General features: G+C 40.6%; 6 protein-coding genes across 26 annotated transcripts; 3 read left to right on the forward strand and 3 right to left on the reverse strand.

Moving 5' to 3' along the window:
* Nucleotides 1-1,592: 1,592 nt before the first annotated feature.
* On the reverse strand, nt 1,593-13,131 carry mettl25 (methyltransferase like 25). The gene is made up of 12 exons (XM_051391963.1): nt 12,744-13,131; nt 11,865-12,026; nt 11,635-11,741; nt 10,951-11,532; nt 10,464-10,611; nt 8,306-8,400; nt 8,029-8,058; nt 7,440-7,513; nt 5,762-5,855; nt 5,335-5,409; nt 4,750-4,821; nt 1,593-1,950 (listed from the first exon to the last, which is right to left on the reverse strand). Exons 1-12 carry the CDS (start codon nt 13,033-13,035, stop codon nt 1,840-1,842), a joined length of 1,842 nt encoding a protein of 613 aa, XP_051247923.1. The 5' UTR covers nt 13,036-13,131; the 3' UTR covers nt 1,593-1,839.
* Nucleotides 13,132-13,213: 82 nt separating this feature from the next.
* ccdc59 (coiled-coil domain containing 59) lies at nt 13,214-15,479 on the forward strand. The gene is made up of 4 exons (XM_051391998.1): nt 13,214-13,501; nt 13,870-14,239; nt 14,733-14,841; nt 14,993-15,479. Exons 1-4 carry the CDS (start codon nt 13,354-13,356, stop codon nt 15,155-15,157), a joined length of 792 nt encoding a protein of 263 aa, XP_051247958.1. The 5' UTR covers nt 13,214-13,353; the 3' UTR covers nt 15,158-15,479.
* A 235-nt stretch (nt 15,480-15,714) lies between these two features.
* Nucleotides 15,715-27,092, forward strand: cracr2ab (calcium release activated channel regulator 2Ab). 4 transcript variants are annotated; one of them, XM_051391956.1, is made up of 18 exons: nt 15,720-15,968; nt 16,761-17,129; nt 18,252-18,363; nt 18,893-19,076; nt 19,196-19,342; nt 20,328-20,418; nt 20,707-20,802; nt 21,090-21,277; nt 21,478-21,549; nt 21,757-21,805; nt 21,905-21,987; nt 22,241-22,943; nt 23,066-23,201; nt 23,688-23,769; nt 25,301-25,415; nt 25,793-25,894; nt 26,033-26,109; nt 26,289-27,092. In XM_051391956.1, exons 2-18 carry the CDS (start codon nt 16,977-16,979, stop codon nt 26,374-26,376), a joined length of 2,478 nt encoding a protein of 825 aa, XP_051247916.1. In that variant the 5' UTR covers nt 15,720-15,968; nt 16,761-16,976; the 3' UTR covers nt 26,377-27,092. The 4 variants fall into 4 exon arrangements, 3 of the variants coding, with proteins under 3 accessions (XP_051247916.1, XP_051247914.1, XP_051247917.1); XM_051391954.1 differs by having other exon boundaries at nt 15,725-15,968; nt 23,063-23,201; XM_051391957.1 differs by having other exon boundaries at nt 15,728-15,968; nt 22,334-22,943; nt 23,063-23,201.
* Nucleotides 26,901-39,080, reverse strand: LOC127358692 (protein arginine N-methyltransferase 8-B). Its single transcript, XM_051391992.1, has 10 exons — nt 38,187-39,080; nt 37,300-37,524; nt 35,833-35,988; nt 35,151-35,214; nt 34,069-34,211; nt 33,634-33,721; nt 31,732-31,847; nt 30,009-30,159; nt 28,659-28,780; nt 26,901-27,711 (listed from the first exon to the last, which is right to left on the reverse strand). The coding sequence occupies exons 1-10, from the start codon at nt 38,253-38,255 to the stop codon at nt 27,628-27,630; spliced, it is 1,218 nt and encodes a 405-aa protein (XP_051247952.1). The 5' UTR covers nt 38,256-39,080; the 3' UTR covers nt 26,901-27,627.
* A 3,699-nt stretch (nt 39,081-42,779) lies between these two features.
* Nucleotides 42,780-55,081, reverse strand: LOC127358688 (zinc finger protein RFP-like). 17 transcript variants are annotated; one of them, XR_007882498.1, is made up of 4 exons: nt 54,913-55,021; nt 52,838-54,755; nt 48,950-49,040; nt 45,753-45,969 (listed from the first exon to the last, which is right to left on the reverse strand). XR_007882498.1 is itself a non-coding variant. In XM_051391977.1 (3 exons), the coding sequence occupies exons 2-3, from the start codon at nt 47,975-47,977 to the stop codon at nt 43,367-43,369; spliced, it is 1,635 nt and encodes a 544-aa protein (XP_051247937.1). In that variant the 5' UTR covers nt 47,978-47,979; nt 54,913-55,081; the 3' UTR covers nt 42,780-43,366. The 17 variants fall into 17 exon arrangements, 16 of the variants coding, with proteins under 16 accessions (XP_051247937.1, XP_051247947.1, XP_051247936.1 ...); XM_051391977.1 differs by lacking the exons at nt 45,753-45,969; nt 48,950-49,040; nt 52,838-54,755 and adding exons at nt 42,780-43,380; nt 46,357-47,979 and having other exon boundaries at nt 54,913-55,081; XM_051391987.1 differs by lacking the exons at nt 45,753-45,969; nt 48,950-49,040 and adding an exon at nt 42,780-44,184 and having other exon boundaries at nt 53,940-54,755.
* Nucleotides 55,082-59,199: 4,118 nt separating this feature from the next.
* On the forward strand, nt 59,200-72,943 carry tspan11 (tetraspanin 11). Of its 2 annotated transcripts, XM_051392000.1 has the most exons (9): nt 59,200-59,358; nt 62,236-62,343; nt 64,102-64,293; nt 66,351-66,425; nt 67,502-67,606; nt 68,113-68,271; nt 68,936-69,022; nt 70,168-70,288; nt 72,230-72,943. In XM_051392000.1, exons 2-8 carry the CDS (start codon nt 62,257-62,259, stop codon nt 70,240-70,242), a joined length of 780 nt encoding a protein of 259 aa, XP_051247960.1. In that variant the 5' UTR covers nt 59,200-59,358; nt 62,236-62,256; the 3' UTR covers nt 70,243-70,288; nt 72,230-72,943. The 2 variants fall into 2 exon arrangements, with proteins under 2 accessions (XP_051247960.1, XP_051247961.1); XM_051392001.1 differs by lacking the exon at nt 70,168-70,288 and having other exon boundaries at nt 59,201-59,358.
* The last annotated feature ends 63,637 nt before the right edge of the window (nt 72,944-136,580 follow it).

The raw sequence follows: 136,580 nt of genomic DNA on the forward strand, positions 1-136,580 counted from the left end.
TATAATTTTGTAAAATGGATGTTCCTATGGAGATTTAATCAACACTGTTCAAATGCACAGCTGCTATGACTAATACTGACTCAATGGTACTGAGACACACAGGGATATGACTACGAATTGATGTTCAATATGAAGGAAATAACCTAGACCAGTGGTTTCCAACCTTGTTTGTCAAAAGTACTCAAGTAATCTTTCACTGACACCACTCATCTCAATCAAATGTGCTAAATGAATTGATTTAAAACTATTATTAATTATATAAAAGTGGATATTGTTAGAATATTTGTTTTATACATTTGAACTGTTAGTGTTTAGATTTGTCAAGTTTGCATTCCTGCTACTGCTTGGAGTGGCAGATGCAGGATGTTTCAACCATTTAACACTTACTTTAACTAACATTTTCAACTATTTATCCATTACTTTAACTATTTTAACCGTTTATTAATTAATTTAACAAACTGCTTCAACCATTTATCCATTACTTTAACTATTTTAACCATAAAGCCCTTACTACTATTCTATATTAAACATTTATCCATGAGTTTTTGATCAGTAACACATATTAATCATTTATCAATTACTTTTAGCTATTTTAAACATTTATCCTTCATTTGTATTTAAGATATAACAACCTTTTATACTTATTTAATTATCTATTTTAGCTAGGTTATGTATTTCAACTACTGATCCTTCTCTATCTTCTTTGCTCGATTACTGCTTAACATGAACTCTTAATTGCAACATGTGGAGTTCAAGTGTTAAAGCTGACTCTATATATGGATACAATCTCTTAATCAAATCATAATAGCTATTAGTTCATCTTTCTGTATTTTCCCTTAGCCTGGGATGCAGACGAATCTGCTGAGATCATGACAGGCTACATTACCCAGCATACTGCAGAAGAGTTGGGAAGAACTGACCTGTTCGCCATCTACTTGTAGTAGCCAATAAAAGACAGCCAAAGGAAAGTAACTGAGTGAATTTCCAGTCTCAAAATGTTACACACAAAGGTGAACCTAATCTCTATGTCAAAATATCTGTTAAATTAATTCAAGAAATTGTCGCTTTTAGTATTTCAAAAAATATATTGTCATTTGTAAATGAAATAATCCAATGGTAAAATAATTTGATGTTTTTGGTCCCCTAGAGCTCCATATCCCACCTTCCTCTTTGTGTCTACTTTCTATCAGCTTTAGTGTCATTCTCACTACCATAATTCATGTGTACTCAAGACTATAACATTTGTGTTAGAAGAGTGTGATATATTAAATGACCGAGGACAGACCAAAACAGAAGTAAAGATTAAGACGGGGTCAAGGGCGCCTCTTGCCCTGTCTAACTTTTTTCCCTACTTCCTCTGGTTTGGTAGCCTAGAAATGGGGTTTCCAGACCTGTCAACATAGGGGATCCAAGCCCCTCTAAATCCCACAATGCCCCTGGCTCCCTGACCGGTCCTTAAAAACAACAGTTTTTCTCAAGAGCCGCTAAACATAAAGACAAAAGACTGAGAATACAATCCAATCAGACCGTTTTTCCAGGTGTTCTGAACATGTGTTTTCACGAGGAGCACATGGTCAAGGACTAAACGCTAAAAATATTCAAGATTTATTTTTCATTAAAACAGTCAAATATATAAAACAAAAGATGCGTTACGAGATGTTTCTGAAAGTGATACAGACACTGCATTTATAAATTACTACATTTAGATTAAATCATATATATAATTAAAACAAGCAGAAGAGAATAGACACATAATACAATCAATCCAGAAGTATGATTGTTGATATAATCATGCATAATCATGACCAGCATATTATAATCATGTGCATATGTATAATTTCATCGGCTTGAAATTCTGTCTTCATAACTCTTCAGTCCGACCACAGCGTAACATCTTGGTGACAGCAGGGGATCAAAGAGTTGCACCAGTGCAGAGAAGGATAAATCCTCCTGCAGGACACAAAGACACACCCCAAAAACAATAAGACACAATAGAACTGAATAAAAAACACATGGACATAAAAAAAAAAGTTAGATTTTCCTCCCAGTTTGGCTTTGTGAACCCTGGCATCCTCTGCTGTAAGATGTTGTCACTATTAAAGATTTCTCTATTGAATCCCCAGAGAAGAAACATCTGTACAAATATTGTGTCAGGTGGTCTCTTGTTCATGTGTAAAACAAGTTTTTCTTCCTTGATGGCTAGATGTTTAGTCATAGGACATTTTGCGGCTTTGTAAGGCTGTACTTTTACTAGACTCAATGTCTGCAGAATGGGAATAAAGGGAAAGCCTACGGATCAATTGAATCAGTGTTAATATTGATTTTTTTTATTTAGATCTCGCTGCCAATGGTGGAGGCTCTGCAGCCATATTGGCAACAGTTTGTGGACACCTGCGTAGTTCTTTCCACCAAGTAGGAGATATGATTGATGATCATAAATGCATTCAGACTATAAATTGCACGTTTTTTTCTCATAAATACGGTCTGATGGATACGATGTGCTTACATCAGCGTGCTAAAATGCTCACAATGGCAATGCTAACATGACGTTATGTCAGCAGGTATGATGTTCACTATCTGAGTTTAGTGTGTTAGCATTTGTTCACATTTGCTAGTTGGTACAGTACAGCTGAAGTTACTGGGATTGTCATTCGGTTGGCAGGTGTTTGGTCAAAGATCAGACAAACGTTTTTAGATGATGGCGCTATATAGAAAGATAGTTGATCAGCTTTTACGAATCATCCTCTGGGTACGATAAATGTCTGTACAAAATGTCATGACGATCCATCTACTTATTGAGACATTTCACCCAAAACCACGGAGCTAAAACTCACAAAAGTCAGTAGGATACAGACTCTGGGGACCACAAATATCGGTACAAAATTTCATGGCGATCCGTCCAATAGTTTTTGAGTTGAGTCTAATTCATAACAGTGGAACCAACCGACAACACCGACAACACCATCCCTAAAGACAGCATACAAAACACTGATCTCCTTTATTGTTTGAGGAATAAAATCCCTTCAGTTCGTTGCTTAAAAAGTTGATTCCTGCGCACACAATCATCAATGCATATTTTTTTTGCACACGTGTCGGTCCTTTGAGCTTTCAGCAGACATCACGTCCACACAGAGACACTGGAGCAAGAAGCCTGAAGCCTCTGTGGAAACGCACAAATCTACAGTATCTTTCTGGATGATCACAGCCTCTTGCCCAGAACTTAACCTGATATATGTGTGTGTGTGTGTGTGTGTGTGTGTGTGTGTGTGTGTGTGTGTGTGTGTGTGTGTGTGTGTGTGTGTGTGTGTTTCAACCCTTCTTTAAGGCTGAACCTACCACGGCACACTTATCATCATATGGATCATATTCACACACATCCATCACCTCCTCCTTTTTCCTCCACACTCCTCCTCGAGGGAGATCTCTCAAAGCTGACCAGCGCTCTTGACTTTATGTAGTTTGATTACGTGACCCTATTAAGGAAGTCCATCTGACACATGTAATCACAACTACAAAAGGTTTCGGCTTGTACATATCTCATCACGGTGACTCGGGCTAAAGATTAGCATGTTTTGTTTGGCTGCAGGAGCATTAGACGTTTAAATTGCAGGCTGGCTTTAATTTAGCGGACACCAATATTATTGTCAAAAAAAAAAAAGGTTTCCAGATTTCTGCAGAGATTTCTGGATCTCCGCTTTCATCATCTGGGAAGCAAAATTCAATCCCAATCAGCGAGCTGTACGAGTAAATTATAAAGACGAGTCCGGCTGAAAAAGGAGAAGAAGTGAGCCCTGTGTGTCACAGGGGCTGCTGGTTTAAAGCACTGACTGCACCTGTTTCAGTTAGTCCAAATTTGATTGTCCATTCATTTTCAAGCAAAAATGACTAGATTTTTACTGCTTTCAGCTTCTAAAATGTACATGTTTTTTGATTTCTTCCGTCTTCTGGGATCGGAAAGAGAGTATCTTTAGGTTTTGAACTCCTAGATAAGACAAAACCAGCAATCTAAAGCCATCACCATGGGCTCTGGGAGCTATTTTCTGACATTTTACAGATAATTTTTCTATTAATTGAGCAAAGAAAATGCAGATTAATAGACACTAAAAATAATAGTTTCAGCCCTAAATGAGACATTTATGTCTAAACTAGACCCCCCCAATAATAAACAATATATACCACAATCATATTTTTTATTTTATTAAAGTGAACAATGGAATTTTATTCTGATTTGAAATCAGTTTTTGACATATTTGTCATATTTATTTAAGTCAGAATCTTTTTTATACCAAGGCTTGTTTCACACACACACACACACACACACACACACACACACACACACACACACACACACACACACACACACACACACACACACACACACACACACACACACACACCCAGAAACTGTGAAGCCCTGCAGTATTTCATGGATGTTATTTTAAAGTCAAATGTTCCATATGCTCTCTATTAACAACTACAGTATCCATATAAACAGATTAAGTCTGCGCTCTTTATTTTTACATACACCTTTGCTGCTACACCACTTCCTGCTTCCCAGCCGGTTTACTTCCCCAACCTCTTCCTGGCTTTATGTCTATTCAGTGTGACTCTTGGAGTATTCACGGTTCTGCCAAGGGGGGGGTTCAAGTCTAGCTGATATGTTCTGAAGTATCATGAGGGAAGATCCAAACCTCCACAATGAATGCATATTATTTTTGCAATACCTGATCAAGACTTAGATGATTTTACCTGTTCTTTCAGGTAGCAGAGGCGATCGAGGAGAATCAGACCTTCAATACATGGAGCCAGGGCCACCTTCAGCTACACAAAGAAGATGACACGAGAGAAGAAAGATCTGTTTAAGATCACTTTAAATATATATTTGTTTTTGTGAGAGGATCTTCCCATATATCTGGTGAAAAAAATTGCCCTTTTCTTGTAAGTTGTCCCTTTTAGGCTACTCCCAATACTCAAACTACATACTAAAAAACCCACCATGACTAGTGTCTTCCCAGTAGCTGGTGGGCGATCCCCAAAAACCATTTTACTGCTTTATGTCATGAAGGAAAATTGGTATGTTGGTTGACACCACAATTAGTGGCCTCAGCTAAAAACCAGAGGCTGGTTTTCTTCCCGTTCTGTACAGTCATTCCTGTATTACTTCCCCACAGAATACAATGATCTCACTTAATGGCCTGCAATTTATTGCCATTATACAGTACATCTCATTTTACAGGAATGTTTTACGCAGAGTTTAAACAGGTTGTTGTGACTTGAGGTATAGGATGAGGAGTTGAGACGAAGATGCCGTACAGGCTGGGAAGATGGACCTACCATGTTAAAGGCGTGCATCTCGCCCATTCGCGGCCTGTATGCGTCATGGTAATCCTGGATGTCGGCGTCTGAAAGCTGAGGAGGAAAGAGAGTGATGTGGCATGCATGTGAGCGACGTATGAAGGATTTGAATATTAATACAGGGGGGAGGAAAGTGAGTGATGGAAGGAGAATGTGTAGAGGAGAAGCAAATTGGAAAGAGCTCTGTCTTCTGGAGCTGTGAGTGGCAATATCTTAAACCGAGAGAGGAAGCATCTCAAGGACCGAGAAACGAATGGGAATATTTTTTAAATAAACACCAACGAGGAAACACTTTGCCTCAAATGGGGCCAAATGAATGAGTGTTTCTCCTACAGCGCTATTTGCTTTCCACAGTTTGTCTCTGGAAGGTGTGTTTGTACGATCACCGTAATATTCTGGTCCCGACCTTTGATTCATCCAGTTCCAGTCTGCGCAGAGCTCGACGAACGTAGTCCACGAATGATTTAGCCTTAGAGTAGACGTTCCCGACTCGCTTTTCACTGCAGAGCAACCACAAACGCAACACATACATCATTTCTCAGTCCCTGAACATCTCATTCCTGCCCAGTGAAATAAACAACATTCACTCCTTTAGTCTCGTGTTGTGCCCCCTCTTTTTTTTCTTCTTTTTTTTTTATCACGCCCTAGCAACCAGAACCAAACTGTTAAACACTCCTAAAGGACTAAACAGTGATGAATAGGTGCTGCTTGGAGCAAAGTAATGGATATTCGATCCTGATCTGATGTTAGTCATTAAACTGAAGGTCACAGAGCAAGAGAGACAAGGCAAAGATCAGTGTCTTTGATGATGTTTGGTACGGGCTCACTGAAATCTGCAGTATTATATTGTAAAATAATATATATAATTCAGTTTATTTAGGTAGAGGAGAGCAATGGCCATCATTCGCCAGAGATTTGGAAAATTCTCAGTCATAAGGAATGCAACAAAACAACCGCAAATGACCCCCAGAACTTAAAGTTTTATGGGTGTAAACCAGCAGGTTTTGACTTTCAAGGGCCAGCAGTTACTCATGTTTGGAAAGTAAAGCATAACAAACTGAACCAAGGCCAAACTCAAGTTTATTCTGCCTTTTCGTCATGTGCTTCACGGGACTACACGAGCAGAAATGGTTCATTTTTATAAATAAAAAAAAATGTCCATTAAGGGTAATAAGGTATTGTTATATACAATAATTAATACAATAATGTATTGTTTATTTTCTTGTAACTGTTTGGTCTATAAAATATCAGAAATTCACAAAAAACAACAGCCTTAATCTGGAAAAGAATATCCAGTAACCCTACAGCCTAGCATTTCATTTATTTCTGCAAAGAAAGCTAAATGAAATTGTGACCCTTACAGTTTAGATTATTATTCTGTTAAGTACATATAACCGTTAAAAATACATAATGCAGACAGATAATTGTATAAAAAGTTAATATCAGGAAATAATCAGCTCAAAATTCATCCAAATAGAACATTAATCAAACTTTCCAGCAGGTATTGCATTCACTTTTTGGGTTCATTGTACAGTTTTATCAGTTGTTCTGTACTGTTTTTGTAATGCAATGAATGAATATAATATGAAATTTGCAAACATTTTGTCATTTAGTCAGGGGTCGTCAATGATACAAAAGGGGTCCCTCATGGAAAAAGGCTGTGAACCACAGTCATTAAGTAACTGTATTTGTACACATATTTAACATATTCCCTTCTTGACCTTTATACATGCAACAGCTTCTGTCCTTCTCTCATGGTAAAAAAAAATATATCTCACCCCCATCTTAGTCGACCACTATCAGTCTATCATGCAGAACTTGCTCTACTACTGAGTACATGTGACGTTTGTTTGCAGGATTTGGTTCATTTGTAGCCTAAATAAACCAGAAACAAAAACTTTTTCTGGTTCGGAGACAAAAACAACAGCAAGTGAGTTTTTATTCTTTAGACTGCTACTGAAATGCCTGTGAAGCACATGTGTTACTGTATGCGGACGCTGTGAAATAATATATACAATTAGAGAAAATATTGAACCAGTTACACTCGCTGTGATTTCTGCCAGATGTAAACTGCTGTGCGTTACCTTTTAAAGGCGCTGTAGTGATCCCTCAGAATAACGTGAAGGACCGCCCGGTAAAACAGGGACTCCATCTGTATCTACAGAAAAAAAGGTCAAAGATAGCTTGATTCCACGTAATGCAAACTGACTGTACATTTCACATGAAAAGTTTGTTGTTCCTTTGTGACTCAGCCGGCGTGTGTACGACTCGCTGATGAATATTTCTGACACTTTCCAAGCCTGATGCAAGACTAGCGAGCAATCAAGCCGGTTCCAACAAGCAATCAATCTTCCCGTGATTGCATTAATATTTATAAACATTCCATATTAATGGCTGGTGGTATCGTGTATCAGCTTTGGCCGGGAGCCCCCGAGCGCTACGTTTCAAATAAATACACTGTACTCAATCGCCGACTTAGAACAATAGCAGAATTAATGAGCTGATTGTTTGAATGCATGTAGGAGATCTACGCAGAAGATAATACAGGCTTGAGTGATTGCGAACACCCATTTTTGTGGTTTGAAATCATGTGAGAGATTTGTTTTGATGAGTGTGACGTAATGACTATTAGTTTATGGTATTGATTTCAATTGGTGTATATGCCTTACTTACCCCTTGGCCGAGTGAAACTCTCTCGAGTGCCTGTTTTTTTAGTAGAAAAATGGTAAAGCGTTAAGTATTTATTGGAAAAAAACTCCTGACACACTACTTCATCCACATGACCTGCTTATAACCTACAGTAAATAAGAAGACTGTTTACTGCCAATTCATTACAGATGCTTATATTACACACTGAGCCATCCCTGACAATAACCCTTACAGTCTGAAGATGTTTATGCAGGAAAGAGGCTGCTGTGCACATTTTTTCGTGGTGTCGTTCGAAACTCACCAAACACGCAGACATCCTGGCGTTTCTGCCGCAGAACCAGGACCAGTCGCGGAGGTACTGACTCAGAGGGAAACCACACACACCGCACAAACACTCTGCGAGGGAACACACAGAGATAATAGGGGGTAAACTGATTGGGGGGAGTTTTAAACAACCGTAATCAGTGGGTATGAATTTTAAGTATTTGCCAGAGAAACTGGGAAATATTTTCATTTTTCATTTTCAAGTCAGAGAATCCTCTTCTTGTCAGTGTGACTGTCTTAGATAATCTGAACTGGATTTGAATGACTATTTAAATCATTTACTAGCTGTTTGTGTGTCCAATATCAGCTTTTTTGGGGGGGAAAATTTTGATTTATTATTTATTTGAGTTAGAAGAAAAGATCCAGAGTGGGAGTCAATCCTCTCCTCTAACCCGCAGCAAAAAAGTACATAAACGTACTTCTGTATCTTTTCCTTTAAAGGAAGTCTATTAACAAAAGAATTAAATAAATGATGTATTTTGCCTTAAAAAGTCAGAATTGCTGTTGTGAGAGGAGCGATAAGCGCCACACAGAGCTTAGCACGCACACACAAACACACAGATTCCCAGTGGGAGGGTACTGAGTGTGACTGCTTGACAGCCTGCCATCCTTTTCATGTCGTTTCTAAAAGGGTCAGCGACTGAGGCCAAGGCCGCAGTGGATCCAGAGGGATACAGTCAAAAGAAGCAGTAATAACATGTGCAGCTGCGACCGGCCGGGGCTCTCACAAACTGATCCGGACACGCTAACAGGTTAGCAGTCAGGTGAGCATCTGCCCGGCACATGGCTTGTTGACAGAGGCCCTCGGAGTGGACAAGCCGTACACAGAGCTGTTTATAGCAGCCATCCTCCCGCTGGCCACAGAGTTCACATCTGAAGTGGTCACGTACATGTGCTGCCATTTACAAAGACAAATATTTCCGATGTGTGTGATCGCACACTTGAAAATACTTGGTGAGGAGACACGCTGGCTCCAGACCTTAGACGGCTGAATGTACTCATCTTACAGCAGTTGTTGTTGTGAGTAAACAGCATGAGATTGGACTCCAGAGCCCACATACGGTTCCAAACATGGATGGTGCATTTAAGGAATTGCTTCACCCCTAAATAAGCGGATCACATAAATGTACAACTGCCTTTCATAATGAAGCTTTTCAGCTCTTTAGCTCCTTTTTAGGGTGAGGTAGGCCACCACAGGAGCTGGCCCGCATCCCAGACTGCACTGTAAGGCCAACAGGGGAGAGAAAGTGCACGCGTGTGTGCGCGCCTTTGTTCATTTCTTTAAAAGATCCGAGCTGGAGTTTTGAGAAACAAGCATGGAAAGGAGTGTTTTCAATCATCTGTCGTGATATCATTTCCCGCTCTTGGCTGAAGCTTCGATAGCGCCCCCCGATGACGAGAGGGTCGGAGGTCGCTCTGTTAACAAGAGATGACGCGATATTGTGTTGACTGTAGCGAGGGCTCTGTCTTATGGATACGCAGAGGCTACGGTCACAGCATGTGGACACATGTAGACGATTTCATACCTCATAAACTGAGCTGTGAAAGAGCATGAGACGAGGATGATATCAGTCTATTATGCTGCATTTTGGCACCTGAATTAAGCTCCAAGGTGAAACGGTTGTAGAGGATGGCATGCAGTCTCCTCAGGGTGGAAGACCAGGGTAACTAAACAACAGTCCTGCTAAACCAAGATTAAAAATACTACACACTAGTTGCAGAATCAATCTCTTCTTAAATGATTCCCTGCTAAATTAAAAGGTCAAAGAAATCGCATTTTTTAGTGGCCATCCTAAATCCATAAATCCAGTCTAATGGCTCAAACAGAGCTCAACTCAAACTCCAGGAGGGTGACTTGGCTGAGCTCTCCAGACTCTCAGTGGAATATCTGACTTGTTTACTATCAAATATGAATATAAGTGTTTATGAGGCTTTTTTGTGGAGTGGATCAGAGTGAAAAAGTGAACGCTGCAGGTGTCTGAGGTGGGATTATGGGACGTGTGTGAGTGAAAGAGAAGGAGAGAGTCAGAAATAAGAGACATAGACTGTGAGCTCTGTGTACAATGGAAACCACATGTTCCCAAAACTGGGTGGAGTGTGTGTGTGTGTGTGTGTGTGTGTGTGTGTGTGGTTACCCTGTCCGGCAGGGTCAAACTCCTCAGACAGCAGGTGATAGCAGCAGCCCACGCTGCAGACTGCGGCCAGCTCCGCTTTAGCCACAAACATCCTCAGGGTGCTGGGAGCCAAGTCGCCACACGTGTGCAGGCCGACCACGACCGCGTCCTGGAATTCGGAGAAAGCATGCAGAGAAAGGAGAGAAAAGAAGAAGAAGAAGAAGAAAAAGAAGAAGAAGAAGAAGAAGGGGAGGGAGAGGGTTGTAGATCGATGGTAAAATTTATTGATGACGACGGGCTGCAGGTTTGGCACCGTGGTAACACCCCGCACTTCGCTCCAGTAATGCAAACTCCAGCCGCTGTGACAGGCTTGTAATTTCAGGAGCTGCTGTGGGAATCGTGCTTTGCTACTAAACTGTGCGGCTGGCCTCCTTTCCTGCACCACCACGGCTGCCCTAACACGCCATAAATCTATTCTCAACATTTCTGACTTTGGATTTTTGCTCACCTCCAGCTCGTTGATGAGCTCTCGCAGCTCAGTTTCCGCAGTGACGTAAGACGTGAGGGGCGAAAACACGGTGCCGGCGCCGTCGGTTCTGTTCCGAGCTTTCCTCTCCAGGTTCTCCCTCTTCCTCCTCTCTCTCTCCTCGGCACTCAGCTGGTCGGCGGGGACTCTTGGGGATGCAGTCTGTATCTCGTCCACTGATAGGGCATTAAGAAAGAGCTCCTCTGTTTGTGAGTTTGGCTCTGGGTGCCTTTCCACCGCAGGGTTGACATCTGATAAGCTGATTAGCACCTTCTCCTCCTGCGCCACAACTCCTGCCCCATCACTGTATGAAGCAACACTGCCTCCGTTCATTCCAGGCTTTATTTCGACTAACTCTTCCTGAGGTGAATGTGTAGCCTCGCCCTGTGCCCTAGCTGCCTTGCTGTGTTTCTGGTACGCCCTGGAGAATTTTTTCAGCTTCCTGTTCCTCTCCTGAGCTCCGTGGGTGTTGGTGCTGGAGGAGTCGATGCCGTAGACCCGGAGGCCGTACTGCAGAGACAGGAAGGAGCTCAGGTAGCCCTTCCCTGAGCCCACATCTATCACCTGGGTGGGACAAAAAAAAAGATGGAAGGGAAAAATCAAATCCAAAAGCGTGTTACTAAGATAGAACTTGGTGGTTCTATCAAGTCTCTCCTGTGACTCTACCTGTTTGACTCCACAGCGCTGGGCCAGACAGGCCACCACCTCAGACATGCACTGGACCTCATGAGATTTCTTAGAGTTCATAAACTCATCTGGCTCCAGCACAGCACCTAAGTTAGACCAATCCAAAAAAGCCAATAAAAAAAAAAAAAAGCACATCATACGGACAATTCTTGAGAGGTTTCCTACTCTCAGCACGAAACAATGCGTTCAGAACGTCCAGTCTTCCCTACCTGTGTCCTCCCCTTTCTCTCTGAGGGCCTGCAGGAGCTCATCCCTGCTCATACAGACTCCAAGGCCAGGGATAGAGTGGGCCTTGGCCGCCTGCAGCAGTTCATGGGTATCAACCAGCCGGTTTGTGTCATTGCAAAACCCAAATATGGTCCTGGATTCCTCTGTTTAAGGAGACAGACAGAGAAATAATGGTGAAGTTGCACAGTTTTTTTTTGTTTTTATATTTACTTGTGTGTGTGTGTGTTTAATACTACAACTTTGAGTACTCATTCAAATTGAGACGACTTTAGATCTGCAAAGGAAATCACTTAAAGCTTAAAAAGTTTACCCAAAAACCAAAACAAACTATTGTCTTGCGTGGCTCGGATAGTTTTGGTTAAATGCTGCATTCTTTCAGCAATCAAAGTATAAATATAAGAGATGGATGGATAGTTCTGTTTTCTTCAGGTTCTTGAAGAACAGGAGCAGGCGAAATAATCGGGCATACATTAAAAAAAACATGTGCATGGCTAATTTGTGCGATATTTTGCTTTTCTTTTCATAATTCATGTGAGACTCACAAAGTGTATATATTTCTAAGAAATGCCTTACAATATATCTAAGAAAATGAATTACTGTTAGGCTACCAAATTCAAAAACATACCTTTGGCTTGTGTTTATACTTTCCATTTTGGTAGTAATGCAGTAATACATGTTAGTGATTCATTCATAAATTCTTAGTACTATATGGATTTCACAACCTCATACAGAAACCTTTAATAAATCATTTCTCAACCCTTCATAAAGCTGGTCATTACAACTCTTAATGCTTTTACTAGAAAGTGGAACCCCCCCCTAAAAGATATAGCACAACCTTCTCCAACCCTCTATGTATTTACCTTTTGCTTTGGCTTCTGGCGCCCCCTGCTGGTCACTACACGAGCTGACGGCTGTCAGGACCTCTTGAGGTGGCACGGCCATGAACCGGTTCCACACGTCGTGAGTGTAAAACTCCACCGTGTGAGCATTGGCGATGCTCAGGGTGATAGACAGAAAGCGCTTGACTTCATCTATCCGTCGTTGAATTTCTGCGAGGCTGTCCGAGGAGGGTAACATCTTAAAAAAGCTCTCTACAGAGGACCTGAGTGAGGCATGTACGAAGCCGTCCACTGCTGCTGTACGCCCAGGCATTAGCAGTCGAAACCACTGTGATGATTTGGCGATACGCGGCGCTTATTTATTTTTTTTTTAAATAAAACATACGTTACTGTTGAATATAATTGATGTATACACTTGTCCACAGTGGAGTGAATGTACAAATGTCGCGTAGTCAAATGAACCGACTCATAAATTCAAATATATTTTTTCGAGACTGAAAGCTCTGTACTCGATTTTTCACCTCTGCCTTGCGTACGTTATCACCCCGCGTCTGTAAGGAAATGGCATGCTGGCTCAATCCCGCATGAGCGTTGTAAACATTTCACTTTATCCGGTGAATGTTTCGCTCAAATGGCACCGACAGATCAAAAAATGAAGAATAAGACGTTCACGGCAAAAGATGGCAACTGGAAAAAATCAAAACCCAACTTCCAGGGTGTGAAGAAGAAGAGGAAATGGACCCCCGATAACAAAGTATTCGAAGGAAATGTTAAAGAAGGTGAGTTCTTGCTATACACAACTAACAGCTGCCATGTCAACGTAAGTTAGTAAGCAACAGTAGTTAGATAATGAATGGCTAATTTAGCTGTATTTAGAAAGACACACACAAATAGGGCACAGCTTATCTATGTAATTGTAGCTCTAGGTAAACATGACGCCAAACTCCATTAAGAAATCTCTCAATTTAAGCTGGTATTTCTGCTTGACGAACTCTCATCCAGGCTAAAATAGGTTTTAATGTATTTTACAAAATATCTGGGTCTAATAATAAATTCGGCCTGTAGTGGTCCACCAAGCAACCCTCTGTTTAAATATAGTATCAACTTTAATATTTGATTGTATGCCTTCTGTGTCTTCTGTCGTCAGGTCAAGGGTTCGCTTTAAAGAGGAAGCAAAAAGTCCAACATGAGTACAACAAGCTGCTGAGGAAGGAGAAGAAGAACAAGAGGACGACTCCTGAGTCCAAACAGCTGTACAAGGAGGAGTACCCAGAACACCTCAGGCATCTGTACATGGCCGAGGCAGAGAAACTGAAGAACGAGGCCTGGACCCATAGAATGAACAGGAGTATGATGAGAATGAGAGAGCAGGATAAGGGAGAAAAGAGAGATGAAAATGAAGCTCATCCACGCCAGAGCGAAGATGCTGAGCCGGAACCAGAAGTTACTGGTGGATCTGAGCAGACCGATTCTACTGCTGGGAACCCTGAACCAACAGCGGCCCCTGAGAAAGAAAGGTAAGAAAACTTGCAGCTCTGACAGTTTATTCTCACAGCAGGTGAGTGGTTTAGCCTGAATTTGTGTAAGTGACTTTAAGTGGTCTAAAGAAATAGAGAGAATAAATGACTACTTAAAACTCTGATGAGGTGATATAGTTCCTAATACTGTAAATTAAAACATGTGAAGGAATATTGCAAATGGGAGTTCTTCATTAAAGTACAAGTGCAACATGCTTATGTGGGAAAAAAAAGTTGTTTAAAGCCTTGCATGGATCCAGATGAAGCTGTTTTTTTGAGAAACCGCCGCTAAAACTTGATGACAACACATTTTTTATTTATCAGTTTTTAAGGTCTTATGAGAGCACTCTAAATGTCTGCAATCTACAGATAGAAATCTCTCAGTTAAAGCTGAAATACTGTGGTTTGGTATTTGTTTAATTCTTTTACTGTTCATTTTTTAAGCCGATTGGGAAGCACACATTAATAGCGCCTTTATAATATTCTCTTCCAGTCTTCCAATGAGCAACCGCATGAGGAAAAAAATGCTGAAGAAGACATCCTACCAGAAGACAAAAGAGGAATTTGAGTCAACTAGAGAAAAGCAGAGAAATAAGAAAGAGGTGATGTTTTTCTCCTTATTGTTAACCTGAACCCAGGAAACATAAGCTCACAGATTTAGTTTTTTGTGACTTCAAATAATCAAGTTGCAGTCTGACTTTCTGCTGACAGGTTGTCTTGTTCTTTTTCACGTTTGTTTTGGTTCAATCCCAGGAGTACATGAAGAACAAGCAGCAAAGAGAAGAAGCCATTCAGAAGTACAAACAGAAAAAGATGGAGACGTTTCAGATGCTGAGCAAGAAGACCAAGAGAGGACAGCCCAATCTGAACCTCCAAATGGAGTATTTGCTTCAAAAGATCCAAGGAACTGGAAAATGACTCTCAAGTCAGAGTTGATACTGGAGAATTGCGTGGGAAAAAGATTGGACCTTGCCTGTATTTGACACATACTTGCCTGTATGTTTTTTTTTTTCTTATCAACAATTACCTGAGGACAATCAGGATTGTGCTTTCACACAAAAAACACTATTTTCAGTGGTTCTTTGTGGGGTTTCTTTTTTCATTTGGTTCTCCCTGAAAATCTAAAACTGTGGCCCATTTTAATCTCACACCACAAGAGGGCATTGTAAGATATGAAGAGATGGAAAATCTCATGTAAGACAGTTTTTAATCAATAAATGTTGAGTGAGTTTCCTGTAAAGTGTTGTTATTTTCAAATGACCAACAAATCTCAGATATGGCTAATTGCCATCATGTTTAATGATTTAATTAATTAAAATAAATATATATTTTTCTTTTATTAACCCTTCAAAATCATTTAATTAGCTGATTCAACATCAATACAAAGCAGACACTTAAGTTCCTAATAAAACAGTCAATGACACATTAACAAATATACTAGTGGTCTAGGGGCTGCTGTCGCCATGGTGATGTAAATCTTGCATACTATAAGCCCTCACAAAGAGAGTTCACCCTGCAACCCTCCCTCACTCAGAGCGGGGAGCAGCGTCAGGGCGCAGGCTGCAAAGCCTCAGGCCGCTTCCTCATGACATCACATGGTTGCAGAATGACTTCTCTAACATTCATCTGTGAGGCAAGACTTCCTAAACACAGCGCGCGGTCACCCCTCTGTTGATACTTGGAGCGGAAAAAAAGGGCTTCACTCTCCTGTGCGTATCATTTGTGGAAGGTAAGAGCTTTCCTCCTGTTTCTGGTTTATTTAAAGAAGGGAGTTGTAGTTCACTACCAAGAAGGAGAGAATGGAGGGGTTTGGATTTGTTGTAAAGAAAGACCCAAAGCTTTTCTTACCCTACATAATATTTAGAGTAAAAGTTTTTGACAGGTTGATGTTATACTGCAGAGGGGAACATAATTGAGGCCTGTAGATAAAGGGGATTCCTTTGTGTTCAATTTAATAATCTGATGATACTGAAATATATCTAATGTCCAACTTTCAGCTTTTAAACATTTAGTTTTGTCTTAGCTGAAACCCAGTGACGAATAAACCAAACCTTTCCGTATCATGAGGTTAGTTGACACATCTTGACTTTAAAGTCATCTATCTGCCGCTCATATTTCACTTTCTGCTCTCTGGCTTCATTCCAGCTCTTAACAGTGCAAACAAGACAGTAATTCAGAACCATGTCCAAGTTATGAAGTCTTGCTGAAAGCGAGAAACAGCTGTGAAAAAGTGCAGAGGGGGATACATTACGGTCGCTTGCAGTCTCATAGGCATTATGCTGTCATGTGTTCTGTACGGCGGGGTATTAAGATAATCCTTCACACTGTGTTTACATACCTTTGTGAGTTGCTTGTTCCTGGCTTATTTGAAAGGGGAAGTACTGTATAGTTGTAACAAGTGTGGTACTGTTGCATTAATGTTCTGATGGCTTGTGTAACGACATTTTCCCACTCGTTTTCTCAAAAATGTCACCTTTCCCAATGTTTTAATAAGACTGTATTTGTATTATTTCTTTCACAGGACCAGTTTTGAGTGTATGCATGTTATCAGCGATCTCATCATCTGACGCTACTTCCTGTCTTTGTCGTCATGGTGACTGTAAGAGCCCCAGAGCTCTTGGCTACAGGGCCAGCGAGGAGGACTGATGTCTGATCTCCACTCCTGACTGCTGCTGAAATATATGCTACTTCACACACCACGCTGCACGAGTGTCCCTTTTAGACAAGAGTCCCAGACATGGAGGAGGAAGGCAGGGTGAACGGCTTTGGACTGAGCCCAGGGAGGAGGGGCTCAGACTGGGGTCGAATCGCCCTGCTGGAAAAGACCAAGGAGTTCTTCCGCACCTGCGATGTGGAGGGCAAAGGCTTCATTACCCGCACAGATATGAGGGTGTGTGATGTTAAAATGTTAGGCGCAAGTGGGATGGAGGGACTACTGTTGTATTGGTAAAGTCTGCAGCCAATTGCATATCAGGGGAGATATTGATGACATCATTTTAGAGCTACAACTCAAGATTATTTTCTTATTCTTATTTATTGATTAATCAGTGTGAGAAACCTGTTGGAAAAACCTGCTTTTATTGTCTGAACACAGTTCTAAACCCAAAGATATTCAATTACCTATGATATAATAACACAAAATGTGGACATTTCTTGCATTTTAGAGGCTAGAAAAAACAAAATTTCTGGCATTTCTGTTAAAATTCCTAATTAATGAATACATTTTCATTCTTTTGTTTTTCCTACACACTCATCTCATATTCTTCTAACATGCACGGATGCTCTGCGAATGCATTAAGCCTCCATTAAGAAGAACAATAGTTGAAGAGGACAGGCTTTTACCTGTGGCATCATTTAGCGTCCTGTGGCGCTGTAATGACAGCAGGAAACACTTGCTTCTGAGATTTTTTTTTTTTTTTTTTTTTTCATGTTATATCACCATTAATAAAGAAGCCCTCCACCCACACAACACACTCGAACAGCCGGTGAAGTGGCAGAGTAGCACCATTGATGGAAATGTTTACAAGTATAGGTTCAGCACACACACACACACACACACACACACACACACACACACACACACACACACACACACGCATCATTTCACTGGCTGAAATGAAGAACACAGGCAAGAATAACTCACACAAGCCTCCTCCTGCTCACAATGTCCGAGCTGTGTTGTCAGTTCATTAGGACAGGGCCCTTGTGAGCATCATGCCGTTTGTTGCTCGTTTGTGTTGAGGGTTTCCAAGAAAGGCTCTGTACAGTGACACATAAAACAGCCACTTTGTGCCAGTGTTTATTCTGTGCTTGAGAACAATACAAGCCAGATAGGGCAGATTTAAAGCTCCACATTTATTGACTCAGATATTAATAATACCGTTGTTAAATGGAATCTACCTCCCAGCCACATCAATAGTCAACTTTGTATTGTGTTTCGTGTTGCTCATAATTCTTGTGTTAGTACAGCATTTAAATGTCTTGTGTCTGTGTGTTTATGTTTTCCTGGCAGAGGCTCCACAGAGAGCTGCCTCTGTCTGCGGAGGAGCTGGAGGATGTGTTTGACTCTCTGGATACAGACCACACTGGTTACCTCACACTGGAGGCATTCTCCTCTGGATTCAGTAGGTGTCTGCTGTCAAAAGCCTTTAGCTTGGTTCATATAGCTTACTATGATCTCAAGCTTAAACAGAGTCTAACCTGGAGCAAATGACATCGAGTAGAACCTTTGGACTCTTGAAAGACGCTTTCACAGAAAATAATGCCTGTTGTGCTATCAGATTTGTGTTTGAGGCTTTAAAATGCTTAAAGCCACTTTGGCTACGAGTGAAAATCACAAGATGATAAGTCAGAGAATACTGAATCAAACAAATATGTATTTTATTACAGATTTATTCACCTTTTCACTCAGTGAGTCTAAAGAAGAATGTGTTATTTCCAAAGTTGCAAAGTCTTAGTATATATTTCTCGAGGTCCAGTTTTATCTTTAGAGTGCATATCACTCTCCTGATTTATTTAGTATCAATTGCAAGAGCCTCTGTACAAGTGCACGAGAAAAAAATGTGGGATATGTTTTAAAGCTAATGTTTGGATGCTACTGAGATGTTGATCTAAAAAAAAATGCCACTGCCGCCCTGCATGGGTGTATCTCAGGTCAGTTCCTGCACGGCCGGAGGATCTCTGTGGCTGAAAATCAGGTCCCCAGCCCCGTCTTTAGGGCCAAGGAAGCCCTTTATCAGAGCCAATGGGAGGCCAAGCTGTCAGCAGTGGAAGACGAAGAAGAGGGGCACTTCTGTATGCTGCTGGAAAGCCTGGGGGCCAGTAATGTGTTTGAGGAGTGAGTGTAATCACTGTGAACCCTTTTATGTGTTTGTTTTTAGGTGTAGTCCACAGTTGACATGTTGTTTAATTTGACTAATCTTCCTTTTTGTGTCTTCTCCTTTTCCCTCTCTCCAGTCCAGGCGAGGTGCGCAGTCTTTGGGCCCAACTCAGGCGAGACGAGCCTCACCTCCTGTCCAATTTTGAGGAGTTCCTGGCCAGGGTCACCCACCAGATCAAAGAGGCCCACCAGGACAAGAAAGAGATGGAGAGTGCCCTCCAGAGGTATTCGGACAGGACACACATACACTCATGGGCGAAAAATTGCCTCATACTGTTACTGTTTAAGTGTGAAAGATGGGATTTGAAAGGTAAAAAAAGCAAGATGAAGGAAGGGAATGTATAGGCAAGGGAAACAACATATGAGGTGAAGGAAGGAGACTCAAAGTGGAAACGTAGGTATTAAAGATATGTGTTTTTTTTCTTTACTGCTGCGACAGTGAGTGTGGAACCTGGGTCAAAAAGGCTGCATTTCTTAATTGGTTCCCACACTTAAAGTACTGCACTTAATGTTCCATGTTAAACTAATGGTCTTCTCTCTGATTAGCTACCTAAAGAATCAGTGACATAACAGTGGGTTTGTGTGTGTGTGTGTGTGTGTGTGTGTGTTTATATTACTGCCCCATGCCTGGCCTGCAGCCTGAGAGTGTTTGCATGGATTTACCTGTAATTCTCTATAGAACAACCTCTTTTATCCGTGTCAAATGACCACTAATCTGGAGGCACGCTCTGAAGTCTGTCCACCCTCTGCTGGTGTTTAAATCCATTGATATTATACCTGATGGGGGACATGAAAAGCACTAAGAGGTATATAGTAGTATATGGTAAATATATTTTGATTTACTCCCATAAAATGCAGAGCAACAAGCAAAATTCCAGCTTAAATCCGTGTGGTTTAGTGCATATGGTTGCTTTCCCATGGCACTGCATGGTACTTGTTATTTCTCTAGACTTAACTAATTGGCTGTTTGGGTCTTAGCAATTGTCAGAGGGAATGTAAATACCACTCAGTATTCTTTTGAAAAACGAAGCTCAGCTGCTGTGTATTATTAAATGTAATTACAGGTACAGAGGGAATAATGCAACCTTAAGCTCAATCTAGACAACAAAGCTGTCCTGTTTCCTAGATATTATATCATGTCACACTGCACGTCTTTCATCGATTCATCATTAACCTCAGCGATTGTGATCTCTCCGTCCGTCTTTGCAGGAAAGCTGCGACGCACGACAGTGAGATCCGTCATTTGTATGAAGAGATGGAGGCGCAGATCAAAAACGAGAAAGACAGATTGCTACTGAAGGTACGGAAGCTTGAAAGAAAGGAAATCGACAAAAGCAGAACCCCTTTTTAACAACAAAATAACAGCTGTCAGACAAATAATTGTCCGTTCTTTACAGCATGCTGACATTGTTTTCTCCCCTTCCACTCCAAAATACGAGCTTCATTACCCAAACTTTTTGTGGAAATACCATTTTAAACTATTTAAAGCAGTTTTTTTTTTCTTAAAAGATGTCTGGAGGGGATCTTTAACCTCAAATCCTGTGCCTAACTCTTGACCTTTTAACCTCTTCTTCCTCTGGCTATGCAGGACTCTGAGCGCCTTCAGTTGCGCAGCCATGACCTCGAGCACCAACTGTATTCAAAGGAGAAAGAGCTGGACCTTCTCTTCCAGAAGCAGAAAAGGGTGAGTGCGTATGAACAAAGCGTCTCATAGCTCGAGTTATATCACAAACACATTTAGATGTTAAATAACTTGATTATATATTTAAATTTAAAAAATAGCTTGGTGCAGATGGATAATATTACTGAATGTGTGTGGCTATGGTAAAGTGTGTAGACTATATTAATCCTTGTAGGGAGGGGTTTAAACAGCAGCCATACAGATCACTTTCCACTGTAGATATACTGTAAGTACATGCACTCAGTATTAGTGCATTTTACATTCCTGTGAATATTTCCCTCTCCCTCCAGTTAGAGAACCAGTGCCACGAGCTGAGCAGCGAGAAGCAGGAGAGCCACGTGGAGAACGTCAAGCTGAAGATGACCAACGACGAGCTGTCCCGAGCGCTGGAGAACACCAGCCAGGAGCTGGCACTGGCCCAGGAACAGCTGGGCATGCTGCAGGAGCAGGCTGCCCGGCTCCACCAGGAGAAAGAGATGTGGGTAGCTGCACCTATTGTGCATATTTAAGGGTGATTTGTATTAACATTCAGTCATTTACGAGCGTTTCCTTACTACAGTTCATTCCCAAGATATGCCATAACCCTTACATAGTCTAACCTTAACTAAGCTTTATCTTGAAAATAAACCCTTAAAGAAGTGAGGGGTGTTGAGAGTGTGTCACTCTGTCATCTTTCAGGGAAATGTACAGAGTAACTGAGGGACTGCAGAGAGAGAAGCAAAGTCTCATGAAGCAGCTCGACCTCCTCAGGTACGATCAGAACATTCCTTGAGAACATATCGAACCTTGGTGAGGGTTTTGGTTTTAATCCTTTTGGCTTCTGGTTCAGTCCTAATTGGCAAACCTCACAGATCTGGCTGCAAAGCAAGACTCTCTCACTTTTTATGCTTCAGTGCCTTCTTTTCCACAGCAGATTTCATCTTTCTCATTAATTTCTCTTTTCTGTTTCTTTCCCAGGGAGATGAACAAACACTTAAAAGACGAGCGAGACATATGCTGCGGCGTAGTGAGTATACTTTGATCTAAGGTAGCACCTGTCATGGCATTTCCAGATTGATAAACTACTTCTGTAACGCAAACATACATCCCCTTTTGTTTAAATAAGCCTCGAACTTCACTCAGAAAGAAGCAGAAGCAGAGAGCGGGCCTCGCCAACATATTCGATGACACCAGCCAACCGGCGAAAAGGTGATTCATTTATCTTCCAAATGCTCTTTAACACAAATCATCTCGGTCAGAGTGTTTCCTGTGTGACAAAGAAGAATTTCAGCCTCAGTGTGATGTGAAAATCATGTGTCAGAGGAGGAAAAACAGAGGATATCTGATTCTATACACTTAGAATCAACTAAATTAACATTTTGAGTGCGTTGCCCTCCAGATTTTCATCCCAGTCAAGTGAATTGATCCAGTATATCCTCTGTTTCTCCTCTGTTTTTTAAAGAGCCCCACTGTTGGTGGACGGGTCCTACCAGTCTCTGGAGGCCTTGCCGATAGAGCACCTTCAAATCGTGTTTGTTGCTTCCTCCTCCTGCAGTGAGGATGACACCCCCACCACCAGCACCACCACCACCACCACCAACAACAACCCCTCCTCCACCACCTACTTCAGTGCCCCCGCATGTCAACAACGCCCTGCAGCCAAGAAAAACTACGGATTAGCCAATGGTTACGCCAACCCTGCTCCGCCCAAAGCGCACGATGTCAAGGCAAAGACCAAAAAATCACCCGGCAAGATGGCCACCGCTAAGAGGATGACGGGGAAAGACAGAGTGAGAGCGAGGAAAGCGGAAATTGAGCAGCAGGCCGGGGTAGAAGAGGAGGGCTTGGACGCCCCTCCGGACGGGTGGCCCCTCCGTCGAGTCATCTCCATCGAGGAGGACCACCTGGCCCACCTGCTCCATGGAGGGCCTCAACCTTTGCTGCACCAGCTCAGTGAGGAGGAGGACGAAGTGGACGATGAGGAGGAAGAGGAAGCTCAGAGTGAAGTTGAAACCAGTGTTGTCATGGCTGCCACCCCACCCTTTAGTCACCCTCTAGTCCCTGTGGCGGGAGAAGCTCCTCCGGCAAGGAAATCCCGCTTTACCCGTGCGAAAAAGACGCCTTTGTCTCCAAGAGGACAGCCTGTCGGGAAGGAGACCCAGCAAGTATGTCCAGGGCTTTGGAGCCTGAAATATGTTTTGATCTGAGCAAAAACAAGTTAGAACTTGCCGAGAACTTTTCTGTCTGTGTCTCTCTGCCATTGCCTGTGTTTTATCTTCTTCAGCAGGCAAAAGAAGGAGCACTGTTTGTCCCAGACCGCCTGTTTAAAGTTGTGCTGATTGGCAACTCGAGTGTAGGCAAGACATCCCTGCTCCGCTCCTTCTGTGAGGGCCGTTTCCACCCTTCCACAACTGCTACTGTGGGTGAGAAGAGAGACACTGTAATAACATGTCATCCTATGTATGTACAAAAGGCTGAATTCGAACGGCACGTGCATATATGTGTGTTTTTTTGTGGATGCTTACACAGAAAGATCGGAGGGCGACTTAGCATCACATGAAAAGGCTTGTGAAGTCACACTGCCTGTCTGAGAGCCCTGGCACACATTGTACTGCAGATTATGTCACTTCTGATGAATTTTTCTCCTGGCTTTCATCTTTCCCGACCCTCGCTCGAGCCTTGTTATCTCCACTTTGTTCCCCCCACTTCTCCTCTGAAATGAGGCACAGTCAGTATTAAGCCTCGCTAGACCCCCTAGTGGCCACTGTTTTGTCTTCATTGCTCTGTAAAAAAAACCAATGAATGTTGTCAAATTGAAGTTAGTTGAAACTAAATAAAAGAACCCTCTATTAAGGAATTATTAATTTATCCTTGGTATATTATGTTGATGTTTGTTGTTTCTTGATCAGGTATTGACTACAGTGTGAAGACACTAACCCTGGACAATATGCAGGTAGCCATGCAGCTTTGGGACACAGCAGGTCAAGAGAGGTGAGTTTCTATTTATTTGATATTATAACCTAAAACACAACTAGGATTTGCAAGTTCAACATGTAATAATAGATAATATTACATTCTTATTTGTTATTGTCAACCAATTGCTACATAGTATGAATAAAAAAAATCCTGACAGTTGGACAAAGTTTTGTAGTATTATAACAGCACCCCAAAGTCAAGTTATCTAAGTATACTGTGATAAACTTAAAGTATACTTAAGTAAAGTAAGTATACTTAGATATCAGTAAGTACATTTGAAGCACATCATTATTTTTAGTGTTTAATTGCTAGAAAAATACAAGTGTGTTTCAGAGTACTACTTTAAAGGCTAGTATTCTTCTAATACTTCAGCATACTTACTGCAAAATAAACAGCAGTGGAAGAAGTATCCAAATCCTTTACTTAAGTATCAATACATCACTGTGAAAATACTCCACTACAAGAAAAAAGTTTGTTAGTACCAGCAAAATGTACTTAAAGCAGCAACAAGGAACTTTCATATTTGTGGATTCCGGCAGCCCCTGTGGACAAACGCGGTAGTGTTTTCACTGCCTTGTGTCACTGATTTCAAGCAGAATCGGACCCAGTGGCAGACATGAAGAATAACTATGTCGAAAAAGGCACTGATGGTCTGGTGTGCTTATATAGGTCATCCAGAGGCATCAGTATTAAATTGAGACTCATAACTAGTTAAAAACTCTTTGTAGTAGGTTTAAAATATCAAAAGTAAAAGTACCCTTTGTGTAGTAAAATGGTCCCTTGTCTGTGTTTTACTCTTATATATGATGTTTGTATGGATTAATATTACTGCTGCATTAATATGTTGCATTTTACTGTTTTACTGCTAATTCTATTTCATTATTCCATAAGATCATCATGTTTGTGGCGTGGCTGTCCTCTGAGAACTCTATATCTCTATAAAGGCTTATCCTGAGCTTGGAAAAACAACTCTGTTTACAACTTTGTGACAATGCATTTTTTCAGCTAATCCAAGAGGTTTTAAGTAGTTCATTTAGCTTAAGGAGAAGGATCATTTTCTCAACACGTAAGGAACACTTAATCCTTCAGTATCAGAAAAATTCTGTCACCAAATTTAGAAATACATGTTTTCACTGGACAGGAAAGCTATGCAAAATAGTAATCTGAAAAATAACTAGTAACTAAAGTTGGCAGACAAATGTAGTGGATTAAAAGGTTTAAAATGTAAAAAATGTTACATATATAGTTCCTTGAGTAAAAATACATTCCACCATTGAAAATAAGTAAGTGCACTACATAGCAACACACAACAGCGTACAATTAGTATTTAAAAGTATGATTTGATTAGTTGAAATATAATAGCAAGTGTATTTTCATGTACTATTATGTAGTAGTATGCCAAAAGTCAAAATATCTTTTGAATACAATATTACAATGGTAGCATTTAGGTGTACTTTCATCATATTTAATTATTTATACACTTAAATTCGTAACTAGTAGTTGTGTACAGCAGGTCAATGTGGTGACAGTCAGACTCTTGTCACAGGTACCGCAGCATAACCAAGCAGTTCTTTCGCAAGGCGGACGGTGTGGTGGTGATGTACGACGTCACGGTGGAGGAGAGCTTCAAGGCCGTGCAACCCTGGCTCACCAATGTCCAGGTCTGAACGTTGACCTAAGGAAGTCCTCTTCAACTCTTCATGTGTACAGATTATGAGATTACAGGCATTTATCAAACACTGGGAGCCCATGTCGGGTTTGAAGTCTTCTTAAAATACTGCACTATTACTTTAAGTCTTAGAGGTTTTTCTTGTATTATCACTTGCAGAAGCTGAACATTTTTAGTTAAGTTCAGTACATCTTTTCAAAGATAGTAGGGAAAGAACAGCTGTTACTGATATCATTAACAATGACCCTGCTCTATTCAAGCGCCCCAGCGAGCCCTGACATTGTTAATTTTATGATTCCTACTGTTACACGTCAAAATGTCTTCCGTGAAAAATGACCTGTACTAAATCACCGGGCTCCTCTTTTTCAGGAAGCAGCGGGAGAAGGGATCCCCATCCTCCTTTTGGGCAACAAAATGGACATGGATGGAGACAGGGAGGTGTCATTCAAAGAAGCTGAGCAACTGGCCCATGTGAGTTTAATTAAAAGCTCTGAAATCCTTTTGATGTGAAATGAGGCCATGCTAGTAAAAACACAAAGATGCCAACAGTTCTGATCGCAGCCACCCAGTGTGATTCATTTCTTGACTTTCTGTGTGTATCCTGCGCAGGAAAACAAAGTGATGTTCTTTGAGGTCAGCGCCTACACTGCCAAGAATGTGACGGAGTCCCTGACACACCTGGCCAGGTAAGATCAAGGCAGTGATTCAAACAGAAACAGCTGTCAAGGGAAACGCGCAGAGACACTGTACACCTGCCATCAGATGCATGATAAAAATTGCAGATGGCCTTCTGTTCTTATTAGCTCTCTTCAGGAAATTGATCTGATTTGCTCATGCAGTGTTATCTCTCTCTGTCTTTACTCAGAGTGTTAATGGATCAGGAGGACAAGGTGAGAGACACAACAGTCATCCTCAGCGCTCAGCCGGTAAAGAAGAAAGCGTGCTGCAAGTGAAGTTTATACTCAATTTACTGAGTTCTTTTTGGACATTGGATTTGCAGTGTTTGAAGGCAACAATGAAATCATTCTCGGACCTTATCACAGAATGAAATTGTATGACTTCATTTTGTCCCCCCAAAATGTACAACATGTTCAAGTCGACAGGAAGGAGCGTGAGCATATAACCTACTGTCTTAATGAACTTAATTGATGAGGTTCAGAGGAAGAGATTGTCTAAAGGCAAAAAATAAAATGCTGCGTCGTTTTCTGTAAATGTTGCCAAATCACAGTAGTTCTCTCTATAAGATTTAAAATTTGGACATATTCTGTATTATAATGACTTTCAAGAGACAAATCATAAATATACTGTAGCTTTTTTCATAACTTAATGCTTTCCAGTTTTAATTTCTCTGTAGTTGTCTGGGCTAGTATATGTTAATGTAGTCATATTTAATGTTGAAGCTAAAACTACAACAAAATTATTTGGAATTCCTTAAAATAGCTGTTTAAATAAAATAAATAGTGAGAAAATTCAGACGTAATTCTTTAACATTTTATTCATCATCGTGTTCTTCTTTTTTTCATATTCTTTGTTTGTCTGTTCTCCAAAACAAAGTGTTACATGACATATTGCATCTGTGTTTGTTACTGAGGCATCGTCCTGTTTTATTCTGGCACCAAAGCACTGTTGCTCTGAATAATCCTCAATTAAAGAAATAAATTACATTTCACATCTTTCTGAAATCAATGAAGCAACAAACTTTCACATGCAAATAATAAATAATAAAATAAAACACAATTGATTACTGTACCCTCTATACAATTACACAGTGCGTAATAAATCTTAAATAACTGAAGGAAAAAAAGGATAATGACTGTGCTGTAACCCTCTCAACATCACGCAGATCAATACTTTTCAATTAGCTGCACGGACAATATAAAGACTCATAAATGCTTTTCGTTTTATACTCAAAATAACATTTCCAGAGAGTGAGAGAAAAATAAATCAAGTTCGTTTAGGATGTTACATTCAACGATGTGCCCGAGTCGATCAGGTTGGTACAGGTGATGGCACTATTGCTGATAGATACCTATTCTGATGACATCACTTTGGTGCTGGCATGATGGCATCCAATCAGATGCATCTGGTCGCCCTCGCTGGCCAACTGGAATGCTTGTTGGAGAGCCTGTGCGCCCCTCCCCTGCCCGCCTCATCTCCAAGTGGGTCCCGAAGGGCTGAGGGTAGTTGATTGGTTGTTGGTCCTCCTAACGCATTTTATAGTCGTGGGAAATGGCGGCCTCACAAAGTTGTCCTTTGAAGTCCAGCTCCAGGGTGAACTCCAGGTCACGCTACAAAAAGTAAAACGATTTTTATTAATTAAGAAACTGATTGTAGAAATATCCATTTGGTATTAAAATAGCCAAACAAAACTACTTAAAGGAACAGTGCGACATTTTAGGAAACACGCTTATTTCGCTCTCTGGCATGGAGTTAGATGAGAAGATTGATATTACTCATATGGAGCTACCGCTAGCAGCCAGTTAGCTAAGCTTAGCCTAAAGAATTGAAAAAGAGCATTGAAACTGCTAGCCTTGCTCTGTCTAAAAGGTAACAAAATCGGAACTATTTCTTATGGCGTGTTCACATTACAGCGTACTAAATGGAGTCACCTTAGCTCCAATGCAGTTGCTAGCAGTAGTGGCTTTGTTTCAGAGACTCAGTGTTTCTGTGGCAAACCTGGCAGCTGCATCTGCATGCTGATATTTTTGGCAAACAAATAAGGCTGTATTTTGAGGTCAGTTTGTTATGTACAGTTCTGAACAAATGCAGGAACACGAGCAGGCTGATTAGTTTTCGGCTCACCGCACGCAAAAAGCAGTTTTTCCATGTTAATGTGTATGCACTGTCAGATGGAATTTCTACCGGTTGCCTGGCAACTGGTGCCAGCCGATAAATAGTCAGGCACATAACCCCCCCCGTAAAACAGCAAATGGTTGTTTTTACACTTGGCATTTGTACGGAATAAACAAAGCAGATGCAATGTGTTAATTAATGAGCTTTAGGGGTGTTGGTAGGCAGATTTTTCTACCTTCGTATGGAGTCCGGCTAGCAGTCTTTGTACGAAGCTAAGCTAAGCCACTGCTGGTTGTAGCTTTATATTTATTGGACACGTATGACACTTCTCATTTAACTCTCCGCCTGAAGGTGAATAAGCACTAAAATGTCAAACTTTTCCGCTGTCGAACTGTTTAAATCGTAACTATTGAGTATTTTGCGGCAGTTTGTTGAGTCTTACCACGTTCTTCTCATTGGGACGGACAGCAACACTGCCAAAGATCTCCTCTCCCTTCTTGACTGTTAAGTAGTCCTCTAAGTAAAACACTGTCTGCTTCCAGTGTGTGCTGGCAGCATCTGGAGCTGAGGTAGAGGATAGGAGAAGTGGAGGGGGGTATATATGTGCATGAGCAAGAGGAAAACAGGAAAAGGAATGGGGGAAAAAAACATGATATAAAAAGGCAAGAAGATAAGAAGTTTAAGAAGAAAGGAGTAAAGCAGAGGAAGAAGAGAGGCAAGAGAAGTAAAAGGGAGGGTGAGAAATTCTAAAATTTACAAAATGTACTGGTTTCAATGGGCACTCAGCTCCCTTGGGCATGTTACCATGGAAGAAATGTAACAGCGAAGTGGCTGAAACTCACTCACTCAGTGGGAGAAATACAGAGGCTGATAGGAGAGAAGTCCTTCAGTGACGCTCAGCCTCAGGCCCAACAGACTCAGCCAAACATAGAACCTCCTCTACACATTATGTAAGCACTGGATGCATGACTGTATTACCATAAGCTTACATAACAGCTTAGCTACCCTTTTTATAATAAGCGTCCTCAACACCGCGTTACCAGAAGTGCTTGGTGATTCCGTCGGCTCACGTAACACCAGCAGAGTGTAGCCGAGAGCTAAGATGCTGAGGTGCAGTAGCTTTTTTTTTTTTTAATGGACATTGATTTTACTGCTCAGAGTTTTCAAAAAAGAACTTTGGAATAATTGCTGGATATTTCGCTGTAGGGCAGGCAAGAGTGTGAAAACTTAATCGACTGGTTGCACCCTTGATGTGCTTTTATGTTCCCTTTTTTACATTCTCAAAATTGTAATGATGGACGCCAGAGCTTAAAGGGTTGGTTGACTTAAATAATAAATAAAAATATTTCTCATCTCAGTTTTTGGGATTTCTGCCTCACTGAACCATTTTCCACACTTTCCCAAGTGCCAGTTCTTTCGTAGAAAGTAGTTCCAATAAAAGCTGATCATCATCAACACGTGTGAATTATCAAGAGAAGAACATTTTGCTGTTTTGTCTGCCTCTCACCTTTAATCATTTATATGAATTCACCCATGTCCTTTTGTTATATAATTTACCATTCATGGATACATAAATTATGTAGAGCTGCATAAAACCATTCATATTTGATGATTTTTGTGATACATCGTAGATGTCATAGTGCCTGGCAACACTGTTGTTGTGTTCTTTTGCTGTTACTGTTGTTATTGCTTTGAAATTGATTGACTTACTCTTGGCCCAACCAGAAATATTTTATAAGATCTGGCTACTGTGTGGCTAGTCACCTCTAGAAAGTAAGAAAATCAACCTCACCAGTGGAGAAGCCAGTCTTCTTGTGACACTTGGTGAACTCGATGTTGAAATAGGTGACCAGGGCGTGAACATAATCATTGCGCTGGATCTGCAGACAGAAGGCTGAGGTGAAGGACAGGTCCTCTGGCTTCACAGTGTAAATATCCACCTCCTGTCAAAAAGATTCTTTGTTAGATAATGCTTTCAATAGATATCGGCGCTTTTCAATTCATGAAATGTCATGTGTGACAAGCAGCACAGTGAAACAGCACTTCACATGTACAAGCACAGACACAAGTTGTCACCCCCACTTGCCATCTCTCACACACATGCAGTACATGTATATGTCAGTCCTTCTTGATTATTCACCATGATTATTGTGCATGTGTGAGTGTACGTGTGTGAAAGCCCACAGGTTGAATCACGGCTGGCAAACGAAGCCTGCTCACAGTACACATGCTGTGTGGGTGTCCTCCCTCCAGTCTACAAGGGAGGGAGGCTGTGTGTGTCAGTGTGTGTGTGTGTGTGTGTGTGTGTGTGTGTGTGTGTGTATTTGCTCGTGTCTATAACAAGTACCGCCTTAAGAATATGGCCCAAAATTCAAGTATCACATTTTGTTACCTGGCAGGCATCACTGTGGGTCCAAAATAGGAGTGGAGCAGGTGTGTCTCTGCTTTGCATGTAGATGATGTTGTATTTATGAGGACGTGTGGGGGGATTTTACACTGCAACCTGTTCATCTTGCCCGGGCCTATTGGGCTACGGATTGCTCGGCCATGTGCTGTCAGCATGACAGATTGTGATTTAACACCTCTGTCCTTTCCAATGATACGAGGCCAGTATCATATACACCAAATTGTAGGAGGAGAGAAAAAAAAAGTCCCTGGGAGCGACTTTGTAATTTTAGCGTGTGAGGAATGAGTGGCAGTTTGAATTAAGAGTGGGGAAGGGGTGAATAAGTCCTGAATACATACACGTGAAAGAGATACAGCCAGTGAGAATTAATTTTCAGACCAGCATGTCACTTACTAACTAGTAACCGACCTCCAACGTAACACACAAATCACCTTTTTGAACACAAAAGGATGGGGAACCCAATTCATCCCCACTGGTGACTCAATGCCTACTCTTGTGTGACATTTCATCATCGTCGCACAGAGGGAGAGACGGAGTTAAACCTCCCTATTCACTCAGACTAGTGAGGCCTGACATTGTTTAAATCTGAGAATGTGACAAAAGATGAAGGGTAAGAAGACGTGAGAGGGGTAGAGTAAGAAATGAGAATACAAAATGATATGAGACAAAAAAAAATGAAGAGGAATGAAGATATCAGATACTCAGAATAGAAAAGCAAAGAGAAGGAAGTGGAAAAGCAATGAAAAGAATGGTGGAGATTGAAGGGGACAAAGGAAGAAGCTACTGCAACCCTGAATGCCCTTATCTCCTGTTCATTTGAGAGATGAAAGACAAGCCACTGTTGTATCTTCAAGCATGAAAACAGAGCCGCAGACTATTACAGCTCTCCACAAACCTCTATAATGTACTAGAAAATAGGCTCAGCACACTTGAAATGTTCAGGGACTTTGGGATTGATAACTGTCTCTGACTTATTTTAGGTATTCATGTGATTTGATAGGAGAAGAAAAAAGTTGACAAACAGATTTTTGAAGGTATAAAAGAACATGTCATGAAAGGCTTGAGGTATGGTCACACTCCTTCATCATGCACAAGGACATAGACTAACCTTTAGGAGGCAGGCATTAGTCACCACCTGCTTGGGATCTACCACGTCCACCAGAGGCTCTTTGATGGCCACATTGCGAATGCAGCTCATGTCGAACCCGTACACGTTTTCCCACCCTGTGCGTACACACAACATAAACATCTGAAGTAGAGCACCCATATGAATACACATACATGGTGTACAGTATGTGTTTTTTGGGACTTTAACTTTCTGTACTTTCATACGCTTGCAAAGCTCTGTTCTCTGTTGCTGCCAAGCCCTCCGCATGAAAAAAAGGTAGCAGAGAAAGTAAAAACAAAGCACTTAACCCTGCCAGGAAAAACAGTCCTGTGCTCACGTTGTCTTTCTGTCTATCCAGCTCCGATGTGGAGAAAGACAAGCCCTCCTGAAAATAGACTCCGGCCTCCTCCACCTCCTCCGCCATGTCTGGCAGGCTTTTTTTATTTTTTATTATAATTTGGACTGAAAACACACCAAGCAGGCTTTTCCTCCCCCATTCCCTCTGTCCCTCCACTCCACCTTGCTTTGTCAGGGGGCCAAGCACTAAGTCTGAACGATGAGAAGGTGGAATATGCCACCAACGCAGACAGAAACTAAAAATAAGAGTGTGAGGGTTTGGGTTGACTGAATTCTTTTGGGATTTATGTGAAAGTATGTATGTAATAGAACAGAGAGGGCCACCTGTGCAGTAAAAGGAAACTCAGTAGGAGTTATTAACCCAGATTTGGTGTCTAAGTCCAAATGTGAATGGCACTTTTAATAATACTGCTTTGATCTGGCTCACAATGTTAAGCTCAGCACTCCTGCTGTGATAGCTATAAAGGCACCTCACTGCTTTAAATGCCTTTGGTACTACTTTCTAATAAGGCATAATTTACACAGAGTTTCTATATTCAAATCAATGGCTTTATTCATGGGTTAATACATACTTCTTATGATTTTATATACCAGTAACAAGCCATATGTACATATAATTTGGGTTGCCAGGTTGTAAAAATCCCTTTGGCTGCTGTAAACCCTAGCCTAACTTGCTTGTCTTTTTAGAAACTCTTTATTATTGACTAAAATTAATAACTACGGACCTGATGGCTCATTAAAATGTGACAAACCCATGACCTTTTATTTATGACTTACTCATTTCTCGCAGTAATACATCAGCCAAACAGATTTTTCACAACCTGGCAATTGGGTTGGGTTGGGATTATCAGTAAAGCCTTAAAGCTGCTTTAATTAATATTTTTTATAACAATAGATCAAATGACTGTGTGCAATGTAAAATGGGTCACTCATAGTGATGAACCCACTAGATCCCTAGTGCCCCTCAGTTCTTTGGAACATTTTAGCATCTTCCAACTCATTGTTTTGGTCTTATGGTCCACAACTTTAATGCTTTAAATAAGTCTTACTTCTCTTATCAGACACAGGCACCTGTTTTCAGCTAAAAGCTCCAACAAACACAGTGTATGCTACCAGCTCAGCACCAAACGACAGACAAACAAAGTTAGCAAGTAGCTATTTAGTGGCTAAAGAGCTTATATTTCCCTCAGCAGTTGGTGGAGAGAAAAACAAACCTGAAAGGAGAGTAAACATTGGACTTGATTAGGTGGACAGAGACACAAGTACAAATAAATGCTAATGTGGCCAAAATATTAATTAATGCACGTTAAATAAAATATCTGTTAATGTTGAGAAACCTTTTTGCTACAGCTTTTATAAAGAATTAGAAAAAATGGAACCATACTATTTCAAATGTAACTTGAGTTTGATTTTACTTCATCTGCACAGTGGTCATTAATTATGCACTGCACAGCTGAGAGGGAGACAGAGAGAGACAGAAGAAAGCAATGACTTAGCAAAAAGAGAGTGAGAGAAAAAGCTAACGAATCTGCTATAATTACTCACAATGAATCTTGAAGTCCTTGTACTGCCTGTCTTCAATGGCTACCACGTAGAGAGCTGCTCTGTCAGGGAACATCAGGCCTCCGGGTTTCTGAATACAAGAAAAGTTTCATGAATCATTGCACGCACACAGAAAGGCCATCCATCACCTTTATTGTTCGCACACCTGGCATGTAATATAAGATCACATGTTCTGAGTTTAAAGCCAGCAGGCAGCTACTGAGGTTAGGAGCCATATCATTCACGCATGACCTCAGCATCTGAGCAGCAGACACATGCAGCAAAAGCGTACAGTAAATCCTCTACTTCATCACTGTCTGGTGTGTTTATGTGTCAAAAGCCTTATTTGTCCGGCAGCCAGCTACACACACACACACACACACACACACACACACTAAAACCCCAGCCCTCCCCAAGCCTCCAGCAGCACCATCATACCAGCCACTTGTCCCTGGCGAAGATGACGGTGTTGAGCATGGACTCATAGAAGAGGCAATAGCCCATCCACTCTGAGATGATAATGTCCACCTTCTCCACAGGCAGCTCCACCTCCTCCACCTTGCCCTTGAAGATGGTAATGACTGCGGAGTGGAGAGCCACAAAACAGCAGGCAACAAATTACTACATGACATCTTCATCACATTAATGCAAATCGAACAATGACTCTATTCTCAGATGACACTGTTTTTATGCTTTGGGATTGCTGTAAATTAGTGCGGCATAATTACTGCGCTCCTCACATTCCCCCCCCCCGTTTTATGCATCACTTTGGTTTGTCTTGTTTTCCATTCTGGCCTCTTTGACCTACGATATGGAGATACTAAGTAGAAAACACGTCAAAGTAAAATAGATGGAAAACAGTAGGGAGTTTAGCATCATCTGGTAAAAAAAACTGCGTTTTAATTTGTAATTGTGTAAAATACTGCATGTTTTAATATTTTAAGAAAAGTACTGGAAGCAAATGATAAACTACCCTAAAAATGGAAAATGTGTAAAATGCTTATAGTGTATGTATGTATACTGCAGAATTATTCATATTACTACACAGAGAAAAACTTAATGTGCGAGAAAAATGAATGCATATAATGTGCAGATGCTTTCTTTGTAAACTAGCTTTTTCTCAAACTCAAACACTTTAAAGATGTAGTAAAAGACCATCAGCTTAAAATGCCTGCAATGTAAATATAACAGATGAAACAAAAATCCGCCCTAATATCAAAATGTGCAGGTTATGAAACCCACCATCTGTTGCCAGTCCTCCGTCTGTGAAGTTCAGGGTGGCACTTTACAATGGTAATCATCACCACTGAGGGGATTCTGATTGATGGCAGAGATTATGGTTGTTTGACATCATAGGCGAGCTGCCAGTTAACCATCAGAACTGTGACTAATATTGTCGGGTGTGATGGAAATATGCAGATTTTTCACGCCACTTCTAATCCAGATGTCATCGCACTGTTCTGCACTCAGACAGATGGACATAAGATATATAGTAGTAATGGAAAACCACTTCAACTTACCATTGTGTAGGTGGTTTGACTTGATGATCTTCTCTGAATATTCAGATATACTTGAACATTCAATCTGTGGGCACAAAGACAAAACCACAGGTCTGATCAAGACCCCGCTGAATGTTTGTTGCAGTATCTATGTTGTTTATAGGTTAGCCTCCCTCCCCATATACAGCAGGTTAACCTTTGGGGTACTATCAGAAGGACAAATTTAATCAAACCCTGCTAATCCATTTTAACAGTAATGTCCCTTATCGCTCACCTCAGACCCTGTGCAGCATGAAAACTAATACATCATTTTGCTCATCCAAAAGTGTAATCCAGTATATGGATTATACATAACTGTGGGAGACACTGCCATAATGTATAACCTGCTCTAAAGGGAGCCAGATGTCTCTTATTGCCTCTGTGTGTAAGATTACCCATTTCTGGACTGAAGACAAGATGCTAGGAATTTTAAAAAGGCAAGGTACGTGTGCACATGATTTGGGGGGAAGGAAAGGCCACGGATGAGAGATAATGTGACGGTGGAGCCAGATATGATATTAATTTGGACGCCGACAGGGTGTGCAGCTTTTCTCTCTCACAAAGGTTTAAACAAAAGCAGGGGCTGCTAGATCATTATAATGAAGAATTTAAACTGTGGAGTGTTTGTTTGTTTGTGGTCAAAGGGCGTATCTATCTGTCTCACCCCATACACGTGTTTGGCGCCGGCATTGGCAGCAAACATAGAGAGGATCCCTGTGCCACTACCAACATCCAGGACGATTTTATCCTTGAACACATGCTTGTTGTGGTACATGGCGTTTCGGTAGGTCAGCGTCCGCACCTCGTCCTTCAGCATCTCCTGTTTAAATTAAAGACAAAACTATAAGTGCACAGCTGTGACACATAATGATTGTTCTTGAATAACATGCACACCACTATAGTTTCTATACTGAACTGGTATAGACTACCTGATAGAAATCCTCAAAGGAATACATAATACACATAATGTTACATAAGGAAAATACAAATATGTGTACATCAGGCTAAAAGCTGGCAGCTGCATATTTTCTTCAGCATGTGAATAAATATTTTTTTAATGTATAATGAGGTAGATAAGGCCGTATTTAGGCCAAAAGCCTATGTGACAGTGGCAGTGCTTCTTGAAATAGACAGGAGTACAACACAAAGCCTTTGGGGACCACCTGATATCCATCTCCCTGAACCCATTCTCACATCCCACTTTCCGTCTTTCTTGCTTTGCACTCCTCTAATCAGGACACTCTCTTTGTCTGCAAGCGGACAAAAACCTGACCCACATGCTAAATATAAACATTTAAAAAGGTCTATATGTCCCCAAACTTTTCCACCACCGCCTCTCCTTCGCAGATCAAGGTCATTAGTTAGGGTATAGCTCTGCAATCTTATTTAGCAGTTCACTGTAGATGACTGTAAAAGACAGACACAGATTGTGTTCATTTATGGAGCGCTGCACATGGACTATTACCATGCATCTGGTGTCTTTAGTGCCAGTTGGTAATGGAAAAGCCTCCCCATTTGTCAGCCAAGAGACACTCACCACTAATGTAGAGAATTCAGCAACTCTCTGTTTCCCTGCAAAATATCATTCTTAAAATGTTTGTTGTTTGTAAAGGGACAGATGCTTTTGAGGATTATTTTTGGGGTTATTATTACTTATTTATTATTACTTTCCGGAAATAATTAGGTTAAATTTTGGCATTTTCTGTTCGTGTTACCATGTTTTTGATGCCATTTGGATACTTTGTTGGTTAAAACCTGTCTTTAAAAGCACAGGAAGACTGAGGTCTCATAGCTTGTATTGACTTCTGGTTCTTTGTTTTGTTGTTTTTAGCAGTTGTTTTTGGCTTTGACTTCTCTTTTCTACTGCTACTTTATTTGGAATCAATTGTCTGTATGAAATAGTTTCTTAGTTATGGATAAAATATCATCTATGCCAGAAACAAGATTTGGATCACTACCAAAATCAAAGCCTATCTGTCCATGGAAGTCTGTTGGTGTTAAATCAGCCACAGTTTTTGACACATCCTGCTGAGACTAACAGGGTTGAAACTCCTTGGCAAGTAAAACAGCATCAGGTTAGACAGAGCTGGTGTCAATACTGAGCTACCATTTGTCAGCCTGGCCCGCCTACCTCATGGATGCCAAAGTGGGCATACGAGTCGAAGTAGTAGTCCCTTGATGTCATTTCCTCGGGGCTGATGAACTTGGCAATCTTGCCTCGACCCGGACAGGTGGCCAGGGCCGCTACATGAGGCGTATGGGGGATGCAGGGCACATGGTGGGTAGTAGGCACTGGTTTAGGCAGTGGGGAGGGCTGGGCTGACTGAGAGAGGGGGGACGTGACAGGCTGTTGCCGCTGGTGAGGAGGGATAAGAAAGAGAAGTGGGAGAGCTGTATCAGGATTTATAGATTAAAGACAAGAATAAGTCAAAAAGCAGAGGGTTTGAAGATTTCAAGGGAAGGAAATGACAGAACTGCAAGTAGAATTTCAAGGACCTGCATATATTTTAATAAAGGGTTAATAGAGACAGATTGAGTCTGCTTGAATGAACTGCAAGCCGAAAGGGAATCATTCAAAAAGCATTCAAATGTTCATAAAAGCATATAATCTTTGCCGTTACACAGACAGCAGACTCAGAGAAGAGCCGGCAGAAGATGCAGGTTACGTTTCAGCACCAAGGACAGCGGGCACAGCCACGTCCAATACGTCCATACATCCAAAAGCTGATCATTTAACCTGAGTGCAAACCATCTGCATGCATTATCACTAGCATTGCAATTACAGCGGTCGACTTAAGATCACCCGTAACATCTGCAGCACACCGGGACATGCACTTATCCTTTGCTTGCACGCCATCACAGTGCAACATGCATTCTAAATGTGGCTGCGATGGCGATAAGAAACAGATATTTAAACATAATATTCGAGTCAAATGTTTTGTCAGCGTAAAAATAACCACATTTAGAGTGTCCCGCTCCCGCTATATAACAGGCTGCAGGACATCACAAGGTCCCTACCTCCGAGCTGTCCGCCTCCGCCATCTTCCGCCGTAGCAGCAAACAACGCGACGAATGCCTCAGTCCCATGAGAGCCGGCGAGATTTAGGCTACAACTCTTTTTAAGTGTACGAAGGTATCTGAAATCTTAACAGAAACGAGTCAAAAAATAACACTAAACCAACGAATATGTGGCGGTAAGGCGTGTAAAGATGAAAGTCATAAAAAGCGACGTGCGGGTATTACAGTTTCAACCAAATTAAATCCATTCCCCGGGAAAAGTTGTAAAATGGATTTGCAGGAGGTGAAACGTACAGTAATCCATACTGTAGATGTGATACAGGTTGTTGTAGTTGGAGGACTCGGGGTGGTAGAGCCGTCTATTGGCTGGAGGGGACTGGGCTCCGACTAAAAAAGGTTGCAGGTTTGATCCCAGCAGGAGTCAATGAGTCCATCAGCACGCGGGCGACCCGTTTAGGTGTCCTCGCGCAAGACACTGAAGCCCTACCTGCTCGCTCATGTTTGAAATCTCTGAGTAAGAGTATCCGAGAAAATGTAAAGTGTCACCCACGACCCCCCCCAAAAAAAAGGCACCCCGTTGCGCACTATAAACAAAACCCCACACCAGGAGGGGAAAATAAAGCTTCCTTTCTTCTACTTCTCTTGGAAACTGCAGACTGGAAGTCGTACAGTCCTTGGCTTCGCGTGCGCCCCTGGAAAGTCCTCTGCGTGGTCCCGAGGGGTTTCCCGGAGAGAAAGTTAAAGGGGGTTCAAACTGGGAACGTGCTCCGCCGTTACGCACGAGCCCATCGGGTGACAGGACGCGATCAAAACGTTTAAAAAAATATGGCAGTAACAGTCACAAAACAGGAACAAATCTCTGCTTCATAAAGGCAGATGCCTCCTCACACCAGACTTTACCACAGACACTGAAACACAGCTCTACGGCGACCAATGAGCTCCTCAGCCGCTCGCTTATATAACATAGGTGTTTTATACTCCACGGTATTATCATCTATCTGGTAGGCTTGAATATTCCTTGAAAGTATTACTTTATTAAAGTAACAGTTAGAGGTTATGACAATTACATATTGAAGTAGCCAATTACTGAGCATTTCCGGTGACACATTAAGATTTAAATTGAATGTAACGCAGTCACAGGTGAGCGGCTTCAACATAGGCAAACGTTAGCGGCGTAGAATTCAACAGCCAATCACAACTGAGGACTGGTGTTCTAGAATGATCCTGGACCATATAAAGAACCAATGAGCTTCTAAGACGCATTTTTTAATTCATGCCGTAGTGACATTGTTAGTTGAAGATGGAAGTTTGTCTTTCAAAGCCCTGTTATTACAGAAAACAACGTGTGGAAGGCTGCAGCAACTTGAAGAGCAAATTATTGACAATATGCAATAATATCAGTACAATTAAACAAATTACAAAGCAACACCTCCACAGAATAAGGATAAGAAAAACAAAATAATATACAATTACGTAATTATAATTAGGTTATTATATAACTTACAATTCCACAGACAAAGCAATTATATAGGTACTGTAGTTAAGCACAGGTTTGAAGTACATGCAGCCCACTTTGAGTATTTCCATTTTAGGCTACTTTATTCTACTAAAATATACCTCTTACTCCACTATTCATGTATCAGGTATAAATTGTCTGCATTGTTATAGATTACCCAGCAGTGTGATAAGTGCAACATTAAAGTACCACTTATATATATTAATACAACAATAATAATGATCCAATTCTATAATAATATTACACTGGCAAGAGGCCATTCTGCATAATGAGTACTTTTCCTTTTGATGAACAATTAAATGTGCGACTTTTATTTGGGATGCAGTATTTTTATGGTGTGTTATTGCCGCCTGTTTGTTTAAAAAATAGCTTTGGTGTGAGGCAATTTTCACATTAACGACCTTGATGACACTAATAAAAAAAAATAGAATTAATAAAAAGAATCGTACAGTCTTTGTAGAGTACTGAGAACTTGTTGAAACTGTATCATGACCCCCTCTGTGCTCCTCTGTATGAGCTGAAACTTGCAACATCCTCTCTTTCTTCATCCCAATCAGTGAGGTCACAGCAGGTGCTTTTCATTGGCCGCTGAAAGGCAAAACACCTACTGTGCCATCACTGATTGTGGTGTGCAACATGCTCCTTTTTGAATCCATAGAGAGAGCCGTGATTGGCCATCTTAACACGTTTTCCAGGAGTCTTCTTATATCCACTGCCCTCTCCTGGCGTTCTTTCAGGTTTTTCTTTCCATCCCTTCTCTTCCACTGTAAAGCAAATTCACTCATATCTGACAATCAACCTCATATAGGACCGACCTTTAAAATTACTCTATTTCCGTTTTCCGCCTTATTACACAGCTGACCCTCATCTGTCTGGTAATGAGATGTCTTCAGTGTGAGGCATGATGGATGATTTTCTAGGAATTTACTCGTCTAAGTGAGAATACAAAAAGGAAAATACTGCAATTTTAAGTTCACACAATTAAATACATTTATATCCCCACTACATACTGCTTTCCTCTTGGAAATGTCTACTTTAGGAGGTTTGATTTCCACGCCCTACAGTGTACTGTTGATGTCTCCATTGTTCCTCTTTCATTACTGACTTGCTCACTCAATTCATACTGTATCAAAGGATTTAGTAGTATCCGACTTTGAAAAAAATATTGCAAGACATTTGTCACTAAAGAAAAAAAGGCTTGTGTCCCATTAATGAAATCCAAGCACAATGAAACACACCAGGTTCTAGTCACAGTTATGGATGAGCTTCATCAGCGGTGCTTAAGAACATCGGCCCACGCATCACACTCGAAGATAATGTGTGCATCCACTCTATCACACACACACACACACACACACACACACACACACACACACAAACACACACATCGGTGTGGGGGCAGGAGCACATAGGCAGGAGTCAGGAGTGAAAGCAGTGGGCGGACGACTATTGATTGACTTGCAGGCCTCACAAAGCCGGCAACATGACAGAGACATAGCTGAGTGCCATCATACAGCTGGTACAGTGTTTGTGAAAAACACTGAACCAGCTCCTGGCTGCTCTTGTGCTGTCATATCTATAGTGGTGAAATGTGTACAGGCACTATATTGTTCTGTGTGTACATAACAGATGTGTTGCATTCAAGGCGTGTAAATGCCTTGTAAAAAAAATGGGACTGTATTTTTCTACTTTAATATTGTGACTGAGATTAGGTATAAATGACACATCCAGATATTAGTTTATTTAAACCTGCTTGTCAAATGCAAAAAAGCTCTTCATTTCAAGCCACTGTGAATTAAAAGAAAACAGCAGTGCTCATTTGTTCAGTGGTGTTTAAAGAAGAACAAACTCAGTTTGTTTGAGGTAAATACGTTATGATGAGAGGGGCAGTGTTGTCTTGAGGGCAGAAGTATGGATAAAGTTTCTCTGTGAAGTGGAAGCCGGTGAAAGAATACATATGTGATTTAGAATTCACATCATAGAACAAAACCACTCCCTCTTTATAGTCCACAAAGAAAGGGAACAACTGAACTGGCATACATTACCTTTCTTACCTGTAAACTTAAGTTTTTGATACCAAAAACTACACCTGGCGTGTCTCCTCATTGAGTTCCATTTCAGCATGTTGACCATGGTAAGGGCTCTTGCAATGCGGTGTGGTTAAACACCTCCTGGTCAAATTTAAAATATAACTAAATTCTGCGAACTCCTTCCCTTCCAGCAAATGTAAAAGATGCAGCAGAGAGAATGATGTAGGGGGCGGGGCCTTGTGGTTCCAGAGAGTGTGATGGAGGAGGCAACACTAGTCCGAGTGACAGACTGACTGCTGACTTTCAACTTCATTAACCAGAGTATTAGTATTTTAACAGTTAAAGATAGACTCACCAGTTTTATTCTTGCCAAATATCTCCAACAAATGTTAGCTCACAGATAATTTGTACGTGTCCTACAAATTATAGTCTTGATATATCGATTGATCTTGGAAGAGCTGTAAAGATGTAATGTATCCACAGGGAACTATTTTATCTCAATTCTCATCTTATTTTATAAGAAGATGAGAAAGGCTTGTCACAATAAGACTAGAAAGTTATGTTAGCAGCTCTGAGGCTATTTAGGCACAGTAGTTATTGAGGCTAAAAAGCTAAAATCAGATAAGATAAGATCAGATAAGATGTTCCTTTATTGATCCCCAGTGGGAGAAATTTGTTGACCCAACAGCACAGGGGAAATGTAGTGCAAAGAGTGCAGAAGTGTAAAAATACAATAAAGAATAATCAAATAAAAATATTATAAAGATATAATAGAAAATATAAAGGTTATAATGAATATATATACATTATATGCAGTATGCAGTAAGAAATATGGTGTGCATAAATATTCTAAACAGGTAAGAAATATGGTGTGTCAGTATGTTAACATGCTCACAATGGCATGTATTAATTCTTATCATGTTCACCATCTTGGTAACCATATGTTATAATTTTATGAGTTACACCCACTTAAGAGTTGTTCAAATGCTTTACAGCTATGAGTTTAATATTGCAACAGAGCTTCTAGGTAGAAATGACACAAGTAAATCTGTCAAGATTTGTAGTTTATTTAGACACCACTTGTCAAATGCACAGAAGCTCTTCATTCCAAACTATTGTGAATTACAAGAAATCCATCAAATAAAAACTTTATAGACACTGGTCTATTCTTCCCAGTACTGTCCCTTTCTGTAAATCTCCATCTGATAAATCATAGTCAGGGTAGTGGCTGTATGTACAGGCATGTTACACTAATATAACCTATTTGAACAATCAAAGTATGCATGAGAGAGCAACAGATTATCATAATAAAGTAACATTACATTATATCATGATAAATGACACAGAAAACCTCATCCATTGTAATACAACAGCATCTGACAATATTACACTGCAACATTAGTATCATCAGTTTATATTTACACACATATACATATACACTGTAGAGAAAGGCTCAGAAGGCACACTTCTTTTACATGTTCATCCATGGAGAGAAAATATTTTCAATATTAAAGAAGGAAGTTGAATTAACAATGTTACATTTGGAAGATGCTGTTAATGCTTTAAGCAGATTTGCAAAGTATATTAATAGAGACCTATGTTACGTTTTCTGAGACTTTTCAAGAAAAATAAACTCAGTGTGTTTGAGGTACAGGTGTTATGATGAGAGGGGCAGAGTTTTTTCCATTCTCATTGCCTTGAAGACCAAAGTATGGGTAAAGTTTCTCTGTGAAGTGGTAACCAGTGAAAGAAAACATATGTGATTTAGAATTCACATTATAGAAAGAAACCACTCCCCCTTCATAAGCCACAAAGATGCCCACCTTCTGAAGCTTTTTTTTCAGTGTTAATTTAACGCTCTTTGATTCAAATGCACCATATATACCGTCATCAAGCCCAATGACCCAGGCGCCATTTTTAACTGACAGAGGTAGTTTCTCCTTCCTATTAATTGACTCTCTGACCACTCCAACAATCCAGTCAGTCTTTCCTTTCACTTGCACCTCATAGTAAAACTTCCCTGTTGTGAATCCCTCCTTTGCCAAAACCTCTGTACATGTTTCAAATCTCTTTGGATTGTAGGGAACACTCTGTTTTGTGTCTCCACATATCACTTGTTTTCCATCCTCACTTATGACAAGTGAGCAAAATGCTGTGTCAGGGTCAAAAGTCAAGTCCACTGCATGCTCTCTCATTCTTTTCATTTTGATCTCAGGAAGCTCTTCCATTATTTCATTAACTCTCTGTTTCAGCAGAGTCACAGCCCCTCTGACGCCCTCAAAAGACAGATCACTCTGAACACTAATGTTGCTCCAGTCCTTGTCTAAAGGAGAGCACAGGGTTGGGAAGCTCTGGAGAAAATGATGGTGATCCTCAGACTGTGACAGCTGCTCCAGCTGGTTGCTTCTGCTTTCAAGCTCAGCGACCTCCATCTTCAGTTGTGTGAGAAAACCTTCAGCCTTTTGCTTTGTTGCTCTGTACCTCTCCTCAATCACCTCAACAAGCTCGGCCTGGCTTCTCTGAATGGAGCAGATCAAGTCAGTGAAGACCTGCACACTGGCTTCTTTCTCTTTCTCAGCTTCTTTCTGGCTGACGTCAACTGAGTTTTCAATTTCTGCTATCTTCTCAGACCGTGATTGGATCATCTTTTGGATATTTGCTACTGTCTCATCTTTTCTTGCCATCACTGCTTCATATTCTTCCTCGAGCGGGACAACATTGTGACCCTTGTGATCGGTTTTGAAACACATGACACATATACAGGCCTGGTCAGTCCTACAGTAAAGTTCTGTTATCTTGCTGTGTGTCTTGCACATCCTGTCATCAAGATTCTTCACAGGGTCTAATAATGTGTGGCTCTTGAGACCAGCAACTCTCCGATGTGGCTCAAGGTGCACTTCACAGAAAGACGCTAGGCACGTCAGGCAAGATTTGACGGCATTTACCTTTTTCTCAGAGCAGATATCACAAGGAACGTCTGCTGTTTCAGGAAGTTGTGTGCCTGGAGGTGAGGCTTTGGCTTGAACTAATGTTTTATAGTCAGCAGCTAACTCAGACATAACAGTATTAACTAGGAGTTCAGGTCTTGGAGAAAATACCCTTTTGCATAATGGACACTGGCACATGTCACTGCTGTCCCAATACTTATGGATACATGCACTGCAGAAGTTGTGTCCACATGGTGTTGTAACTGGATCAGTGAACACATCCAGACAGACAGAACACAAGAACTTCTCCTCTGACAGCAGACTGCTTGCAGTTGCCATATCTGAAAATTAATGAGTAAAAAAAATTACAATTCATCCATTTCAGTTCAGTGGGCTGAATATGTTAAAACAGTCACTTTTTGCTCTATTGTATGCACTACAGGAAACACATAAAGTAAAAGGAACAATTGAACTATAGTATCTTTCTCAATCTTACCTGTAAAGTAGCAACTTTTACCAACAACTGCGCAAAAAACCTCAAAGCAAAGCACACTTTGGGTGTCTCCTCATTCAGTTTCGTTTCAGCATGTTGAGGCTGATAAAGGCTCCTCCCCTGCTCCGTAGTCACTTCCTGGTCAAATTTAACTCTTTCGACTCCATTAACAAGAGAATAGTCATTTATAAAGTCAAAGATACACACACCAGTTTAGCTTGCCTTACACATGTGTTTTTTATATATCCTACATATATCTTTTTAATATTGATATAATTTTTAAAGTGATGTAAAGACGTAGGCCTAATTTATCCACAACACATCATCTCAACATTTATTTCATGAGAAGGGGATCATTTGTCACAACACTAAAGTAAATGCAAACAGCTACGTATAAGCACAGGGGTGATTTAAACTGAATGCTAACATGCTCACAATGGCATGGATGTTTAACAGGTATTAATGTTTATCATGTTCACCATCTTGGTAACCATATGTTACATTTGTATGAGTTACACCCACTTAAGAGTTGTTGAAATGCTTTACAGCTATGAGTTTAATATTGCAACAGAGCTTCTAGGTAGAAATGACACAAGTAAATCCGTCATGATTTGTAGTTTATTTAGACACCACTTGTCAAATGCACAAAAGCTCTTAATTTCAAGATACTGTGAATTACAAGAAATCAATGAAATAAAACTTTATACACACTGGTCTATTCTTCCCAGTACTGTCCCTTTCTGTAAATCTCCATCTGATAAATCATAGTCAGGGTAGTGGCTGTATGTACAGGCATGTTACACTTTACTAATATAACCTATTTGAACAATCAAAGTATGCATGAGAGAGCAACAGAATATCATAACAAAGTAACATTACATTATATCATGATAAATGACACAGAAAACCTCATCCATTGTAATACAACAGCATCTGACAATATTACACTGCAACATTAGTACCATCAGTTTACATTTACACACATATACATATACACTGTAGAGAAAGGCTCAGAAGGCACACTTCTTTTACATGTTCATGTATGGAGAGAAATATTTTCAATATTAAAGAAGGAAGTTGAATTAACAATATTACATTTGGAAGATGCTGTTAATGCTTTAAGCAGATTTGGAAAGTATATTCATAGAGACCTCTGTTAAGTTTTCTGTGACCTTTCATAAAAAATAAACTCAGTGTGTTTGAGGTACAGGTGTTATGATGAGAGGGGCAGAGTTTTTTCCATTCTCATTGACTTGAAGACAGAAGTATGGGTAAAGTTTCTCTGTGAAGTGGCAGCCGGTGAAAGAATAGATATGTGATTTAGAATTCACATCATAGAAAGAAACCACTCCGTCTTCATAGGCTAGAAAGATTCCCACCTTCTGAAGCTTTTTTTTCAGTGTGATTTCAACTCTCGGTGATGCACATGCATATATATATATACCCTCATTAAGCTCAATGGTCCAGTAACCGTTTTCAACTGCCAGAGGTATGTTCGTCTTTCTATCAATTGACTCTCTGACCACTCCAATAACCCATGCAGTCTTTCCTTTCACTTGCACCTCATAGTAAAACTTCCCTGTTGTGAATCCCTCCTTTGCCAAAACCTCTGGACATGTGTCAAATCTCTTTGGATTGTAGGGAACAGTCTGTTCTGTGTCTCCATCTATCACTTGTTTTCCATCCTCACTTATGACAAGTGAGCAATATGCTGTGTCAGGGTCAAAAGTCAAGTCCACTGCATGCTCTCTCATTCTTTTCATTTTGATCTCAGGAAGCTTTTGCATTATTTCATTAACTCTCTGTTTCAGCAGAGTCACAGCCCCTCTGACGCCCTCAAAAGACAGATCACTCTGAACACTAATGTTGCTCCAGTCCTTGTCTAAAGGAGAGCACAGGGTTGGGAAGCTCTGGAGAAAATGATGGTGATCCTCAGACTGTGACAGCTGCTCCAGCTGGTTGCTTCTGCTTTCAAGCTCAGCGACCTCCATCTTCAATTGTGTGAGAAAACCTTCAGCCTTTTGCTTTGTTGCTCTGTACCTCTCCTCAATCACCTCAACAAGCTCGGCCTGGCTTCTCTGAATGGAGCGGATCAAGTCAGTGAAGACCTGCACACTGGCTTCTTTCTCTTTCTCAGCTTCTTTCTGGCTGACGTCAACTGAGTTTTCAATTTCTGCTATCTTCTCAGACCGTGATTGGATCATCCTTTGGATATTTGCTACTGTCTCATCTTTTCTTGCCATCACTGCTTCATATTCTTCCTCGAGCGGGACAACATTGTGACCCTTGTGATCGGTTTTGATACACATGACACAAATACAGGCCTGGTCAGTCCTACAGTAAAGTTCTGTTATCTTGCTGTGTGTCTTGCACATCCTGTCATCAAGATTCTTCACAGGGTCTAATAATGTGTGGCTCTTGAGACCAGCAACTCTCCGATGTGGCTCAAGGTGAACTTCACAGAAAGACGCTAGGCACATCAGGCAAGATTTAATGGCATTTACCTTTTTCTCAGAGCAGATATCACAAGGAACGTCTGCTGTTTCAGGAAGTTGTGTGCCTGGAGGTGAGGCTTTGGCTTGAACTAATGTCTTATAGTCAGCAGCTAACTCAGATATAAAAGTGTTGACTTGGAGTTCAGGTCTTGAAGAAAATACCCTTTTACATAATGGACACTGGCACATGTCACTGCTGTCCCAATACTTATGGATACATGCACTGCAGAAGTTGTGTCCACATGGTGTTGAGACTGGATCAGTGAACACATCCAGACAGACAGAACACAAGAACTTCTCCTCTGACAGCAGACTGCTTGCAGTTGCCATATCTGAAAATTAATGAGTAAAAAAGAATTACAATTTGTCTAGTTCAACTCAGTGGGCTGAATATGTTAAAACAGTAGCTTTTTGCTCTATTGTATGCACTACAGGAAACACATAAAGTAAAAGGAACAATTGAACTATAGTATCTTTCTCAATCTTACCTGTAAAGTAGCAACTTTTACCAACAACTGCGCAAAAAACCTCAAAGCAAAGCACACTTTGGGTGTCTCCTCATTCAGTTTCGTTTCAGCATGTTGAGGCTGATAAAGGCTCCTCCCCTGCTCCGTAGTCACTTCCTGGTCAAATTTAACTCTTTCGACTCCATTAACAAGAGAATAGTCATTTATAAAGTCAAAGATACACACACCAGTTTAGCTTGCCTTACACATGTGTTTTTTATATATCCTACATATATCCTTTTTAATATTGATATAATTTTTAAAGTGATGTAAAGACGTAGGCCTAATTTATCCACAACACATCATCTCAACATTTATTTCATGAGAAGGGGATCATTTGTCACAACACTAAAGTAAATGCAAACAGCTACGTATAAGCACAGGGGTGATTTAAACTGAATGCTAACATGCTCACAATGGCATGGATGTTTAACAGGTATTAATGTTTATCATGTTCATCATCTTGGTAACCATATGTTACATTTGTATGAGTTACACCCACTTAAGAGTTGTTGAAATGCTTTACAGCTATGAGTTTAATATTGCAACAGAGCTTCTAGGTAGAAATGACACAAGTAAATCTGTCAAGATTTGTAGTTTATTTAGACACCACTTGTCAAATGCACAAAAGCTCTTCATTTCAAGCTACTGTGAATTACAAGAAATCCATCAAATAAAAACTTTATACACACTGGTCTATTCTTCCCAGTACTGTCCCTTTCTGTAAATCTCCATCTGAAATCATAGTCAGGGTAGTGGCTGTATGTACAGGCATGTTACACTTTACTAATATAACCTATTTGAACAATCAAAGTATGCATGAGAGAGCAACAGAATATCATAATAAAGTAACATTACATTATATCATGATAAATGACACAGAAAACCTCATCCATTGTAATACAACAGCATCTGACAATATTACACTGCAACATTAGTACCATCAGTTTACATTTACACATATACATATTGTCAGGGACCGAGCTGGCAGGCATGAGGAGTCAAAGGTAAATTTTCACAAAAAATCCTTTTATTCACAAAAAAAGTGTGAAAATAATCAATTTACAAAATATACAAAATGTTCTGGGCCCATAAAAGAGGTCAACTAAACAGAACTTAACTCAGGCTACATTAACTGAACGAACACACCACACCAACCCAACTAAACTGAGACATTGGGGGAACTTAAATAGTGGCTGATCAGGCCACTCTGACACACAGGGGGAATAGACTAAAACATAACATTTAAACAAACCATAATACCCTCCAATAATATCCAGATAATGCAGCCAATTATTAACTAAGGGAAATACTGAAATACTAAACATCAAAAAGCATAATAATCAGAAATAACTAAACTCAAACAAAGAGAAATCACTTCCTCTCCCCATGATTCCAGCCAACATGGTGTAGCCCAATTATCGGCCCAACCCCTTTTAAGTGTCTCTGAATCTGCCGGCACTTCCTTTGTCAGCCATGCAACATCGTCAGCAGCAGCACCCAGGAACTGGTAACTCAAAGAAAAATGAATTAATGCAATGAAAAATAACCTGAATGAATCTAATACAGAAAATTGACAACAAAAGTTAACTAATTGTGTGCACCCAAAAAGATAACTACTGTCAAAACCGGATAATAAAACTATGTATTATGAATCCAAAATCTGTGTCCAGTTATTTATTGTCAATCGTGTCTAATGTTCTAAGCCTAAATATAATCAAACAAAGAAAGAGTTACCACCATGCGCTTTGTGCCTCAATGTGTGGCTGCTAGGGCGGCCATCACACATATACACTGTAGAGAAAGGCTCAGAAGGCACACTTCTTTTACATGTTCATGCATGGAGAGAAAATATTTTCAATATTAAAGAAGGAAGTTGAATTAACAATGTTACATTTGGAAGATGCTGTTAATGCTTTAAGCAGATTTGCAAAGTATATTAATAGAGACCTATGTTACGTTTTCTGTGACCTTTCAAGAAAAATAAACTCAGTGTGTTTGAGGTACAGGTGTTATGATGAGAGGGGCAGAGTTTTTTCCATTCTCATTGACTTGAAGACAGAAGTATGGGTAAAGTTTCTCTGTGAAGTGGCAGCCAGTGAAAGAATAGATATGTGATTTAGAATTCACATCATAGAAAGAAACCACTCCCCCTTCATAAGCCACAAAGATGCCCACCTTCTGAAGCTTTTTTTTCAGTGTTAATTTAACGCTCTTTGATTCAAATGCACCATATATACCGTCATCAAGCCCAATGACCCAGGCGCCATTTTTAACTGACAGAGGTAGTTTCTCCTTCCTATTAATTGACTCTCTGACCACTCCAACAATCCAGTCAGTCTTTCCTTTCACTTGCACCTCATAGTAAAACTTCCCTGTTGTCAATCCCTCCTTTGCCAAAACCTCTGCATACATTTCAAATCTCTTTGGATTGTAGGGAACACTCTGTTCTGTGTCTCCACATATCACTTGTTTTCCATCCTCACTTATGACAAGAGAGCAATATGCTGTGTCAGGGTCAAAAGTCAAGTCCACTGCATGCTCTCTCATTCTTTTCATTTTGATCTCAGGAAGCTCTTCCATTATTTCATTAACTCTCTGTTTCAGCAGATTCACAGCCGCTCTGACGCCCTCAAAAGACAGATCACTCTGAACACTAATGTTGCTCCAGTCCTTGTCTAAAGGAGAGCACAGGGTTGGGAAGCTCTGGAGAAAATGATGGTGATCCTCAGACTGTGACAGCTGCTCCAGCTGGTTGCTTCTGCTTTCAAGCTCAGCGACCTCCATCTTCAGTTGTGTGAGAAAACCTTCAGCCTTTTGCTTTGTTGCTCTGTACCTCTCCTCAATCACCTCAACAAGCTCGGCCTGGCTTCTCTGAATGGAGCGGATCAAGTCAGTGAAGACCTGCACACTGGCTTCTTTCTCTTTCTCAGCTTCTTTCTGGCTGACGTCAACTGAGTTTTCAATTTCTGCTATCTTCTCAGACCGTGATTGGATCATCTTTTGGATATTTGCTACTGTCTCATCTTTTCTTGCCATCACTGCTTCATATTCTTCCTCGAGCGGGACAACATTGTGACCCTTGTGATCGGTTTTGAAACACATGACACAAATACAGGCCTGGTCAGTCCTACAGTAAAGTTCTGTTATCTTGCTGTGTGTCTTGCACATCCTGTCATCAAGATTCTTCACAGGGTCTAATAATGTGTGGCTCTTGAGACCAGCAACTCTCCGATGTGGCTCAAGGTGCACTTCACAGAAAGACGCTAGGCACGTCAGGCAAGATTTGACGGCATTTACCTTTTTCTCAGAGCAGATATCACAAGGAACGTCTGCTGTTTCAGGAAGTTGTGTGCCTGGAGGTGAGGCTTTGGCTTGAACTAATGTTTTATAGTCAGCAGCTAACTCAGACATAACAGTATTAACTAGGAGTTCAGGTCTTGGAGAAAATACCCTTTTGCATAATGGACACTGGCACATGTCACTGCTGTCCCAATACTTATGGATACATGCACTGCAGAAGTTGTGTCCACATGGTGTTGTAACTGGATCAGTGAACACATCCAGACAGACAGAACACAAGAACTTCTCCTCTGACAGCAGACTGCTTGCAGTTGCCATATCTGAAAATTAATGAGTAAAAAAAATTACAATTCATCCATTTCAGTTCAGTGGGCTGAATATGTTAAAACAGTCACTTTTTGCTCTATTGTATGCACTACAGGAAACACATAAAGTAAAAGGAACAATTGAACTATAGTATCTTTCTCAATCTTACCTGTAAAGTAGCAACTTTTACCAACAACTGCGCAAAAAACCTCAAAGCAAAGCACACTTTGGGTGTCTCCTCATTCAGTTTCGTTTCAGCATGTTGAGGCTGATAAAGGCTCCTCCCCTGCTCCGTAGTCACTTCCTGGTCAAATTTAACTCTTTCGACTCCATTAACAAGAGAATAGTCATTTATAAAGTCAAAGATACACACACCAGTTTAGCTTGCCTTACACATGTGTTTTTTATATATCCTACATATATCTTTTTTAATATTGATATAATTTTTAAAGTGATGTAAAGACGTAGGCCTAATTTATCCACAACACATCATCTCAACATTTATTTCATGAGAAGGGGATCATTTGTCACAACACTAAAGTAAATGCAAACAGCTACGTATAAGCACAGGGGTGATTTAAACTGAATGCTAACATGCTCACAATGGCATGGATGTTTAACAGGTATTAATGTTTATCATGTTCACCATCTTGGTAACCATATGTTACATTTGTATGAGTTACACCCACTTAAGAGTTGTTGAAATGCTTTACAGCTATGAGTTTAATATTGCAACAGAGCTTCTAGGTAGAAATGACACAAGTAAATCCGTCATGATTTGTAGTTTATTTAGACACCACTTGTCAAATGCACAAAAGCTCTTAATTTCAAGATACTGTGAATTACAAGAAATCAATGAAATAAAACTTTATACACACTGGTCTATTCTTCCCAGTACTGTCCCTTTCTGTAAATCTCCATCTGATAAATCATAGTCAGGGTAGTGGCTGTATGTACAGGCATGTTACACTTTACTAATATAACCTATTTGAACAATCAAAGTATGCATGAGAGAGCAACAGAATATCATAACAAAGTAACATTACATTATATCATGATAAATGACACAGAAAACCTCATCCATTGTAATACAACAGCATCTGACAATATTACACTGCAACATTAGTACCATCAGTTTACATTTACACACATATACATATACACTGTAGAGAAAGGCTCAGAAGGCACACTTCTTTTACATGTTCATGTATGGAGAGAAATATTTTCAATATTAAAGAAGGAAGTTGAATTAACAATATTACATTTGGAAGATGCTGTTAATGCTTTAAGCAGATTTGGAAAGTATATTCATAGAGACCTCTGTTAAGTTTTCTGTGACCTTTCATAAAAATAAACTCAGTGTGTTTGAGGTACAGGTGTTATGATGAGAGGGGCAGAGTTTTTTCCATTCTCATTGACTTGAAGACAGAAGTATGGGTAAAGTTTCTCTGTGAAGTGGCAGCCGGTGAAAGAATAGATATGTGATTTAGAATTCACATCATAGAAAGAAACCACTCCGTCTTCATAGGCTAGAAAGATTCCCACCTTCTGAAGCTTTTTTTTCAGTGTGATTTCAACTCTCGGTGATGCACATGCATATATATATATACCCTCATTAAGCTCAATGGTCCAGTAACCGTTTTCAACTGCCAGAGGTATGTTCGTCTTTCTATCAATTGACTCTCTGACCACTCCAATAACCCATGCAGTCTTTCCTTTCACTTGCACCTCATAGTAAAACTTCCCTGTTGTGAATCCCTCCTTTGCCAAAACCTCTGGACATGTGTCAAATCTCTTTGGATTGTAGGGAACACTCTGTTTTGTATCTCCATCTATCACTTGTTTTCCATCCTCACTTATGACAAGTGAGCAATATGCTGTGTCAGGGTCAAGAGTCAAGTCCACTGCATGATCTCTCATTCTTTTCATTTTGATCTCAGGAAGCTTTTGCATTATTTCATTAACTCTCTGTTTCAGCAGAGTCACAGCCCCTCTGACGCCCTCAAAAGACAGATCACTCTGAACACTAATGTTGCTCCAGTCCTTGTCTAAAGGAGAGCACAGGGTTGGGAAGCTCTGGAGAAAATGATGGTGATCCTCAGACTGTGACAGCTGCTCCAGCTGGTTGCTTCTGCTTTCAAGCTCAGCGACCTCCATCTTCAATTGTGTGAGAAAACCTTCAGCCTTTTGCTTTGTTGCTCTGTACCTCTCCTCAATCACCTCAACAAGCTCGGCCTGGCTTCTCTGAATGGAGCGGATCAAGTCAGTGAAGACCTGCACACTGGCTTCTTTCTCTTTCTCAGCTTCTTTCTGGCTGACGTCAACTGAGTTTTCAATTTCTGCTATCTTCTCAGACCGTGATTGGATCATCCTTTGGATATTTGCTACTGTCTCATCTTTTCTTGCCATCACTGCTTCATATTCTTCCTCGAGCGGGACAACATTATGACCCTTGTGATCGGTTTTGATACACATGACACAAATACAGGCCTGGTCAGTCCTACAGTAAAGTTCTGTTATCTTGCTGTGTGTCTTGCACATCCTGTCATCAAGATTCTTCACAGGGTCTAATAATGTGTGGCTCTTGAGACCAGCAACTCTCCGATGTGGCTCAAGGTGAACTTCACAGAAAGACGCTAGGCACATCAGGCAAGATTTAACGGCATTTACCTTTTTCTCAGAGCAGATATCACAAGGAACGTCTGCTGTTTCAGGAAGTTGTGTGCCTGGAGGTGAGGCTTTGGCTTGAACTAATGTCTTATAGTCAGCAGCTAACTCAGATATAAAAGTGTTGACTTGGAGTTCAGGTCTTGAAGAAAATTCCCTTTTGCATAATGGACACTGGCACATGTCACTGCTGTCCCAATACTTATGGATACATGCACTGCAGAAGTTGTGTCCACATGGCGTTGTAACTGGATCAGTGAACACATCCAGACAGACAGAACACAAGAACTTCTCCTCTGACAGCAGACTGCTTGCAGTTGCCATATCTGAAAATTAATGAGTAAAAAAAATATTACAATTTGTCTAGTTCAACTCAGTGGGCTGAATATGTTAAAACAGTAGCTTTTTGCTCTATTGTATGCACTACAGGAAACACATAAAGTAAAAGGAACAATTGAACTATAGTATCTTTCTCAATCTTACCTGTAAAGTAGCAACCTTTACCAACAACTGCGCAAAAAACCTCAAAGCAAAGCACACTTTGGGTGTCTCCTCATTCAGTTTCGTTTCAGCATGTTGAGGCTGATAAAGGCTCCTCCCCTGCTCCGTAGTCACTTCCTGGTCAAATTTAACTCTTTCGACTCCATTAACAAGAGAATAGTCATTTATAAAGTCAAAGATACACACACCAGTTTAGCTTGCCTTACACATGTGTTTTTATATATCCTACATATATCCTTTTTAATATTGATATAATTTTTAAAGTGATGTAAAGACGTAGGCCTAATTTATCCACAACACATCATCTCAACATTTATTTCATGAGAAGGGGATCATTTGTCACAACACTAAAGTAAATGCAAACAGCTACGTATAAGCACAGGGGTGATTTAAACTGAATGCTAACATGCTCACAATGGCATGGATGTTTAACAGGTATTAATGTTTATCATGTTCATCATCTTGGTAACCATATGTTACATTTGTATGAGTTACACCCACTTAAGAGTTGTTGAAATGCTTTACAGCTATGAGTTTAATATTGCAACAGAGCTTCTAGGTAGAAATGACACAAGTAAATCTGTTAAGATTTGTAGTTTATTTAGACACCACTTGTCAAATGCACAAAAGCTCTTCATTTCAAGCTACTGTGAATTACAAGAAATCAATCAAATAAAACTTTATACACACTGGTCTATTCTTCCCAGTACTGTCCCTTTCTGTAAATCTCCATCTGATAAATCATAGTCAGGGTAGTGGCTGTATGTACAGGCATGTTACACTTTACTAATATAACCTATTTGAACAATCAAAGTATGCATGAGAGAGCAACAGAATATCATAATAAAGTAACATTACATTATATCATGATAAATGACACAGAAAACCTCATCCATTGTAATACAACAGCATCTGACAATATTACACTGCAACATTAGTACCATCAGTTTACATTTACACATATACATATACACTGTAGAGAAAGGCTCAGAAGGCACACTTCTTTTACATGTTCATGCATGGAGAGAAAATATTTTCAATATTAAAGAAGGAAGTTGAATTAACAATGTTACATTTGGAAGATGCTGTTAATGCTTTAAGCAGATTTGCTTAATAGTATATTCATAGAGACCTATGTTAAGTTTTCTGAGACTTTTCAAGAAAAATAAACTCAGTGTGTTTGAGGTACAGGTGTTATGATGAGAGGGGCAGAGTTTTTCCGTAGTCACTTACTGGTCAAATGTAACTCTTTCGACCCCATTAACAAGAGAATATAGGCATTTATAAAGTTAAAGACACAACAATGACACAGCTCACGTGTTGATGTTTGACAGGTGTAATGTTCATCATCTTTAGCGGGTTAGCACGCTGACATTTGCTAAGAAGCACTTAATATAAAGGCTAATGGGGATGTCATCTAGTTTTGCAAGTAGGCTATTCAGTCATAAAACATTAATAAAAAGAGGGTTTAACTTCTGGGGAAGATGAATGTCGTCCATTGTTGTTTAGATATTACTGTCTGGGTCCCTGTGTTGACATTGACTCTTTCATTTGAGACTCCCCAGAATTCCCAGGTCACTGCCAAGTGTTTTTGTAGTTCTTTGCATGGTTGTGTTTTGAGATAGGAGGTCCTGCCCTGATCTCCTGCCTGTGGCAATTTCCTGCTTCACCTGTAAAAAGGGCTGTGATTATTCCCACCTCATCCTGGTTTTCTCATAATCCAGCAAACTAAATGCAAAGAGGATGGCCCAGTCTGATAGTGCTTTCTAATGATTTCGATTCTCGTAGTCTGTTGAGATTTTGCATTATCGGACTGAATTGTGCTGTAGATATCACCGCCTTCGTCTCCTCATGTCTAACTAGAACTCTGCTATCTTTTAGGAGGCAAGTCTGTCATGTGGCTTCCAGGTGAGTCTGACCACAAGAGGTCAGACATGACAAGCAGGAGCTGAGTGGCTCAAACTTTGGTCTATTGTACTTTTGGTCTGGGAGTTTAAACCTGTTGATCTATACAAAACCCCTCATTTAACAATAAAACATATAAAATACTTTAAAACCGTATTAAGAAAATCTCAAGCAAGACATTTTTTTGCCATTTTATTTATTTATTTGTATTTCACCATTACTTTCACACATTCTAACCAGTTCTCATTTTCTCTGTGCGCACTTTCATCATGGGACAAACACCCAGCTGTCTACCCAACAAGACAGGCACACATCCAAACAAACAGATGCCAGATCTTGGCAAAAGTAATGTGGAATTTAAATGAATGAATGCACAACACTGCAAGCAAGTGTGAAATTCTTCTTCTTTCTCTAACTTCTATAAAAACGTTCTATACAACACCTCTAGGTCCGGTGTGTCATATTTAGAAGGATCTATTGGATCTAAAGTTTCTTCTACATGCTTGGAAGACTGAGCTATATTCAAATTGTTGCAATCAGCATCTTCACCACTAGATCCCACTAAATTCTACACACTGCTCCTTGTTTGTATTTGACATGCATGCTCAGTGATGCCATGCTCATACTACCCCTACATGGGAGAAGGCATTAGAGAGCTTAGTGGTCTACAAAGAGGCAAACTAACTACAGCAGAATGAGACTGGACACAGAGACACTAGGTAGACATAGAAATGAGCTGGCTTTCGGAGAAACCACATTTTTGTTTGTTTTACCATGTGTCACCTATGCAAATATGAGGAAATGGAAGACAGGCACTCGCCAAATTCCTACCCACGGAACGATTATATCTTGTAGTTTTTTTTTATTTTCTGGTTGGAAGATGTTTATTGGGGAAAACTTGACCTGATGGATGACATCCTCTGCTAAGTAATGTTGTTTTGGTAGACTGATTGTCGCCAGTCCAGGTGACCACTGCAGAGTTCCTCCCCCTGCAGCCATCATCTACTCCTAATAGCTGGCAAGCTTATTGAATTACTGAGGTGGAAAAGGAGGCAAATACATGGTGAAGAGTCTGTTTTGGTCAGAGAGGAAGTCTTGCTGTGATGAAAAATCATGATGATATGGGTCAGGTCAGGGTTGTGAGGCAAAAGGACAGCAACCAGATCTTTCAGTTACTTTATTTGGAATATATCTTTATTTAGAAGATATTATTGGTTTTATGTCATAAAACAGGTTCCAAGTACCACAAGAAAAAGTTATTATTACTTAAGAGTCTTGTATTCCCTTGCCTTTCTTTTTATTTCACAAATCTTTTTCTCATATAAATTAGTCTTAACTTGTGAGTTTTGTGTATAGTTGCATTTCTTGGTGATTAAACGGCTCCTGAAAAAAAAAAGAGAACAAGTCTAGACAATCAAATCAATGTTGATCTGCTCACTGCTTGAATACCAAATTACCATCTCCCCCTTTGGATAACAGAAGTGCTCTGTTCAGTAATTTCATGTCTTCTTTACATAATGAAGAGCGATTTGAGAATGAATCGTTAGTCTTACCAGCCAGACTGGAATTTACAATGAGATGTATCCAAGTCAACAGCAAGGGTTTCTTTTGTTCATGTATAAATAGACATTCATTGTAATACAAACTGGGCTTGCAAAAAAAAAAAAAAAAAAGCCTACACACCAAGTTTGAGTCTATGTTCTCTGTATGTGCTTTTCTCCCTCTTTATCTTTGTTTATTCATCTATACCTCATTGTGAAATTCTTCAGGGGGTGTGTGGTTACACTGTAACTAAGGTTATGCTGTTAATGGCAGGGAGCTATTCAGCCTATCTTGTGGTTAAGGATAGCAGCTCCATTTCCTTCTCTGTCACTCCACATTGTGACCCCTTTCCACAAGTTCGCACTGTGCTGCCTTCATTGACGGTCAGAAATATAATTTTAAATAAAAGTGAATAAATCATTTTAAAAATCATAATTTTACATGGCCGTGTAATATCATATATTCCCCCCTGTATTTAATACATTAATAAGTCATACAATAGTTTATACATTAATATGAAACTAATAAGTTGTCCTATTTGACGTTATATTTTTCTCAGCTTCTATATTTTTGTATTTTGCTTTGTATCTGTTTACATGAAGTAAGTGTGTGTAACTCATTGTACCTTGCAGTTAATATAATTTTTTTTTTGGAATGTGATAGATCTCTGGTCCCTGACCAATACATCTAATAAAAAATGTCACATTAGAAGCAAAAAAATATATCAAAAATGCTGCTCGATTTCTTTGTCTTGGTCCTTCTTGTATTTATTTCTCTGCAGTCCTATAACGCTCATCAACTCCGGAAAAAAACGAGCTGCACCCAAACGCAGCATCCACACAAACCTGCTGTCGGGACAGGACACCCTGAAAGCAACAAGCTTGACTGGACAAAACGCTCACTACTGCAGTGCCGTACACTCTCGTTTGACGGGAATAGCATCGATACGAGGTGTATTTGTCCTCACTAAACGTCGGTCTGGTAAGTATGTCCTCGACTATGCCACGGAAACGTAAGTTTGTCGATGTAAACAGCAAGATAATTCGGTTAAAGTTTGTCCTGCGCATCAACGACGCAGGTGTTTTTTTGGGGGTTTTTTTACCCCAGGATGCTCCCGCGTTACACCCCATCCTGGGAGAAAAAGGGAGGCGAGAAAGTTTGTCTTAAACCGTAAAACGAGGCATATTGTCTTCATTTATGAGCTGCTTGTGACGCTGAGGGACACACATGCGGTGGTCAAAGTCCGATATCCGAGGCAGGGCATATAGTCCCTGTCCCGGACGGGCAACGGTTAGCGTTATTGAAGGAAAGTGGGAAGCCTTGGGAGAGTCAACCGCTGCATGCTGTAAAATCAATAACCACATTGACAGGAGGTGTCTGTTTTAAAACGACTATATTTAAACAGTTCATTTAAAAACAGCATAACATTGCTAGGCCGGAGTGAGAATAATAAAACTTCATGTTTGCTTAAGCAACAGATAAATAACGTTTTTGTGGGGACTTTTGTTTCGCGCATTAATATTTAAAGTATTCGGTTAGGACAATCCGGGAACTGCACTGCAGCTGTCTTAATGTTAATCACTTCAATTATGAGTTACTGTGAAATCCTATATAACATATTTTATTTTATATTTTCTCAGTTCTTTCATAATGTCCACCTCAGTGTTGCTATAAAAGTTTGACTGTTCTGATCTAAGAAGTATATATTTGTTATTATATTAGGTTTAAAGGGCTGGTTTACCCAAATTACAACAAATTACAACAGTTCCTCTCACTTACCTCTATTTCTATGGAGCTTGGTTTTTATGTGCCATGGTCTGGAGATATCCATCTCAGAGGTTTCTGCTTTCACTCCATTACAATAGTAGTGAATGCAGTTTCTTTGGGGTGCTCACCGTATTGAAAAATGACATCCAAAAGTCCTGTGTGTAACATTTAGAAAGGATCTTTTGGTAGAAATGGAATATAATATTCATAGCTATGTTTTCAATCGAGCATGATCACCTCAACATTGGAATCATTATGTTTTCGTTACCTTGGAATGAGCCTTTTGTATCTACACAGACGTTGCAGGTCGCCTTCCATGCAGTCTGCCATGTTGAACCACCATGTTTCTGCAGTAGCCCACAGGGGACAAACCAAACACTGGTTCTAGATATGGGCATCCACTTTTTTCACATGTTTCTCTGTCTCTGTTGCGCTTTGAAGGTGAGAGTGAAGCAAGGGAGTTGCAATCTGCAACTACACCGCTAGATACCCCTAAATCCTGCACTCTGGTCCTGGAAACAGTGCCCCAATACTCTTATGGCACACCCATCAAATATTCAATAAACATAGATGTTTAGTGTGCCATGGCTGTTCTTGTTTGGTCAGATTCAACATGTTCAGTCTGTGTTTGATAAAGTTTGCTCTGTTTGCCATGCTTTCAAAGACTAACACCCACAGTACGCATATAGTTCACATATCCATAGCAACGCAGCTTGCGCATGCCTGGTATTCGTGGTAAATGAGAGATGCAGTGCCTATAATTAGTATTTTATATCTTTTTATATTTATATTTTCCAACAACCTGTAGCCTGCTGCTCTGATCTGACTCATAAGGTTATAAAAACAGATCGGTCTTCATTATCCGGCTCACAACAAAGATGAAACGCTCACTTGTGTTCTCTTCTTAATAACCGCTGCTCTCTCCAGATTTTCTGTGATGTTTGAAGATGTCTTGCCACTTTTAAACACAATAGTAGTAAGTCTAAATTAAAGTAGATATCATCTTCAGGACAATATAATTGACTCATTTTTCTTGAAGTTATCCATGGGTGGGGAAAGCTTTGTGGAAAGACATGACCTAACTGATTGTTTGTGAACGCAACAAATGAAGCTCTAGTCACTTCCATTGTACCTGGGTGAAGGCTGAAACAGTATCTCAAAACTGAAATGTTCTGCGTGGCCAGGTGCCATGTGAGATTTTTCTTTTGTAATTTGGATGAACCAACCCTTTTTTAAACAAAGGCACTCACTTTATGTACCATACTGAGGTTTAGGCCTAGTTAATTATTCGGAGTAATCCAACACTTTTCCTCGCAGACAAATACAATGTGTTTCAGACTGTTTGTTGACCAGGGAGTCGTCATTGTGTACGACTCCCTGGTCAACAAACACAAACCCTGCACTGTTTCCTTTGGTGCTATCCACTGAAGGATAATGTGTAGATCAATTTTATGGGTCTAAGTGCTTTCCACGCGTAGCCTTTTATTTACAGAACTGAAACTGTGCTCAACTCAATTAATGATTCAGAGGTTTATGGTCCGTTCAGTGCTATCAATAATTGTGCTTTGTGAATATAACAGGAGGAGGTGATATTTTGAACTTGGATGCTGCATCACTTAACAACTTGTAAGGTGTGCCCTACTGGAGACCATTGTAACAATTTAAGACAAAACAATTTAAAGCATGCAAACTGTAGATGCTGAAATGGGGAGTGGGTGTAGCTTTTGTTGTGACATTCGATAGGCAGTTCCCTTTGGCAAACATAATCACTGTGATTACTCTCACTTGCTGTGGCGCATATTTTAAGCAAAGCTGTCAAATGACAATAAGCTTAGCCTTGCCATGAGTTTGCCTGACTGATTTGGCACTGCTTCAGTTACCTGTCAGCATTTGTGTGTTAGCTGCTCCTTTTATTCCCTTCCCCTCAGATACAGTGTCACATTTGGTTTGCAGCAGCTGTGATTTTGCTTTATAGTTAAATGCAAGTTTTGTTATTGTTAAAGCCTTTTAAGTGTTGGTCTCAACATTTCTGCTATCAAATTTTATATTTCCCATAATCTTTTTGCATTAAGAACAAATCTGCACTTTCAGAATCTAACGGGAGGAAGGAAGATGTCGGCGGTTTATAAAGATGAACAGGAGGACTGGATGACGGTGTGTCTCAAGTACCTGCTCTTTGTTTTCAACTTTCTCTTCTGGGTAAGTGAGAGCTGTAAATATAGTCCTTTTTATAAGCTACCTACACTCAAAACCTCATTGGAAAAACCCTTGTAGTAGTTACACTTTGTCATTTATTTACTTGCATTTACTTGCAACGTGGTGCGTGAACAGCATTAAACTTTAAATTCAACTTTTTTTTCACAGCAAATGCATTGCAGTAACATTGACAGGTCTCACAGTGACTGTAGGTATCAATAAGTCATGTTTCAAGAAAAGAGTAATTGGAGCCAATTTTCACTAGATATGTTATATGTATATGTAAATGGAGAATCTTTAGGAGGAACGCTTCAGTGTTCCCTTTTAAAACCGCAGGCTGAGAGACTTTAGCTATAGACTCAGCCCAAAGTGAGTCATAGATTATTTAGGGCTTGTCAGTGTATGATGGGGAACAGTATGTCAGACCTGCTCTCTGGCACCACACTCTATGATACAGCAATTTGCTGCTAAAAGTGTACACTCTTACAGCTACTGTGTAGAGTGTCTGGGGTCACTTTGAAACATTTTTTCAAAGTCTGAGGCGAAGAATATTGTGTGTGGGAGAGTTTAAAGAGAGAAAAGCTCAAGCTCTGTCCTCAGGCTTGGGTTAATGCTCTATCACCACCTTAAAACTAATCTCTTAAGGGAAACGTATCGACTCCCTCTCCTCCTTGGACTACAGGCACATTTTTCTTCTTTTTCTGTCCACCACTTCACCATTATAACAGGCTGCAGTCTTGGGGGCAGTACTTCTTTTGCAAGGACATTGCTGGCTTTTCACCGGAAAACATTTAACTGGTAATCTTGCTTAATATCAAATCTATGCGCTTTGATACGGCTGCAGCAGATTTGATAAAATGATATTGAACCCATATATTGTCAGTGATTGAACCCAGAGCCTATCCCAAGCCATGTCAGTTTAAGTAGCTGCCACCCACGGTTGGCACACCAGTTTAAAATATATGCATATAATATATTAAAACATATGTGAATGCATTACAATAAAGTCCTAAATATGCAATAGTTTAGGGAGTGTCATCTTCCTCTGGGATCTGTACTCAAGCGGTGCCTCCCCGGTTCGACGTGTTGTTGTGAGTTTGTGGATCTCGCTTTTGAGGGAAATGGAATGGGAGGATGAAGGGGAGAGGCATTTCCTATCCATGCGCCTTTTGAAACTGATGAGAGGAACAGATCCAGACGCCACCCTGGATCTGTTATCCAGGATTGTTTGTAAGGAAGTGGTCATTATGCCCTGGCTTGACCTCTGAAGTCTCACTGCTCCCGTGGCTGGTACATGTTTACGCCTGGTGTTTCTCTTTCTGTTTCCTCTCTTTTCATTCTGCCCTCTCTTACGTTCCTTTTCACCACCTCCCACTGTCCTCTCACGTTGTTATATTTTTGTGACTAATTTAATAGCATTGAACTCACTTCCTATTTGTCACTTCCTGCCCTGTAAAGTGCTGTTTTTTGTTTTTTGTTTTTTTTAAATCTTTTAGTTGTCTGTGGTCTCTGTAAGATTGAATTGACATGACACACTCAGTGTTTTCAAAATATTTCCTTTCTTTGTTTAAGTAATCTGCAGCTTTCTCAATTCTATGACTCATACATACCATGCTTTTATTGTCTTCACATTTTTTTTTCCTCTGTGAAATTGTTTGCTACACCCATATTAGTTTTATTGCATCTCTTTCTTAACCTTTAACCCTAATATCTTTTTTTTTTTTTTTACCCCACCACCTCGTCTCTCCCCTTCTCTTCCAGGTGGGTGGAGCAGCTGTTTTGGCCGTAGGAGTCTGGACACTGGTGGAGAAGAGTGACTACTTGAGCCTGCTGGCATCCAGCACTTTTGCTGTCTCTGCGTATATCCTCATCCTGGCTGGCAGCCTGGTTGTGGTTACGGGCTTCTTGGGCTGCTGCGCTGTCATCCGGGAGCAGAAAAACTGTCTGTCCATGGTGAGACAGGGGACCCATAGAGGGGATTTCTGCTCAGGCCTCTACCTTTTGTGTTTGTAGTTGATCAGATGTGGAGTAGATAGTATAGTATGCATGTGATGAAGTAAGCCTGTGCTTTACTGGTTTTGTACTAACAAGAAATGATACAAGATGTGTGCCAATGGAGATCGATCAAACTGCTTCGGAGCACCGTAATCTGGAAAAAGATTTTATATTTGTTTTCACCTTTTCCTTCTGTAAACAGCTCCTCCATTTTCCAAATTGGATGGGGGGCATTTATTATGCATCCTGAAAGCTTTTAGTATTCTGAATGTTGTCACACACTGCATACTCAAAATGAATAGATTTTGCATGTGCAGTTGTATCGAACTGGGATACAGGATAATGCAAAACAAACTACCACTCATGGACTGAAGGGGTCTCCAAAGTCGTAGCTTTAAATTCAAGGCAGGCATGGAGTGCAGGACATAGAAAGAAAACATTGTCAAACATTCGGGTGAAGAACGGTTGGGCGATTCCTCCGGTTGCATTTGAAATACTGCACAGTCATACTGTCACGGAAGTTAGGACATTTGAATGACCATGTGGGCGACAGTGCTACTTGTTAGTAGTTGGTCCTAGATTGTTATGTCTGCACTGGGAAGCTACAGTAGATGCTCGCCCACGTGCATGCAAAGATTTGCTTTCTACTACATAACAGCTATGCAACAGTATAACATGGAACTCATCCATTCTCTCCCTGGTCTAAGGTCTGTCACTGGATGCTTACAAATGGCTCTGACAGGACCCTTGCCGTCCTCATTATTTTACAGAGATAGGGCCCAGTGGGAGAGAAGCAGGCGGAAGGTGAACGTTCACTGCTGCAGGACTATTTATAGGTCTATCTATCTACTGTTGATGGATGGAGCAATAAGAAAGAGAAACGGGCTCGCAGGAGTGAAGAGGCAGATGCGTCGTGGATTTGGAGTGCGTGGTGCATTTTGGTTGAATATGAACTGTACTGATGTGCTATTTATAGATTAGTTTTGGGAATGAAATAATGAGTGATGCTTGCAAGTAAGTTTGTGTGTGTGTTTGTGTGTGTGTGTGTGTGTGTGTGTAAAGGAGTGAAGTTAGCATTTTGTGTGGGCAGCAGGCACAGAGACTGGACTGTCTTTTTTTTTTATTCTTTTTTTTTATCCTGTTACCAAGAGATACAGAGCAGGCTGGCATTTCTGCATGACATAATTACTGTGATAACTGCAAAACAGAAGAGAACATTTGCTTAATGTCATATAATAATTCAGAGCGATCGTTGCTCGCCTACAGCTGTTTGTTTGACCAGTAGTTTGCCATCACTTCGTTTCCCGCGTTGCGCAGGATGGGTAGTAGCATCTGTCTCTCCATAATGATCTTGAGCGAAGCAGCGCTGTTGCTGCAGTCAAACTGTCTTGTCCCACTCTGCGACTGGCGGGCCTAATTAGTTGTATTTGTGTGTTGTTTGCACTACATGGCATGGCCCATGTCAGTGTGGGGTATATGAACCATTTAATGAACAGGCTAACGCTCACTACACAGTTTACATAACTAGGCTGGGCATTTCGGTACTAGTAACAGTACTTATCATTAAGGATTGCAATAAGAGATCTGACATTTGTTTAGCTGCTGTGATATTGATTTTCAGTTTAAGTTAATTATACAAATGTCATGTCTGATTCATTATATTCCTCGTTTTCCTACAGTACAAGTGAATGATTTTGCTGCTGTGATGGTCAATGTGTAAATCACCTCAATTTAGTGTTTGCAAGTTACTTATGATACATAATGGAGCTGGTTTCTAGCAGCGTGGAGGGTTCTTTAAAGGATGCCCAAGAGAAATCTGATTCCTGCAGCCTGTCAAATAGATGTTTGGTTGTCCCTCTTTGTGCAGCATTGCCATCTGCGTTAGAAGTGACAGATGCAGCACAATGACAGTTGATGGAAGTTTTTATTGAGCCGTCACGAGTGTGAGCAAATCTCAAACGAGTTGCCTCAGAATACTTCTCTCACTGGCTCTCTTTCTTCTTTCTCATTCACAGTATTTTTTCTGCCTGCTGTTGATCTTCTTGATTGAACTGGTGGCTGGAGTACTGGCTTATGTCTATTACCAGAGGGTAAGTTGAAACTACTGCATCATTATTTTGTTATAGTTTGGAGTAGTGAACAATCATCACTGCATTTAAATGAAGACCTTTTAAGGTTTGCTCACTCACATTTTCTGGTTGACTTACTGCCTGTCAGCCTTCTGGTATGCTCACAGTGCACTGGAGGAAAGTGAGGCTGTTCTGCCAATAGAATGTTGTAATTATTACCTCTGCCAAGGAGGTTATGTTTTCCATGCTGTTTGTTTGTTTGGCGGTAAGCAGGATTACAGAAAAACTACTGGCCTGATCTTCATGAAACTAGCTGGTTAGTTCAAGCTCCTGGAGGGACAAAACAGAATTTATAGTATCTCTATATAATTTACCTGGTGTAAGAAAAACAGAGGTAAAAACAGGGAATTATTGTCAGTTTTGAAGATCTAAGCAATGCCATGTGCCTCCTAATGAATCTATATAGATACCCCCTCTTCATAATTTGTCCCTCCATGAAAAGGTTTTCCATTTGGTCTTTGTTCTGTCTCATAGATCGTGGATGTAGAAACTAAAGTAGACGTTTTAGCTTTGCTTTTTCTTTTGCCGTTCTTCCTTTTTATGTGTATGTGGGTCGTCACCGTTTGCCACCTGCACTGCGCATTATGTTCAGCGTCTGGAGTTTATCTAACACACAGTTCTTAGGATCCTGTTATCTCACAAACATCTGCCTGTCAGTCAGCTAGGACTGCCAAGAGCAGCACGCTATCTGCTGGCAAGCTTAGAGATTTATTATAATGGAAAGGGTTCAGCACAGGATAGAATCACTTTAAAGATAAGGCCTCTCATCTTCTCCCTCTGCTTCACGTCGTCTCTCCTGTGTGTGTTTGCGTGTGTGCACACAAACATATACACATATCAAAAGCTATATTTAAATTATAGAAGCTATATATTTTTTGTATCACTTCACAATTCTCTCTCCATATAGTCTTTTCTCCTGTACATTTTTCTTCTTCCTGTATGTATTTTTGTTCTTTCCCATAAATACCACACTACCTTCTCTGTCTCACATACATTGTTTCTCACTGCTGTCTCTCTCCTTCTGTTTTAACTTCTAGCTGAGTGAGGAGCTGAAACAGCATCTCAACCAGACTATGACGGAGAACTATGCCCAGCCAGGGAAGGAGGCCATCACATTAGCTGTGGACAGACTACAGCAGGATGTATGGACTAGATTTAGAAAAGCCTCTGAGGTTTTGTTTGGCTCATGTAAGATCAGTATGCTGCACTTTTCTTCAGCTAGTCTGGTCAAGTATAGTTGTGCTTGTTATAAGGTCATTTTCCATAACAGAGTCTTCAGCTACTGTGTGTGAAGTAGTTTTCAAATGATGCTGAAATTCAGTAGAAGAAATTGCTCATAGCTGTATGTTATCCATTGGGGTTTGCTTGAAGTATTGTTCCAAAAATGACTGGTGTAATAGCCAGAGCTAAAGTAATTTTGTCCAAGTCCCTGAGAGGAAGGAGATAGACACTCCCTTCAGCTACAAGAACTAGCTGCAAAGTTGCAGCAGAATACTGATTTGAGGAAGTAGTTTGAGCCAATTAAATTAATCTGTGTTAAACTAAACAAAAAAAATGACTTAATTATTCCAAAAAAAAGAGGGATTTGTACTTTTCTAACAGTGCGTGACGTAACGAAACCAAACTCTTCTCTTTTTTCCCCCTCCAGTTCAAGTGCTGTGGCAGCAACAACTCCCATGACTGGATGTTGAGTGTGTACATTTCATCAAAGCCGGCAGAAGGCAGGGTGGTGCCTGACAGCTGCTGTAAAACCATCACTCCTCACTGTGGGATAAGAGATCATCCCTCCAACATTTACAAGGTTGAGGTCGGTGGACTAAACATTTAGAAATAGAAAAGCTAAATGACAAATACCGTGCCCAGTCTAACTCAGATGTCACTTAGCATTTATGGAATTTACCATTGAATGACAAAAATATTCACTTGACATTGCTTGCCTACCATAAGACAATATCACTAGAGTAGTTTTGAGGTTTTCCCATGTCCTGATATTTCCCTTCTAGAGCTAAACTAGTAACAGAAACAGAAAAAACTGTAGTTTGAAACTTTTCTTTGATAAAATTAGCTCTCTGGAAATGAATAAAATATGAGGTTTTGAAATGCTTATCCGTGCTGCTTAGGTGACGTTTTTCAGCCTCCTTGTCAAACCGCTCAGTTTCCCCTCGTATCGCTCACAGTACACTGTCTGCATCATGTGCAAAGGAGGAAACATAAAGATACACCAACAAACACAAACAACAAAAACATAGCAACACCATGTCACATGCCATGGATAATGAATATATCTATTTAGTGTTTGGGATGGAAGGAAGATGTTTTTGACATTATTATTTATCCGTATTATCTACTATATTTATTAAGTGATTTAAGGATGTTTTCTTGTTTTCTGCAGCAATTATATATAAAATCTTTACAATGGTATGCATATTCTTTCATGTCTTTTTTTTAACGTTCAGCCTTTGATTCTGCAGGGTGGTTGCATTACGAAGCTGGAGCAGTTTCTGGCAGACCACCTGTTAGTCATTGGTGCTGTGGGAATAGGAGTGGCTTGTCTGCAGGTAAGTAAAATACGTAGTACAAATAGTTGTTGAAGAAACAGAATGCTATTCTGCTTCGTCTTCATCCTGAGTAAACTACTTCAAATAAGCCCAGTTATTAATTGGTTAAAGTGAGATGAGGCTTTTACCTTTCTGAATTGAATGGTGCTCTTTTGTTAATACAACCTTAGGAAACCCAGACAGATGGGTTTTACTCTTCCCTTTACTGAAAATGTACCATCACATGTAAACAACCTCTAAGTGGACACTTCTTTTCATCTCACTCTAGTCTCTCAGTCATCATTATCTGATTTAGTTATTTTCTGTTATTTGATTTCTCCCAGTCTGAGATGGACTGGAGCTTTTAAGCCTTACAGAGCCCAAGCAGACATACAGGGTTGCCTTTTTACAATTCTGTGCTGGCTGACAGTCCTCTTATAGCTCTGCACCACCTCTTTGTAAATTAACTTGAGGGAAACTTGAGACCAAACAAACCTGCATTGATTCTTCCCAGTGGTATTCGCAAGCCTGATATGTCCTTTAATGCCCAGCAGTATACATGCTGTTCAGGCTCAACAGTTTTCATCAGGCAGGGATCTGAGAATAAGGCCAGACAACCTGCTGCTGCTGACATAAGTTCTTTACTGTAATAATCAAGGCTTGCAACAGCAAAAGATGAGAAACCTCCAGTCTGTGATCTCCTTGATGCCTGAGGCAAGTGACAGGTTTTTTAATCCCCAAATGATCTGAAGGGATTATGCTTAACATATAGATGAGGTGCTGCTGAATATATATATATCTATATATATAGATATATACCTGGAGAAAAGGATTTAAAAACCAATGTGCTACGTGAGCCTGTTTAGCATCATTTAACACATTTAAATCCAAGCATATATTTAATTTCTTTTTTACTCTAGGCTAATTGTATGTCTTGTCTTTGTCAACTGTTCCAGTCTGTCTTAATGTTGCTATATTTTCCTGTCTGTAGTCACTGTCTGACTTACTGAAATCATTAGATTTGTTGAAATGCATTTTAACTCGGACTAGCTCTAGTTTTCAACTTTAATTTATGGCACAAACCACATGTGTCTATTGTACCACACTAACCTGTCTATGGTGAATTGTACTGTGTGTATCAATGTGTGTGTGTGTGTGTGTTGTAGCTGGCCGGGGCAGTCTTGACAGCCTGCTTTATCTATCTGCTCTATAAAGAAGAAGAGGACTTCGGTGCATTGTGATTTAGCTCTAGAGCAGCTTTGTGGTTTAATCAACTGGAGAGACAAGGTTGGAGGGCATTGTGGAAATTTGATATCTGACTGCATGTTTGTCCTTGTGTGACTGTCCGCTCTGTGTTAAATGTGAAATCTGTGGGCTACATGTGTACTAAATGAACATATTTATGTTGTTAAGCATGCAGCTGCCTGGCTTTGGCTGTATATTGCAGATGGCGGCTCTGCTTGTTGTGATAACAGGCTGTTGTGGCTGATATGGATGTGATAAAGGTCAAACACATCATGAGAATGGCTTGATTAATCAAAACTTAACTGCTTCTGCACAATGATGTTGTTAGCAAGAGTAACGCTCTGTAGCTTTGTGTATTAGTGCCTTATTCTATACCTGTGCTGACAAGGAAAAACACCTCCAGTAAAATTTACATTATAGACCAAGGTTTTGCTGTATATCCCTGAGGGCAGTATATTTTAAATTCAAGCCTTATTATCAGGCTTCACTTTATTTTTGGAGTAAGATGGTAACCACTGGGGACAGATTTGGTAAGCATTTTGTAGATAATTCTATTTTATTCAGATATTTACTTTGATGGATTACTGAAATTGGCAAAAGAGGTAATGCACTGTACACTTGTTATCTTTTTCTTTCTTTTTCTTTTTTTTTATTCAGTTTACTCCTAGTACATAATTATTGGGGAGAGCCTTAGTGTTGTTGCTATAGTTACTTGCAATCTAAAACAAACATGATCATAATAATTGAGCTTGTTGAAAAGTGATTCAAGGACTACTGATTGACAGGAACTGCCAACTGGTATTATTATTTTCTTTCTTGATTTTTTACTACACTGTTACATCATTGCTTTTTGGTATCGATACACCCTTCTCAAATTAGGCTTCAAGGAAACAGGAGCGCAGAGTGGCTGTTTTTCTCTCTTTTCCTCTCACACCATTGTTTTTTAACCAGAATGTTACGTATCCATCACTGGTGGTGGTGGAGAAGGGACAAAAAATTGGAAACTTGCCTGAAGAGAGATTGCGATGAGTCAATACGCAATGCTGACTCGCTCGATAAGGCTTTCTCTGAGGGCTTTTAGAGACTCAAAGATTGAATCTGGACCCTTGTCTGTTTATCCATCAAGCCTGGCAGGCCCATTGGCTTAGGTCAATATCTGTTCTTGTGGTTCTCTCTTTATTTTTGGGCCTTTTCTATAGTGCTGTATAGCATAGTGCTTTTGTAAGTCACGTGTTATAGATTCTGCACACGTCTATGAGCTTATCCTGGTGCGAGGTAAGAGGTTGCAGTATCAGATATTGTGGATTTATAAATGTAGAACCCTCCAGATTAATTTTAAACAACATTATCAGTTTAGTGTTATTGGAATACGATTTCGGTGTTGAACCTGATTCTTTAGTTTTTTCCCCTTATAACACAAACACTAGCTGTAGCATTCAGTTGCATGGCGGGAAATGAGTCCAACAGTTCTGGGTTGAAACCATGTTTGTCAGGGACATTGCAAGTGGAGTCTAATTGATGTGGTTTGTATTTGTGAAATTAATAATATACAACACGATAGTCTGATAAGAACTTCTGAACATTAGCATTAAGTCTGAAAAAGCGGAAATTAAGTATAAGACAAATTATTGGATTTCTGATTTCTGATATTCATGTGCACTAGTTATGTTTTGTGTTACCAGGTTATTTGGAGTTAAGTTTATTTTTATTTTGTTTGCTGTGAAGAAAACAGGCTACTTATAAATCCTCTTTTTGACCCCAGTGCTTCATTTTGCATCTGCTTATGCAAGCCTGTGCACACACGTCGCTGCAATAAGGGCCACTTGACCCCTGACATCCCCATAGTAACCAGCTACATACATTAACCCCCTACCCATCACCTTGTAACTCATCTTTGTCCTCAGAGTCAATAGCATTCCGGCTTCCTGCAGTCTTCCATGGTGACTGAGCAGTGCTTTTTGACCTAACACGTCCTGTTTTCAGATCTGCGGGATGGTGTTCACCAGCTGCTTGTACAGAAGGATCAGGATGGAACCTTACTGAGCACGCCCGGTCCCCAACACCCCACCTTCAACAGGCAGATGGAACAGTGACCTTCTGACACCTAAACTTCGACCTCTGAATCTTGAACTTTTACCTTGTGATCTAAGCCAAGACACTTGCAGTCAGAAACAAATTGTGCCATTGACCAACCGGGCTGATTTTTGGTTCCTCTTCTACAGTATTGCATTTACATTACAATATACTTCAATTCAAGCTTTTACATTTCTGATCTTTGACTGTGATCTACTGGAACACAATGCCAGTATGCATTTGTCTGTTTGCCTTGGCTTAGATGCATGCTTTAGTTTGAGCAGGACAAAAGAAAGGGGCATACATACTCAGAATGATCCTGCTCTGTTCAACTAATGATTATCCAAATTGATCTGTCTTGTTCACTGTGCAGAGATTTATATGTTAGTGTTTTTTGGCTATTCCAGTACTTGAATAAGCTGAGCAAGGGCATGGTGTACACATGGTGTTGTCACTGTTAATGAAGAAAGGTAATTTATTGTTGTATCTTTTGTGAACACAATGTGCCTCTTTCACAATTCTGCTGACTAAATGATTTTCAATTATGTGCCTGAAATCTTTAAAAGGGAGCTGACAATGCACTGTGACAAACGGCAGCAAATTAAATCTAGTTTACTATATTTATATTTGTAGTTGTGTCTATATTTCTGTATAGCAGCACTGAATGTTGCACTGTGTGATAGTTATTTAAATGAACTGAACCTCAATGGTAAAACTCAAGTGTATGGCTACAATCTTTAAGATGTTCCTAGACCGTCTAATAAGTAAAGGAAGAAGAGTGATTTTCCGAGGTGGTTGCCAGATCCCTGAATATATGACTCCACCTAGTGGTTGGCAATCGTCACATACGATACTGTGTGTAACTATATGCTGCACTTGATTCTGATACCATAGTATGAAATTCAGAATTTCACAATCCAACAAAATCTGCTGTTTATCTCAATATGTGATGTTAGATTTGTTTTCATACTTTCCTAGACTATGAGGTTTCATTCTCTACAGTGAAGAAGTTGACTCTAAGAGCCAAAGAAATCGAGGACTTTGTTGTTTTCACTGTCTAATCTATCACTTGTCATCCCTTTTCCCATAGCTATTACATATGGAACAATGAGTGGCCTTGTTGCCACTATACTATAGATGTGGTAAGTCTGGCTCGGCTGTTGTTGATTGATATGTAAGAGCAATACATCAACGTCTGGATACAGTTGTTTCTGTTTCTAAGATCAAAAAGGGAAATATCCCTTTGACATTTTTTCATTTAAATCCTTAACCATACACACCATCGCCAAGACTCAGCACTCTGTAAAGGGACCTCCTAGGATATGTGTTTGTTCCCCCCCCCCACCCAACTGACTTAGAAATGAAGGGTGCTAATGTTGTTGATGAGATAATGATATAACATTGGCATGTGCTCTACTACTGACTGTGCTATTCAAAACATTGATATGAAACTCATAAATAAATGTTTAAATGGTGTTGCATTAAGAAAATTGCATTGTGGTAATGAAATACAAATATTTAAGAGTCGTTTTAGACAGGCAGCTATGATGCCATGATTGCTGTTTGGCAGTGCTCTAGTTGAGATTATGATCATGGGGGCGAAGTCAGTTTATTTATCAAGGCCAGAGAACCAGTTTGTGCCAGAGGGCTTTAAAATCTGTGTATAAATGTATCTGACATTTCTATATAAACCCATATATTTGTGGGTTATTTCAGCTGGAGTAGGAAACCACTAGAGGGAGACAAAGGCTTGCCATTTGCAGTGGTACATGGTTGAAATCCAATTAATGGCAAAGTGGCATTCCCTAACATCAGAGGATACCTGATTATCTTGTAGTGTCATGTTTGTAAAGATTACATTTTGGCACATTTAGGCCTCACAGAGACCATGTTTGATATAATCTGTATGAGTCTTCTTGTGTTATGACCTGTGAGAGCCGAACCCACTCTGTTACTTACTGTAGCAGACAAGCTGCAGCAAGGCAGTGCTAAAATGCTAAAAACAATTTACTTGTCTATTTTCCATAAACAGTGCCTTCTGATTACACTCACGTCAAATCCAGTTTGCTCTCCAAAATGATCCTTACTATTCTCAGCCTCTGTTTACAGCCACAATTTCATGTAAATCTTTTTTTTTTTTTTTTTTTTTTTTAAACCTGTCTCTTTGTATTTACTCAATACACAAAAAGCACTGTCAGAGTCCTGCCCGGTAATGTAAGCTGGAGTGAGATCTCAGGTTGAGATTGCTTATCATCATCATGGGGCGAGTGGGGGCTTCAGTAAGAGAACATTGTGAAAGCACTTGTTCACGTGGGGTCTCCCACAATTCCACATGGGAAAGTCTTGTAGGGTTCCCATGTTCGAACCACATTTATTCATGATACAGCGCTAGTGCAGTTTTGTGTGGTTTAAGGGCCTTGTTTAGGCAAATTCTGCATACATCAAATGCTATGCCATGCACATAGACTTTGCATTATTGTTTGTGCTATATTGTTGCCATATGACCTAACTATTTGCCTTTGAAGCTTGACTTTTTCCTTTTTCTTTGTTTCCCCATAGCTCCAGATAACTTAGACACTATGTTGGTTCAGAGCGATCTATCATTGTCACCCATTTAGGAAAAGGGGAACAAAGTTTTAAAAGAGTTTGGATGTTGTCCAACATTTTGGCTTCATCAAGCCTATAGAGTCTGTCAGTCCCTTTGTCTTCATCAGCTATAGGAGGATGGCTCTCATTTCCTGCAGATGTCACACGAAACCACGATGCAGGAAAAAGGACACACTGATACTGACAAGATAGAAACACACACACACACACACACACACACACACACACACACACACACACACACACACACACACACACACACACACCTCAGAGGTTGCACACATTAGCATGCGGTTAACACCATTTGCCAGAAGAAACCCATGAGAGAGAATTAGGAGCAGCTGGAGATTCAGTACTCCCATGTGTCGAGGCCTCTTTGGCACACACACACACACACACACACACACAACCACACAACTTACACCCTCCATCCTTATCACATTGTAGCCGTAGGGGGTGATATTTCAGTGGGACAGCACAAGAAGTTACCAAAGAACACATGTTGCAATGTCATTTATCTGTCAACTGCAAACGTGTGTTCGCATGAGCAGAGATAAGGTATAATACACACGAATACGTGCAGATTTACGCGTAGGATTACACAAAGCATTCTAGGAATGAGCAAAAACAAAATGTACTGAAGCCATCTTTGAATTCTAGATGAATGCGTTTACTTCTGTAATGTTCTGTATATGTCCCCTTGCATGTCAGTGTGCTATCACACACTTGAGTTATGGGTTTTCTGTGTCAATAAGGCATTTGTTGAGCTCTCGTAAAGCAGATTCTGGCATAACACAGGCTATTGTCTCAGTAAGCGCACCTGTGTTTAATATGTGCAGAAACAGTTGGGGTGATCAGTTAGTTTGGCGCCTTTTGCATAATAGATGTGTGGGAAAGGACTTCTGTAACGCATTTTGTTCTGAATGTTCAAGCCTGAAGGTGTACACGTGTGGTTAGGGATTCATTGTGTTAGCATGGTATTTGAAACCGCCTCTGTCTACATGTCTGCATTCAGATCAGGGAGACAATAAGTGTCTTGTCCTGAACTGAAACTAGAATTCCATCAGTATCTCAAGGATTGTGCCTCTGTCTGGGCATTACAGCTGACTAGACCTGCTTGCATGTAAACACTTAGAGGAGATGGACTTTGAAGTTAAGTCTATACAAATTACAAGCACTGCTACAAAGGTGGGTCAAATTAGTTTGAACGTCAGTTGGCATATTAAAGGGGTCTGAAAATGGACTTCAAAGCAACATGACAATGAACCATGGTCTCAAGGAGGCTAAATTTTGTACACAAACTGCAGGTGCGTTTGAAAAAATAATGAAATACTATAACACAGCATACCTGTCTAGTGTTGCCAATGTTTAACCTCTCAACATCTTGTACCTGCAGCATAATAACTACATTTTGTGACTAATTCTCAATTTATAATATGAATTTTAGCAACTCAAGTCCAGGCCCTGGTTCGGTCCAAAACAGGATAAGTTCTTTATTAGAACTGGTTTCTACATCTACGATTACCTTCATACTCCGACTCACCTCTCAACAAGTTTGCATCTGGCCTGCAACACATTATCTCTGGCCATAAATGTGTTTGACAGATTTCTGCAGGGATCAAAGGCGTAGGGAAGGAGATGGCGTGTGTAGATAACCTCAGCACTGGACGTCAAGGCTTAGGAGCCTGAAGACCAGCACGCCAACATAAATCGAAACCTAATATCTGTCCTGATTTAATAAAAAAATGATTGCGGTATTATTTGGCATTTAGAAATGAATGTAGGTACCAACATGGACAAACACTACTTTCAGGCATCAGTTTTACTCCATATTTTATTAATTCTTATCCAGCTCTTTGAATATCCTATATAATATAATGTTATTTATGATATTTTGTAATTCTTTCAGTTGTAAATCCCAGATAAATCTCCCTGAAAATACAAAGTAAACACTGCTTTCTGCAAGAAGTTAGGGTTTCAGTAGTTGATTTCTTCCTATTTGTGTCTTTTTTTCTTGGTTTCAGGAAAACTTTAAATCTTAAAGCAGCGGTTCCCAGCCCTGGGGTGGGGACCTAAGAGATCGCAAGATAAATCTAAGGGGTCATTTCTGCACATTACTCAAAACTTTATTTTTTCTGATCTGCTTTTATATTAATCTGTGAATTGCTGGATAACTTTACATCTTGAGGTCCAGTTAAAACATTTTTAATCTTTGGTTGAAATGGCCACCACGCATACACATAACCAATGTCAGTCTGTTGGTCGGTTGGACGTATCTAAAACTAACTATTGGATGGATTTCCATAAAATTTTGCACAAACATGTATGTTCCCCTCTTGTTGGAGCCTGCTGACTTTGGTTAACATCTAACACCATTATCATGTCAAATGTTTAATTTGTCCTGCCAAATTAATAAGATTCTTGTCAGCCTCAGCTGTATCATGTTTAGTGCTAATTCATTAGTTAGCATGCTAACACTAAACTATGATGGTGAACACAGTATTTTGATAAAACTGAATCTCAAACATGAAGTTGCAATGTTTAAACAGAAGTATAACATGTCACCTAGTGATTTGAAGTGAGGGATATGAGTGCATACCCCACACCCCTAAATGTTTCTCACTCGCTTCCCAGTACCACCACAGTTGAGAAAGCTGTGGTTTCTGAGGTATGCATGTGTGTGTGTTTCACAGTGTGTGTGGGAGGGTCTTTGTCCATGGGAGAATGAGTTTAGATGGAAACAAACTTCAGAAAGTGTTTCAAGACAGTGTTTCAAAAGCCTGCTGTCTGATAATGATGATGAGCGTCATGTTGATGAGGGTGTTGATTGATACCAAACAGATGGTGGGGTGCTCGCAAGGTTACACCAACCACATTATGATGTATTGCACTTCCAGCACAGGTACCATAATGGTACCTGGTGAAACAGTGATAAAGCAGGAATTTGTATAGAAATGGAAAATGTGGGACCAGACCAGTGAGACTGAGTCCAGTGTCCGTGACTGAAACTTCCTGCGAAATATCATAAAATCAAGAGTGATGTCCTATTGTGTACTTGACCAGTATCAACTACTTTGATAAATACTGACAGTTAAATTATCGTGCTTACATAATCTAGGTTTGTGTATCAGTGTGTTTGTGTAAAACCCATTCTTTGTGCTGGATAGATTGTGATTTGTGGTATGTGATCAGATTTGCTTACATTACGGTTGTGCTTGTTTCCCAGCGTGAGTCAAGGAGAAGTGTCTGTCGGGTCAAAAAGAATGTGTTTCAAAGTGATGGATGTGGTGTTGCTTATATGTGGTGAAGTGGGCCAACAAGGCTATGGAGTTTCATGCTTCAAATATGTCAGGAGTGCTGGACTTTAACATGGCTTCGTTGGCATTCACTGATGGTGTCGTTACACTGTAATTTATATGGGCTGACTGAGTGGTGTTTCTGTTTAAGGCGACGGTTGGAGTCTGTAAACTTTTACAAGCTGGCTATAGTCTGTCTCTGCACCCTATGGATTGTTCTGTGAGTTGGTTAGCATGCACAAAGAAAAACTACATACTCAGCTTTGTAGTGGTTTGTGTATAAAACAAAAACCTCTTAAAAAGGAAAAGCTGCAACTAGACAGAGTAAACTGCAACAACTATTTTGTAAAAATAGTTTTATTACCAAAAAAAAACTGTATTTTGTGGTGCATAAGCATACTGTTGTATTTTTTGGGGCTTATTTGTGACGCACACATGTGGTTTTTGTGTCTGCTTGTGAGATTTCTACATGATATCAATAATATCTACCTTTCCGGTCAATGAAAAACATGACATGACATTTTTTTTTTTCGGAAATGAGGAGCCGCTCCATTGGTTTAAACATCAAGCTGTGAACTGGAAAGGATGCGGCTTTTGTATAAAAACAGATTAGTCAGTCAACCTGTGTTTGTTTATGCAGCGAGATGAATAGAAGAGGAAGAAGCGGATATGATATTTGGAGGGATAGTGTATTTATCATACACACAAAAATAGGAAAGGGGGGGGGGGGGTCACAGGAAGATGATAGCGTGAGAGGAAGTTTCTCCCTCTGAGATTGATGGCATAGAGGAGAGCATGGGAGCGACCTTGACTTTGTCGTGAGAGTGGCGTGAGCTCGGAGACAGAAACGGAGAGGGAAAGTTTGTAATCAGTAAACAGGCTCTCGAGTGCCCTTTAGGAAGTAAACACTTTAACACGAGGCGCCGTGCCATTACAACGGCCTCGAAGAAACTAAGATAGAGGCAATGCAGACAGATGGTCAATTGGTTGAAAGGGAGGAGAAAGATGTTTGGACTTGGATTATGCACAAAATTCAGAAGAGAGTTTAGACTAAATGAGCACAGGCGTCATACTGTGAGGCACATTCTTTGTTTCAGAAAGCAGACTCATTTGCTGAACGGCGTTTTTGCAGAACTGAAGGCAACTTGTGAAACGATTCTCCAAAGATTCCTGCTCAGTTTATCGATTTCATTGTATAGTATATAGCACTTTAAAACTTTACTTTTTTACTGAGACAGAACTTTTTTTTTGTCTCACATGTCACATCCCAATCTCAGATCACATCACAGTCTTCTACTATTGATGGTAATATAAAGCATGTGGGAGCTAACAATTGACATACATACAGTTGATTGAGATGTCTAAGTCGGGAAATCCCGTCACTTTTAATTTCTGACATATCTTTTTGAGTTTTTGACATGTAAAAGTTTAGCCTATTGTCAGCCCTAATGCAGATGTGCATTACAGCAATGCAAAGTGTTGTAACATCATTCACAACAATTTTCCTTCTTCAGCGTCTACAGCATCTGTCATCGCTCATATCAGTTTTTCCTGCCTGAATTATCGTGTATTCGTTTGCTTAAAATACCACAGATGCAGTCAGAAGAATGTAAACTAAGCATATGGATCTCCACATGCCGTGGCTCACCAGGAAATTCTGTGTTTACAAAAACTAATATACTAATTGACAGTTTCACGGCAGCAGTGCACTTGAGGTATTTATCTTTATCTCGGCCTTGATATGAATGTAATTTTAGAAATAAAGCTGCAGTGCAGGTTTGGAAACATAAACAGTGTATGGTATTTCATGGGAGTGTGATACTGTTTAAGCGCCAACCTTAATTCTGTTCTCTGCGAACAGGAAGGTGCGTGTCGGGCCTTAAGGTGTGCAGCTGTGGGAGCTTTACGGTCTTTTTACATCTGGATATCCTTTTCAACACTGGCGAGGATGAATTGTGTCTCACTAAATCAGAATTTATCCAGTGAACATGATTTTGAATGTAGTTGTCGGGCCTTGCGGCTGCTGCATCCCATCTGTGTCGAATAAATAGCAAATAAAATGATTGCAAGCTGATGTCCTTTATAAACAAAGATAGCTTCAGGTACCAGGTTTTTATGTAAAGTAACACTCTCATAGGAAAAAACTCCCCACTATGCCTGTATGAAGAATGTCAGCACTGTATACCTTTGACAAACTACTGGAGAGCAGTCATAAGCCTTGAGTTTACCCACCTGGCAGTTTGGCCAGAAAGAAGCAAGTGGGCTTACCTTCAATTGCATGCACTATTAAATCTTGCAAATGTGAGTGAAATCAGCACTTCCAACACTCTACTAGTGATCCTAAAATAACATTATTTGTCTTGCAAGTGAATTCATTCTGGGATGAAATAAATGGTGGTGGCTTTTTGTTCATAAATTACCCGAGAGCTGGTTTGTTGTTTTAAAAACACATTGGTTTGAAGGATAAAATTCCCATTCCTGACCCACTTTTTGGTATTTAACTTTAAATGTGCATAGGATGAACAAAATGTATTAAATGCAAACAAAACAGAAACCAGAGGCAGAGGAAAAGGCATGTGAACTGTAAAAGGGGGCCTGATAAGTAAAATGTGCTAACTGCAAATAAAAAGCTCTCAGAGGTTTATTGTCACTCCCAGTGACAAGGTCAGAGCCTGTAGGTGCCAAAGTCATCTCTGTACATACTCTATATTTAATTAAACCCAAACACCCATATATCAAAATAGTCTGAGCTTTCATGCCTTAATGCAGCTGATCCTTTAAAAAATGGACATATTTCAAAGCAAATACCTTTTGAAAGTCAACTCTTCCTTTTGGTTTTCCTTCTCAGGTGATTTGAAACCCAAACTACACAGGCGAAAGATTTATTGGTGACAGTTTGAACTTTGTGTGTGGTTTGGTGTTCAGACAGTTCAGCAGACATTGGTAAGCTGTTTCTTCTGTGTGGCAAGGAAAGTTTCACCAATACTGTGACCACAAGAGTGTGTGTGTGTGTGTGTGTGTGTGTGTGTGTGTGTGTGTGTGTGTGTGTGTGAAGGGAAACTCTGGATGACTCTAAACTATCACACAGACACTGTAACACATAGACACGCACTTCTTTTCTTCTGCCAGAATAGGATCCATGCTACACGTAACATAGAGTTAAAGAGACTCCGAGGCATGTCTCTGCCACACATGCCTCGCATTACTCCTGGCGTCTTCCTTGCTTTTCATTGTGAGTTGTATAAGTTTTTTTTTTTGCGTGCGCGTCCAGGCTTATCTATTTACATGCATTTGGATGAGAGATGCACTCCATGAGAATTCGATTTGCTTCAGTAGTACTTACACTAAAGTAATGGCTAGAGTCAAAATTTAACATAAAATAACACAATTAGTGCGTAGGAAAATGACACTGAAGAGTCAAACGTAGCCTATGTGTGATTCTCCTTTTATCCACCAGATGGACTCGGTGCTCTAACTGGCCATTTGGCACTGAGCAGGCAGGACTCCATCCTCGTTTTAGAAGTGTAAACCTTCAACTTGGACTGATGGCTGTGATGATGCTGTGCATCAATGGCGAAAATGTGAATCGTGCCTTCAGCAAACAGCAAACAGGCTTTCACAAAACATTGTGTGCCTCAAAAGAAATTAGGAACCGTTTGTTCCCTGTACTTATTTCCGATTGTTGCATTCTGGTATTTATTGTGCTCATTTATGGCGCTCGGAGAATGCTGTGTAGAAAATGAAAATAGTCATGTGGTTATGAATAAGTAATTGTGTGGTTTTTTTTAACACAAGGAACAAACAAAGAAACAGATGCAGGGGGCAAGTTCACATGGGCACTAAAACAATCACCATGGAGACCAGGATTTAAGTGTGTGTGCGCTTTGTGTTTACCACACAAAGCGCACACACATACACACACACAGGCTCATGTGTGATGTTTCACGAAAGCTGACCCGACGTCTATTACAGAAGTGTCGCCCTGTGTAAGGACGAACATGCCTCCATTTGGCGAGCTAAATCAGCCATGTCCGTCGCTGGCCAACTGGTGTTGTGTGATGATAGAGGAACACTGGTGAGGAAAAAAACAGTAGGTGTTAGTGATCATCACACAAAGCAAAGAGATGGCATCTGAAGGGAAGAATTGTCTTTATGAATAGAAACTGCCTTTTAAAAAATGCTCCCTTGAATGAATTTCGTAATTTTGCTATGCGACCACTTTATAAACGGATTCTACCGGGTGACGATTCAGTAAGGAACACGTCTGAGATCCAATCTGGGAATCCTCTCACAACAAAGATGATTGCCTCTCCCAGACACTTATTGACACGCTTCCATTTTTTATTCAATATAGCCACGGTGTGCCTCTTGAGACAAAGAGTGTCACAGCCTGCTGCAGATTTCTGCCAGTGCTCATTATGCAATCCTAAGCTTTGATAATTCCTCCAGTGCACCGTTTAATTAGAAACACATGGCCCTGAGATCGCAGAGGAGTACAGCGCTTCTAATGTCTATACAGCCTGCGCCATGAGTAATTGTTTCTCCCTCGCTTGTGCCGAGCCATTTTTTAACCTGCTGACAGCCAGCAAGCAGGAGGAGGAGAGGAGGAGGAGGAAGGAGCGAGAAGATATGAGATTAATGAATCCATATCTTGAGTTTTTATTGTTATTATTTGGCTACAGTTCAAGGTTAGGAAAGTATGTGAGGAGAAGTGAGAAGCAGAGGCTTTAGATGAAGAGGCCAGTTCTACTTCTTCCTTTTTTTTCGTTCCCCCTCCTCTCAGCCAGGAGTTGTTAAGAGTGAGGGAGGTCCCAGGTGAGCTGGAGACCGATGGAGGCTGACATCATGACAGGACACTTCATCAAAGCCTGCGGAGGCTGTTTGGCTACCCGCCCTGGCCCAGGAAGAACTGTTACAGCTTCTCCTACATACTGCCAGGCAGAGCAGGAACTCTGTGCACTTCACCGGATGTCAAGATTGTGATAGGTCATGTAATATGTGTGTGTGCGAGAGAAAGACAGAGTACGATCTTTTTTATTTTTTTTTACTCTAACCAATTGAGGATATCTTGTAGACATTTCATCTTTTTCTATTGCTTGTCACCCCTTTTGCTCTTTGTCTGGGATAATTGATTTGTTGCCATGGATATGATATTACTTTTTGCCCCTTCTTACTTTCTGAGTGTGTTTTCTCAAAAGGCTCCTTGAGTCACACACCATATGTGCACACACACATACACACACAGACAGACACATACACATGGCAATGCTCGAACAGGATGAATGATTATACAGCAAAGGATCGATTTAGTGGGAGTATTAAGTCTTGTCTTCTACAACTTAAGGGGGGAAAAAAAGCATAAATAACACTTCATGCTAGCATCTGTATTTCTGGTAGCTGCATATTTGTCGTTATGCTGAGTGATTACTCCAGGACGTTTCTTCATAATAAGAATACTTCAAATAATGGATTTTTTAAAAAAATGGATAAATTAACTTCCTTAGATAAGTCTTCATTTCTTGACATGAGTGCTGAAACGGTTAGTCATTTAATCGACATTTTATTGTTAAGGCCTGAAAAAGTCAAATTTTGCTTATTTGCTCGGCTTCTTTAGTGTGTGAATCTGCTGCTTTTCTCTGTTTTGTATGATTATAACTTGAATATATCTATTTTTTGACTGTTTGTTGAACCAAACAAGCAACGTAAATACATTTCTCATTTTATACATTAAATTAATAATCAATGAATAAAAAAAATATAATGAAAATAGTAGTTGCAGCCCTAGTTGACACTACTGGACTCAACACAACCCTGTTCTTTACCATAATTTCACACATTTCCTTCGAGGCGTCAATGGGCAACACTGAGGGCACAAGGTTCTATTCTCGGCGAGCGGATTTCTACTTGTCATTCATCCCTGTGTTGAACTTTGCCACGCTGTGTTCCACGCCTATCTCCTCTTTGTCAGATGTCAGTCATTCCTGGCCAGCAGGGTGCCACCCTGCTGGGCGGCGTGTAAGGCAAACTCGAATACCCACAGCTGTTCATAGCCGCTTTGGACGGAAAGAGGGAGGAGAGCGGAACTGGAGAGTCGATCAGCTCCTCAAAAGTCCCACTAAACTTCTCTCTCCCCGTATGCTGTCCAGAATAACCATTAGGGCTGCTGTGGTTGGAGTCCCAGCTAGCTCACATGACTCAAATCCTCCTCCGTGGGAGCTAACTGTTTGGCAGCTTTTGCTTGTGGGCTGGTGATGTCACAGATCCTCTCGTTGTAATCGGGAGACGGACTCCAGGCTGATGTCACAAAACTGGCGTTGTCGTGAGCTCGAGCCGCTGACGGACAGCTTGGTGTGTTTGTATGGCACAGATGGTTGGGGAAGGGGGGGGGTGCCAGCATGGAAGGTGGCAAAGATGCGTCTTATCAAGTGGTGCCACATGCGGGCTCTGATATGCCATTGTGACAGGACGTTTTTCTCCCTTTCATCTAATTTAGTCTCCTATTGTCTATTTTTTCCCCCTATTGTACCTTTTTGCTTCATTCCTTAAAGTCACTAATTAATTTCTCTTTGGCCTGTGTCTTTTTTTTTGCTCACCCTTGCTTGTTCTTTGTCTTTCTCTCTTTGTCTCTGGCTTGCTATCTTTTCTCTATCTCTTTCAATTTGCCAGCGTGTTTGCGGTGGTTTATCAGAGTCTCTCATCAGTGCTCTCTTTAGCTCTTTCCTTGTTACTGTCTCCTCCATTTCTAATTGGAATGCTTTTTAATCCCTCTCAGCTCTCTCATCTCCTTGTCTGTTGTGTCCCTCTCTCCCTCTTTTCTGCTTCTTCCCTCCATCCCTCCCGTTATTTCTTTGTCTGGGATTGTGTCTTTTCCCCCTTTGTGTGCTCTGACAGGCCTCTTCCTCTCATTGATAGTGATGGCAGGCTCAACCCCACTCCATAATGCTGCTGATATTTTTCCCACTGGAGACCCCACTGTTGCTGCTGCTGCACCCCCTGCATCCATAAAAAAAAAAAAGGGGGACAGAGACACCCCTCCTCCCTCCCTCTCAATCCATACTTCTGTTTCCTCTAGCTCTGCCAAGCTTCTACTGTTCAGCAGGGGAGCAGTTCAACAAGACTGGTTTGTTTTGGAGAGTCACTGGGCCCCGGCCTCATAGAGATTAATGCTTAGACAGACTGGGATGACATTTATGAGGCATGGACTGGAGTAAAGGATAGAAGAAGGGGAAATAGTACGGCGTAATTGTGTTGGATCAAATGTAACCCTTTGCCGACAGACACTACCACTTCAGAAAGAAACCTTTCGAGAGACAGAACGAGGACTAAAGTGTTGTTTGCGGGATGAAGAAAGACGCCACATCTATGCGTAAAATGAAGTCACCATCACAATGAGCCATCCTTGCGTTTTGCCAGTGGTCATCCTGATTGATGGCGACAATCTCCGAGCCAGCCGAGTGTTACTGAACCAAATAATTCATTTCTCAGCTATTTGCCCAGAGTAACCATTAATACATGTATCGACATAGCCTTCAGTTAGAAGTGATCACTACACACGCACACAGCAGCCATGAACGCATCCATAAATGTCTCCTATTATATCCGCCTTCTGCAGAATGATGAATACTGCTCAATGGCTGTGAAAAAGTGTTTACTCTGTTCTGCACTCTTACATGCACAACACTTTTCTACAAAGGGTTCTAGGGGGGAAGTTATCAATACAGAGCCAAATTAGAATGGATCTGAGAAGAGTAAGAACATGCATACTGCTCTCTCACCGCACCGAGCTCCATCACTCTTCTCGGCCATGTGATCAATGGGAGCCCAGAAAGTGTAGCCAAGCTGCTATCCATTCTCATTACTGACACCGCTGTCCACCGCTGTTGCTGCTTTCTCCTTGTTGTCCGCCAGAGGCTGAGGGAGAGAGAGAGAGAGAGAGAGAGAGAGAGAGAGACAGACAGACAGAGAGAGAGAGAGAGAGAGAGAGAGAGAGAGGTTGTTGGAGTGGATTTGCAATGGTGTTGAAAGTAGGCTTTAAGTTGCCATGTTCTTCGCAGTGGAATTAGCGCTTTGGTGTGCGGCCCTTGGCTGAACTTAAGACGTGTCTTCTGCAAGTAGTGATGAACCTGCATCAATGTTGATAAAAACTTTGTCTCTGTTACAGTACATTCCTTATTTGTGCACTAAATCTACCATAGGACGTGTTCCCATTGTCTTTCCATTTCAAAATATATGGAAAAAGTGCAAAAAGAATTATCCGCCAGTTTTCCTATATATTTATAGTCTTCATGTTACTGTTGCACAGTATCTGCAACACTGTTTACATTAAAAGGAGTGCTGGGAAAGTAGAGCAAACATGAAGAACAGGACATGTACTTCCATTCAAAACATGCAAAGAGCATGAATGGCATGACTTCTGTGGCCTTTTGTGCTTCTCCAGTGGAAGTCCTGTGGAGTTCAGATTATCATCAGCCCCTCTATAACAAACATTCCTTCTCCTTCTTTGAAGTTGTCTGAAGTCAGCGGAGTCCCACTGATTTAATTCTGTTTTCCAGAGATTTCATGAAGTCATCTGTGTCGCATAGTGAGTAATTGCTCATGATGTACACATGCATGCATGCATGCACAGTCACATTCACAGATATATTTGTTTATATGCAACAACCAACCACACAGGAACGTATGGATGTACATTCACCCTGTGTGTACATATACAATAGCCTACCGATGTTCAGGTGCAGACAAGACACAAGCTTTTTGCTCACACGTGTGCACATGCATTCGCCGTTATGCAGCCTGGTCTGTTGATTTTCAATAACTGCAGCTTCTGCAAGGGAACATGCCAGAACACAGGATACATCTTGTCATGTCTTAATTTAATTATCGTGGAATCCTAAATATCCATGCTTGTTTGTCTTGGTTGAGTAACATATTCATCACAATTATGTCAACTAAAATCCCCACTCAGCTTTCTACAAACAGCTCTATTGTGAGTTGGAAGCCTTTGGGGGCAGGAGGGATCAGGGTAATTAGATTGAAAGGGTAAATTATTTTTCTCCTAACACATCAGAGTGCTGTTGTCATGTATGAGGCTAATTGTTTTGGGGGCAAGAGACGTACTACTTGGGTACAAGAAGGCTTTTGTTTTACTTTGTTGTCTTGTGCAGTCAAACACGGATCTGTTTAAACAGCTAGAGACATTTGATTTGAGTTTAAAAGTACTAGTATGACATATGGCATGATCCTTAGGGCTTTGTGGGTAATTCAGACATGCCAGAGGCTATGGGAATTGCCAATCGGGAATGTTCAACACTGACACATCTTTTTCTCTGTAGAACTTTTTTTTCTAGTTCGGGTAGCATAGTCTGGCGCAGCAGATATACACTGTATATGTTAGAGTGACCTTTGAAGCACCACTTGTGTGGTGATTCATATTTTATCCGCGTTGCACCTGTGAATAAGGCCAATATCATTACTCACCCAGGAGAAAAAAGGAAGTAATGAAATCTTGCATCTGGACCATACTAGCAAAACAAAGCACTGAACCTGCTTCACATACATAATATCACATTGTGTTGTCACGTAAATATTTTCAAGTAATCCGACAGTATTCCTCTTTTATTAATCCCAAGAGAAATTGTTATGACTGAGAACTGGCCACAGAGGCAACAAAGAACATGAAAGGTGATATGGATTTTGATGAATGCCAAATGCGCGCCGCTGGAAATGGGAGCAATTTCACAAGAGCTGAGAGCTGCGTTAAAGCTCGCCGTGTCTCTGGTTTCAACCAGTGTTCATTTGGGAAGTGCTGCATTCGATTCATTTGTCCCTGTGTGTCGTTTCACAGACAGGGCAGGTTACTGATGGCTGTGGTGGCGGAGCAGTCCTCCATCATGGCTGACTGGTGTGACAGTAATGCAGACTGTAGCTGCTAATGGGACCGCCGGGACTTTCCACTGTGTGTGACATCAATCAGGGTCCTCAGCAAGCTCACTCAAATGGCCCTCCTAACTCACTCAACACATAGCAGATGTCCCAGTCTGATCCTCCAGCATGCGTATAAATAATGCCAAATGCATGCTAATGACGTTGTTCTGTTGCTTTGACAAAACAAATCTCCATTATGACTACAAATGGCTGCAAGGTGTCGGGCGTGGTCTTGCTTCCTGTTCATGCTGCTTAACGAGAATTCACTGTTTCCTCTGCAATTTTTGATATTCGTCTGCTCGAAATAGAACCCTCCACTGGAATGAAGTCGACAGCAGTTTCTGATATTAGTGGGCCATATCAGTTGTATCAGGTTGTCAGAGTGTTGTATTGCAATAGCTAGGAGTTCAGAACACTCTCTGTTTTTACATCAAGTCTTTTAATTAATAATCAAGACTTTAAGATGAGTGTTGAGCACATTCTGAGTAATGCTTTTGGATGAAACATGTAGGGCTACCTGCACCTTGCTATATCATGGGCACACGTGGTCTGAGCCCAGGATACGGGCACACTGCAAATAGTTCTACACAGAAATACCACAACATTTGAAATAGCAAGTGGTCAAGGTGGCAACCATAAACTGCAGCGTCCTCTGTGTGCATCCAGTCGTGTTGCATGTCATTCTCCATTTCATTCTTCCTGTCATCTCTCCACAGTCTGCACAGTTACTACAGAAGTAGTTTTAGGTCTCATCTGTTACTGCTTCACAATAAAGGCATTAGAATAGTTTTCCTGTGAAGCGCTTTTAATATGAAGCAATAGCAGGAAGTACAGCTACTTTGAGTGTTACTCACCAAAACCAATAGTTTTAGTGTTTTTATATTGTGTATGTTTCAGATCAAACATCAAACATACTGAATGCATTTCTAAAAAACAAAACCGAATTTTCTTAAAAGTGTGAAACCTGATTTTTTCTTAATCCACGTTAACTTTGTTTCCAGTCTTCTCCCCTGCCATTGTTGGCACATTGTTGCGTTTCTTGGCGTGCTACCACCACCTGTGGATCAGTGGAATAGTGTGAAACTTGTAAAAACATTCTTCAATGCTGTTACTACTGGCCAAAAACTCCACAGAGTACCTTAAACAGCCGAATGCTTTATTACAGGTCTCATGGCAAATAAAAGTGCGCAAATCATGTTATCTGATTGTCGATGGAAATTGGTGGGTCATGGTAAACAGGCAAATATTGAGCATACTGTGTATTTGTCAGCAACACCAGTTATTTCAAAAAGCTTACAGTAAAGAACAAGCACCATCATAAATGGCAAATTCACGCTTCATCATCCACACTGAAGGTTGGATGCATTTGTCTCTGTGGTGCAGCCTGTATCCAGCCGTGGCTCACCTTACTGCATTGTTCCAACAAAGGACGGGGCCAGTCTGCGGTGGTCCCAAGGGTCCCTGTAAGCTATAAAATGACTCACCTTCACAAGGGATGCTACAAGTTCTCCAGAGTTAGTTGAGATGTCACTTTATTCTTTCCCTTTTACCTTGTCCCTCTGGCCAGGTGCTGAATCGACACACCAGTGTCTGTTGGAGCGGAGCATCGATCCCTCCCCCAGTCAGCACGTCCTCGGGGGGGAAGGAGAGTGGGAAGAGAGCGATATGCTTAGAGCAGCATAGCCCCTCTTGTACTAAAAATGCTGAGACAGAGAGGAGATGCGCTGATCTGTGTAAGATACACTCCTGAACACTGCATGATGGACGCAATAGACTGTAACCTTTTGGCAAAGTTTCAAGGTGTTAGGTACATCACTGTGAACAGCTTTCGATCTTGTTGTGGTTCTTGTTGTAGTTGTAATCTTTAGGAGGGCACAAAGCCTTTATTCTGACAGACCGAACAACCGCATCCTCCTGCCCTTTCTACTCGCTGAAGGACTCTGTGGTTTATTTTAACACTACCTGCATGGTGAATCACAGCTTCTTCTCCTCAGCACACACTGTTCAGTCACCTCAACCTTTCAAGAACAACATCCTCCTTTTGTCTCAATGTACCTGCTCATTTCCTCCATTTCTACAGTGACACTGGATTAAAGGACCACAATTTCCCCACTGCCATCATTCCTACCCCCCTTCACCCAGACAGGGAGGGCTTTTTGTAGTTGGTCCCCTCCCCCTGTAGGCTATAATCACCCTGAGAATGGGGTAATTAGGGCCACTGTAGGGTAATTACCAGAGCTTGAGTTGTTTAATTACGGCCTTCTCTGGAGCTGTCTGATGCCAGTGACAGTGGAGGCTCCACTCACTGATGGAGTGATTTCATCCTCTTGACTGCAGCAGCATGTGAGGGACAGCGAGAAAAGAAACACGGTGATAGAATGAGTGGGCGTGAGTGGGCGGGATTGCAGGAGGTAAATTGAGAAGGAGAGGGAGAGGTATAAGCAAAAAGCAAAAGAATCTAGGGTTGATAAATGTACATGTCTACAGTGCTGAAGGGAGGCAACGTATCACAAAGCAAAGCAGAGTTCATTTCTGAACAATGTGATGTATTTCACCCGGGTTGTTTTCTGTTGGCGTTTGTTCCTATTTTCTTTTTATTATACCTTTCATGACTTATTAAGCTCCCTTATGACATCAGCATCAGTAAAACAAGGGAGAACAGCTGAGATAGTGCACTGCTTTGTCTCCAATTAGTTCCATATAGCATTAAAAGAATTAGTAGCTCAAACAATAAGTTGATTGACAGAAAAAATGCAATCAGCAACATTTTTGATAATTGAAAAATGGTTTTAGCTTCTCAAAAGTGAGCATTTCTTTCTTTTTCTTTGGATTGTTGATTGGACAAATAAAGAAATTTGAAGACGTTACCTTGGGTCCTGAAAGGGTCTGATTGATATTTTCAAATTTAACTGATATTGTATATAGTTAATCAATAAATAAATCAATACTGAAAATAGTTTATTACAATATTACTTCTACATATTTGCTGTAAACATTAGAGATATCCCAAGGAAACAAGGGGAATAAAGCCAATAGAGTTGCCAGTAGAGGGCAACATGACAAACAGGTGTCCCACTGGCAGTGCGACAGGTTCCTGTTCAAAGAATCACACATGAACGTGACTGAGAAACAAGGGCCTCCCTTTTGTCTCTTCCAACGAGCCATGACGCCTATGGACGGCCATCTTGGATTCCAGCAGTAAGGGACCTGTGGACTTGAAGATTTGTGGGGTAAAGGGTTAGGGGTCATTCCCCAAACTAGGGGAAAGGAATTCACCCAGGCAGCCTGACATTCCCCCAACTGGAAAGATGACTCTGTCTGCGCAGTGTCTCAGACCAATCCCAAAATAGTTTGTGGTGAGATGTTTCCCACCAACTACGGACCATAATTCTTAAATTCTAACCAGACTTGGATTAATATACATGACTCAAACCATGTTCTTATGTTTGACCACAAGCACGAGGTCACCAATCGGAAGGCTGCATAACAGTTTGTGATTTAGCCGGACTGGAAGGTTGGAATTCAGTTTTCAGGCTCACCCAACATTTCAGTCTAGTGTGGTCAGCAATTGAAAGGATCTGCTAGACATATTTGCATGCATGTTTACTAAACATCAACTGCTCCAAATTCTTGAACTTTATGACTGGTGATTGAGAGTCTCTTTGATGGTGCTTTGACCGGTTAAATCTTTGTTCGGATTCCAACGAGTTGCATGTGCGCTGTGTTTGTATTTCCACTGTACCAGAGACCCTCGTAACTCAAAACACCAGATGATGATGTAAAGACAGAAAATATTTCCTGACAGATGTGTCAGTTGACACACTGCCCCCTTTGACCTTTTGAACCTTGACCTCCTCCTCCCATATCACTAGGTTTAGTGGCATTGACCCCCTTTTTGGAAAACCCGTAGGTATTTTTGTGTTGGTTGCAGGAAGCGTTCATTGAACAAACAGACATTTTAGCTCAACTTATCCCCTCTCCTCGGCAGCAGGTTGTAACTCTCCTCCTTTCCGAGGGTTGAATGGCAGACATGTGTTTCATATACTTATCTTCAAACCAATGAGTTACAGATATTGCGAACGCTGCAGATGTGACATACTATCATTCTTAGATATTTGGCATGATGCTCGACAGATGTTACAGCATGACAGTCCGTTGGGTATGGATGGTGATGGATGATCCGGCTGCTTTCCCCGGGTGACGAACCGCAGCAACGCAGGGAATCACCTCTGCTAGAAGACAAGGATGACTGACTGTGGCACCTTATGGTTAAAAAAACCACAAGACCTTAAACCCATGACCCGCTCAATAGCTAACTGAGCTTTTATTTGTTTTCAGTGAGCGTATATTAACACTCTGTGAATGTCAGTCAGGTGGAACCGTCGGTCATATGAGTGTAAAAAGAGCAGACACCAAAGGCTTTTTGGGAAGTGCTATTTCCAGACGGCCTCGCCCTCCTTTGGCGGTTACGACGAAGGGTCGGATGGACACCGTCAAACATCTTTGACACTCTGCACTCACTATCTCTGTCACCAACTCTGCTAATGTTTCTTCTAGGATGCGGAGACATTACAGTTTGGCCCAGGTACACTCGGAGTCATTTTTAGATTTTGTTCACACAGTGTTTCGGTTTATTTTAGAGTGAGGGTACAACAGCTTTGTAGACAACATTTTTGACTGGGTTCAACACGCACTTTCTTGTAAGGGCCCATCCATACGTATTGGATTATCTCTGGTGTGTTTTCCATGTGTGGAATCCTTTCATAAACTAATGAGGGTGCAGGAATTGTTTGAATTTTATTAACTTGCTTTGCTCCGTAAAAGCGTTGTAATCACAAGAGTTAAAAAGCTGTTTGTTTGCCGTTGCTTTGCTTTGATTGGCTTCAGATTGATTGCTCAACATATAATTAGTCACTTCCTGCATAATTACTCTTTCAGTGTCGAAGTTCCCATACAGAAATAACTCTACTCTATTTAGAACGCATCTCTTTTGCAAACATGTTTTCTAATTACGTATGGTCACCTGGCAGATTTCTTACAGTTCAATAATGCCTTGCTGTCTCGTGGTATTTATTTTTAAACAAAACACACCCGCTTTTGAAACTGTTCAAAGCATTCGAAAGAGGAAGAGGAACTTCATATCAGTGACCTCCCTCAGTTCCAGCTATCTCCTGCATCCGCCTTTGAGTCTTCTCTCCAATTAGTGAGAGAAAAACAACCTAACTCAGAGAACTGAGACAAATTCAATCGTAGAGTGAAAAAAAGCAGCCTCGGTGTTTGATCTCTGCAGGCAACGGTAGAAAGAAACCTTCGCTGAAACGTGTTATCTTTAGAATAGACTGCAGCCTCACCTCCTCCACCTCAGTGACCTTGTCATTTGGCTCTCCAGCTTATCAGAGGAGGGAATGATGTCAGCACTCATCCCTTTTCACCATAACAAGGGGTGAAACCAGACTCTCCTGCAGCCAGTCGGTTAGAAATAATTAAAGTGGAGGCTCAGTGATTTAACAGGAGACCACAGATCGATAACAGCCTGTAGTGCAAAGACTGAAAATACTGGGTAGGTTTTTGCAGAAAATAAAAATAAAATAAAAAGCCCTCTCCATGGATTCTGATGTGTTTCCAGCGTCACATGAGGGTCGGTTTAATGCGGTTTGCTGCCAAAGTCTGGTTTTTAATTGGCTCCCTTGTGTTGATCATTGGACTGTTCTCTCCTGGACTCCCGAGCAGCAGTGCAGTGCTACTGCCTTGCTGCCTATTAGAACTGACAGTTTAGCATCCATCACTTAATGTCTCCAATTTCTCATCCTCCTGTTTCAGGGAGAACTCGGAGACTTGTCCGGCTGCTCTACTTTCTCTTGTTATTTCTGCTTTGTTGTTCTATTGTTTAGGCTGTATGGACGTATGCAGAATAGCATTAACCCCGGTCCTCCAGTGTCTGTCAATCAACACAGTGCCTGTCCTTTGTGCATCACGTCACTTTTGCAAGAGCGCCTTTAGCGGAGATGAAAAAGCCATCTGACCCCTTTTAAAGTGGAGCTCTGCTTGCAGTCTGTGATCGCTCTACCATTTGTGCCCTTCCCCATGGTTTGGGTTTGCCCCCACATTTCATGGCTTCAGACACTCTCACTGAGATCAAACTCCCGAAGTGCCGACCCCTTGCTGGGACTCCCTCTGAAAGTGCTAATGACCCTGTTTGTCTGAGGAGAAACCAGCTCTTCTTCTCTTGCGTCTGTCCCCCACTCCTCCCACCGACTCTGTTCTTACTTTATACTGATTACTTTGCCACTTGTGCCCTACTTGTGCGACCTTAACTGCTTTAAGGGCGGAGGAGGGTTGAACTTTCACTGTAGGTCAGTGTCTTTGGTGGGAGAATAGTGCTGGTCTTGTTCTGTAGGGAACAGACGGGGGAAACACCTGCTGACTTGCCGATGACACAGGTGTTGACATGTCGGTGAGCATGTCACATAGTGTAGATTTCTATATTAATACTTGTTAGGCCTGCAGCTTTGGATTTGGAAAGTTTTTACTGTGTCAGTTTGATAAACCCACAAGGACAAAATACTGTCAGTAGGAGGACTATTAAATGTTAACGTCAGTGCTGGCTAGATGTTCACAGCCTGAAAATAAATCAAAAATTCTGTGTAAATCCATCCTAAATCACAACATGACAAAGGACCAGCTGTATCATTTCCATCTGGCCATGTTTCAATAACACAAACTATGTAAGGAATCTGATATGAGAGCTGTGGCTCTGTATCCGGTGTTTTGCAGTGATGCGTCTTTCCTCTATGTCAGCGGTTAGGATCGCAGAGAGATCATCTGAACTCTGATGATGCTTTCCTGGGCTCATACCAACTCTACATTATCCATGAGACTTGAATTTGCCGCTCCCCACCCCCTCTGCTTGAGGCCTCACATTACCATGAGCCCACAAAGTAATTTGTAGACAGATAATTTCAATGACCTCTGACAGCAACTAAACATTGTTGGCTCTTGTTCTTGTTTGGCAGAATTACTCTCAGGGGGTCAGCTCATTGCTAGTTTTTGAGAAGCTGGCAAGAGAATGTGTGGTAGCCCAATTAGTGGTTTTGGCTGATGGGGCAGGGGATCAGTATTAGTTAGTGGAGCACAATAATGTGCTTCATGTTTCAACATCTACTAAGGCACAAGATAACCAGTGAGAAATGAAGACACATTTTAAGATGTAATTTGTGCTTACCTTTCATTGTACTTTATGATGAGACACAGTCTGTCCAGGAGGCTCTGTGCAGCTGGGTGCCATGAGAATCTCCTGCTCAAATAGCAGAAACAGAGAAGCCGGGAATCAACTGAGAACTCAGCCTGAGTTCATGCATCAATCACTTGTGCAGATGCTGTTTATTTTGTCAGTCGTAATCTTTGATGCTGGGTTTTATCTGTGAACTCACCCTTTTAGAAAGACATCTGGATTCCTAAAAGCGTACCTTAACAACTTCAACCCAGAATTTAATCTCAAACTACCTATCAAGGACTCCTCAGTAACTAATGGATAGTAGGACATTGATTATTATTTCTGTTATCGGAGAGAGTATGCAGCGGTTCCTTAAGGCGGTTTCTTTAGTACTGTGAGCTTAATTTGCAACATGAAGGTTGGGTGAAAGTTTGAAGCAGAAATGTAATATATAAAGTAACTGGGTTAACATGTAGTCAATTTTGTTTTGTCCATAATTAATGTCTAATTAGCTGATGCTGATTTTCAAAAATGAAAAAAAAAAAAATGCTTTTTATATGTGGGTAGAGCCGCTCTTGAAAAGCCAGGCATGTCTTTTTATTTATCAGTTTCTCAACATAGTTAAGCAGTCACATAGTGGTCAGTATAAACTTGCAACACATCCACAATGAGCAAAAAGGCTTAATTTACAGCACAAAGTAGTATGGGAAAAATCAGAAAGCCAGTGACTGGAATACTTCTTGGCAGATGCCTTGATTTTGCTGCATGGAGCCACTTGTGAATGAGTCAAACCCACATTGGGGGTTGGGTGGGGGGGTTCATTGCTGCTCCTGGTACCTGTGAGAAAACCACTCACTGAACTCCAAGTCTGATTAGTCGAGGGTTTGGGGCAAGCACTCTGAATGCTTGTGGTTTTCAATTTAAAGTCTTGACAAGTATCCAGATAATCTTGTGGCAGCCCCAAAATAACTTCTTCGCTTGGTGAAATCTGGTATGTGGAAGGAAAGATGTCCCATGGTTGATTTCATGCCCCTCGTGTGATTAACCAATCACAGTCAGTGATGAGCCATGGGAAAAGAAAACACTTTCTTTCCAAACAACAGTGTAACTTCTAAGAGCCACCCCTTTCCTCCTGTCGAGTTGCGTTTAATCTAATTCCAAGCGCAAATTATTTTGACATGGTGATTCATTTACGTTAGATGGAAGTTAACCTTTAACATGTTCAGGTTGTTGCCATATTTAAACTGGGAAAAAAACAGAACGTTTATTCTGTATGTATTATTACCTAGAAATCATCGGCTGTATTAACAAAAACAAGAAAAACAAGGCAGCGAAAATCTTCCGAGTACAAAAAACAGACATTATCATGAACCCCTGAAAGCGACTAACTGCCTTTTGTACTTTTCCTGCTGTTGTTGGACGAAACCACATAGGTGGAATCAAGACCATATAACGTACTTAAGTAAGTATTTACTTAAAAGGACACCAAAAGATACAGAATAGAAGAGAATACAAATTCTGATACATACAAATTATTATAAATAATTCAGTAATGCAGTGCAATGAATATAATTATAAAAAAAATCTGTTTTGTTTTTGCCTCTCCCTGAGCCAGTCTGTGTCCTCTATCACCATCTACAAAGCTCCAAACAGTAAAGCAAGAATGTATAAAATAGTCAGTTATTTCAATAATATTTCAATTACTCATCTACCACATAATAAACAGTGGAAATCATTTGATTCAATTCTAATAATTCAATATTCATTTTACAAGTGTAATAGAGATGGTTTGCTCTCCATTATACTTATAAATCTATAAATACATTTTTTAAACCTTTTTTTTATTAGATATTACTGAAACAATTTAGCATGTGTTTAGAAAAAACAGAATTAAAAAAATATTTTTTTAGGACTGATCCCTTCGTTTGAACTTGAACATCTACAATTAAATACATATAGACACAACTATAGACACATAAAAAAGTCAGTATTTGCAACTGTTTTTGACTTGTTTTCTCCCAAAAACAATCTCAAATATAATATATATTTCATCATAACACCTCCCAGCTCATAAAGCAATAAAAATAAGTTTTATGGTTAATGATGATTTTGTTAATAAAAAACACACTGTCTTCTCCTGCTGGTTCTTTATTGCTCTGAGCAGCGGAGAGCACCCAACACAGCTGGAATTGATAGACTTTTCCTTGGAATGCAATGCATGAATAGATAATTACAGTCACCATGGCACAGGGAGAACGCCAATGAGTTGTGAGCATTCCGTAATTACTCTTCAGCATGTGAAAATAAGTGCCTGCAGTGCTGATTCTAGTGCTGCGAGTGTTGGTGTTAAAAGGAGCTGATAATGCCTGCAGAGTCACTGCTAGCTGTGAAACAAAAGTGGGTTACAGACTCAAAATGTGAGGAAGAGCTGCTGAGGTGACAGTACTGTATTCTGCCACATTATGGAGTGAAAGCAACACTGAGACAATGTTTGAATTGTACTAATTAATTTCCCTGCTCCGTGTTTCAGTTTATTTTTAAGTTTTACTCCATGTGTCCTGAAGGTAAAAGGAGAGCATTGTTTGTTTTATCCACGTTCGTCTCTCAAGATAGTGAAAGCTTTTTCTGTTTGCTCTTAGCTTGAATACAAAATTGGTGCATCCTTTTTTGACCACCCTCCAGAAGGGGTGATTCAGGGGTGAGAGATGAGGTAGGACTGAACAATGTGCCATTAGTTCCCCCCCATGTGTAACCAACCATGGGTGGTATTACTGAGTGCAGTTATTGGCTTTTGCGATCAGTGGTCGATGCCACGTATCTGTTTTGTTTTACACATAACGGAACGAGAGGACGTCAGCTAAACACACAAGCCCCTCCAAGTGTTTTTATGATGCAACACGCTAACTTGAGCTTGACCGCCAAGTGCAACCGCAGGAATCCATTACAGAGAAGGAGAGGCTGATTTTAGACATGGCTCTACGATGCATTGATGAAAAATAACCTTTTAGAAGCCATGCATGTTCTCCTCTGGGACTGACTCCACGCCTCCATTGTGTGTGTGTGTGTGTGTGCTGGATATTGTTAGGAAAAAGAATCAAAACTCAATTTTGTGCTTGAATTGTTTTTCTTCAGCGGAGCCAGAGTCTTTCCTGTAGGTATATGTGGGTAAACTCTCCAGCAAAAGAGACCCTTGTTGTGGTGTAGTGGCTGTGTTGTAGCCATACAGCAATATAAAAGATCTCCTGTGGGATACTGATTGAGTTTGAAATAGGGCAGGTTAGCCCTAAGGTATCTGAACAGGTTTAATGGACCTGCAGTAGCCCCCCCAAGGGCGACGCTGGCTAGTAAGGGTCACAGCAGGGCCATGTTTATTCAGTGAATCTTGGAGTGTGCCTAAAACCACGTGGTTCTTCCTTGTCCCCTTTCACCTATTCTATGTCTTCAGCCCTGACTGACCGTGAGCCAGGCTCAGGCCACATCTGGAGGCAATTCCCCTTTAAGCTGATGCTGAAAAATCCTGCTGAAATTCTTCAGCCTGGGGAAAGCAGGCTTTAATATAACCAAAATGGAAGGAAGATGAAATTGTAAAATGGAGCTATTTTCTTTTTCTTTATTTATTTATTTTTTCAGCGGACCATGGTGTCTGTCAACTCTAAATGATTGCTTGTGCTGTGGGCTGTCAAATCTGTGGATTTAGACAAATGTGACATATTTATATGGATATTCGTAGCCTTGTGGGATTAGGCGGAGGGAGCGGAGTTTCATATTTGAAGCCTGTTTAAAATGGGCAGTCACATTTCATTAAATCCAACCAGATTTTGGAGTACCTGCCAATAGTTAACTACACTTTTTGTGAGTGATGCAATGGGGAAACAGACCATGCATGTGACAAGCAGAATGTGGCACTGAATGTACGCATGTTTGACTAAATTTCTATGCACCACTCCGGACCTACAATAAAAGCAGTGTATGATCCTCGGTGAAGGCTTGGCACTCGTCTGAAAAGGCCAACTACGACCTATTAGGCCGTTAGTTTCACATTTTTTATCAATAGTTGGAAGAGAGGTGGGCTCAAAAATGAAATGGGAATGTGTTCACCATTAAAAATATGAAACACTCCATTCACCATGAAGTTAGTAGTCATTTTTAACATTGGTTTACGGTTCCTCATTAAATTTTATGTTTTGCGCGAGTTTGTCTCAGTAACAAAAATATTTTTCACTGGACTCATGATGTATAAATGAAACTAGACTTATCTCATCGTTGTAAACTTTAACAAATTAGGTGCTATTAGTTTGCTTGCAATGTCACATATCATTTGGATAACTAACACAAATAACATTGAACTTTCACTTAATAAAGGTCATTGCACTCAGAGCTTTAGTAAAGGTTATCACATATTGTGAGAGTATACTCTGAAAGATAATAGTTTTTGTCAGCTTACATTCTGTCCAAATATAGCTATAGTCATTTACTTCCCATCTGTATTTTCTTTGGTCAGCCCAGCTTAGTGTAAATTTGGTATAACAAGAGGTTTGATTTTCAGTCAGATTTATTTGGAATGATCTCATTAGCTGGTTATTTTGTGCTCCCGATATGTCAAATTGATATTGTTGCCAAGTTGCTTTAAATCCAAGTTTACAGAAGCCTATGGCTACTCAGTTGGCGCACACACAGACTTGGAGTTAAATTGCTTGTGAAAGCTGTTCATTTGCATTGATGGGCTGTGAACTTCCTCTCACCCTGGGACCGGAGAGCTAAAGAATGTAACTCCCATTGACTTCAAATAGAGGTATTGACTTAAGGTGAAAATCCCTCTAATATGGAAAAGAATATATGCTGACACCTGTCATATCCTGTAACACTGAGTGCTGAGCAACCGAAGAATAAGAAACGTCGAATTCACAAATGCTGTCTCTCAAAAAATGGTGTTAATTTGTGATTGTTCTTCAGGCACTTTAGTCTGTGTGTGTGTGTGTACTAAGACATATGCACACCATTAGTTTCACTCAGTTGTTGACCGTGAATGTGCGCATACATAGATGCACACTCATGCATCTGTATAATTCAGAGACATCAGTGGTCAAACCCCAGTGGTCTACTGGGATTTGCGAGGTATCATGTTCGGGTTTTGTGATCCGGTGTAAGGAGCTGACTGACCCACTAAGACAGCACAAAAATCAAAACCAGCTGGGACACGTCACTCACTGTTTACTGATATTTATCTGTGCCTCACAGTGATTACATGAGCGCTATCAAGGAATCGTGAGCTGCTGATGGAGAACGAGTCTGTGAGAGAAAAGTATCCGTTAGGAAAGATTCGTCGAAATAAACGGTGAGGGAAAAGGAAATAGGGGAGCAGACAGTCCGGAAGAGGGATAAGTACCAGAGATGATAGAGGTGATACGGTCAGTTCTCCCAAATTACCCATGTAGTTTTTGTTTTATATTTTGAGATATCTGTCACTGAGATCTCTACCACAACCCAAATACAACGGAGGTAAATGGCATTTTGTTTGTGGTGCTCCAGAGTTAAAGTTCTTCCAATGAAAAATATTGAAAGTGTGGTCTGTGGGTTCTCCAGAATATTCTTCCTGTAAAGATATGTTGCTATTAAAATTCACGTGTATTTTTTTTTACTGCTATGATCACCACAAAACAACATTCCTTTCACCTCCATTGAACTGGGTGGGTTTGCAGCAGATATTTTAAAGACTCAGCATGGAAACCCAAATGTATCTTTTTGATATCAGAAAGAACTAGGCTGCACACTTGTAAAAATACAATCAAGAATCTTTCATTAACACTGATATGAGTAATGGGTTTTTCTCAGTGCTTCATCAGGCTCATGAAAATGTGCAATGGGCCAAAAGCTTGAATATTGAAGAGTTCATTTACAAAAATAGATGAACGCCATTCTTAAAATGAATAAACCAACGCAGCTTTGATTGATATTCCTCTGAATACAAAACTGATTTATGAAAACGAAAACATATTGAGATATCAAAACAACTCAAGTCCAGTTTGACTGATATTCCCTGGAGTGCACATAAACCCCCAACAATTTAGGAAAATAAATAAGCCGGAAATATCCATTTCTGCAAATGAACAGTGCAGTGAAAAACGGTCCCATACAGCTGCGCAAAATAGGCTTGACCAATCAATAAAGTTGCAAATATATATTAAATATATAAGAAATTATTTATGAGCAAAACACACAAAATGGAAAAACATGTAATAGAAAATAAAAATCATAACAAAAATCAAATTAAATAGCTTTTTGCTTTAATAATGCTGCTAAAACGTCTACTGTTGCTCCCATTACCTCTAGGCTCAAAGATACAGCGGGAGGACCTTTTCATAGGAAGCAACAAGGATCTGAGGGTTGCATGCTGGGGTACCTTCTCCACACGTCTCTGTGGCCTCACCTTCTCATCAGATCATGGGCATTGAGGTCAGAGGTGTTGGATCAGAAGCCCCCCCCCCCTCCACTCCCCCAGTTTCCTTCTCCCCTGTGCTGTCCAGACTTCAACGTTATCAGCTGTGTCAGATTCACAGACAGCGGAGGTCTGGGACCCTCTTCCTGACCTGCCCATCAGCTCCCAGAGGAATTCCACTAATGAGGTACTATGGGGAACAGATGCAGAGAGGGCAGCCCGGGCAAAAACAACCTGCCAAAGTCACTTAATGATCACACACACACACACACACACAGTTATGTCACAAAAGGCTTCCAGGACGGCTTGTTTGTGTGTGTTTGTATATATGTGAATGCGACAGAGTAATTATATCTGTTTTTGTGAATCTTCATACCATGTGGGCTAAACTTAAGAGTAACTCTACTGTTTGTAGACTAAATATACAAACAGTATAACTCATCCGCAATCCGAGTTGTTATTCTCTTTGATGACTCATTCGATTCATTTATTTTTTTCTCCTCTTTCATACGTCACAAAATAACATTTTATTCAGCCTTGTGTCAGTCCTTGTCTCCATTTGTGACCATTTTTCTGGAAGAGTGAGCAAGCTGCTGAGGGCATGTGTGGCCACATGGTACATTCGCTACTATTGCCTTTCATTGCTGTACATATCAGGCAGGAGAGATACCCTCAGCATCTGGTATGTAATTTCAGGAAGGGCCATGCCTTCCAGAACACTCTATCCATCCTTTTTCCGAGGAGATGAAGTGGTTTATTATTACAATACGGAAGTAATATCAGATGCGATATGTCCACACGCCAAGAATAATGCCCCAAACATGCCTTGAATCACACATGGTCACTGTTCAACCCTGCACAGATGCACTCAGCCTGCCCTTGGGAAATGGACTCATTCTGACTCTCCAAGGTTTCAGACCTCGACTTCAATCATTGCTGTAAATGTTAGGACATGTTTGTGTTTGTGCAATTGCCTGGTGTGTACTCCGCTGCCTCGTGTTGTTTGCATCAATTGTGGTTGGACAGGATTAAAGGGCCAGTTCATAAAAACAAGAGGAGGCTGCCAAGAGCAAACAAGAGAATGAAAGGAGTGGAAACTGTGCCAAGTGCTCACAGACTGTAAGGAGTCTTTTGAGAAGTTAAACTCTCTCGTGTGATTAACATAGTTGAGCTTTATTTCTGTCTTCTTGGCCAGTCTACTTCCTGATCAGTATTTATCGCAATGAAGTATGACGGCACTGATATCAAATGTGTTTTCTTATTTTAATAGGATCACTGTGCATCAAGGGAATGGGAGGAGGGGAGGAGTTAGTTTCACAATGGGAAGGAGGTGGTATATCTGCTCCAGATGTGTGTTGATGCGCTGTCAAGCTGTTTGACCAGGTACCATGAGGCCCGGCCTCTCTTTCTGTCCATCTTTCTATTTGTCTCACACTCTCGCTTGCCCTCTTGCTCCTTCATACTTTCCCCCAATGCCACCCTTTCCTGTTTTATCTTCCGTCTTGCCGTATTCTCCCAATGAGAAACTTAACATGTCCGCTTCATGAGCCCCATTTTTTTTTCTGCCCGTCCAAAAGAGAAAGATGATCCAGACAATGGAAATGAGAGCACATACCAGCTGTTGGTAGCGATCAGCTCACGCTTACCTCAGTCCCAGATCGGACCGCAGATTAAATACAAAACAGAGACCCATGCTTACTGCATCTGGATGCTGATTCCATTTCATGAGATTCTGAATCGCTTTTGGCACAGCATCAGCAGAGGCCCCTCTTTCATGTATATATCGAGATTTATGAAGTTCCAGCACATGATAAAAGCTGATTTATAGACTTCGACAGGTACAGATTTTGTGAAATACGGATCATTTCTGAAATATCATTAAGAATTATTTGGTCTTTTTTCTTTCTTCACTATCACCAAATCTATTTTTAGCTGGATGCTGCTGCAATGTATACTACTTAATGAAAATACATTAGCTTTTTATGACTTTTTATTCTAGTTAAAGCACACAAATTTGCTTGGTACTGAAAGTGGTTATAGCTTTCTAGTATGTATCATGTTTAAATTTACTCTCTGACTATTTCCACAACTGTTCAAATCTGTTTCTCCCTTAACAGCACGGTTTATGTGTCTAGACACATTTATAATGGTTTGCAGTACCTTCCATTTACAGCTAGCATTAGCACTTTCCTGGCAGGAGTCGAAATGCCAGCCCAACAGTGTGCCACAATGAAATCCGCCCAAAACAACTGGGCCCACCCAAATCTGAACAGTTTAACAATGTGAAAATAAGAATGTAACACAGAAGGTGTTCCGTAGGTCCAGCGTTGCTAAGTGCTAAAGGTCTTTAAATGTCTCAGGGGAAAACATGAGCACATTGAGAGTGAGGAGTCAGGCTTGGCTTGGAAGGAACTCAGTAAGACAAATCTTGTGATTGTGATTTAACTTGCACAAACATGACAAGTTCCTGCTGATTAGCCTTGTGCAAAATCCCTGGACATTACAAGAGCGAGACCTTGATGACTGACAACCTTCTCAAAGCTGCCCAATCAGCACAATTGAATTTGGACTTGGCAAGTCTTTACAGATTTTTAACAGCCCTGTAATCATATTGATCGGCCTCCAGGTCTGAGGGTCTACATTGATTAAGTCATAAATAAGAGGCCTGTCTTAGTGTGAGGTATTATACAACAAACAGCTACTGAATTTGAGCGTTTGAAGTGGATGGGTGAAATCTCTATGAAGACTGACCCGAGGGCTGGAGCTGACTGACTTTAAAACTATAATCTCCGTACCAAGGTACTGTTGGGGTCGGCTTCTTGATTGAATAATCGAAGATGCACCAGGAGGAAATGAGGGAATCAGTTTCGAGGGATTGGGTTATCTAAGTAGAAAATTACACTATTGATTTTCATTAAAGCGCCTGGCCGCTTGTAAGACTGAATTCATTAAGGGAGAATTCTTTAGGTTGGTCTGTCTACAGTTTGTTCTTTCCTCACGCTGTCTTTTTCTCTTTTTTATATGGAAACAAGTAAATGCTATAGTGATGTCATTTTTTATAAGCAACTGAATACTTACTTTACTGCTAACTTAATATTGAAAAGTAAATATCACTGAAGGAAATATCTTATGTTAAAAATGTGCCCAATATGCAAAAAATCTATATTAAAGTAGCTCAAATTGTCAAATTCAGATCTAAATATTCAAGCTTGAATTGTATTTGTAAAATTTCTCCTCTTCCTATTACGGTTGAGCAATTGAGCCTGAATGGAATCAGGGTATCAAGTCACTAATATGATCCAAGAAAGAGAAGTTTAGAAATATGACTGGAAACCTTGCACACTTAAAATTTGTGAAAAAATAAGTAAATTGCAGAACTTGAAATAAAAATTTTTAGAAGAGGATTGAAACCAAAATAAATGCTGCTATTTCAGTTATGTTTAAAATTTAAAAGTAAGTGATGAGTGAAATGTTACTGTTAGGAATTTGTTTGCTTATAAAACTAAAATGATTACAGCATTTTTTGCTTCCACAGTCAGTGCCCATCAAGTGCTCTCCCCATTGGATCCCACAGGTGAATGCAATGTGCTCTTCCCAAAGAAAAAAATACAGAAGGCATTTCAGAACCTCTCTTTGTAAAACTCTCCTGTCCAGAGAACATTATGAGACTACCTGCTTTGGTTTCTAATCTTCAAAGACTTTACTTGCATTCCTTTGTGCTTTTTGTAACTATTTTGTGTCTGCAAACGTTCCCACCTCTGCGTCCGGTTTCATGTTTCCGTCCATTATGGAAACCTCCCTCATAGCTGTGCATGAATGATGGGACAGTGCTATTGCAGTGTTGCTCATACTGAAACTCTGGTGGAGAAGCCGGATCAAATCTCACCATGTCATAGACGGCACACATTAGAGTCTTGAAATGTCTTCATTGTATGATTGGACAGATTATTATCAAAGACATGCTCATAAGATAAAGAGCTATTACAAAATACAATGTGCCCTCTGTATTTTTCGCCTGCCTGGAAAACTCTCCTTTAAAGCCAATATCAGTTTCACAGCAGGTTCACTTTGCATGATTTTGATCCAGCGCTAGAGGGATAGTTGCTGCTGAAGGTTATGAGCAGTTTTTTGGTGAAACTGATATTTCAGCAAGTAAGATTTCAAGCTGGATGGGATGTTTTGGACTGAGGAATAATAAAGGTTTTTTTATGTACTTTACCTCTAACCCATGTAACCTTTTGTAAAGTGTTTTCTCACAGGACTTCAAATACCATTAACTGAACTTAAGTCAAAGTGATAGACCTCTTAAGCGGAATGATGAAACAGCACCTTTTGACCTATGGGATTGTTCAAGCTGTTCTCTGTTTTACCAATGCAGCATGGTGTAAGTCATAATGTCAGGTTCCCTAAGCCTAGGATCCATGGATCTTCTGCTACACATGAACCATCCCCTCTCAAACCCGTTGACCTCTGCACTAATACAGGTAACACTGTGGTAATACCAGTATTGAGGCAGCTTTGGTTGTAGGTATTGAGAGGAGAGCAAGGCAAACAGAAAAGTGCTTGGCTGGGGCATGGGAATCAATGGCTAGGTGGACAGAAGGCCAATGCAATCAGGGAGCCGAATGAAGCGGACTCAAAGCCTGCTGAGCCAGCACCATTGTACAGAGAGGGAGTCATTTGGAAGTGGGTGCCTTCTACTTGTCCTCTGGGCAGCAAACACTCTCCTGCGAACACAACAAAGCTACAAGCATTACAAGCAGTACTACAAGCATTACATTTTCTCCTACAGTTAATCTCCTTCATGCACATACACCCTAATGAAAGCGCACATTCTCTTTTCTTCACAGCACTCAAACCATAGCCTGGCTGTATTTATTAATAAGAGCCCCTGAGACAGAGATGGATGAATTCCATTTTGATTTCAATGCAGTTTTATTTGAGAGGAAAATGGCTACAGCAGGAAAAGCATTGGATTTTTTTTTTTTTTTTCATAAATGACTGTGTTCATAGAACTGCTGGTAAAGAAGAAAAACACTGAGGTATTTGCAAGTTGAGGTCACTTGGACTGTTGTGCAATGTCGTAATTTCTGTCCTTTTTTAAGCATGTGCATGTGTGTTTGTTTGCATGCTGCTTGCATATGTCTTTGTGGAGCTGCGCATGTTTATGTGTTTGCATGGAACATTCTGCAGAGACTTGTTAAAAGTGGTGACAGAGCAATGCTGGATTTCCAGGTTCACTTATAAACATCAGCACATGGATGTTCTGCAGCTGCGCCTCCCCACTTCTACGCAATAACACTGTTTCAATATGGGAAATCTCAGCATAGGCGCCTGATGGGGTGATTTGTTTCATATAAGGCCTCAGACTCCGACACTTACATTTTCTCTGGGAGCTCTCACTTAAAGGTGGTCCAGTCATATTCAGTGAGGTCACTGCTTTTATTCATTTCCAAAGAAAGCATGGGTGGTGTGGTTATTGTAGACCACAGACAGTAGTAGTTACTGTAAAATCAGTCCAAGACTAAACAGGTCTTGCTGTAGAACAGGCAAAATGGCCAATACAGGCTCCTCTGGTTGGAATAATACAGGGCTGTTTTCTTTGTGAGATCTCCACTGGCTGGCCAACGTGCTGGCATGCTGTTTTCCTGTTAAATCTCGGTTGAGGTCTCTGTCCTTTGGCTCCATTGTATACCCAGCCTCATCTGTGAGCACAGTGGGAGTTTTTCATAAGCCGTGTGTACACTGCAGAGATTCTGTGTGGACGAGTACGTGACCTTAAAAATTTGCATGCCCAAGGAGAATTATATATTTGTGCGTGTTGTGGGCCAAAGCCTGACCCTGGGCAGGAAGAGCCATTGTTGTTTTGACATTTTCTGCGGAAATTGGAATTTATGAGAAACCGTTTCAAGTGAGATAACCTATAGTGATAACAAGAATGTGACTCTAATTTTAACCTGAATGACATTTCCCTCACACTGCAGAATCTTTTTTCATTCAACTTTTTATACTGTTTATAATCCTGTTACAATATTGTTTCCCCTAGCAGGATATTGCAAAAAGCACTGAATAAATGAATTGATAATATTTTGTTGGTATTTAGATTTAGTTTTGGTTTAGTTTAAGTTTAAGTTGATTTAGTTAGGGTTAGGGTTAGCTTAGTTTTTTAGCCATACATGCAAAAGTATTCCATATTCTTATGGACTGTTTGGAGTGTCAGTAAATCACTTTTACTTAAAGTGACACTTTGACTGAATATTCTTTGTACAAGTATTGTACTATATGTTGAGTAGTGAATCCATTGACTGAGTTTTTGTTCTCTTTAAGTTTCAGATAAAGCTTGGAAAATGGAAGAAATCTAAGATCCTTTTACCTCTATGTCGAATTCAAATTATCCACCTGTTTCTGTTATTGAAATGACTCTCTGTTCAGTATGTGTGCCACTAACAGATATTATCTTGAGCTGCTACATTACTAATGAACAACTTTCTTAATTTTTTTAAAAGTGGACTTTAATCATTATTTGTACTTATATTCAAAATGTAATGTAATGTAGTAGTTAATTAGCCTGTTGCCATTTATGAAATGAAAATGTTGCACCATGTCCTTATGAAAGTCTGGACTAAGTTCTTTATATGGCTGATTGGCTGATTAGAACAATATAACACTGAATAATGAATAAGGTCTCAGTAGAGGTTTTAGTGACAGACTCTCAAAGTGTGTCAACTGAGTTGCATTGGCTGTGTGTGAGACAGAGCGTGTGTGCATACGGGGTTAGATGACCGACTGGGCAGCGTGAAAGCACATTGTGGTAACTCCACTCAGGTCAAACTCTCTCCAGGGACTGCAAGTGGAAAGTGAATGCTGCCAGTTTGGACATCGGGCTATGACAACTGCTCTCAGCAGTATCTCATCTGACAGACCTATTAGTACTGACGCCAAACACACATGCACAGAAACAGCGGACAGACACACAAGAGTATAAACATAGATTACAGTTGGGAGAAGCCATACTCTAAAAGTATGGCCAAAAACTCTGACATCCGTCCTCTCAGCATAACTCTCACAGTAGGCATATGCTGCCTCCTTAAACACATCACAAACCTTGGACCACAGGGCGAAAGGCATTTGTGTTTCATTTCCGTTCATGTACTATTTGCCAACAGCCGCGTCTTCCCCACAAAGAGGATATTGAAACATCAAACCCCTGCGATTATCCAGAATATAATTATTTTCAATTGATGTACAACATTGAGAATAGTCACTGTCGGTTGTGAGGTGTAATTGGGTTTCATGAAAACAGCATAAATTATGAAATATCTGGTTACACTATCCAAAATAGTTGGCAACTTAGGGCGGTTAGCTAAAATTGCCCCTGGCACTTTTGAAATCTTGGTTTTACGCACTTCTTTTCACATGGAGGGAGAAGTGTTTGGCAGCACTGGCCGAGGATTAGACAAGTCCCAGCCCTTTTGCATTTCCTCTGCCCCTCATTTGATTGTTTTATACAGGCGTCCTTCTAATGACTTCAATCAAATATTGTGCTTGCCAAAGCAAGAAAGTGCCCCCATTTTAATCATTTATAGCCCGATCAAGAGACAGAAAGTGGGGGAGGAGACTATCACTTGGAAGCTCATACATAGATTAAATGATGCAAGCCGTTTGTAGACTTCTTTTCAAAGTAGTTTGAGTTTGTTTGTGCTTCAGCCTTTTTTATTGCCTCTGAGTGTGTTGCGTACAGTTGCTTTTGTTAATGTGAAGTTCTTTGTGGATTAGAACTAGATCTAGGTTATTTATGCAGACTTCCAGTTGTTTATTGAATGTTTACTGCAACGTATTTGATTAATGTGTTCATTGCTCTGCTATTCATATTTTGTTTGTATTGTGTCTTTGATGCCGTGTTTCAGGTTTCATTCCAGCGCCAGCCATTTAGCCGTTTGTGTGCGTATTTGTAGTTCTGGACTCTTAGATCAGAGGTCTTGATTTGTGCCGCCTCGCTCTCAATCATCTATTCCGGCTTTGATTCGTCTGGCTGATGTTGTTGCTCAGACACCCAGGTGTTTCTCATCAGTTCCGTAAGAGGGAGTTTACTACTCACCTAAACCTTTCCATACGTAGAGGTGCCTTTTTTCCTCTGCTCAGGTTTCAGCTTACTGGCACTGATGAACCTTGAACAGAAAGCTCCACTCTTTTAGACTTGCAGTTTGTTAGGGCTTTAGAAACAAATCTAACATGGAAGGAGGAGGTGCTTGCGATCTGTTAGTTTTTAATGAGTCCTGTCCTGCTCCGCTCACTGACTTCTCTGTAGTTTCACACACAGCAGAGACTACTTTATGGTTCACATGACACTGCAAACCATACTGCAGCTAAATACTATAGTCAGTTACTGTATTTGTAAAAGTAAAATGGTTCTCATATATCAAACATGGTTAATGCCAGAACTAGTTTTAGAATCTGTTGTATAACGCTGGTATAAAAAAAATTAATAGACCTGCTCAGAAGTTCTGCACCATCTTCTCCTTCATTGTCCCTGTTAAAACATAAAATATCCTGTCGCTACAACCTGCAAGTACCCAACTGTCCCCATAAAATCAAGGACTGGAACAAAACTGTTCTTCTCATTTTTTAGGTTTGCAATCCAATGTCTGTATGCTCAGACCACAGATGGAGGAAAAACCCCACTCTGTGTGTTTATTAATAAGAATTAAATCTTTTTGGTGTGACCAATAAAGTGACGAGTCGGTCGATCAATAAGCAGTTTTGTGTTCACTGACTGCTGATGTAGTTTTCCTGCCTGGTACATTTTAGCTACTGCAGATAGCAGTCGAGTACTTACCAATGGCTAATGCTAGCAGATAGTATACAATAGTATATCACATTAATATTTTTATTATCTTAAGAGGGATTAGGATATTTCGGAGTTGAATAGCAGCTTTTCCTGTCAGTCTGTGAAATTACAATGCTGATGTTCGTTGTGCAGCCAAAGGGGAGACTGAGAGCTGTCAGCAGGATCCATTTCAATGTTATCTGAAATTTTCAAACGTGAATCACCATCAGTTTGTCATTATCAGCACTGGACACTTTTGAATGTAATGACTGAAATAATGAAAAGTACTAATGTAGCTATTATCACTAAATGTGAACAACAGTGAACTGTTATCTTGATACAGATGAATTGAACCATTTTATAAAGATATTATTTTGTTTAGAGTAATTGAAACTCTAAGTGTAATAATATGTCTAACATCAATTCTTATATCATTTCAATATTAGTCTCTAGTACTACTGTACTTTTTTCTCTGGTGTAATGTTGAGGTATATTAGCTGATTTATCAGGATTTTGCTGTTGTATTTCAGATATGATACATCTCCTTTATTATTATCATTCCGTATAGGATTACCATAGTTCTCTTTCCCACCAAATATTACCATATTGAATCAATGAACATTGTCTCTATAATAATCCATCCTGGGCTATGTATCCCTATTTCCCTGTATATTACCAGACTGAATTAATCTGCCATGTGTTATAATGGTTAGCAGACACCTGTCAGTATAACACCACTCGGTACTGTGAGAGAGGGCACTCAGCCTTCACAGAGGCCACTGGCCAGTACTTCCAGCTATTGCAAAACCTGGCTGCATTCACGCCTCTCTGTTTAACAGCTCTTGGCCCCACTTTTAGGAAATCGGGCCCGTCCTTTTCATTGGTGCACCTGGAGCAATTTTATTTGGCATGCCTGGAAATATTCAAGGTGCAAGGAAAGGGGACATTTGTGGATCCGTGGTGGAATGAGTCTCTTGGCTTATGGTGTCCCGAGCAATGCCAGAGCTCTTTTTTCATTACTCCCCTAAATAGAAACTGTTTTCTGTTGCTCAGTTTGGTTGTACTATTCACTGACAGGGTGAATAGTTCTGAATAGGCTGGACATTGTTTATCTGCTGTGGGAGAATTTTCTTTTTTGGGACAGTCATTTACGTAACGACGGCTGTTTCATGCAGGTCAGCCCTGGGTGAGACCTTGTGCTCATCCTTTATTACAGTGATGTGAATCCAGGATGTCAGGTTTGGACATATTCTTTTTCTCCTATGTGGTCTGTTTTGCTGAGTCAAGAGAGCCCTTTTGGACGTACTCCGTTCCTATTATCCTTGTTGCTTTCGCTGTTCCCAAATCACATCAAAACCGCAAGCAGTTTCTTACCCTACCGTGTTACTCATTTTATTCTTTCCTTTAATTGTACCAAACATACTTCTTAGAAAACCACAAACTCTTTAAAAAAATCACTGGCCAAGAAATGGCATGGCCGTCTCAAAACAAGCACGGCATTTGCACACACACTCATGCAAAATCACACATGCACACATCTGGTTTCAGTTTCAAATGCCTTTCCTTATATATTTTCCCCGTTCATCCTCACACACACAATAGTCTTTTTATCCCTTCTAAAACTGGCACTGCTCGACCACAGTCACTGCGTCCAAATAGGCCAATGAATCGCAACATGTCATCAGCATAATTAAGCCATTTAGAACATAGAGCTGAATGTGTCATGCATTTCATACAATGCCTACCGTTTCCACTTATAGATCAGGTAAAGTATTTTAGTTGCTCCTCATGAAAGGCAGGGAGGAAAATAAAGAGTCTTCAGTGGCTGTGGCATTTCACAAAAGGCAATTACCATCAATCATGTTGAATTCTGTGTCAAGGTGGCCTGGAGTTGATTTCTGTACCGTGGGGACAGTGTTTTGACAATGACATAGGATCTTCTACCTGCTACAAGCGGGAATGTAGAAGATGAAAGATCCTATTGGACTTAATGGGGGCCATAGTCTGAAATGTAATGCATGGCCATTGACTATCATTATGCCCTTGAAAAGCCAATAAACTGCTGTAGGACACAGACCATTATATGTCATTAGAACCCAGCTCATACCCTTCATCCAAACACATTAAATTATACTGTACTGTACTTAGCAACTAGCATAGAGTCTCTGGGAACAAAAGGGTGCATTTTAGCGAAATAAGGTTAAAGTTAGCACATTACATAACACGCATGTACAGGCAGGCAGGGGTACAAACACATTTAAGCTCATACTTTTGTCAGTGATGTTTGCACCAAATTTCTTGTCAGCATAACCACAACTAGCTCTACTTCCCAAACCATCTCCTCTTTCTCGTCTATCATTTTCCACTTGACACTTAGTGCCACTGCTGTATTGTACACACAACTGAGTGACTGTACACACATAATAATCAGCTGTTTCCAAGTATCTTCCTGCGAGTGTTTATAGTCCCAGTGAAGGGAATTGACAGATTCCACTTCTGTTTTTCCCGCCCTCGGCACAGAGCATTCCACAGCTCCGCAGAGGTGTTGGCTAATTAGTCACCTGACCTTTTAGGTCAAAGGTTGCCGGTGTACCCAGCCTCAGGGGGACCCCGTGATATTTTAAGGAGTTTTGATTGTGGATACTTAAAACAGAAGAAATACCCCCAAGGCTTCACAGGCCACCTTAAGTGCATTACCTGGGTCACATCATGACAGGTGATTGGTATCAAGATGGAACTGTTGGGTTTCTTTGACCCCTGATGCTCTGCTCCCCCAGAGCTCTCAGGTAAGGAAAAGAGTCTGTAGTTGATGATGCAAGGGGAAAGGGGGAGTCCTTCAAAAGATGACCTGAAATAGTTGCGTTTGGCTGGGGTTGGGAATTGCAGCACATTCTCTGCCTGAACTGGAGAGGCACAGGAGACAAAGGGGATCATGGCTTACCACAGCACCTGCAGCCTAATCACAGCCTCCCCTCTTCCTTTAATGGACTCATTGTGATTTAACAGTTTATTTCAACATTTAATTGCAAAACCCAGGATTATGTTCAGTCACAACTTTTTATTTTAATTTACATTCAATCCCAATTTGTTTTCACACCTTTTGCAACATCTACACATGACAACTACGGTATGGTTAAGGTTAGGGATGGTTTATGTTTATGGAAAATAAAATGGTTAAGCTGTTGGTTGTGCAACATTTAGGAGGCTCAATATGGAGTCCACCATGTTTATGCTGTAGCCCAATATGGACAAACCAAACACTGCTCTAGATAAGGGCCTTTAATTACTGTTGCTATGTCAACATGTACAGTGGCAGACATAGTAACAATTAATACAGTTGGTCCTTTATTTCCCCACTTTGAATGATAACTTGACGCCTATGGTCAGGAGTAGTAGAATTACAATGGTAAGTAGATAAAGTAGATAATATCTGATATTAACTAAAAATTAAGTGTAATTACTGAAAGAGTTTGGAACAAAAATGTAAATAATATTTTAAAAAATGCTGCTGGTGAGCTCAAAGTCCTAGGGTTCTTAGAAGCATCTCACCTCTAAAGACCCTGAGAAAACATAGACAGTGATGGAGTAAGAGAGAAAGCAGGTGTGACGAAGTGGAAAAAAAGAGCCATAACCCACAAACATGGAAACCTCATTTACAAGACCTGGCCTCTTCATTATAGATCTCTGCCTGTATATCTTCCCCACTTGACAGGTGATACCTGACATGCATAAATCCATAACATTCCTTCCCACTGATCTCCCACTGTATCTTTACTACTCGCCACCCAGGTGGAATATATAGCTGTACATATTGGAGGTCTTTGAAAGAATGCTCTCACTCTCCGTTGCCTCAAGGGTGTTTGAACATAGTGCAGATGACCAGCCACATCATTAAACTCACCAAGCCTTCAAAAAGTCACATTCACCAAGCCTTCAAAAAGTCACATTCAGGTGCACTGTGTGAAAGTGCAAGCAATGATTTACTCGAGCCTGTCCTGATGCATATGGCTTTTGTGGTGTTAACTGTGTTCTTCAAATAATTTCTTTATTTTCCAAGACTTTTTCAAGAACCTTTGGTTCACTTGCGAAATACTTGAAAGATTGACGCATCTCCGTAGAGCAGAAACCGGGGCTGATTTGAACAGTCTCACTGCACTGTAGCTTTGGATGTAACAGTTCATGGTGTGCTGAGACCACAGTTTTGGTGGTGGTAGTGGTAGTTTGTGGGAGGAAAAAAAAAAGTCCCAGTAGCCTTTGCAGTGCTGCTGCATCCTTGATAAGTGTCCTTGTTGTTGCTGCAGCCACAGTCTTTCTGTGGTGGCCGCAGTGCAGTACATTGTTGTATTTTCCTTTGGTTGCAGAATGTATTTGGCTATTGTCCTTCCAGTTAATTAATCCTCTGACATAAAAACTAAAAGAAAAAACAAAGAATTTCTGCCAAAAGCAGTCAGCCTGAGTTAAAAGGCTCTTCATGTTATTCATCTTTATTGAATTACACAAATTACAATTATCTTTTATGTTCATCTTTACATTATTAATGACTAGAAATATTAAACAACAGTAAGAACTCTTTTCTTGGTAAGGTTTGTTGTTGAGTGCAATATTACATTTGTCACCACTGACCATTATGATTTGTAAACCATAAATATGTTTTATCCCTGCTCTGTACTGTGGGGTTTGCCTCCCACTGTTTCCAAATCCATGTTTTAAGCAGTGGTGTTATTGCACAGTAAGCAGGAGCAGCAGGAGGTTTACAGAGTGTGTAAAGCATTAGGAGGCCACACAGACAGTAATAAGTCCGCTCAAACCTGACTGATAGGTCCTCTTTATTACAGCCTGAGAGTGCTGGAGTCCCCTCGAGGGACACATACCTATCTGCATGATGGATGGAGATCTTAGTCGCAACAGAACCCCCCAATTGCTTTGGGGGGGGGAAAGTTTCTTACTTTTATTGAGGAGTATTTCTGAACTGCACTATTTGACCAGTGTGTGAACAATTAAAGTGCGAGTGAGAAGTCAGGAGTTCAAGCTTAAAAGATATTGAGGATTTGGGGGAGACATGTTTTGCAGGGTTATTTGCTTCCTGTCATCCGCTGAGGATTCAAGTGAATGAGCTCCACTGTGCACAGAGGCCGAACCATAAGGAAGTTTGGAAAGTGCGAAAGTAAGTTGAAGGTGCTAAGTTGTCAACCAGACATCAGGCAGCAGGGTGGATGTAATGAGCTCAGTGTGTGTGTGTGTGTGTGTGTGTGTGTGTGTGTGTGTGTGTGTGTGTGTGTGTGTGTGTGTGTGTGGAGTGCTTTTGAGAGAGTGAGAAAGAATGGGGTGTTTTTGATGATGTGTGTATGTATGTGTGTGTTACAGAGTGATTCATTTCTTTTCCCTTTCCCTTCTATATCCTATACACATACATTAAAACACCTGCACTTGGTCACACAAGTCACTCTGACACCCATTTTAATGAGAAGAGAACAAAGTAGCTTAGCAAATGCTGCAGATTTATCAATTGTGACTACTTTACAGTGACTTTGTTAGCTCACTAATCCCTGCAAATACGGGATCAATGAACACTATTACAAGGCATGCTAAACTTCATTTCCTGCTAGTTTACAGTGGCCTACTGCATAGCACATCGATACCAGAAAGGCCACCTTTCAATAGAGGTTGGTCTTTGTTATGATTGTTTTTGAGGTCCTTGAGCGGAGGTCACTGCTGGTGTTGGAGTGCAGCTTTGCATATTGACTCCTAGCAATGTTTGAAAACATGACTTATTGATTCATATTAGGTCGTTAGGTTTATAAAAGTCCAGCACTGATGGATGGTGGTGCTTGGCTCAAAAACATGTCAGGCTGCCTGATGAATGTTTGGCCAGGCTAGCATGTCAGTATTGATAGGCAGGAATGAAAGGATTTGTGCTAAAACATGCGCGTGTATTGATTGGTTGATGCAGATGAACCCAGTGCGAGGGTCAGAGCGGGCCCTCGGGGGCTGTAGATGTGTTGGTGTGAATGTCAACCAAGGTTGGATCCAGTCATTCTGCAACACGTGTGTTTAGGAAGGTCTGGGGGCTGTGTGTGTGAGTTTAGCATCGCCCCAGATTTGTGTTGACACATCAGGGTTTGTCTCTCCGTATTTGAGTGTGTTTGCTGTGAGCACAAAATTGACTAATTTCCTGAAATGTTTTCTACCACATACTGTATGAGCTTCTATAGTTAATGCCAAAAATCTGCTATAAACATATTGCAATAAATGTAATTGCATGACTATCAGTCCAATGGCATATAGCCACACCAAGATAGATTTGCGGAAAGATTGGTACAGACGGTTGTATTCACTCTATTTCAAATGTTATTTGAATTGAACCACTAAAATCCATCTAAAGTTGCATTTTTCTCATAGTTTATAGATTGTCAGTAAAGTGGTAAACCTCACAATTTTCAAACCAGTGTTTCTTACTTTGCTTGTGTTGGCAAAAAACACAAAAACAATAGGTAGAATTGAAAATAATAGATGCTGTCAGTGAAACTAAATAAGAGAGAGGAAAAACAAGACCAGAGGGGAATTCTCATTTAAGTGCTGTAGAGAGAGAAGGCATTTCTCCTTGACTTCTCTGGAGACAGCTTGAATTGTTCTCTGATTCATGAGCACTTCAAGTTGAAATGGGCATGCCTTCTGTCAGTAGGAAGGTTGACACTTTCATTTGGTAAAATAAATAGTCAGATGTTTTGCTTATCATATCTTTTGTTGCTACAGCGCATGCAGAAAATATGTCGAACTAAACTAAATACAGTTCTCAACGAAATATATACAATTCATGCCGGCAAATACATTTTGAGATAGAAATTAGTCTTAATACTGGTGACAAATTGTTTATTAGGATAAATTATGATAAGCCAAAAGAAAAACCAGGATTCACAAATGTGTTGGACGATTTGGAAGCAAATTGTGGTGTTCACAAATGCAATTTCCAATCCACAAACGAATACCAACCAATTTGAAAAACTGCCGTCAGTAAATTTGAAGTTGCCAAAATAAAAAGCACATAACACTGAATATTCCATGTAAAAAGACTCTGCTATTGTATGTTTTGTAGAGATGCCTTTCACACATTGAAATCCCACATAATTGTGCTGAAAAGGTGGACATTTTCAACCAGCACTTAAACGCAACATGTCTTTGTGGATGTGAGGCTGTGAAAAGAGTCTCAAAACTCTAAAAATGTAACCCAATCTACACGGGTCGGGTGACACACAAAAACTAATGAACTTGAAGCTGAAAATATATACTGCATGTAGAGTGCTGAAAACCTACTGAAGTTGGGTTTATTTGTAAAATAGGCTTCAAATTGGTTGTTAGAGGTTTGTGAATTGGAAAATGCCTGCATGTGAAGACCATAAATTACTCACAATTCATCATACACACATACATTTGTAAATCTGACTTTTTGTGAAACATGTATATATGAAAGTGTTGAGACTAATTTCTCTCCATGCTAAAATATTATTGCCAGTGCTGAATTGTACATATTTTAATGATTTACTAAAGCTTGGTGTGAACAGTTTTTCTGTAGTTCTCTAATCCGTTAATGGCCATAGAGGAGGGAACACCTGTCTCACCCGTCCATCACTATCAACGTTTGAAAATCTTCATTGTGGTGTAGATTTCCTCTGATATTTGTTCAGTAATTGCTAACAGAGTAATCTTTGTTACTAATGTTACGGTTATTATGTTAGTTTTGTTACTATATGGCAATTAATCTTATCTCGGCAATCCTCTAGACGGCTCTCTGTCAGATATCGTCATCTGATCCCGGTGATCTCAGTCTTGTCATCGCCCGATAGCAAAGGTTAATACTCTTTCCAATGAATACAGTTCCTGTTTGGATAGTATGTACAACATTCCCTGGTGCTTTGGATAATATTGTGACAGTCTGTGTTTATCAAAACAGACGGGCTGGACTGGAACTGATCCTGCTCTTCCATACACCACGCTGATTATTTTTCTCTTCATGCTCAGTTTTGTCTTAGAAACTTTAAATACCTTTGAGTCACGGCCCCCACTGTGTGCGTATCTGACCTACAAACGTGGACCGTGTCATATTTAATGCATCTGTTTGCCACAGTGAGTTAACCCTTCAACTTGGCGCCTTTGCGTGCTATTTCATTTTCAAAAGAGAGAGAGAGAGAGAGAGAGAGAGGCAAGTGCAGTGCGGTGTACCTCTCTCATCCTCACACCTGCACCCACTGTGAGGAAGAAAAAGGAGGGAGGGAGAGAGAAAGGCAGCGGTGGATCACATGTCTTCATGGCTGTCCAACAGTAAATTAAAACGAGGAGCAATTTCCTGAGGCCCAATTAGCAGAAAATTGGTCCTGTCTGTTGGAGTGACTCCCCCGGGAGGAGGGTGAGGCGGTGGGGGCTGTTGCTGAGAGAAACACACACAGAGAGAGAGAGTAAACTCTGCACAGATTGTCACATTACACTGTGTGAACTGGAAATAGTGTGAGACGGTAAACCATGTTGAATTAACAAGCAGAAATAGATTGCAGTGATGATAGAATGAGCAAGGTTAAACAGAAAATGTGACATAATCTATAAGATCCACATCAGCATTATCAGGTCATTTCTGTAAAGATCTTTCCAGATCTTGTCTAGGAAGTTGAATCTCTTCAAAAAACCCAAACTTGTTTTTTTTGTTTCTGTTGCTAGGCAAAAGTATGAAATACGGCGTCGTAAGTGCTGCACCGATTGACAGACTGTATAACACACAGCAAGGCCAACTCTGTCTCCTAGAATTGACATTTATGTACTACTAATTTGTTTTTCCAATTACGTTTTGCTAAAAAAAATTAAGTGCAATGTTTTTGAAAAGCTACATAGTGATGGAAGAAATGCTCCTTCCTTTATTTCAGTAAAAGTAACAGTACCACAGTGACATTACTTGTTACCTCATGTAAATCCCAGCAGAGTTTCACACAACTCCAAACTGAGCCAGTCTAATGAGCAACATAACTGAAAACACCTGTGAGGATCTAATCTATTCCAACACGTCTTATTTAAAAGGTTCATACGTTTTATATGTAAAATCAAATTAACTATGAAGTTAAATAAGTGCAGTGAAGTAAAAAAGTACAATATTTCCTTCTGAAATGTAGTTGAGTAGAAGTACAAAATAGCCAAAATGTATATACTTAAGCAAAGTACAAGTACCTCATTATTTTTCTGAAGTACTTGAGTAAAGGTACTTGGTTGCTTTCCACCACTGGAAGTCGTACAGAGGTAGTTGGGGTGAATGTTGGGAGTACGAAGCACAGGACGCGTGTGGTTAGTTTTAGGCAACAAAAACACTTTGGTTAAAGTTAGAGAAAGATTGCGGTTTCCTTGTGTTCTGTTTTGTGCTTCAGTTTGCTGCTGACTCCAAGATATCTTTCCTTAAGCTTTACCAAGTGTTGTGAAAGCCTAAATATAACCATGAAAAAGGTTTTGCCTTTGTTGTTAATGCGCATAATGTATGATTTGTTTGGATATTGCAGGAAAACCACCAAAATAACTAGAAATAAAAGAACATTTTGCAGTACAGTATGTTCAGCATCAACATTATGTGATGTTCTTGGCAAACTCCCTTGAGAATGCAGAGAAAAATTTAATCTGGGTGGCATTTTCTGTCCAAATGTATTTGCTGTTGTAAATTAGTAGTATGTAAACATCATTTGTAGGGTTGGCAAGGTCTGTGAGCAAATAGAAAAGGATGAGAGAGGTGAAAGAATGCAGGAAATTAGCGCTCTAAGTACAGTCAGGACAAGTGAGAAGCTGTATTTTGCTGTTACTCGCAAAGCACTTCCACTCTCCTTTCAATCAATTTCCGAATTCTAGTATGTTATCGCTCAAATCAAAGAACAACCACATAACTAATGAGGCGAAATGTTTGAGTGAAAATCTGCTGAGCTTTAATTTAACCATAATGGAGAATTGATAACAGAGGCAGCGTAGTGATGGATGTGGGTTTTTGGATGAGGTCCAGTGCCTCCACAAGTAATACTCTGCATGTGCTCTCAACAATCAATTCACACGCATTTTGTCCCCGGGAGCTGTAGCTATTGATGACGGTGATGATGGACTTGGGTAGACACAGGGTTCGTACAGAGAGGGAACTGGGTCAATGTCAGTCCTGGTTCGGGCATCGACCCGTCTCGGGTGCCTGTCACTCAGTGTTAATGAAAGTCCCCGATTGATCCTTGTGCACAATCCTGTCACTACAACAAAACATATCAACCCAGCTTAAGTCATTGACCATTGATAGAATTATTGTTCTTGCTCTGGTAATTGAGTAAACATTTGTTTGAGCTTTTCTCTCCGCTCCGGTCCAAGGATGAAAATCTGGGCCTCCATTCTCATCATAAATCTTGCTTTCCAGCTTTTTCCATGGTGAAAACACATTTTGGTGGTTTTCAGTGCAGAGGTTTGAAAAACATCATATTATTTCATATTCATATAATTATGTATGACCTAATCGAGGCAAAGAGATAAATTACTATAGCTGCTGACAAACTAACAACAAACCAGGATCCTGCCAGGATCACGCATATATATAGCTATTTTTCTGTCAAAACAGTATAAAATAGCATTTTTCATCAATGAATGCATGATGCATGACCGTGATTTATACATTTTAAATCCCTTGTTTTTAGTGTCACCACTTACAATCTGTAAACCATTATTTCCATTTGAATAAGACTTAGATAAAAACAGAAATGATAATACATTTAATCTAATGAGACAAATGTTTACTGCTGAATTTTGGCCACATTAATATGTATGAAAATAAAGCAAAGTTTTAAGAGACAAGAATAGCCTCTGCTTTGAGGACCTGAGTCACCCTCTTGGTTCATTCATCCCCTTCCTTTAAATTAAATAAATGATGGCCTGTCTCTGTTAATGAATTTCATCTTATCAAAAAATCATCCCAATCCTCTCCAGACTAAATTATCATATTCTGCTTGAGTCAGATGAGGAAAAGGAGCAAATAAAGAATTCCACGGTGTCATAGAAAACTAAAAATGATCATCTTTAAATCCTTAAACGGTTTAGTTTTTGTTTGGTGCAGTTGACGTATAATGAATGATGTAATATATAGTTAAAAAACAATACTGATTCCAATGAGACACTAAAACTAAAACAATCCAAATCTAATTTTGCACACATTAAACATTTGTTTTGCCGTGTTTCCAGCATCAGATTTAGTAGTCACACTGTGAATGTAGGACAAAACTTTTAATGAGCATGTGCCCCTGTGGATCCAACAAAGAGACTAGGACATGGCAATCGAGTATTGTCTGCTTCCCTGTTGTTCCTTGCTGATAAGATTCAGCTCTGTGTCTACTCATCCATCTAATTATCTGTCTACCTGCCTGCCTCTGTCCGTCGCCACCCTCCTCTATTGTTATTCACTCCAGGCAGGACAAACATGACTCGCTGACCTCTGGCCATTAGAGACCTTTCAAGCAAAAAGGAAACTGTGACCCTTTTTACCTGTAGCGCTCAGGGTCATTGAATGCCACTGTTTCAATGCAACATGCCATTATATCATTTGAAAAGAGGATAATGGCAGTTTGTTCTTGCCCAGTTTCATTGCCTCAACCTCAACTATGGCTTCCACAAAGACAAAAGCAAGATAACCCCAACTGAAACCAATTGAAAACTTCCCCTCCTTTAAACATCTCTGAACATACTGTAAGGACAGAGCTTCTCCCGCACTCGGGGGTTAATATATAATCACACACTCAAGAGTTTCTTCCAGGTTCTCGGAGACACAGAGGGGGCTTGACCTCGATTTTTGTAAAGCTCTAACTCCGCGCGACAGTCGTGCTATTCAGGGATATCAAGTCTTATCATCTTCTCGTTTTTTTTTCTAAGTAGGATCACTTACTTTGGTAAAAGCTCTGGCTTGTAACAATAGGCCTTATTCTCTTGGTGATTGAGGTGCGGCTTTATGCTATAGCCCTTGATGCATAGGAAGGTAATTTCATGGCTCCTTCCTGCAGACACGAATCAGACACAGCGCTCTATTATCGAGCCCTGGATATTAGGCTCCTAGGTAGGGGATGGAGGTGGAGGGGATATTAAGCCTCAAAGTGTGTGTATGTATGTGTGTGTGTGTGTGTGTGTGTGTGTGTGTGTGTGTGTGAGTGTGAGTGTGAGAGAGAGAGAGTTGGAGACAGAGCCAGAGAGAACATGAGCATTTGTGGTCTTCATGAAGCTATGGAGAGTGGAGGAGAGGAGGGGGTGGGGGCTAAGCAGTCCTGTGTATGATGTATCACATTGCCGACCGTGTTGCTGCTGCCATCGCATCAAAGAACAAAGGGGTGTTTATGTCAAGCCTGACTGATTTAGTTTTTATTAATGTCTTACCTCCCTTTCTCCCCCACTACCATCAGCTTCCACACATCACTCCCCTTCCCCCATTATATTAACTCCAAATGGCGCTTTGGAGACCACACTGATTTCTTTTGCATTTGTCTCCCACTACCCTTCAGTACACACACACACGTACACACACACACATTGTACATGGTTCTTGCCCGACTCAGCCGGGGCCTCCCTGAAACGTGCCACGTATTCTCCTATTGTGGATGAAGCACAGAGGCAGACATTCATTCCCACTTGAGTTCCTCTTTCTCCCCCCGAGCCATTTACACAGTGGAAAAGGTTAATTGCTTGAAACACCAGCAATGTTATTTCAGCTGAATCCAGGAGCATTGCATTTGATATTAAACAGACAAGAGATTACTGTGATGATAACAAACATTGTGCCAACAGATTATTTGCACATGCGAATGGGATACGGTCTAATTGGGATATGTTTTGGAGATAACTTTAAAAGGAAATATTAAGCTAAGCCTTTTTTTTTACTTTTTCTATTTTAGACATGGCAGCCATGGTACAGTAAAACCACACACACCAACAGATAGGGAGAGGAAGAATTTTCAGCACCTCTAAAGTTGTTAAATCATTTTGAGTTGAAACTGCTTTTACTCTCAGCTGTCCTCACCCATGAGTGATGGCTCCATGTGCAGAGAGCTGTGCTAATCCCTTATGACCACACTGTGCATAGTATCGTCACCCCATGAAGACCATTAGCATCATAGCTGTGGGTGATCGGTTTCTACAGCTCAGGGTCAGCGCTGGGTTTACTTTGAGGTTCCCTTCGGAAGAAAGAAAGATGTGGATCAAAGTGATGATTTCCCGAGGAGACGGACGGACAGACAGAGGCAGAGGGGGATTAACTGACAGATACATTTGACTTGACAAAGCGGAAAAAATGTTGTGAAAGGAAGACCCAACATAGAAAACGCTGACAGGTGACTTACTAATTCGCCAATTAGTTTCTCCGCTCTGATTTAAGAAGAAGTGAACACTGAAATCTCATGTGCTGAAGTCTAATTCATCACTACTGAAAGAATATTTTAACTAATGTTAAAACTGTATTTTGGAGCTTTTTTGAAGCTATGAATAGCACTTCCATTTCTGTTGTTCATTGAATCGTGTCCAAGCCTACTGTACACTCAAATGTAGTATAATGTAACAATTGAATTGTATTCTCTATGGCTTGCATTATATAATGCCATTTCTGAACAATAAAAACTAAAACATTAAAATTAACATACAGGTTACCAAATACTCTAAAAACCAGGAAGGCCAATGCTAGCAACATGCTCAGAATGACAATGTTAACATGCTCAGGTATAATGTTCACCATCTTAATGTAACTGAGGGTGATGGGGATGTAATATGTGAACCATATTGTGGTGATAGACAAAAAGTCTGAGAATCATCATAGTTAGTAATATTCATCATTTGGGAACCATGAATGTTTGTACAAAATTGCCCAGCAATCCATTCAATAGTAGTTAAGATATATCATTTTGGACCAAAGTGGTGGACCAGCCAATATACCCTTTCGATGTATGAAGGAGTTGAAAGTTGCTCAGTGGTACGTGAAAAATGACCCTTATGAATGCACACACAGTGGCCCACAGAGCATGCACACCACAGACTTCCGCTAGCCGAGCCGCTAACTTCTGGTGTAGCCTTCCGTTAACTTGAATGGGGATAAAATGCATTGCTGTATTTACACAGTTTGGCCACTAAGTCAAATTGGCTTCAAAGCCCAGCGTTCTTCCTGGGGACTTGGATATATGCCATCTATAGAGCCGTACCGCTAGCATGCTCTACACTGTAAATTAGTAAAAATCCGATATTAATCAGCTTCATAGATGCATCAAAAATACCTCAAAACTCACAACATGGCAAAATGTCTTTTAAATGTTAATAATTATGTATTTTCAATGTATTTTGCATTGTCATCAATGTTTAATTAAACCCAAGATTGTAATTAGTGGCACAATTATCTGCTGCCTTGCCTCATGAACTGAGATATGAAATGATATATTTTGTCTGGATACACTTTATTCAGTTGTATGCTCAAAGTAAAAACAATTTGCGTGTGTGTGTGTGTGTGTGTGTGTGTGTGTGTGTGTGTCACACTGTGTGTTTGAGGGTCTATGTGATTCTGTGAATGCTCAAACACATTAGGTGTAAGTGGCGTCGGAGAGGCTAGCATCGTCAAACAAATTACACAAAGAGAGAGGCAGTCTGTGCTCTCAAACACGTTACAGTGATTGAGCTTGAGAGTTAGAGTGTGGCATTCTTTAAACACACCGTGTTTGGGGAGAAGTGGTGTATTCAAACACATGGATAAGAGAGATGGGGGTCGTGCAAAATGCATTACAGAGTCGTAGAGGTTGAGGGAGTGCAACATTTCTAAACACATTATGCCGGAGCGGCAATGGCATGCTTAAACAGAGTGTTGATGGAGGGTTGAGAGAGAGAGGGGGGGGTCAAGAGAGTTTCTGTTTTATTTCGGCAAGGTGTGTGTGCTTTGTCTGCCCACTGAGTGCTGACTGAGTTTTGACATCAGCTCAACCTGGGTACACAAACTTACCCGAGTGATTCGTCTCACCTAAAGCACACTTGAGGGTTTATTGGCACACATATACACCCATGAACTGACAAATACACACTTAACGTGCACACAGACGTGGACGCACATGTGAATAAAGTCACAAATTGACATGCACACCCGGTCTTTCGGTCTTTCTTGTTTTGTTTTTTTTAAACTTGAGGCATCCAATAAAACCAGCATGTAGAATCACTCCCAGAACTACACTCCTGACCCCACCGATAAAGCCCGTCATGAAAGATTAAGCTCAGATCCAGCAAAACACTTCAAGACATGTTCCGCCATACTTTATCTTGGCACTGTGTCCAGCCCAATTAACCTTACAAGCAGGCCCTTTTTCACGTTGCCAACTCTGGAGCAGCAGGGGTACCTCATCCCTGGCATTTTTCTTGGCCTGGCAACGGAACACTTTGAATGATGCAAGAAAAACGTAAAAAATGCTCTCTTCCACTCTTCTGCTCCTGTGGCAGGTTGAATCTTTTCAATTAGCCAGGTTGACTTTGCAAGGCTAATTAAGTCCTCATCCTTGATGAGCTGTCTGACTTCTCCTCCAAGCCTCTTACCGGGGACTTACAGCCCCGCAGGGGCCACCGGCCAGACGGATTGTTGTCCAGCTGGAATGGGATTAGCAGCCCGCCAGGGGCCTCAGGCCCACAGTCCCTGAGCTTTTGTTTGAATCTGAAGTGTCGAGTTGGAAGGGGTGAAGCAGGCAGAGAGGATTGAGGTAATCCCCTCCTCTTCAGGACTACTCCCCAGAGGAGCGAATCTCTAGTAAACCACTGAATGCTGTAGACCACCAACCACCATCAGAGCCACTGTTTACCCATCACACCCCAGCAGGTAGGAGGCCAAAATAGGACTCCCCCGCCCTGACATGAATTAATGTATGTTCAATGGCTGTAATCAAAACATGTTGTTCCCCCGCCAAGCGTAAACTATAGGAGTTGTCTGGCAGGATTAGAGGCTTCACACTGTGTAGCAGCAGGTTGGGAAACCCACCTCATCCTCTGGGATTTTATTGTTGTACAATTAGATTATTTATATAATCAGCCAACTGCCAATCTCAAACATTTTAACAGAAAGACATGGATAATGGATATTGACAAGAAAACATTAATTAGTACACCCAAACAAAACAAAAAAACAGAAAAAGCAGTCTCTGAGCACTGGTAAATGCTGAATCTTTTTGCTGTTTAGACTTTAGACTGCACAAACACGTTGACTTTCAGCCAAAATGTAATAATGTATGTTATATATGCATCAAATTATTCCCATTAATAAATGGCTGAATGTAGGAAAAGAGAAAAGATGCTGACTGTCAAAAGCACTCAAACACACCTGTGGTATGCAGGTGTTAATAGACATGTTATTGCTGTTAGTGCATACAGTATGATTATACAGTGTTGGTGTACATAATAATAGATGATTCAAAAGGTAGGCATTTTGTCAAAGGACATGTCTTGTTTTGTGATGTAGGTTTTGCCTACATTTTCCCCCTGACAACTGTTGTTTTAAGGTAATCCCACATATAGAAAATGAAGACATGTTAATCACAAATAGCTTATCTGCAGAGGCTAAACTTGTCAGGTTTGCAAAATCCTGCAACAAAGAACACAAGGAGCGGTTTGTTTTAAAAAACCTCCACCCTTTTTAAAGGATTAGGGCAGGAAAAAAGCATAATTCTGTAAATTGTCCGATTAGTCAATGCAAAATCAGGTTTTAGTTCAAACCAGTATGTATCTACCACTTGAGGGGGAATAAGGTGTTTGTTCGTATAAATCTATGTTAGTCAGCTAATTTGTCCTGTGAACGTTCCTGAAATGAACACCATATTATTTTGTATTGTTTGCATTTCGGGTAAATTTTATTGAGGATGCAAATGCGCTGTAAGGCTCGGCTTGTAGTGTGACCTCTCCTCTCTCACGGTGCACCTGTGCCTGTGAGTCAGCCTCAGCACTGAGCCAATACCAACAGGCTGTCTTTCATCGCAGTGTGACAGAAGCCCATGAGATTAGAGCAGAATCCACCCAAAACAACCACACTGAGCTGAGGGATAATCCAGAGCCCAAACATCAGAGGGAAACAGGAGGACACTCGTTCATTTATCATCCAACAAGAATCCACCCCGAAGAAAAACACAGGGGCGAGATGCGCTGCTATTGTCCAACCTCGCTGGCACAGGAAAAACAGGATGTGATGAGTTTCTATGCCTGAGGTGAGTGGTGAACCACAGTGCCACCAGCCTCGCAACTTGTGATGCTGTTGGAGCAAACAGTGGCTGCATTTATACATGTTCACAAAAACGTTTTTCATCTTTAGCTTCATTTTGGAAGCAGACAAGTGTGTTAAAAAAAAAAGTTGGCAGCTTTATCAATGAGATGAGCTCTGAAATGAAGCTCTGAAAAGATTCAGGCTTCAGGGCATTTTTTAAAAGTTCAGTGCGGCTGAAGAAAAATAAAAGCTGTGCTAATTTGAACAGTGCACCATTATGCGCCATTCACTCCTCAGGTGACTGATGTGGTTTCTTCCACTGTCAGTACTCTACATCTTATTTTACAGTCACCACAAAGGTTTTTAGTTCAAAGGTGTGATACAATGCCAGAACACATGCAATACAGCTGTTTGAGATATTTAATACATTGGTATCATCTTAATCTTTTCTTTGTATCATCAACCAATACCCCACCACACAAATACACTCACAGAGCCCCCCCCAATGTGTACAGTAATGTAATGTACAGTATCTTGTTGGCTCTCCCTATTGAAATGCAAGATGGCTACAATACAGTGAGTCTGTATGTCATTGCATGATGTGTGTGTGTGTGTGTGTGTGTGTTTGGGAATGTGTGTTGCAAGCTTTGCCCAGTTCTCACCAGCAGGACCAGAGGCTGTTTTCATAGCTGCACGTCTTGCGTCAGTTCTTTGAGACGTCAGGACTGACGGGTCAGAGAAAAGGAGCCTTGGACTGAAGAGAGAGACTGATCCTTTGCCAGACAGCCTCAGCTGGGGGGGCCACCATCCAAATGATTTTTCCAACAAGTCCCCGTCCCCCACAAACCCCTCCACCATCCACCCACTGTACACCCTCACCACATTTATTTCTGGACATGCACTGATAACAGAATTTCCGGGTAACTGTCCAAACAGACTGCCCTGTGTTGCAATGCGCACTGAGTGTTGTGTTTTTGGACATGGCGCAAATCAGGATTACTCTATTAGATGGGTATCGGTTGCTGCTGCCTTGTCAGCATTTTAAAAGAGAAAACAAAGTCCTCATTTGTGACATTGAGTAGTGGAACAAACCACAGCTCGATATTTGTCCTATAAATTGATTGTGTTTCTATCTCGTCTCCTGCGAGGCTGTTGAATCTGGATCTTTATGCTTGAGCTCCAGATATTTCTTTCAGGCCCCAGATGGACTGTGTTGTGCCGGTCGAACAGAGCATACAAATGACACACTGACTTATTTATTTCAACAAGGCTTGTTGTACAGGCACAAACTGCTGACATTTTAATTTCCCTCCTTCTCTTTCTATCATTCTCTCTGTCTCTCTTTTGTTTTCTATGGTCAAGAGACGAGTGCTCAAAAGTCAGCATCATGGTCATTCCTCTTGATCTCTGGACAATCTTTTTCTAACTCATAGAGTTAGAGGCATTCTTTATAGACATTTATTATAAGACAGTAAAGAGTAATGGGGTGTTTCATTTGGCATAATGAAACCTAATCACCCTGTGGACACTGCTTTGAATCCATCTGTCCAGTGGTTTAATAGTCCAAGTTGAGCCGCGGAACAGAATGACTGGTCTGCAGGCTGTCAGGGAAAGCAGTTCAAGGAACGGATTCCTTTACATCTTAAAGGATTGAAGTGTGCGGATGGTGATGAGATAAGTAGTTGGAAATCCAACTTTCCCAAGGGGAAAAAAGTTCCCTGAAGAGGATTATCAATGGGATGAAGTGAAACTATCCATTCTACTGTAGCTGCATTAAATTGCACATGTACAGTCCAGTGTATAGTTTTAAGGCAACGTCACACCAGCATTTACACACCCTTGTGAAATGAGTTAAGTGGAATTGCCGCAACCGACTAGTGGAAGGAAATCCATGCAATTTTTTGTGTTGAGTTCAACTTTGGAGAACCTTGACCTGCAAATTTGTGCATTCAACTAACAGCAACCTGTCTTGACAGGAATGACCTTTGAGGGAACGGAGAGCTGGTGATTCAAAAACTGAGGAAGCAGTGTAGCTTATTAGCTGTGTTGCACCCTTCACTTTTATGTAACCCTCCTCTGTTAAGTGTTAACTGCTCCACAAAAGAGGAATGGTTTGCAGACAGTAAGGGAAGGGGATTTAATGGTACAAATGTGTCTTTTAAATAAACTATTATTCCCTGCTATAATAAATTATTAGCACCCGGATGGCCAAGATTATAGTTGTTAGCATGCCGGGTCTTTAGACTTCAGTTTTGACTACATGAATAAAGGACATGAATGCACACAGGATACCAAAACATTGTGTTTAATTGTTTTGTTTTTCTTTAACAAACAGCACTTATAGCTACATATAACTATAGTGTACAGGCAAAAGTTTACTGCTGAATATCCGCCTGCCTGTGTTATTTGCCAAGCAAGTGTGAAAGATAATTGGTCACCTAGGAGATTTTAATGGAGCTGCTTTGATGGAGTCATTTAGTTGCACCGCTTTGCATTTCATCACTTCTGTCTGTCAATTATACTTGATTTACAAGGTGTCTAAGGGACAGCGAATGTGAAGCATCAATTTGTGAGTGGGTGATTGCACTAGAGAGAGGAGATGGCAGGATATATCATTCATTAACATGGCAGGATGTCCTTCAATTATCCCTTGTCGAATTGAAGTGAGTCATTTCAGTCATTACTCTTATCAGGAACGACCTCTCCCAGGTATACGGTGAGAGTCTGTATGAGTGTGCATGAGCTTGTGTGACTTGTATAAGAAGGCACATAACCACTTCAGACTTTTCCAGAGCTATTGTGCTTTTGTACAGGTGGGACTCATCACTCACCATACCGGTCTGTCAGAAGTCTGTTTGCACAGATGGTTTGTATTCACCCAGGGACCTATATGAATGCTGTAAAGCTAGCAGAATACGAGGACTTTGTCTGCATAGAGTAATGAATAGAGAGTACATGACAGTTTTGTTCTCAGGGTTACATGACACGGGGTCTCATAAAAAAGTTAAAGGCGACAGACATGAACCACTTTCCCCAAGCAGACAAGGGGACAAAGGTTGCCTGAAGTTCCCCAAGGTTGCATTATGAGCCCTGATAAATTTGAACTGATAATATTGTGCTAATGGCTTCGGGAGAGGGCTAGGACAATAAATAAAGAAAGGTAATTACGTTGTTAAAAATGGGGGCCATAACTCTGTTCAGGAGTGGGGTCTTTTATCTGGAGAAAAAACAGGGTTTGGTAATGAGAGGTGATGATGTTTGGTGCCAGTCGAGCAAGAGTGGCGCGTCTCCGCGGATGAGTTTCTCTGTCTTGATAAAACACAGACATGTTTTCCCTTGGCATGGAAGTGTCAGCCTGTTCACACAGCTGGGGCAAATCACTGTGGAGAAATATGTGGCGGCTGAGTCACCCACACGCTACAACACATCTACTATATTAAAAGGAGACATTCATCAACCAAGCAAAAATACATAATTTTACTTTTAGATAGCTTTCACTTGAATCATATGGTAGCGGTCAATGTTGGGCTCGCTTTTCAAAAAATATATTGTTCTCATTCATCATTTCAGAAGGAATATTATCACTTTACTTATTACTCCTCGGAAGAAGTGATTTATTTTTCTTTTCACATCACCTTTTACTTATAAACCACAAATTGCCAAGTGCTTCTTATACTTCTGAAAATGAGGACAACTCGTCTACCTCTCTTCTCTTTCCTTGTAAATGATTACAGATAAAAATGAAATGTAATAATGTAGAAATCCAATATTCATCCCCGAATGGAAGAAGTAGAAATACTTGCACAATGAGAAGTAAAGTATGTCTGTTCTTACTCACTCATGGGTCATATTTGAGGGGAAGCAGCTAATGATAATTTGGAGGATGTGTCATGTTTCTGCATAATTCATATTAATCCATATATCTTAAAGGGTAATACTTAATATGACAAACTTAACAAAATGAGAATTTGTAACATATAATTACAATTGCTGGAAATGAAATAAATCATTTTGTCATGCTGCTCAACACTGAGAGAAATAGCTAGATTATTGAGTAATTCGTTATCTCCCAACCCTAAAAGACAACACGATTGATGATATTTCCACTGAGTCATAGTCATTGCATTTTTAATTTGAATTCTGTTTTAAAAATGTAAAAAAGGCACTTGTGATAGCAGCGAAAATGGACAGCCAAAATCCCATGGCTAACCTTCACTGCACATAATCGAGTCAGCAAAGTATGATAATAATGTTACATAAAATGGGTTGAGATGTTTTACAGAGAGATATAAGTACAGTTCCCTCATGTGGGATTTCAGGCTTCGGTTTGACTCAAAAAATGAAACAAAACAAAATATCTCCCACTTGACCCTTGCTCAGCAGCATGAATGCAGTTGGGCCCATTTGTCTGTCTGTCTGTCTCTCTACCTCTCCTTATTTAACACACATATTCTTGGAAGCGAATGTGAGCCATATTAAATCTGACTCCTCTGCCGAGCAGTAATGCGAGCACCGGCGGTTAGTTTTATATGTTTCACAAGCGTGTAAATATTTAATAGAAGAGCGGGATGGAGTGCTGTGTCACTGTTGCTGCCCTGTCAGCCTATACAGACGTAGAGAGAGGGAGAAATACTGACAGAATTTCTTCATGACAGGAGAAATTTATGGAGCAACTAGAAGATTCATATGCAAGTCTTATTCTTAACCGTATTTCGTCGCAGTCAGATTCTTGGATCGTGTGACAAGGACATGGATATACAAGCTGTTTATGGTTGCAGAAGATGTCAGTTGGTATAGATGTTGATACCTAACTTGATATGTATGAAACATGATGGTGACTAACAGCATTCCAAACTTGGGATGTGTGTTTGGGGTGTCTGTTTGGTATTTTGTTACTGCATACTGTATGCTTACAAAGGCTGGTGGGGAGTTCAGAGTTTTTTGGTTTCATAACATTTTCCATTCATATTTTTGAAACCCACAGGGCTTGAACACATTTCAGTCCCATTAAAGATACTCAGCTTGAAATCCTAATCAGTCGACGAGCAACGTGGTCGTGCGGAACTTAAACAAATCTTGAAAGCTGAATTAACAAACACTGACGTCAAACTTTCCTGTTGAACTCTTCGTGGTGAGTTGTATTAATGGCCATTATTATTTTGCTTGGCTGACACATTGCAGATAAAGTTGAAAATCTTTTTTTGCAAATGCTCTTTAGGGGTGTGCTGGTGGTCAAGGGGTTTAAGATGCTGACCATTTAAACGTCGTTCAGTTCAAGCCTGACCAAATTCCTTTGCTTGCATGTGTCTCTCTCTCTCTCTCCTCATGGTCAGCATTTTTACTGTATGCTGTCCAGTAAGCGCATTAAATGATTTTAAGAGCTCTTCAAACTATTTGTCAATTAATCGATTGTCAGAAAGTGAATCAATAACCTTTTGATAGGGGTGGTCAGGTAGCTAGGTGGTTATTGCACATACAAGAAACTACAAATTCCCTTTGTCTTTATCATTATTTATGCACAAATACTAAAAATCTATATGAAATGTATATAAAACTGAACATCTATGAGTTTTTAATTGTAGGTTGGATAACATAACCAATTTAAATATGTCAATTTGGGCTTTGAGAAATTCTGGCATATTTGACTATTTTCTGTCATTTTATGGACCAGATGATTAATTGAATAGTCTAGAAAATAATCAACTGATTACCCCAGAGTGGGTACATTTTGAAATGATGGTTTTGTTTTGCACTGATGGGGGAAATTAACCTTTATCTTGTGTTTTAGTGTTGCTATGCAATACTAGTGATGTTATATGATGTTGGTCATGTTTTATTTTGAGTTACTGTTGTCAGGAGGCTGCACAAGTATAAAAAGTTTATAGCTTTATGGTCGTAAATGTCAGCTGTTAGCCAAGATTATCAGTATGTCCTCAGTTGGTACTAAAGAGAAGAACAACTTTGGTTTAAAAAAACAAATGCTATGAAAATGTTAGTGTAAAATAAAAGATAACTAGATGCAATGAAATTGGAGGTACAGAACTGTGTTGTATTCTGAAAACCAAGTAGACATCAGCATCGGCCATGTTTTTTATAGTAATAGGCTTGATTCATCCATCCACACTGGGATGGGTGCTGTATGCGGAAGAAGAGGAAATATATTTGTCGCTATTTCAGTGAGAAGACATTCAGAAAAAGTGAAACTTTATCTGAATCAGTGTGGACATGGCATAAACAAGATCCTAACGTAATTCTTTTAGTCTCATCATTACTCCCCCACCTTAACAAATCCTTGCCACTCAATTAGGTTACACTTTAATTTCAGCGACCTGGCAGAGAAACTAATGCTCTTTCAGAGATCTCTCGGAGGCCCTATTCACTTTGACTGTGGCTGTAGATGGGAGGCAGGGTGAGGGAAAATCAGATTTCTTCAAGGCCTATAAGCTCCCTGATTTGGCCATATAGAAGGAATAATGAGCTTCTCCGCTGTTGTCTCAGCCCAGCCCCGGACTTAAGTCCTCCCCCAACAAACCTCTATTCACAAATGGTGTGTTTTGCATTTACATATACATACGACTTAAAGGAATCCTTCAGGTCTTGGATTAGTCCGTGCCCCCCCCCAAATCCACTTCAAGATTTCTATTGGTCCTTTCCGCATCATTGGCACCTCATGATGAGCGTCCTTTGGACTCAAACAAGTTAGAAGTCTTTCATCCCAGAGTTGGAAGTCGCTCAGTCATTCATTTGTAATGTTGTATTTGTTGTTCAGCTGCTCTCATTTAAAAAGCCCATTGGTTTACATTTAGTGTATATTATTATAATTTACTTCAGAAGAAGATATTGCACCTCTGCTCTGGACATGGTTATGTTGTTGCTCAACAAGTGCACGCCAGCTGATGTCAAACAAAACAACTCCTCCGTCTTCCACCCCCACGTGAACGTCAGCAGCGAGTCACCGCAGGAAATTATCAGATTTTATGAATCAGTGTTACGTTTCAGTCAAATTTTCTCGCTTCCTGTAAATGGTCCCTGATCTGCCTTGTACCACCGTCATCTCATGATCAGAGCGGACACATCTGTGTGAGGCAAAGCTCCACAGGAGACTTCCGTCACCAGAAGATGGATGGAAATGTATCAGCAATGAATAAATACACCCAACAACTTCCCTTCGTCCCTCCCTCATTGCAACAGATGTTACAGCTCGGTCGTGTTTTCTCTCCCATGGTGCAATGTGGTTCCACTTTTGTTTATTTATCCTCTCATTCCCGTAGTTTTCTTGAGTGGATGCGGAAACTGTGCACGCATTGAACTGCGTGTATGTATGTGTAGGTGGAAGGCCTTGCAAAAAGAGATTACCCAAGCTCCGTCATGCACACGATAGGGTTTCGTGACCCCATTGTAAACCTGGAGGCCGACCTCTGACCTTTTGAGAAGCGATGAAATGGAGGGAAACCTCCCATTTCCCTCCACTGGGGTTTGGAGGCTCTTCTGGTGTAGAGGAAGCATTGTTCATGAGCTCTAGAATGGATTTTTAAAGCTGCCACTTTGTTTGAAGAGTAGGAGGCCGAAAAGAACACGCAACAGCAGAAACAGGTGTCAGCACTTGACTGGACAGATGATGAAATAGGGATGATTTTATATTTTTTTGTAATTGTGTTACTTATAATGAGGCCAACGTATGTGTCTGTAATCACATAACTCCCAGACCTTCACACTCCAGATGTCTTTTCTGTTTAAAATGATCTCTTTGGATTTTGGAAACATTAGAAACTCTGATTTGACACTTTGACACGCTAACAGAGACGTACTTTCAGGCTTCATATACTGTGATATATAGCTCATTGCATAGCTCTCACAGACACAGACAGGTTTACAGAGTTACAATAATGATTGCCTACACAGATGGGATTTTTTTTCCTTTTTGTTCCTCTCCCACGCCTACATGTTAAACAGGTAAATGTTTAATTGTGACAAACCCCTTGTGCAACTGGTGATATATTAGGTGATCTTCCTTTTTTACAGCCAAATGTGTGTGATGAAAAAGTCCAGAGTTGCACAATTATCTCCTTAACTTATGTGCCTACTCTTACCCTCCCTTTTGCAATAAACTTCATCTATATAACTCAGCCATGTGCTGATGTTTTACAGTTTCACTTTCCTCACTTGTCATCTGTTACGGCATCTTTTATGGTGTCATATGATCACTGATAGCCCCCGACCTCATGTGCATACCTGTGCTTTCAAAAACACGTTCTAGTCTCTTTGCCTTAGCCTGTCAGATAAGCAGCTTTAGGGCCTCGGTTAGCAGACCCTAACCAACACAAATGGAAATGCTGCTCTGTTATAACACCCACTACTTGCTACTGTTCTTCCTCTGTCCCTCCACCCATCTTTCCTGACTATCTCCCACCTTTTCCTCATCCACGTTTCCTGGACACGTCATTTGCTGAGTAAGGAGATTGCTGCATGACCCGCTGTAACATGGAGTAGGAGGTGGGGGACCAGCTTTTTGGAATAGGAAGAGAAATTTCTGTGGTATAACGGAAGTGATGGCTGCTCATACCTTGAACCTCGTATGTCATTTGACGAAACAGCAATTAGTTACTCTGCGCTGGCAGTGGCAATGGCCTCAGGAACATTGGGTCAGTTCGGATATGAGCAGGATGGTGTGCTAAAGAAAGGTCAAAGATCACTGTGTGCGAAGTTCAGGGTGGGACATTTCCGATGTTCT

The sequence above is a fragment of the Dicentrarchus labrax genome, unplaced genomic scaffold (assembly GCF_905237075.1).
Source record: "Dicentrarchus labrax unplaced genomic scaffold, dlabrax2021, whole genome shotgun sequence".
Lineage (NCBI taxonomy): Eukaryota > Metazoa > Chordata > Actinopteri > Moronidae > Dicentrarchus > Dicentrarchus labrax.

Excerpts from the sequence above, each read along its gene's own strand:
- mettl25 (XM_051391963.1), bottom strand. The coding sequence starts at position 13,035 with ATGCCTGGGCGTACAGCAGCAGTGGACGGCTTCGTACATGCCTCACTC. Across the intron at positions 11,533-11,634 it reads AGCGCTGTGGAGTCAAACAG|GTGATAGATGTGGGCTCAGG; the intron begins GTAGAGTCACAG and ends TGTCCCACCCAG. Across the intron at positions 8,059-8,305 it reads CCAGGATGTCTGCGTGTTTG|GCACTCGAGAGAGTTTCACT; the intron begins GTGAGTTTCGAA and ends CTAAAAAAACAG.
- ccdc59 (XM_051391998.1), top strand. The coding sequence starts at position 13,354 with ATGGCACCGACAGATCAAAAAATGAAGAATAAGACGTTCACGGCAAAA. Across the intron at positions 13,502-13,869 it reads CGAAGGAAATGTTAAAGAAG|GTCAAGGGTTCGCTTTAAAG; the intron begins GTGAGTTCTTGC and ends TTCTGTCGTCAG. Across the intron at positions 14,842-14,992 it reads AGCAGAGAAATAAGAAAGAG|GAGTACATGAAGAACAAGCA; the intron begins GTGATGTTTTTC and ends GTTCAATCCCAG.
- cracr2ab (XM_051391954.1), top strand. The coding sequence starts at position 16,977 with ATGGAGGAGGAAGGCAGGGTGAACGGCTTTGGACTGAGCCCAGGGAGG. Across the intron at positions 20,419-20,706 it reads AAGACAGATTGCTACTGAAG|GACTCTGAGCGCCTTCAGTT; the intron begins GTACGGAAGCTT and ends CTGGCTATGCAG. Across the intron at positions 22,944-23,062 it reads TCGGGAAGGAGACCCAGCAA|CAGGCAAAAGAAGGAGCACT; the intron begins GTATGTCCAGGG and ends TATCTTCTTCAG.
- LOC127358692 (XM_051391992.1), bottom strand. The coding sequence starts at position 38,255 with ATGGGACTGAGGCATTCGTCGCGTTGTTTGCTGCTACGGCGGAAGATG. Across the intron at positions 35,989-37,299 it reads CCCACTTTGGCATCCATGAG|GAGATGCTGAAGGACGAGGT; the intron begins GTAGGCGGGCCA and ends TAATTTAAACAG. Across the intron at positions 27,712-28,658 it reads GTCCCAATGAGAAGAACGTG|CGTGACCTGGAGTTCACCCT; the intron begins GTAAGACTCAAC and ends TACTTTTTGTAG.
- LOC127358688 (XM_051391977.1), bottom strand. The coding sequence starts at position 47,977 with ATGGCAACTGCAAGCAGTCTGCTGTCAGAGGAGAAGTTCTTGTGTTCT.
- tspan11 (XM_051392000.1), top strand. The coding sequence starts at position 62,257 with ATGTCGGCGGTTTATAAAGATGAACAGGAGGACTGGATGACGGTGTGT. Across the intron at positions 66,426-67,501 it reads CTTATGTCTATTACCAGAGG|CTGAGTGAGGAGCTGAAACA; the intron begins GTAAGTTGAAAC and ends TTTAACTTCTAG. Across the intron at positions 69,023-70,167 it reads TAGGAGTGGCTTGTCTGCAG|CTGGCCGGGGCAGTCTTGAC; the intron begins GTAAGTAAAATA and ends TGTGTGTTGTAG.